Source organism: Nuphar pumila, chromosome 8, assembly GCF_984573655.1.
Source record: "Nuphar pumila chromosome 8, dmNupPumi1.hap1.1, whole genome shotgun sequence".
Lineage (NCBI taxonomy): Eukaryota > Viridiplantae > Streptophyta > Magnoliopsida > Nymphaeales > Nymphaeaceae > Nuphar > Nuphar pumila.
Window position 1 is genome coordinate 89,675,586 of NC_143256.1, and position 144,179 is coordinate 89,819,764.

Below are 144,179 nucleotides of genomic sequence, written 5' to 3' on the forward strand. Positions count from 1 at the left end.
TTTTCTTATGTGTAGCCGATTTATGTTTTTGTCTTCTTCTTGTATTAAGAAACATTTCATTAAAGAAGATAACTAAAGTCTTTTCAAAAACATATTTTATTTGTTTTTCTTATGTAGTCGATTTTATGTTTTTGTCTTCTTCTTATAAAAATATTTCTTTAAAGAGGGAAACTAGAGTCTTTTCAAAAACATATTTTATTTGTTTTCTCCATGTAGTCGATGTTATGTTTTTGTCTTTTTCCTACATTCCTTTTTTCATGTTGTCTTGTATATAGTGTAAGGTACAATGACAAAATGTCTTTTTGATAAAAGGTTGTAAGAAGGTACAATTATTATATGACAAAATATCTTTTTCATAAAAGGTTGTAAGAAGGTACACTTATTGGTTTTCAAAAAGGAGCTTTTTGAAACTATTGTATACTTTTATGATATAGTATTTATGAATGAGTATGTAATATGCAATATGCAAGTTCCTGAAGGTTCTGTTACATATGACTCTAAAGAAGAAAAAAATCTTCATCTTGAGGTAGCCGATCTCTTCATTTGAACTTTAGGAAAGCATGGCTCATCAAGCTTTTTCTTCAAGGAGTATGATTGCACCATAGTTGTACTTGAACAGGAAGTCTCCATCCTTATTGGGTGAGATATCCTTGCATCAAATACTCGTTAGATTTATGGCAAAACATATTCAGCCATAATATAACATTATTTCAAGAGAACATATTATCATATCATATAAAATCAAATGAGACAGTGTATCATATTATGTGACATCAAAACCGAGTTTCTCAACAAGGTTTTCTATTACTTTGATTTGACCATCATCTAGCATGGCAACTACAACATCTCAGCACAAAGAAGGAAGTTCCTCTGTTCGTCCTCCTCTCTTCGACGGAACAAACTATGGATACTGGAAAGTAAGAATGACAATATTCCTGCAATCCATGGATCTCGATATCTGGAGAGTTGTTTCAGAAAAGTATCAAACTCCATCAACTGATTTCAGCCGATGGACCGATGATGAAAAGAAGACTGCTTCACTTAATGCCAAGGCAATGAATGCCTTATATTGTGGCGTTGACAAGGTAGAGTTCAATTGCATCTCTCAATGTTCTACAGCTAATGAAATCTGGCATACTCTTCTCGTAACACACGAAAGTACGTCAAAGGTAAAGGAATCTAAAATTGCTTCTTTAGTTCATAAATTTGAATTGTTCAAAATGAAGCAAAATGAATCTATATCGAACATGGTAACTAGAATGACCGATATAACTAACACTTTGAAATCCCTTGGAAAAGAATATTCACAAGTGGATTTAGTCAGAAAGATTCTAAGGTGTTTAACTCCTGAATGGGAGAGAAAAACCACTGCTATTGAAGAAGCAAATGATCTCAATACTCTCACTCTTGAAGACTTAGTTGGTAACCTAATGGCATATGAGGTCCAACTTCAAGACAGACAAGAAGAAGATCCTAAAAAGAAATCTCTTGCTTTTAAGGCTACTTCTGACTCAGAAAATTCTGAAGAAGATGAAGATGAAGATATTGCCCTCATCACAAGACAATTCAGAAGATTCATCAAAAAAGGAAGATTTCAAAGAAAGGCAAAGAAAGCAGATTCTTCCATTCCCAATGAAGTAAAGTGCTTTAACTGCAAAAAGGCAGGACATATCAAGAAAGATTGTCCTCTTCTCAAATTCAAGCCCAAGGACCAATTCAAGAAGAAAAAGGCATTTCAAGCCTGTTGGGATGATAGTGACTCCTCTTCCGATGAAGAATCAAATGAAGAAGTCGCCAACATGTGTTTTGTAGCACAAGAAGATTCGGTAAGTCAATTTGACTATGATGAGTTATTTGAAGCATTTAATGATTTATATGCTAAATTTAAGAGTCTTAGTTCTAAAAATAAAGAGTTAAAAACTAAAAATTTAACTCTTGACTCTCAAAATAAAGTGTTACTTCAAGAAATAGAAGATCTTAAGAAGGAAAATTCTTGCCAAGCACTTGAGATAAAAGAAATTTGAGTTAGAACCAATCTCTTACAAAATGAAATATTTAGTTTTAAAGAAAAGTCAAATGATCTTCTTTCTATAGTGACCAAATTCACAAATGGTCAAGAGAATCTAGAAAAACTTCTTGGTTCTCAAAGATGCTCGGTTAATAAAACCGGATTGGGATATAGCTTCTTTGATACTCAAAATAGACCAAACTATGTGGTGAAAAATCAAAGACATTATTCTCAACCTTTTGTTCATAAAACTAAACTTTCTAGTTCTAATAGAAATGCATCTAGAAATGATTATTCTAGAAATGTTTATTCTAAATTCTTTTATAGAAAAAATATTTATTATCAAAGGAAACCAAAATCCAAATGGATATGGGTTCCTAATACTAACTCTCATGGACCCGAAAATAGAAATGGGTTAAATGCTCTGTTTTCTGATTTTGTTGTAGGTACACAACATAAGGAGCAAATGGATATTGGACAGCGGCTGTTCCAAACATATGACTGGAAGGCCGGAGTTATTTTCCACCCTCTAAAATAAGGATGGAGGAACCATCACCTTTGGTGACAATAACAAGGGAAAAGTGATAGGTATTGGTAATATTGGTAATCCAAAATTTCCCTTGATAGAAAATGTTCTTTTAGTGGATGGTTTAATGCATAATTTAATATCTATTAGTCAATTATGTGATAAAGGTTTTCATGTTTCTTTTGAAAATGATTTATGCTTAATTTCTGATTTTCAATCTAAAAAGATCATTTTTAAAGGTAAAAGAAGAAACAATGTGTATGAACTATATCTAGATGAATTACCCTCTTTTAATGAAAAATGTCTTATTGTTTCAAATGAAATTCAATGGTTATGGCACAAGAGACTTGGACATGTTAATTTTAAAATTATTTCAAAATTATCCAAGAATGATCTTGTAAGAGGCCTACCTAGAATACCATATAAAAAGGATCACTTATGTGATGCTTGTCAAAGGGGTAAACAAATCAAGAGTTCTTTTAAAGCAAAAGATATAGTTTCAACAAAATGTCCTCTTGAACTTTTACATTTAGATCTATTTGGATCATCTAGAATTCAAAGTTTGAATGGTAGCAAGTATGCTTTTGTTATAGTAGATGATTATTCTCGGTTTACATGGGTGATTTTTCTAAAAAGCAAAAATTATGCTTTTTCAGAATTTTCTAAACTTTGTAGAAGAATTACAAATGAAAAATCTACATCTATTATTAAAATTCGTAGTGATCATGGTGGTGAATTTGAAAATGAATCTTTTCTAAAGTTTTGTGATTTACATGGTATCTCTCACAACTTTGCTTTTCCTAGAGCGGCTCCACAAAATGGAGTTGTTGAAAGAAAGAATAGAACTTTGCAAGAATGTGCTAGAACCATGCTTCAAGATAAAAATTTACCAAAATATTTTTGGGCTGAAGCAATTAATACAGCATGTTATGTCTTAAATCGTGTTCTTATTCGACCAATTTTACATGGGTGACTCAATCCTTCACTCACCTACCTCTTCTCAGAAAATCGGTGCCTAACACGGCCTCCCATACAAAGCTTCGTAAGGAGCCATGCCGATACTCGCGTGGTAGCTATTGTTGTACAAAAATTCGGCCAAACATACGTGAGAATCCTACTCTCCATGTCAATTAATCATACAAGCTTGCAACATATCTTCCAGGGTCTGAATAGTGCGTTCTGACTGCCCATCAGTCTGGGGGTGGAAAGTTGTGCTAAACTTTAGTTTAGTGCCTAAAGCTTGCTGAAGTTGCCCCCAAAATCTCGAGGTAGACCTCGAATCACGGTCGGATATGATAGAAGTTGGCACTCCGTGCAACCGTACGATCTCCCGAATATATATATCCGCAAGGCTGTCCAGAGACTGGCCGAGGCAGAAAGGCAAGAAGTGTGTTGATTTAGTGAGTCGATCAACTATCACCCATATCGCGTCGTGCTTTCTCTTCGTTCGAGGCAACCCGACAACGAAGTCCATAGTGATATCCTCCTACTTCCACAGTGGGATCTCCATCTGCAGCATGACTCCACCCGGTCGCTGGTGTTCGATCTTAACCTGCTGGCAAGTCAAACATCTTGACACGAACTCTGCTATCTCACGCTTCATGCCGCTCCACCAAAAAATTCTCTACAGATCCTTAAACAATTTTGTTCCCCCAGAATGGATGGTATACCTTGATCCATGCGCTTCGGTCAAAATTTCCTTCTTCAGGACAGGGTCACTAGGGACCCAAAGGCGATCTTTGAACTAAACACTACCATCCTCCTTTAGACGGAACGAAGAATCGTCCTGAGTCGTACTTGCCTTTAACCCTTCGTAGCTTGGGTCAATCTTCTGCCCGACAATAATCCTGGCAGACAAATCAGGAAGAACCACGAGGTTCAATAAACGCAACGAGCCTGCTGAAGAAATGAAAGGTTTCCATGAGACAAAGTCCTCGATCATTTTCCATTCAGCAGCTAACGTGCTGACCAAAGTCCCAGAAGACTTGCGGCTAAGGGCGTCTGCTACAACATTCACCTTTCCTGGGTGGTAGGAAAGCGAGAAATCATAATCCTTAAGAAACTCGAGTCATCGTCGCTGACGCATATTTAGATCCTTTTGAGAAAAAAGGTATTTGAGACTCTGGTGGTCAGTGCACTACAACAAAGTAGTAGATTAGCGACGACCACATTCCGTCGTGAATCCGTCGCTAACCATGTTAGCGACGGATTAGCGACAACGAGGCGACAGTATGCTTACGTCGCGAATATTTCGACGCTAACTGGCGAAGGAATTATTCCGTCGCTAGGTCCGTCGCTAATTGCGACGGAATAACGAGCGCTATATTCCGTCGCCAATCCGCCGGTACTAAACGGCGACCACGGCTTGGCGACGGATTTAATTCCGTCGCTATGCCGTCGCTAGATTAATATGAATAGCGACGGATGGTTCTGTCGCTAATCCGTCGCAAACACGAAAAAAATTTAAAAAAATTTATTTGAAAATTAATTACCGAGAACTGTACAATTTCTATTTCCTGTACAATTTATATTTCCTGTAAATAAAAAACAAACCACACAAAAAAATTCATATAACAAGTATCTACAACAATTAATCGTTCCACCTTAAAATTAAGAAGTTTAATTATTTACAATTCAACAATTACAATTAGGAAAAATAAAAAAAATAGAACTTCTTCAACACAGTCCTCTAATCATCGCCAAGATTTTGTGCGTCTTCTTGTTCATTGTCTTTATCTGTCCCTTCAGCTCCACTACCCTGATTATCGCTAGCAGCCTACACAAGAAAAGAACAGTCAGTATTGATAAACAAAATATAATGAAATAAATTACACACTATATGTGATTCTATCATGTGCTCATGTGTGATCTAAGGCAATAAAAAAACTCTATATGTGATTCTATCATGCTCATATGTGTGCTAAGGCAGTCAAAAAATTGAATATGTGATTATAGCATGTTCATATGTGTTCTAAGGCATCTAAAAAAACTCTATATGTGATTCTACCATGCTCAGATGTGCTTTAAGGCAGGCAAAAAACTATATATGTGATTCGATCATGCTCGTATGTGTTCTAAGGCAGTAAAAAAATTGAATATGTGAATATAGCATGCTCATATGTGCTCTAAGGCAGGCAAAGCCAAAAATTTTATATGTGATTCTATCATAAATGATATATAACATGTTCATATGTGTTCTAAGGCAGTAAAAAAACTCTATATGTTATTATAGCATGCTCATATGTGTACTAAGGCAGTCAAAAAACTGAATATGTGATTATAATATGCTCATATGTGTTCTTAGGCAGTCAAAAAACTGAATATGTGATTATAGCATGCTCATATGTGTTCTAATGCAGTCAAAAAAACTTTATATGTGATTCTATCATGCTCATATGTGCTCTAAGGCAGACAAAAAGTTTTATATATATATATATATATATATATATATATATATATATATATATATATATATCTGTGTGTGTGTGTGTGATTCTATCATGCTCATATGTGTGCTAAGGCAGTCAAAAAATTGAATATGTGATTATAGCATGTTCATATGTGTTCTAAGGCATCTAAAAAAACTCTATATGTGATTCTACCATGCTCAGATGTGCTTTAAGGCAGGCAAAAAACTATATATGTGATTCGATCATGCTCGTATGTGTGCTAAGGCAGTAAAAAAATTGAATATGTAAATATAGCATGCTCATATGTGCTCTAAGGCAGGCAAAGCCAAAAATTTTATATGTGATTCTATCATAAATGATATATAACATGTTCATATGTGTTCTAAGGCAGTTAAAAAACTCTATATGTTATTATAGCATGCTCATATGTGTGCTAAGGCAGTCAAAAAACTGAATATGTGATTATAATATGCTCATATGTGTTCTTAGGCAGTCAAAAAACTGAATATGTCATTATAGCATGCTCATATGTGTTCTAATGCAGTCAAAAAAACTTTATATGTGATTCTATCATGCTCATATGTGCTTTAAGGCAGACAAAAAGTTATATATATATATATATATATATATGTGATTCTATCATGCTCATATGTGTGCTAAGGCAGTCAAAAAATTGAATATGTGATTAAGTAAGTAACTTAGTGTTGTTTATAAGTACAAAATTTATGTTAGCTTCTTTACCAACTGTTTCAACCACTCCACAAACTTAGTTTCACGTTCTTTTTGTACTTCTGCATCAGTGAGATGTGAAACTTCATTTCGCAACTCCAGATCAAATCGTCTGCAAACCACAAATACTTATATTACCGAGTCATGTATCCACATATAGAACATAAAAGGATTTATAATTGAGTTGCATATACATATACTTACTCGATGTATGGGTCGATCGCTGAGCAATTAAAAAGAATATAGATGTGTGCTGCATCTTGCTCTCGATCTGTCAATAGCCTTGATCGGCAACTACCAAATGCATGCCCAAGTGGTGATTCTTCATCTACGGCAGCATCTCTAAGTAAATCATAAAATTTACTAGCTGCATCGTTTGGTCATTCTTCATCTACGACAGTTCTTACATCACTAGAACTCATAGCAGAACCCAGTTCTGTTCCTACAGCATCAAATATCAAATTCGTATATGGATTATCGTGCACCACATTCACCCGTGCATCAAAATCGTTTCTAAATTCTTCTCCATGAAACGTCCAGTTCTGATAATCACTCACAAAACCCTTCCTGTATAGGTGATGTCTAACGCCATGAGGTTCTACAAATCGATTATTCTTACAAATCTTGCAGGGACACCTAATCCGACCTGTGAGATCTACCGTACTGACACTTGCCGTTGCAAATTCAATAAAACTATCGACACCATCCATATATTCATGCGATAACTCATTGTCCACTAACCTACGGTACATCCATTCACGGTTTGCAGTCATTCTGTCATATGACGTTACGAATAGTATCCTAACCAGTTAAAAGAGAACCATCAGAATACTATGATGAACAAAATATCAAATTTATCATGCAATATATGATGTCATACAATAACAAGAATTATGATGCATGCATTGATAACTTAATATTTTCATATGCAAACTATTCATGACACGATACATTCATTTGAAGCATGCTTTCAGTATACAATTTCACATGGAAGACATAATCAAATTGAAAGTAACTACATGTAAGCATGGATACAATCACATCAAACATTGCAATACATCGAAATAATTCATATCAAACAAATGTCAAACATGTACCTGCAGCAAACACACTTCAATATCCCACTAACTACTACCATGCATAGCATGGACTCCGTACTCAAAAAATAAGAACACTTCTATTCTCATACATTAAAATCATGCTCAGCATGATCTCCGAACTCCAACAAAGCAGTCCTAGATATCAACAACTAAGTGAGTGTGTGAACAATAAAGTGTTACATTCAATAAATTAAATAACATGTGATGCACTTGCATCACTTACTCACCACGGGTATTTACCCGATTTGCATTGTTTTTGTCACTTACTTACCATGGGTGGCGGGGCACAAGCGAGTTCCGTTGAGAAATCTGCAAAAAACACTGTGTTAAAATGAATATTGAAGCTAATTAGGGAAACACAAACACTTATGCAATGCAAAAAACAACTAAACTGTTGATGATATATCTAATGATGAAATGCGATGAAATAAAGTGAAACAGAAGCATTGAACATCATGGAAAAAATGAATTAAGAAGAAGCAATTCACATGTGGAGGGATTGTGATTTCTACCCTGACATAGCAATTGATACCTTATCGCATAGGATTGGTTAATTACATAAATAAACCCAAATATGATCAGATCCAAACCCACAATCAATTATATCTCAGTTCAATATTGATGGCTTTACTAAAACCATGATTATTCTATTTGTCATTTGCCAAAAATAGATAAATACTAGGATTAAAAGATTCTTTATAAACTAGTAATTCTAAAAAATATTCACAAAATATTCACAAAATAATCAAACAAATGTTTTGTTTTTCTAATCTAGTTTACGCATGCAACAAGAGTTTCTAAACTTGCTATTATTTTTGAAAAATAAAACTCATGCAATTCGTAGCAAAATGGCACTCCAGGGGGTAATAGGCAAATCAGAGACCCTTCTGCAATTTCTAGAAAGCAAAAAATGATTCTATGAAATAAATATCAAAATAGAAGTTAGGAACTCTGTTTATACAATTTTGCCCAAATCAGAACCAAAATCTGAATAAATACGTGGATTCAGTTGTATCCCAATCCAACCATGGAAAACCGTTATCTAAATTTCAATCTGATGATACAATCATCATCGGAAATTCGAAGCGGACACCTGCTTATATGCTACAGGCGGGTCATAACTTATAACAGAACATTTAAAACAAAAAAAACAGCCTAGTCAACCAACAACAGACATCACACATCTTCACATTCACATGCTCAAATCAAACAAAAAAAAAACTCCAACTGAAGTAACTGAACCAAAAGAATCTGTTGCAATGAGATGCATAAAAATCCCAAACATATTCTTTTAGCAACACTATTTCAAGAAATCAGAAAAAAAAACATATATAGCCATCTACATGACACTGAGATCCCATCTAGCAACTAAAAATGTGATGGACAAACTGTGCAAAAAATTCTAAACTCTAACTTTATCATTCATGAATTATTAACAAGCAGCAACTAACAAGTAACAACAAATTAATCAAATTAGTTTAGAAACAAAATTCCTATATATTTGGAAAGCCCCATCAAGCCATCACCGATTCACCGTTCACCCATGTCCAAAATCGAAACACTAAAAATCAAAACCCCAAACAAAAGTATGTATTTAAAAATCATTCGAAACCTACATCAACCAAACCCCGAATTTCTCCCAATTTTCGTAATCATATGAACTTCAAAAATAATGACCTGGAGGCTGCAGATGAGGAATCGGAGGAAGAAGAAGAAGAAGAAGAAGAAGAAGAAGAAGAAGAAGAAGAAGAAGAAGATGCAAGTGATTACCTGCGCGTCGTCGGGCGGTGGCGGGAGGCTGACGGGGAGCGGCAGCTGGCGAGCGGTGGACGACTGGCGAGCGGCGGCTGGCGAGCGGTGGACGGGGACGGCGGCTGGCGAGCGGCGGCGGCCGGGCGGTGGCGAGAGCCGACGGGCGGCGGGAGGGAGAGGGCGGCGGGCGGGAGCAAGACAGCGAAACAGGAAAAAGGGAAAGAGGGATGGGATTAGGGATTTACGCGACATTTAGCGACGGCTTAGCGACGGAAAAATTCCGTCGCTAAGCCGTTGCTAAATCAAAATACCAAAAAAGCGACGGAATATATTTTGTCGCTACGCCATCGCTAATTAGCGACGGATTAGCGACGACAGAGTTCCCTCTCTAAATCCATCGCTAAAATGGTGTTCTTGTAATAAAAATTAGCGACAAAAAATTACAGTCGTTAATCCGTCGCTAAGTAGCGACAGATTAGCGATAAAAGTTGTTTCCTCGCTAATCCGTCGCGAATTAGCGACAGATTCTATCTCTAGCTAATCTGTCGCTAATTAGCGACGGAAAAAATCCGTCGCAAATTTCCGTCGCTAATTAACAATTTTCTTGTAGTGGTGAAAGCCTCGAACTGCACACCATACAAGTAATGTCGCCATACCTTTAATGCAAAGACTACGGCGGCTAACTCTAGATCATGCGTAGGGTAATTCTTCTCGTGCGGTTTGAGCTGACGAGAGGCATACACTATCACCTGATCATTCTGCATAAGAACCCCACCCAGGCCCGTGCCTGAGGCATCAGTATAAATTACGAATCCTTCCTGACCTGAAGGCAAGGCTAGGATAGGAGCAGAGGTAAGTCGCTCTTTCAAGGACCGAAAACTTGCCTTGCAACTATCATCCCAAACGAACTTAGTCTCTTTCTTCAGCAGCTTGGTCATAGGTTGAGCAATATTGGAGAAATTTTGGATAAACCGACGGTAGTATCCAGCTAACCCAACAAAAGCTTCGAATGTCACGCACATTTCTTGGTTGTTGACAATTCAACGCAGCATCAACCTTCGTAGGATCCACGGACACCCCTTCTTTTGAAATGACCTGCCCTAGAAACATCACTTCTTCAAGCCAAAACTCGCATTTGAAGAACTTAGCAAACAACCACTCCCTACGCAAAGTCTCTAAGACAATGCGCAAATGATCCCGATGTTGCTCCCAACTTTCTGAGTAGACCAGGGTGTTGTCTATAAATACAATCACAAAAGTGTCTAAGAAAGGCCTGAACACTCGGTTCATAAGGTCCATAAAAGTCGTTGGAGCATTAGTGAGTTCAAAACGCATAACAGTGAACTCAAAATGCCCGTACCAAGTACGAAAGCTATTTTCGAAACATCGCCTTCCTTGATCCAAAGCTGATGATATCCGGATCTAAGATCGATCTTGGAGAAGACACTAGCTTTCTGCAATTGATTGAACAGATCCTCAATACGCAGTAACGGATATTTATTCTTGATCGTGACCTGGTTGAGCTTCCGATAGTCAATGCACAACCTCAATGATCTATCCTTCTTTTTCATGAACAAAACAGGAGCTCCCCAGGGTGATACACTAGGGCAAATAAACCCTTTAATCATAAGCCCCTGAAGCTGCTTCTTGAGTTCTTCAAGCTCCGCAGGTGCCATACGATATGGAGCCTTCGAGATGGGTGTGGTATTGGGTAGCAGATCAATATAAAACTCCACCTCTCGGGGCGGAGGGAGGCCAGATAACTCTTGGGGGAAAACATCCGGGTAATCACATACTACATCCAACTCGCCAAGGGAAGTTGGTGCCTCAACCGATTGAATAAGATTCACTAGAAAAGCAGAACATCCCTTCCGTAAGAAGCTTTGTGCCTTCAATGCTGAAATTATCTTGGTCTCCCGCACCGATCGTGGAATCCAAAATTCCACCTTCGAAGAACCTGGAGGAGACAGAACAATCCTACCCTCACGGCATAAGACCTTGTCATGGTATTTGTGCAACCAATCCATGCCCAGGACAACGTCAAATTCGGATATCTCGATCAAAATGGCACAAGCCGGCATATGCCGCTCGGCCACGACTACGTCTAATTCTAGCAAGTAGCTGACGCAAACCGTATTCTTCCCAATCGGGTTATATACATCTAAGGTAGAGTCTAACTGAGATACAGGCAATTTCAATTGTGTAGCGAAACTTGCAGAAACAAACGTGTGAGTGGCACCACAATCGAAAAGAACAAAAGTTGCACGATCAACAACTAAAATCGTACCTTGCATGAGATCTCCTTTAGTCAACTGTTCGGCAATAACTGTGTAGACTCATGCAGGTGCTCTTTTTACGCCGCTAGTCTGCGGTTGCTCCGGTTGTGTCGGTTGCAGTGTCGACAGCTGCAAGGAAGGCTGGGACGCACCACTGGCTTGCCTAAGTTCGTCTGCCGCCTTCTTGCGGCAATTGCGAATGTAGTGGCCTGTCTTGCCACAATATAAACAACCACCTGTCTCGAGGGGACAAGGCTGGCCCACATGCAACCTCCCACACTTACTACAAGCTCCACTAGGAGGTCGCCGCGGCGAACGGTACTGGTTTCGCTCCCTCGATCTTCACGGGCAGAATTGGTTGCTTATCTTCCTCGATCTTGACAGGCAACAATGGTTGCTTGGCCTGACCGCGAGGCTGCACCCTCTTTCGATCGCCACCCGTCGTAGGTGGCATTCGGATCTTAGTGCTCTTGGAACGCTCCCAGACATCATTGAGAAAAGTAGTTGTTTCGACAGCCACTAATAAGGTTGCAGGCATGCTAGTAAGAACTCGGTGTTTGAGTTCTTCGTTTAGGCCCCTAACGAATTTTCTCGCCCGCTCATGCTCATCTTCAAAGAGGTTGGGGCAGTGTCGCTCCAACTGCTGAAACATTGCCGCGTACTTGTTCAATGTCAAGTTGCCCTGACACAGCTCCAAGAGCTCGATCTTCCTTTTCTCCCTCGGGAACTGTGAGGACGTCGAAGACTCGCTCAATTTCACTGACCCAATATTCTGCCGCATCTAGGTCCACTCCACTAGAGAAAACCGGAGGATCCAATTTTAAAAATTTCTCGAAAGAGACCCCCTGCTCAGGAGCGTAACTTCTCTGTGCAGTACCCTGATTTCGGATTGCTTCGGCCAACGCGTTGAGAGAATCCATAATGAATCCCCTGCGTTTGAGCCCGTCTTCCGTCAAATCCTTGTCTGGTCGTCGTGCCATTCTTAAAAATAAACATAAGGTACATGTCAGAATGCACCAAGACGAATAAGAAACAAAGGGTACTTTATAAATCCTTAAGTCATTACATGTACAAAATCTCAGCGATGCTGGTATTCAAGCAAAAAAAGAACTTATCCGCACGAGAGTTCACAACCTCCCTTACAAAAACTAAACAAAATTTTACAAACACCTCTGCCCCCTTCTAGGGACGATTGAACTGTCGAAGATATTCCCTCTTATTCCCCGTATGCCTAAATTTGTGTCAATGAACAAAAGGGAGTGACTCATCAGAGGAAACCTCCACATCGTACATCGACATCGAAGGTGTGTAGTCAAGTGAGACCGAACCGCTCGTGGACGAATCTGAAATGTTGATTGGAAAATCAACACCAGGAATTGGGAGCACCGGGCCCTTCGAGATCACTGGGGGCAAAGGTTGTTCAAGGACCGCCAAAATTAGATCCAGTACATTGAGGTCAGAGATGGCGGCTTCAGCACAATCCTGGGCTGTAATTGCCCTATCGTGCTCCTCTTTAAGAAGACAAAAGTCTAGGGTGTGTCCGGACTCACCACAAAAGACACACTCAATCGGTACTAAGATGGGACCACTACTATCTGACACTTCCAGCGTAGCCTGCCGATTTGCCTGAATTTGCGAGGGTAAAAATCCTCCAACTTGAGCATATACTGAAGACCAGGTCGCTGCCAAGGGTATCTGAAATTTTGATGGTAGCGAGCTACCTGTCTCATCCATAAAGGTCGATGGGGGTGGGCAATTAGCCCAATACTCTCCCCAGGACACTGTACGTCCTCCCTTTTCTATAAAGAGGTCCCTACCTCTTAACGAACGAGCACGCATTCTACGACCACCTCTACCGTGATAGCCACTCGGACCAGTTGACAGATCCATCACACACAAGTACTGATCAGAGTAAAAGTAATACACTAATTTTATCAAAGCAAGAAAAATCAAGCGTCTACTTACAGTGCGGTGGAATGCTCGATGATCAAGGCTCAACAGTTCTTGTCCTGGCTTTGATACCAAAAAGTTGTAATGCCCCAGAAGTTCGACTTGAGAGAAGAAGATTTGAATAAAATTACCTTCAAAATCAGAGTTTGCAGCAAAGATTTTTAAAGATGCCAAAGGTTTTTAGATAAAAGCACAAGTCGATTCTTTTGAGTACGTTAGCAAAAAGATCCAACACAAACACAAACCCATTTTCTAAGCCAAAATAGTGAGCAAAAGATAGAAAAGAGTTTATTCATAAAAAGGGTTTAGTTTGTACAAAGCATAAGGGTATCCACCCTAAACAACAAAAAGTACAAAACCAAATAGCCAGCGTGTCGACGAGAGAGGCGAGGCTTTGACCACGTAGCATTTGCACCACCGCCAGTAAGAAGAGCTACCTGTCACCTACACCCATAAAAATGGGGTCAATCCTGAAAACTGGTAGGTACGCAAAAAGAATAAGATGAACTAATCTAAAGCATGCTCAAATCTAAGCAAATAGAAATTGATATAACATACGCAGGTGAACAACAAAGCTAACCAAGATATCATGAGCTCAAGCAAGCTAGTATTACAGTGATAACAATCTAACTAAAGCAATCACAACCAGACTTATCATGCATACCTTCTAACTATTGCAAATAACAAACTGATAGCAAGGTAAAAGCATGCAGTCCGAGGAAAGAACAAACAATAGCTATGAGCAAGTCATAATGTGATCTGATCATTATCTGGACATTGTGGGTATGCAAAATGTATAAAACGTACAAACAACCAAGATCCATTCGACAGTTCATTATGCTATGTATTTTATTATACCCCGAAGGATTGACTGAGTCCGCTCCTAAGAGAACGACCAGTGGTCGAGAGAGTAAGTCCCCAAAGGCTTAACAAGGCCCAAGGATGCATCCAACTTCTGCAGAAGTGTCAGGTGACTACCATCTAGGATACTTATGGTAACGCCATTTCCCCTACCTTCGATGACTGGGGAAGTCGAATCTTTGCTCGTAATAGCCATGAATGGCCTGTCCATCGGAGGTTTTGTACCATCCATCCTCTCTCTTAATGAACCATCCCAAACAAGTACGATGAGGGTATTTTCATCATCATCGCCTTGCTCTATGTGCCCTGGTCTATTCGACCCACTTGAGCATCTTGCCTGTGAAGACGCATGATTACCATTTAGTGAGATATCCAAATTATGATATTTTGCAGAACATGAGGCCTATTCACTTCGTGCCACGCATCATAGCATCGCATAACACTGCCAAGAGAAGCGGCTAGGTTTATAGCCACAAGCCACCAGAAAACACTTAAAACGAGCTCAAATACTGACAGGAATTTCTAAAGGTACCTGCAAGGTAGAACAATAGCATAATCGTAATTTACATGGCGCGGGCAAGAAGTGAGTCAGTAAAAGCATAAGCAAGCAAGGCAACAAGAAGTAAGGTGCTAAAACGTAAATAGCCAAGGCACATAAAGCACGGGGCAACAGAAAGTAAAGTGCTAAAACATAAATAGCCAAGGCGCATAAAACGTGGGACAACAGAAAGTAAAGTGCTAAAACGTAAATAGCCAAGGCGCATAAAGCGCGGCGCAACAGAAAGTAAAGTGCTAAAACGTAAATAGCCAAGGCTCATAAAGCGCGGGGCAACATAAAGTAAAGTGCTGAAAGGTAAACAGGACAAGGATCGCGAAACCGCGTCCTTGATTTTAAAAGACAGAAAGTAAAGCCTAGGCACAAATAGCGCGACGGCAACAGAAAGTAAAGTGTTGAAAAGTAAATAGGACAAGGATCGCAAAACCGCGTCCTTGAGTTTAAAAGACAAAAAGTAAAGCCTAAGCACATATAGCACGACGGCAGCAAAAAGTAAAGTGCTGAAAAGTAAATAAGGCAAGGATCGCGAAACCGCGTCCTTGAGTTAAAGAACAGAAAAGAAATCCTGGGCACATATAGTGCAGCGACAACAAAAAGTAAAGTGTTGAAAGGTAAACAGGACAAGAATCGCGAAATCGCGTCCTTGAGTTAAAGAACGTACATATAGCTTATATGTATACATACATATATATATATATTATTTAATTATCTTTTCTTTAGTTCAGTTTAGTTCATTCAAAGTCCTTTCTTGCAACTTTCCCCTACCTTGGGGAGTTGCGAGTTCCTGAACGCCTGCGGGCGTAAGTGCGAAGAGTCTCAGGCCACGAGACATGAGTACGCTCCGTCGTGCAACCTGCAAACGCAAAGAGATTAGCATAAGACAGAGGTGAAACACGAGCCTAACCGCCAAGGAAAGACAAACAAACAGGGCCCCTTACGAACAACCCAAGTGGCAGGCAGCAACCAACGGCGACAGGGGGTGGAGCCCCGTGCTGGCAAACAGAAAGGCGATAGGGGCTCTGCCCCCTGCCGGCAAATAAGCACAATGGCAACAAGAATGACAGGGGGGCGGAGCCCCCTGTCGGCAGACAAAACGATGACAGGGGGCTCCACCCTTTGCCGACAAACACAACGACAGGGGGCAGAGCCCGCTGCCGACAAACACAACGATAGAAAGCGGAGCCCCCTGCCGGCAAACAGAACAGCGACAGGGGGTGAAGCCCCCTGCCGGCAAATAGAACGACAGGGGGCGAAGCCCCTTGCCGGCAAGCCGACAGTGACAGAGGGGGCAAGCCCTCTGTCGACAAACCAACGGCGATAGGGGGCCAAACCCCTTGTTGACGAGTCGTCAGTGATAGGGGGCCAAGCCCCCTGCCGACAGACCGACGGTGACAGGGGGCCAAGCCCCCTACCGACAGACCGACGGTCGACAGGGGGCCAAACCCCCTTCCGACGAACCGTTGGTGACAGGAGGCCAAGCCCTCTGTCGGCAGACCAACGGCGACAAGGGGCCAAGCCCCCTGCCGACGAGCCGTCGGTCGACAGGGGGCCAAGCCCCCTGCTGGCGAACCGGCGGTCGACAGGGGGACAAACTTCCTACCGACGAACCGACGGCGACAGAGGGTCAAGCCCCTTGCCGACAGACGGACGGTGACCGAGGGCCAAGCTCCCTGCCGGCGAACCGACGGTCGACAGGGGGCCAACCCCCTTGCTGATGAACCAACAGCGACAAGGGGCTAAACCCTCCCCCCCCGCCGACACACCGCCGGCGGCACTGGGCCAAACCCCCTGCCGATGAAACGTCGGTGACAGGGGACCAAGCTCCCTGCCTATCAAATTTCTCAAACATTTTAGAGTCCTAGTTGGATCAGGACTCTATCTTTTTATCTTTTTATCTTTTTAAAACATTTTCAAAACTCTATTTTGATTTTAAACCAGTTATGGCCATATCCCTTGTCTATTTTCTCTGTTTTAGCCAAAATCTTAGAGTCCTAGTTGGATCAGGACTCTTTTTTTTTAGAGTCCTAGTCGGATCAGAACTCTACTTTTCACTGCCTTTTTACCTGTTTTCGGATAAAACCTTTCAAAATCCTCTATTTTGGCCAAAATTTCAGAGTCTAAATTGGATCAGGACTCTTCTTCAAGAGTCCAGTCGGATCAGGACTCTACTTCAGAGTTTCAATTAGATTGGGACTCTAATCTTTTACAACTATTTTATCTATTTTCAATCAAATCTTTTTAAATCTTTCAAAATGAGTGAGAAATTCAGAGTTTTAGTCAAAACAGGACTCTAATCCTGATTTCAATTTTGAAAGAATCTTTCAAAAATCTTTCCATCTATCAAAACTGTTACACTTTTATCAAATAATTTCAAAAGTCTGAGGTTTTATCCCAGAGTCCTGATCAAATCAGGACTCTACCTCAGAGTCCTGATCGAATCCGGACTCTATCCGAAGTTCATTTTCACTGGTTTTCAAAGGCTTTGCCCAAATTTCATCATTTGCTTATCCGAAAACCAAAATTCTTAGAGTTCTGATCGAATCAGGACTCTTTCTCAGAGTCCTAATCAGATCAGGACTCTGAACCAAAATATCAATTTCATCCTGTTTTTAATTGTTTTTCAAAATTCTCTCATTTGTTTTCTCAGAAAATCCAAAAATCTGAGAGTCCTAGTTCAATTAGGACTCTGTCCCCAGAGTCTCAGTTGAATCAGAACTCTGTTTTATTTCAATATTTGTTAGTGCTTTCACTATTTTAACAAGTTCTTTCAACTATTTTTCAGAAAATACCAAAAAAAAATCTAGAGTTACAGTCCGATCAGGACTCTGTCCCAGAGTCCTAATCCAGTCAGGAGTCTGTTCTAGAGTCTATTTTTACTTCTATTTTCATTTATTTTCATTTGTTTTTAAAAAATTATGTCATTTTGCAGAGTCTAGTTAATTTAGGACTCTATTTCAGAGTTCTGATTGAGGTAGGAGTCTAACTGTGACTGTATTTTCTGACTTGTTTCATCATTTTTGATAAAATCTTTTCAGAAATTCCTTCATTTGGCTTTTAAAACCCAAAATCTCAGAGTCCTAAAAATCCATGACTCTAACCCGGGGTTTCAGTTCGCTTGAAACTCTATTTTCAAATATTTTGGATTTTAATTATTGATTTTAATGTCTTTTCAAAGTTATTTTCATTGTTTATTTCAAATTTCTTAAAAAACTGATGTGGGCCCACTCAGTTGGCGCCACATCCAGAGGAGTTCTAACCCAGTTGAAACTCTATGCCATTTCAAAACTTTCGATTTCAAGTTTACTTTTGAAAATCTTTTTAAAATTATCTCAATTTCAAGTTTTAAAATCGTTTTGAAAAAAAAACTCAAGTAGGGCCCACTCGAGGTGGTGCTACACTTGAGAAAGTCAGGGATAGTCTAGGCTTAGTCAGTATCTTGTTTAGTTTTAGAAGTTTAGAAGATTCAAAATCCACTTTGAAAATCCATCTTTTTATTTGGTTTTGAAACTATTGTTTTTAAAGGTTTTAATTAAAACTTGAAAAACAAATGTGGGCTCACACTAAGTGGTGCCACATTTGGAGTTTTTAGGGTTTAGCTAGGAGTCTTAGGTTAGGTAAGAGCCTAATTAGGAAAGTCAAAGAGTCAAACTCAATTAGAGAAAATCGCCCCCCCCCCCCCCTTTAGAAGTCCAAATTTTTCAAAATTCTAATTTTTTAAAACCTAATTTTTTTACTATAAAAAGCGGCCCATAGGGGACGATTTTCCCATCTCTCTCTTTAGAAATTCTTGGAGCCTCTCTCTCCTCTCCAGCCCTTCCTCCATTGATGCAACTTCAAGGTAAATATTTTCTTTAATTTTTAGTTTTTGTTTAATGTTTTTCATGGTTTAAACATCAATTTAGCCATTGGCACCCCTCCTTATGTGGATTCAACCATGATTCAACCCCAAGAACCATAAAAAACGGTCCAAGAAGATGATCTAACATGATTTCACTGTTTTTCCAGGAATTCTAATCCATTAGAATCGATTATAGCATCAATCTTCATGTTATTAACCAATAAAACATGTGGTTTACCCTTCTAATGGGCTAAATCCATGCTTTTAAAGGTAAAATCAAATTCCAGCCATGGATTCCCTGTTTTTATTTATTTTTTTTACTTAGTTATGTTTATTACATGTGTTTTAACATAGAAATCAATTTTTGTTTGCTGTTTACTATTTTCCTTATTGTTTTCATTAATTAATGCATGGTTTATTAGATTTCATTAGATTTCTGTGTGTTTTTAAGCATGGATCAGCAAAGTATATGTTATTTCATATTGAAGCACTCACTGTAAATTCCTGATTTTATAATATGTGAAACATGGATATGTCAGTGAACTACTGTAAAAAATTCGAATGTTTTGGGATTCGGGAACTCTGTCAGAAAAATCAGTTATCAAACCATGATTTTAAATCTTTAAAATCGTTATTTAAATTCAAGAGGTAACTTGCTGTTATGTTCTTTTTCTCATACGATATCCGATTTGAGATACGTAAAGTGTTGTGGATTCATGTTAAAATTATCTATTTACTGTAAAATTTTGGTAATTTTTAGCCTCTGTTTAGTATTTTTCCTCTGACAGAAAGTCTGATTTTAAATTTAAAACTCGTTAGGGTTTACCAAAACCCTAATCAGACTTGTAATGACCATAGATCTCAAAGCACAGATCCGATTCATGATCCGTAAAAAAGAAGTTGCATTTTTTTTTGTCTACTATTCACTGCTAAAATTTTAAAATTTTTTGATTAAGTTGGTGTTTATTTCTGTATTTGCAATCCGAAGTAGCTGTTTTAACCCCTGTTAGATTTGTCATATTTTAGTTCAGATTGCCGGAAGGGTTTCTCCATAACCGGAGATGCTTTTTCCGATCTGTAAATGGGAAAACCTATGTTTTTATGTATAGTTTGCCTCTGTAAAAATTCAAAAGTTTTCATGGAAGATTGACCCCTGATTCGGGTCTAACTCTGAAACTGGTTTGTGACTTAGGCTAAAAATAACATATTTTAGGGTTTTAATGTAATTTTTGGATTAAAATAATGTCAAAAAAAATATTTTTATGATTTCAATCTGATTTCAGAGATATAACAAGTGAAGGTACCAATTTTATGAAATTTGGAATCCGTTTGATGCCTGAATTAATCAAATTGTAAAACAGGGCACCCGCAGGATCCCGAAACACTGCCAAAGTCACAAATTTTGTGATATTTCTTGATTTTTGTGCATAAATGTGTGTTTTTAGGGTTTGTTCATGTTTATAATCATATTAGTATGTTTCATGTTTGATTTTGTGTTTATTTCATCATAAATCCCAAGTTTTTACCAAAATTTATTTGAGAAAACCTTGATTTCAAAGCCATAGTCTTGCTATCAGGGGTAATTTGGTCATTTGACCTTAATTTTGAAATACAAAACCATAATTTTCTCATTTGTAATCATTTCATATCATATTTGAGTCAATTTATCATTATTTGTATTTCAAAACTTGTATTTTTGCAAAATATCTTTCTAAAAACCCTGATTTCAAGGCCATGGTCTTGCTATCAGGGATATTTTTGTCATTTTGACCCCAATTTCGAAATTCCAAATTCCATTTCCATATTCATTACATCTTATTTCATATTTTATTTAGTTTATATAAGGGAATCATATGGAAAACGGCTTATGTCTAGCAAAATTCAGTAATTTCTAGATATTACTGGATAAATCTAGAAAAGCCAACATATTTTCACTAACCAGTTTTTCTAGTCTTGCAGGAACATTGAAGATTTTATTTTCCTTTATTTCCTGTATTTAAATTCAATTAGTGATGTAAATTGTAATCAAATTTGAAATAAGAATTTCAATTCCTGCATAGAATAGGATGCATTGCATATAGTTTTAAGCTTTGATATATAACTGCTATGTATGCCAATTCATGCATATTTTTACCAATTCACTATGGTCTACATGAATGACACGTGCACTAGCTCTTATGGAGTTGACAAACTTGGTGGAATTTGTATTTATGGCCATAGTCAGAAAACAAATGATACCTAGATTTGTAATCTTCGTATTAGCCACATTTAGCCTACACTTTTAGGCTAACTTCAAAATGCACTGCATTTCTCAAAAATACAAAAAGGATTTCCTCAATTCCTCAAAATCAAGTCTTTCAAATCCATATTCATTCAATTCATGCATTTACAAATTTCAATTTAAATTCAAAAAAATCAGTTTTTCTCAAATTTTTCTAAGTCTTATTCAAAAATCGATTTTCTCAAAACATTGATTTTCCAATGATATTTCAATTATTTTTCAAAGTTCAAAATCCGATTTTTCAAGTTATAGCTTCAATTTTTAAGTTTTAATTCAAAAAAATCAAGTTTTTCAAAGATATTTGAAATTCCTAAGAATCGATTTTCACAAAACTTCAAGATTTCTTCAAAAATCGATTTTCATTTTCCTCAGAAATATTCTCTCACTAAGCTCATGATTTTCCAAGTGTTATCTTTTCCAAGAATCTCCAAATATTTTCCAATATTCAAAGCAAACATCATGTTTTCAAATATGCATTTTCAGAAATTCATAGCACATGTCTGAATCTTTGTGCATTTAGGAAATAAAACATGATTTAGACAAGTTGAGCAAAGCTAAGCACACAATTGATCCTTGGTTCAATTACCTCTGGTAAAGGCGTCAGGAACGGTTGAACCTCGTACCGACAGGCGAGTCCCATTCTTGGGAATTATCCCGCATTTTAAAACGGAGGCGAGTTATTTTTGAAAAACTTTTTCAAAGGTCAGTTTGATTTGCAAAAGTAAAAATTTTGCGATGATAACAGGTTTGGCGACCGAGATGGGACCTGTCTTCGCCTGATCAATTGTGTACTTGACTTAGTTCAAATTGTGTTCCATGGAATGTCAGCTTTTATTTCATGATATCATGTGAACCTAGGAGCCTAGACTCAAACCCAGCTGACATAAATTGCATATGGACTAACTATGGTTTGGTAGGATCATATTGAGGAGGAAATTTTCATGCTCACATAGACTTAGGTCTAATACAACCCTCCTCAATCTATGTTTGATTGAAAACAATGTTTGCTTCTTCAAAATTTTTAAAATCTCTACTTCTTTAGGTTTTAGAGCTTTCTGATTTTCTTGCATGTGATCATATTTTCAAACCACCCCACCTACTTTTACCCGGTCTTCACGTTGCTGGGCTTTCTTCCAGAACCATAGTTCGGGATAAAGCCTCACAACTGGGCCACCTATTTGGGTGAAAACCCCCCTGCCACGTACCAAGGGCCATAGTCCAACGTATATCGGCAGGTGCTCAAGGATGTTGGAAAACTTGAACCTAGAACCGGAGAAATTGATTTTATGCCACGTACATCGAGCCTTGGCTCGAGTATATAGGCATAGCATGATTGGACACAGATGATTTGAACCTTAGAGTTAGGATTAAGGTCCTACAACTATTTCAAAACTTGTGCATCTAGAGTCAGCTTTTAGGGAATGTTGTATGTGCATACTTGATTGTACAGGATGTGATTGAATGTTAGCTTCTTTTATTCCATTTTATTACATTTTTCACAAGTTTTCCAAAATACTGGACAATTTTCATAAATCTCTAAATTTTTTCATCTGTTATCATATACTATCTAAAAACCCTGTTTTATTCAAACCCTGGACGATTTTACAAATTCCCCCTTTATTTCCTTAAAAACTCCAGGTGATTTTCATCATTTCGTTCTTCTAGATCTCGAATTTCCTGCTTTATTATCCTGCCTGCATCTTTTTAAAATCCTTATATTTTCCTAAGTCTTATTCCAAATTTTTCATGTTTTCCAGTCTACTCTGATGGCATCCAGTCAACTTGATTCAGTCTTTTCTGAGGGTCACATCTCCTGTGAGGTGAGACAAGGTCTTCCTGAACATCTAGTCCTCAGCACCGGATCCTTCTTTCCCCAGTGGTATTATTCATGGCTCAAAAACTTCTCTCGTATGTTTTCGGACCATTTGGACGATTGTGGATTGGAACTGGCATCCGCAGTGAGAAAACAAACGGTCAACGGTAATTTGATCCACGCACTGGCAGAATGGTGGAATCCGAGCACTAGTACCTTCTAGTTCCCATGGGGGGAAATGACTTTGTTGATGGACGAGTTCTCAGAGATTATGGGATTACCTGAACCAGTTGGTCAGCCTGGAGATCCATTGGAGAAGCATATTTTGATCAATGTCAAGGGTCTGGATCCCCGAGACGCTTTAGCTCGCATGACAGGATGCAAGTCTTGACCATTGATCGAGGAAAACGGAAGCGAATATGTGGACCTGCTCGAAATCTACAGACAGTATGGGGCATTTATGGAAGTCAGTTCTTTATCTCGAACAGCCTGAGAGAGAATCCAGCATGCGATGGTCTTATGCACTGTGGGATTAGCTCTCTTTCCATATGGACGGAATTATATGGATATCAGGATAGTTCAACTTCTGCGAAGATAGGGGAGTCGACAGACCAGCCGCCTCTCTATAGCCATGGCCGCACTCGCTTTTCTATACAGAGGGTTGACCCATTTCACGCTCGGAGAATCAATTCTAGTCGAAGGGTGCACCTATGCATTGCAATCTTGGTTCCTCCGGCATGTGCCAGCCCGAGCCAGTTCATTCAGATACAATGGTGAAAAGCTTCTCCCAGTTGCTCGATACCGGTTCTTGATCGACAACCTTCATGAGGAAGAAGTCGTATGGGACTACTTTGATCGTCAAGAATCACTTCCCAGATATACTTATGCATATGGCAAGCGATTCAGGCTACTTGGCTCATTCTTCTGCGCATACTACCATCCAGAGCGGTGTGTCAGGCAGTTCTCTCAGAGACAGAAGCACATAGAAATTCGCCCACTATCAGGGATCTTGCCAGAGTTCGATCTCACATCAGATCAGTGGTCCGGAGCATACCATTCTGCCAGACATGGCTGAGATTCTTTTATTACTCTCACTATTTTTTCTGGTCCTCGAGTGCCCTCTGATTATCAGGAGTGGTGGAAAATTGTTTGTCCCCCTCCCCTTTGTCAAGTTTATTATTAATAAAATCATGTTTTTCCTTTCTTCAATAAAATTCTTTTAAATTTCATCCTATCTTGGTTTGACGACCTCGCCTAGGTAACAAGGCATATTTTTTAGTTGTTTATTTTTGCAAAGGAATGACAACGCAATTATCGTAATCCCAGCGACGACTCAATCCCTAGTAATAGGATACTCTTTCAATTGTCTACCAAAATTCTCAATAAATGTTTTCCCCAATCAAAATTTCTTTCAAAAGCCTAACCATCAATTCTGCCCTACAGAGAGCGTTAGTGACATTCAAGAGAGCATCTGCATCCTTACATGGTTCAGACGAGGTCCGAAAAGAAGACCGCACCAATCCAGCTTATCAGTTCTCTAACAGCTTCAACACAAGAAATGGCCTCTTCACAATCTGCTGGAAACAGAAGTCAGCAAGCTAATGATGACATCGACCCACAGATGTATTCGTTGTTCCGAAGAATGCTGAGCAAAGTATTGTCTGAGGAAACAGGGGTCGGTTCAGGAAAAGCACACAATAAGAAAAAGATTAAAAGCCGAACAACGAAGAAGAGTGTGAAGATCACCAGAAAGCAGAATCGTCGCGAAGAAACATCTGATGAATCAGCAGAAGATACTGATGGCGAATATGAAACTCACCAGGCATTTAGATGGTCTACTCAAAAGCAAAAGTCAGCCTATAAATTTGGGAGTCAGTCAGTCAATGACCCTACTCAGCCACAACTCTGAGATGTGATGAAAATAGTCAAGGATCTGCAGGCCCGTGACAAGGGTAAAAGGGTCTTTACGAGCGAAGACTTTTATGACAGACTGGATGGGGATGATGATCTTGACAGTCTCTCTAAGAAATTTATCAAATTCGATGGTTCGGGTGACCCAAAGACACACCTCGCCCTTTTCTTTGCAGAATGTTCCAAGTTCAGAAGGAATAACCGAGCCTTATTCCTTTGTTTCCCTCACAGTCTGGAGGGTATTGCAACAAAATGGTATTCAGAGCATATTAATCCCATAGAGCTGAAAGAGTTTGATAAAGTAGTCAATTTGTTTATTGAACGCTTTTTATTCAATGCCGAAGCCCTCCCGACTCTCAGCCACCTCTGCAGTCTGAAGCAGAAAGAAAATGAAAAAGCCAGAGATTTTATTCATAGATGGAGATCTACTTGTAACAAGATGCGTGATCCAATATCATAAGGACAAGCACTATCCTTAATCCTAAGTAACTTCTCGCAACCCCTAAGGGGATTAATTTCCACCGCTCCATCAAAAACCTTCATAGAACTGACAGAACGAGCCGAATGGCTCGAGTTGAGTATAGAAAATGACTCTTATGAGGGCTTCATGTTCAGTAAAAACAACGGTCAGCAAGAATCAAAGAAGAAAACCCATTTCATATACTCTGCCAATAACAGCAAGAACCAAAATAAAGGAAATGGGAAAGATCACAACTATGGTTTCGGAGGGTCGAATCCCAACAAAAGTGATCAGAAAGGAAAATCGATCCCTCAGTATGACAGACAACCACAGCAGATTCTTGATCAAGGGTCGAAATCTCAAGAAAAGCCAAAGCGTGAAGGGTGGAGTTATAACCGCAAATTTACTCCACTAGATCAGTCTCTTGAAACAGTCCTAGAATATATGCTCAGCAATGACATGATTAAGCTTCCAAGGGTAGCCGATCCACCAACAGTTATGGGTAAAATGAAAGATAGATTCTGCAAGTTTCACCAAACAGTGGGACATGACACTGAGAACTGTTTCGTTCTCAAAAATATTATACAAGATTATATTGATAAAAACCTGTTGGTGGAAGGGGTCGAAGGCGAGAAAATGGAAATACTAAATCAACCGTTCCTCCAGCATTCAACTGCAGTGATATCTGATCATCCTTTTCAGCCACAAGATCACATCCAACCGTGTCCTAGCAGCGATATCAATGTACAACATCAGGTGTTAGTGTTGCATAAGGTTCAATCCAATTCCCAAAAGATGGACCTCATTTCAGCTCTCAATAAGCTAAAAGTTTCAAAAGAGCTTGCTGGGATGTCTCCAGAAGTAACCAAAAGAATGTCATGGTTACCCAAGGGCTTTATCAAACCTGTTTCAGAAAAAGAGAAAGCATCAGAAAAATAGGTCGATACAGTGCAAAGACCAATCACTGCCCTCTCTAACATCCCTATTCTTGAGTTGGCGCGTGCCTCTCCTATGCATCAGCAAGTCCTGGACGATTTATTGTAGAAAATCAAGGTCAAGCCAGGCACCACACCTGAAGACATGGCTCAGATCGTTAATCAGGCCATGACCAATGCTCCCATAACCTTCTTAGATGAGGATCTGCCCAAGCCTCACACGTTTCATAACAATGCTTTGTACATTGTAGTGCGAACCCGGGGAATGACTGTACCCCACATGCTTGTAGATGGAGGCAGTAGCCTCAACATTTGCCCTGAAATGACTGCCAAGGCTCTGAGCATAAAAGAAGAAGAATACACGCCGGATCCAATCACCATTTATGTATTTGATAATCACGGACAAACAGCAAAGGGCAAAATCTTTTTGGAAATATTCATCAACTACTCTGTTCACACGGTGCTTTTTCATGTTGTCAATGTGCCGCCAACGTATAATCTTCTATTGGGAAGAACCTGGATTCATAATGCCAATGCGGTGCCATCCACCCTGCACCAGTGTATTAAATGGTCTAAAGGTGGCATGATCACTACTGTCCTGGGGGAAGATCCAGAAGAGAGGTTGCCTCAGCCTATGATTCCTCGACCGACCTATACTACCGATATCCCTAGCATCAGGGAAAGCGAAGAAGTTGTTCTTAGCGAAAGTCTGGAAATGTTAAAGTTAGAAGCAACACCAGAAGCAAAGCATACTACAACCATGGTCCAATGGCAAGTGCCATATTTCTTTAAAATCGGGGGTTGTCTCGATTACAGCACTTTCAAGGACCATCCTCTTTTCCCGCAATTTGTAAGAGCCAAGAAAGGGTTTGACGTGTTACTAAAGCATGGCTATCAGCCTTTCAAAGGTTTGGGCAAGAACAAAGATGGCCGACTAGAGCCAGTGGTCCCGGACCATCATCCGCGCAGAGCAGGATTGGGATTCATGGGCAAAAGATCTCTCAAAAATACTGTCTTCGTTAAGGAGATTCATTAAAAGCTTCTACCATCTGTCTTTCTCCTTTTCATTCATTTGATTTCTGCAGTTTGTAGGGATAATGTCCCATTTCAGTTCATTTTAAATGACATCATTTCAAGTCTTCAATAAAGCTATCAATTTTCTCGTCTAATCTGGATGCCATCTTTCTCTTATTCCTTTGAAATTTGTCTTCAAAATTTATTGTTCTTATCCTTTCCATCTCATGCGACTTATGCCATAATGAATGAACTTTTTCTGAAAGCTATTCCTTTTCAAAATTTCAGAATGTCTTCCCAATCAATAAGGAGATTAGTCATCAATTCGTCAATCACATCGAAACCTGCAAAGATTTATCGGGTCAGGGCAAGAGCGGAGAGCAGTAAGGTCACAAAGCAGCCAGAAGAAATGAAAGAATTTGATTCAGCGCTTCCAGAATTGCCAGAATTTGCAGTGATTCAGAAACAGGATGAGCCATCGACCCTTGTTCAGGATCCAACTGAAGACATCAATATTGGTTCAGAGGATAATCCTAAAATTCTCAAGATCGGCTCTTGTCTAAGCACAGATGAGAAGGAAAAGCTCATCCATTTTCTCAAGCAATATCAAGAAGTGTTCGCATGGACTTATGAGGATATGCCAGGGTTAGATCCTAAATTGGTGGAACATTGCCTCGTCTTGAAGCCTGATGCGAAACCAGTTAAGCAGAAATTAAGAAAGATGGATCCTCGAATCGAGCAGCAGGTCAAGGAAGGACTTGAGGATTTGCTTAAAGCAGGATTCATTCGAGCAATAGATTATCTGGATTGGTTGGCAAATATCGTAGCAATTCCAAAAAAGAATGGTAAAGTTCGAATCTATATCGACTTCCGTGATCTTAATAAGGCTACTCCTAAGGACAACTATCCGCTCCCAAATATTGATCTCTTGGTCGATAGCACGGCTGGTCATGCCACGTTCTCTTTTATAGATGGATACTCCGGATATAATCAAATCAAGCTGGCCGCTTGTGACCAATCCAAAACATCCTTCACTACACCATGGGGCACTTTCTGTTACACAGTCATGCCGTTTGGGCTCAAGAATGCCGGAGCAACCTATCAACATGCAATGGCTGCCATATTCCATGACCAGATGCACAAGACCATGGATGCATACGTTGATGATATCCTAGTCAAATCCAAGGAAGAAGAAGACCATATTGATGCTTTAAGTCAAGTCTTCAAGCGACTTATTCTTTACAAGCTAAGACTCAACCCTCAGAACTGTGTCTTCGGAGTTGAATCTGGCAAGTTATTAGGCTTCTTGGTCAACAAAAGGGGGATAAAAGTGGATCCCGCTAAAGCAAAGTCCATCATTGATATGTCACCCCCGACTACTCTCAAAGAATTGCATAGTCTTCAGGGACGTATGCAATCAATTCGGAGATTCATATTCAATCTTGCCATGAGATGTGAGCCTTTAAATGAGTGAAGTATGAGTGGGGACCGAAATGTCAGCAATCATTTGATCGTATCAAGAAGTACCTTCTTAACCCGCCTATTTTGAAGCCACCGGAATTGGGAAAGCCTCTTTTACTGTATGTTTCAGTTAACCAAGCCGCTTGTGGTGGATTCTTGGCACAATACGAGGAAGGCAGTCTGATTGAGCATGCCATCTACTATGTAAGCAAGACTTTTATTGATTACGAGAAAAAGTACTCTCAGATAGAGAAGACATGTCTAGCACTAGTTTGGATGTGTCAAAAGTTAAGGCATTACTTGTTAGCATCAGAGGTCAAGATTCTTTCAAAACTTAATCCTCTCAAGTACATTCTCGAACAACCATTTCTCAGTGAACGGATTGCCAAAGTGGCAAGTCCTTTTGATGCAGTATGACTTGAAATATGTTTCTCAGCAATCTATCAAAGGCCAAGCAATTGCAGACCAATTGGCAGATTTTCCTCTGGCAGAAGATGTTAAAGCTGAGGATGATTTCCCTGATGAGCGGATCTACAATGTTCAGCAGTCTCCAGTTTGGAACTTATTCTTCGATGGTTCCAAGAATATGGTCAGCATAGGAATCGGCATCTTACTGATAACACTAGAGAAAGAGATGATCCCCTTTTCTCTAAAACTAGATTTTCAATGTACCCATAATATGGCTGAGTATGAAGCTTTAATACAAGGTATGAGAATTCTGCAAGACTTCAATGTCAAGAGAGTACACGCTTTCGGTGATTCATTGCTCGTCGTCAGCCAAGTCAAAGTTGAATGGCAGGTAAAAGACCAGAAGTTGCTCCCTTATCAAAAGATTGTTCTAGCCCTTGTCAACAATTTTGATGAATTTTAGCTTTTCCATATCAAAAGGGAGTTTAATCAAATAGCCGACGGTTTGGCCAACCTAGGCTCCATTATGTCTTTTAGAAGCGGAGAATTATGTCATTCTTTTGAAATTGGCAGACTTGATCAACCTGCTTTTACTCCAGTAATGCAAGTTAACTAGGCGAAACAGAAAAGGAAACCTTGATACCAAGATATTAAAAATTTCATTGAAACTGGTGAGCTTCCACCGAAATTATCAAAGAAGGAGCAAAAAGCGATTCAGCATATGTCGGCCCGTTATTTTATTCTCGCCAATGTTCTTTATCGTCGTGGGTTCAGTTATGAATATTCAAGGTGCTTAGATGAAGAAGAAGTCAGAGAAGTCCTGCGGGAAGCGCATGAAGGCATTTGCGGTGGTCATGTTGGCTACCAAACCCTTGTTAAGCAAATCATTCGAGCAGGATATTATTGAAAAACCATGCAGCAAGATTGTTATCGCTTTGTAAAGAAGTGTGTTCCGTGTCAGGTGCACGCACCTTCCATTCATGCGCCAGCTACGTACTTGAAATCAGTCGTGTCTCCATGGCCATTCTCTATGTGGGCCTTCGATGTCGTGGGACCCATCACTACTTCCGCTTCCAATGGTCATAAATATTTCCTTGCCGCAACAGAGTACTTCACCAAATAGGTTGAAGCTGTCACTCTGCGTATGGTAGAAGGTCGACATGTGGTCTCGTTCATTCATAAGAACATTCTTTGTCGTTTCGGTATACCGCACGACATTGTGTCAGATAATGGTACTCATTTCAAGAATGAGAGAATGAAGATCTTTTGTTCGAAATTCAGAATTCATCATCATTTTTTAGCTCCTTATTATCCCCAAGGGAACGACCAAGCAGAAGCAACGAATAAAAGTTTGATCCGCATCTTGGAAAGAACCGTTGAGACAGGTCGTGATTGGCACGAGAAAATCCATGACGCACTCTGGGCATATCGAACCACCATTCGAACCCCGACCAATGCAACTCCTTCAGAACTTGTTTATGGGACCGAGGTGGTGCTACCCCTTCATGTTAAAAAACCCGTTCTTAAATTTGCATCTCTTCTAGAGCTACCACTTGATCAGTATCAGCAACAGAGATTGGTGCAGCTAGATCTACTCGATGAGAAAAGACTTAAAGCAGCAGAGCATGCCTAGTCTTATCGTCAGAGGATAGCAAAACAATATGCCAAGTCAGTCATCGAAAGAAGATTCCAAGTTAATGACCTGGTCCTTAGATCAATGGCTCATCTCAAGCATCGTCCGCGTGGCAAATGGTCACCAAATTGGGAAGGACCTTACGTGGTGAAAGAAGCACTACCACGTAATTCATATCGTCTGATTAATGCAGACGGGGTAGAACTATCCGACCTCATTAATGCTCGACATCTGAGGAAATTCTACACCTAGAAAATTTCTATTCTATCTTTTGTATGCTTCAAAAATCTTTTCAATAAATGATCAATTATTCCTCTATAATTCTCAGAATATACTGGGACATTCTTGTTATAAAGTTGTCTTTTATTCAAAACAACCTGTGTGCAGGCAGGATCTAATAAATCTCTCATTTTGCACGCATGTGCACTCAGTTGCATCCTTTGCATTTGCATTCATCTGCATTCATTTTATATCAAGCTTTTTCACCCTAAGGGATAAATCCTGAGACCTCGGCAAGGCGTTTAAGTCATCGTCAGTTGGTAGTCTTTTAAAATCCAGTGTCCGTACTGGTAACCTTTTGAAATCCAGTGCCCGTACTGGTAACCTTTTGAAATCCAGTGCTCGTACTGGTAGCCTTTTAAAATCCAGTGCCCGTACTGGTAATCCTTGGAAACCCAGTGCTCGCACTGGTAATCTTTTAAAATCCAGTGCTCGTACTGGTAGTCTTTTAAAATCCAAGGTTTGTATTGGTATCCTTTAAAAATCTGGTACTGGTATTCTTTTAAAATCCAGTGCTTGTACTGGTAATCCTTTAAAATCCAATGCTCGTATTGGTACTTTGTCAAAGTTTGGTCTTCATACTAGTCGCAACATAACTCTCACATTGAGATTCAGACTCAATCTTCAGATCCGCGAACCAAACAATCTTTATCAAACCTTTAGGTCACTCCATTCTGTTGATCTTGACCTTCGGGTCACCAATCTTGTCAGACCTCTGGTCATCCATTTTACCAAGCAAACTTTTGGGTTATCAAATCTTATCAATGTCGATCATGTTTGTCCGACCTTTGAGTCGTATCATGCAATCATAGTCTTTCAAGATTCGACTTTTATGTCGAATCCCTCTGCCAGTTAGTTCAGAACCAATTATCAATCTTTTCTCTTGCGAGGGACCATTTTTCCAGGGAGAGTTCGAGAAAGCTCGTTCTTTTCGCATGTCTTTGTTATTCGTTCGTTGAATCCCTTTTTCTAGGAAGAGTTTGAAGGGACTCGTGCTTCACGAACAGTTTGTAAAACAATTTTTATTATCATACAAGGAACCCTTTTCCAGGGAGAGTTTCGACGGAAGCTCGTCATCCTTGTAATATTGAATGTCTTTTGTTAGGCCACCCCCGTCATCGAGGACCCTTTTTCTAGGGAGAGTGTGATGGACTCACTCCTCTATGATATCCTTCCAACCTTTGTTAGCGACCCCCTTTCCATAAGAGAAGCCTAGAAATAGGGAGTTTTGACGAAAACTTTGTTTCTCTTCGAAAGTTCATTTTGCAAACACCTCCTCTTCAGGGAAGAGAGGAGTATCTTTTTATTACCCGTTCAGGTAAGGGTCAAGCCTGAGTCTCTCCTTTGGGGAAAGGAAAGGAGAATCTAGCCACGGATGTGTCATTTAGATCTCAAGTGATTTCTTTCACCAAGGATTTCAGGAATATTTTGCCAATTTGCCATGAAAAATAGTTGTTGATTTCAAAAATTTTATCGTATAAAATTGTACCTCAGAATACCTTCAGTATTACTTTCGAAAGGACAAAGCTTTTGTGAAAAAGGATTCAAAATTCAAAATCTTTCTATTGGCCAACCAAAAGGATGAAGAATAAATCCGCGATATGGTCGGTAAAGAAAATTCAATGTTGTTGCAAAGCCATGAGTGGTCGATATTGATCGCAGTCAATGGCACACTTTTAAAGATTATTCTTGAGAAAATAAAGCAGTCGAAATATCCTGGGTGATACAGAAAAATTCACTCAATCTCCATATCTCCTCAATCACCTAAGCTGCAATTAAATATCTGCAAAAGGAATCTCTCAATTGTCGTCGAGATGAAGGCGAATTAAGCGAGTAGACCCCCGGGGCCAAAGAAGATTTGGATCATCTCTAAGATGACGGAGTTTGTGACGGATCCTTCCAGGGAAAGTCCAAAGCATTGTCGAGATGAAGGCATATGCGATGAGCCTCCCGACAAACCCTAAAACATATGTAATTTCCGCTATCATCAAGAGATTCCCCACCAAAGAGCCAATAATCGTCAAGATAATCCCTGAGAGAAAAGAAGGATCGGAACATCTCTTAGATGAAGGAGTTTGTGACGTACCCTTCCAAAAAAAAAGAGAGAGAGAAAAGTCAGGACATCTCCAAAATGAAGGATGATGTAATTCTCGAAAAATCCAAGAGAGCTCCAATTATGTTAAAAAGAGAGTGCAGAAAGATCATCATGAGAAAATAATCTCAGGATATCAGACTGCTGAATCTATCTAGAATCCTCCTTTAATTTTGTGAAATTCTTTTATCAATATTCTTTCACCAATAGCTCTCGCAATATCAAGAATACATTTTTTTCCGTCCATATCAAAGAAATTGATAGCTTCCTTGAAAGAAAATCAATGGCAATGATATTCGAATTCGAATCTTGATTCTACGGAGTTAAGTCCAGTCAGAGGTAATACTTCAGGTAGACATGAGGGAATATTTTTCATATATATGTGCTTATCATTCTTGAATTAACTACAATCTTTATCTTATTGGCAATCTTTTCAAGTTATCCTGACATGAAGTGAGAACTTGATATCTATTTTGATGTATCCAGGCGTTGTTGTTATCCCTTTTAGGATCAGATGATGGGAGTTGTCCAAGATCCTTCCCTTCTTGTTTTAATCTGAGTGTCTGGGCTCTCAGATTCGCACACTTCCCTGTGCTCCCCAGTGTCCCACCATAGACAGTTCCCGTTCAGGGTAAGGGTTAAACTTGAATTTTCTGCAAAAGGTCAGTTGTCTTAAAAGCCATTCAGTCTCAACGATGAGACGCCCAAGATCAATTCCTTTTCAAGCTTTAGAGAACCCCCTTTCTTCCTTTTGCAAACCCCTCTCAGATTTATTGTGCAAAATTCGAAGGTCCCATCATGGTTTCTTCATTTGAGGATTCCGTTTATCGTCCCCTTTTAGGTTAAGGGTTAAGCCTGAGCCTCGTTTTTCCACGAGGTATCGTCCCCTTTCAGGTTAAGGGTCAAGCCTGAGCCTCATTTTTCCACGAGGTATCGTCCCCTTTCAGGTTAAGGGTTAAGCCTGAGCCTCGTCTTTCCATGAGGTATCGTCCCCTTTCAGGTTAAGGGTCAAGCCTGAGCCTCATTTTTCCACAAGGTATCGTCCCCTTTCAGGTTAAGGGTCAAGCCTGAGCGTCATTTTTCCACGAGGTATCGTCCCCTTTCAGGTTAAGGGTCAAGCCTGAGCCTCATTTTTCCACGAGGTATCGTCCCCTTTCAGGTTAAGGGTCAAGCCTGAGCCTCATTTTTCCACGAGGTATCGTCCCCTTTCAGGTTAAGGGTTAAGCCTGAGCCTCGTCTTTCCATGAGGTATCGTCCCCTTTCAGGTTAAGGGTCAAGCCTGAGCCTCATTTTTCCACGAGGTATCGTCCCCTTTCAGGTTAAGGGTCAAGCCTGAGCGTCATTTTTCCACGAGGTATCGTCCCCTTTCAGGTTAAGGGTCAAGCCTGAGCCTCGTTTTTCCACGAGGTATCGTCCCCTTTCAGGTTAAGGGTCAAGCCTAAGCTTCATTTTTCCACGAGCTATCATCCCCTTTCAGGTTAAGGGTCAATCCTGAGCCTCATTTTTCCACGAGGTATCGTCCCCTTTCAAGTTAAGGGTCAATCCTGAGCCTCGTTTTTCCACGAGGTATCGTCCCCTTTCAGGTTAAGGGTTAAAACCTGAACCTCATTTTTCCATGAGGTATTTCATTTCTCGTCCCATCCAGGTTAAGGGCTAAGCCTGAGCCTGATTTTGATGAGGTGATTCTTTCTTCTTTATTCTCCATCCCATACCTATCATGATCATTGTCAGAGTTAATTCCTTCATACCCGGTCAGATTCTCCTAACTGGGGCATTTTTATATATATATAGTCCAAATTTGGTGCGTTTTCTTTGCCACTAAGCTCGACTTACAACCGGCTTAGTAGCAAAGAGGGGCATCTGTAAACACCACAAATTTTCACCCTCATCTAGTGTTTATATTTCATATATCATCGCAATATCATTTCATCCATTTGACATGTCATTTCACTGCATTGCATGGCATTGCATGGCATTGCATGGCATTGCATGTCATTACATCTCATTTTCGAGATCCAACACTCCTGTTTTTAAAATATTCAATCCAGATTCGGGATTTTAAAACTTTTCTTTCAAAATCAATTGTTAAAACCTGGGTTTTTAATCAGCATTCTGTCATTTGCCAACCCCCAGGACCTTATATTTTGAAATGTTTTCTCAGAAAACTATCTGGATTCGTTTTAAACTCAATTTTCAACTGATTTCAATTCTCAGATGAGACCCATCTAGGTGGTGTCGCTTCTGGATTCCTTCATCTATCAAATTTCTCAAAAATTTTAGAGTCCTAGTTGGATCAGGACTCTATCTTTTTATCTTTTTATCTTTTGAAAACATTTTCAAAACTCCATTTTGATTTTAAACCAGTTATGGCCATATCCCTTGTCCATTTCCTGTGTTTTAGCCAAAATCTTAGAGTCCTAGTTGGATTAGTATTCTTTTTTTTTTAGAGTCGTAGTCGGATCAGAACTCTACTTTTCACTACCTTTTTACCTGTTTTCAGAGAAAACCTTTCAAAATCCTCTGTTTTGGCCAAAATTTCAGAGTCTTAGTTGGATCAAGACTCTTCTTCAAGAGTCCAGTCGGATCAGGACTCTTCTTCAGAGTTTTAATTGGATTGGGACTCTAATCTTTAACAACTATTTTATCTATTTTCAATCAAATCTTTTTAAATCTTTCAAAATGAGTCAGAAATTCAGAGTTTTAGACAAAACAGGACTCTGTTCAGAGAGTCCTAGTTGGACCAGGACTCTGATCCTGATTTGAATTTTGAAAGAATCTTTCAAAAATCTTTTCATCTATCAAAACTGTTACACTTTTATCAAATAATTTCAAAAGTCTGAGGTTTTATCCCAGAGTCCTGATCAAATCAGGACTCTACCTCAAAGTCCTAATCGAATCCGGACTCTATCCGAAGTTCATTTTCATACTTCATTTTCACTGGTTTTCAAAGGCTTTACCCAAATTTCATCATTTGCTTATCAGAAAACCAAAATTCTTAGAGTTCTATTCGAATCAGGACTCTTTCTCAGAGTTCTAATCAGATCAAGACTCTGAACCAAAACTTCAATTTCATCCTCTTTTTAACTGTTTTTCAAAATTCTCTCAATTGTTTTCTCAGAAAATCCAAAAATCTTAGAGTCCTAGTTTAATTAGAACTATGTCCTCAGAGTCTCAGTTGAATCAGAACTCTGTTTAATTTCAATATTTGTTAGTGCTTTCACTGTTTTAACAAGTTCTTTCAACTGTTTTTCAGAAAATACCAAAAAAAAATCTAGAGTTTCAGTCCGATCAGGACTCTGTCCCAGAGTCCTAATCCAGTCAGGAGTCTGTTCTAGAGTCTGTTTTTACTTCTATTTTCATTTATTTTCATTTGTTTTTCAAAAATTAGGTCATTTTTCAGAGTCTAGTTAATTTAGGACTCTATTTCAGAGTTCTAATTGAGGTAGGAGTCTAACCCTGAATGTATTTTCTGACTTGTTTCATCATTTTTGATAAAATCTTTTCAGAAATTCCTTCATTTGGCTTTTAAAACCCAAAATCTCAGAGTCCTAAAAATCCAAGACTCTAACCCGGGGTTTCAGTTCGCTTGAAACTCTAGTTTCAAAGATTTTGAATTTTAATTATTGATTTTAACCTCTTTTCAAAGTTATTTTCATTATTTATTTCAAATTTCTTAAAAACCTGATGTGGGCCCACTCAGTTGGCACCACATCCAGAGGAGTTCTAACCCAGTTGAAACTCTATGCCATTTCAAAACTTGCGATTTCAAGATTACTTTTGAAAATCTTTTGAAAATTATCTCAATTTCAAGTTTTAAAATCGTTTTGAAAAAAAAACTCAAGTAGGGCCCACTCGAGGTGGTGCCACACTTGAGAAAGTCAGGGTTAGTCTAGGATTAGTCAGTATCTTGTTTAGTTTTAGAAGTTTAGAAGATTCAAAATCCACTTTGAAAATCCATCTTTTTATTTGGTTTTAAAACTATTGTTTTTAAAGGTTTTAATTAAAAGTTGAAAAACATATGTGGGCTCACACTAAGTGGCGCCACATTTGGAGTTTTTAGGGTTTATCTAGGAGTCTTAGGTTATGTAAGAGCCTAATTAGGAAAGTCGAAGAGTCAAACTTAATTAGAGAAAATCGCCCCCCCCCCTTTAGAAGTCCAAATTTTTCAAAATTCTAATTTTTTAAAACCTATTTTTTTTACTATAAAAAGAGGCCCATAGGGGACGATTTTCCCATCTCTCTCTTTAGCAATTATTGGAGCCTCTCTCTCCTTTCCAGCCCTTCCTCAATTCATGCAACTCCAAGGTAAATATTTTCTTTAATTTTTAGTTTTTGTTTAATGTTTTTCATGGTTTAAACATCAATTTAGCCATTGGCACCCCTCCTTATGTGGATTCAACCATAATTCAACCCCAAGAACCATCAAGAACGGTCCAAGAAGATGATCTAACATGATTTCACTGTTTTTCCAGGAATTCTAATCCATTAGAATCGATTATAGCATCAATCTTCATGTTATTAACCAATAAAACATGTGGTTTACCCTTTTAATGGGCTAAATCCATGCTTTTAAAGGTAAAATCAAATTCCTACTATGGATTCCCTGTTTTTATTTATTTTTTTTACTTAGTTATGTTTATTACATGTGTTTTAACATAGAAATCAATTTTTTTTTTCTGTTTACTATTTTCCTTCTTGTTTTCATTATTTAATGCATGGTTTATTAGATTTCATTAGATTTCTCTGTGTTTTTAAGCATGGATCAGCAAAGTATATGTTATTTCGTATTGAAGCACTCACTGTAAATTCCTGATTTTTTAATATGTGAAACATGGATATGTCATTGAACTACTGTAAAAAATTCGGATGTTTTGGGATTCGGGAACTCTGTCAGAAAAATCAGATATCAAACCGTGATTTTAAATCTTTAAAATTGTTATTTAAATTCAAGAGGTAACTTGCTGTTATGTTCTTTTTCTCATACGATATCCGATTTAAGATCCGTAAAGTGCTGTGGATTCATGTTGAGATGACATATTTACTGTGAAATTTTGGTAATTTTTGGTTTCAATTTAGTATTTTTCCTCTGAAAGAAAGTCTGATTTTAAATTTAAAACTCGTTAGGGTTTACCAAAACCCTAATCAGACTTGTAATGACCATAGATCTCAAACCACAGATTCGATTCATGATTTATAAAAAAAGAGTTTCTTTATTTTTCTGTCTAATGTTCACTGCTAAAAGTTCAAAAATTGTTGATTAAATTTGCTATTTATTTTCGTATTTTCAATCCAAAGTAGTTGTTTTAACCCCTGTTCGATTTGTCATATTTTAGTTCAGATTGTTGGAAGAGTTTCTCCCTAACCAGAGATGTGTTTTCCAATCTGTAAAATGAAAAATCTCTGTTTTTATGTCTAGTTTGCCTCTGTAAAAATTCAAAAGTTTTCATGGAGGATTGACCCCTTATTCGGGTCTAACTTTGAAACTGGTTTGTGACTTAGGCTAAAAATAACATATTTTAGGGTTTTAATGCAATTTTCGGATTAAAATAATGTCAAAAAAATTATTTTTATGATTTCAATCTGATTTTAGAGACATAACAAGTGCAGGTACCATTTTTTATGAAATTTGGAATCCGTTTGATGCCTGAATTAATCAAATTGCAAAACAGGGCACCCACAGGATCCCGAAACACTACCAAAATCACAATTTTTGTGATATTTCTTGATTTTCGTTAATAAATTTGTGTTTTTAGGGTTTGTTCATGTTTAGAATCATATTAGTATATTTTATGTTTGATTTTGTGTTTATTTCATCATAAATCCCAAGTTTTTACCAAAATTTATTTCAGAAAACCCTGATTTCAAGGCCATAGTCTTGCTATCAGGGGTAATTTGGTCATTTGACCTCAATTTTGAAATTCTAAACCCTAATTTTCTCATTTTTAATCATGTCATATCATATTTGAGTCAATTTATCATTATTTGTATTTCAAAACTTGCATTTTTATAAAATATCTTTCTAAAAACACTAATTTCAAGGCCATAGTCTTGCTATCAAGGGTATTTTGGTCATTTTGACCCCAATTTCGAAATTCCAAATTCCATTTCCATATTCATTACATCTTATTTCATATTTTATTTAGTTTATATAAGGAAATCATATGGAAAATGGCTTATGTCTAGCAAAATCCAGTAATTTCTAGATATTACTGGATAAATCTAGAAAAACCAACATATTTTCACTAACCAGTTTTTCTAGTCTTGCAGGAACATTGAAGACTTTATTTTCCTTTATTTCCTATATTTAAATTCAATTAGTGATGTAAATTGTAATCAAATTTGGAATAAGAATTTCAATTCCTGCATAGAATAGGATGCATTGCATATAGTTTTAAGCTTTGATATATAACTGCTATGTATGCCAATTCATGCATATTTTTACCAATTCACTATGGTCTACACGAATGACACATGCACTAGATCTTATGGAGTTGACAAACTTGGTGAAATTTGTATTTATGGCCATAGTCAGAATACGAATGATACCTAGATTTGTAATCTTCGTATTAGCCACATTCAACCTACACTTTTAGGCTAACTTCAAAATGCACTGCATTTCTCAAAAATACAAAAAGGATTTCTTCAATTCCTCAAAATCAAGTCTTTCAAATCCATATTCATTCAATTCATGCATTTACAAATTTCAATTTCAATTCAAAAAAATCAGTTTTTCTCGAATTTTTCTAAGTCTTATTCAAAAATTGATTTTCTCAAAACATTGATTTTCCAATGATATTTCAAGTATTTTTCAAAGTTCAAAATTCGATTTTCCAAGTTATAGCTTCAATTTCTAAGTTCTAATTCAAAGAAATCAAGTTTTTCAAAGATATTTGAAATTCATCAGAATCGATTTTCATAAAACTTTAAGATTTCTTCAAAAATCGATTTTCATTTTCCTCAGAAATATTCTCTCACTAAGATCATGATTTTCCAAGTGTTATCTTTTCCAAGAATCTCCAAATATTTTCCAATATTCAAAGCAAACATCATGTTTTCAAATATGCATTTTCAGAAATTCATAGCACATGCCTGATTCTTTGTGCATTTAGGAAATAGAACATGATTTAGACAAGTTGAGCAAAGCTAAGCACACAATTGATCCTTGGTTCAATTACCCCTGGTAAAGGCGCCAGGAACGGTTGAACCTCGTACCGACAGGCGAGTCCCATTCTTCAGAATTATCCCGCATTTTAAAACGGAGGCGAGTTATTTTCAAAAACTTTTTCAAAGGTCAGTTTGATTTGCAAAAGTAAAAATTTTGCGATGATAACAATTACATAATCCAATAAATCATAAACATGCGTCTGAAAGATGCAAATAAACATGACTAAGAAAACAATATGTAACCATAAAAAAAAAAATGTAGATCATTTAAGTTGATACCTCCTCAAACGTCATAGATAACAAATTTAGTGAGGTAAGAATACCACCATTTTGCCCAATTTTGAACTCCATTGCTTCTTTATATCCAATGGTGTCTCGTATATCAATATTAGCATCACATAGAGGGGACAAGACTACTGGATCATGATTTAAGACACCTCAAAATATTTGATGCATGGGTATGTCCCACCAAGAGATGCAACAGAGTGGTGTTTCCACTTCCTGAAGAGTACAAAGACAGTATTGCTTGTATCTCCATCATCTGAACGGCTAACTGATATTTCTGTCAAAGTTTCATATTCATGAAAAATAATGCAGCAAAACAATAGATCGCATTATGACAAGGACTATACCTATCATCCCGCTAACTATGATAATAATGTTTTTTTTTTGTTTTTTTTTTGGAGTTAATTGATGGAGTTCTAGCTCCGGCAGATGATGTCTCCCCAACATACAACTTTCCTATTGAGCGTGCAATACCCTCGTCGGCAGGTTTTCCCTTTAGATCACCACCCATCATTGGGTGGATTTTCCATCTCCACTTGATCCTTCGAATTGTTGGCACTGAAATTTAAGAAACTCGCCATTCACAAACCACAAAACGAGACTCGATTTTCCGGCACCCACATCGCCAAGAGGAACCTGTGAGTGTAATTACAGGTGATGGATGTTGTGATTCCTTGAAAGTTCTGCCAATAAATTAAGAATCCTTTGGTTGATCCTCCATATTTCTGACTTTTTGCTTATCGTCTCTTGCAATCCAAGACTGCAAATCCCTGTGTGCCTGAAGGATGAGGGTTACTGATGCTGTCGATGGTACACTGCAGATGTTGAGCACAGATGCAGCAAGTGCAACAAAGTGCAAAGAGATATACATGGATGCACAGAGATTGATATGGGTAGAGCCAGATTTTTCAATACTCACAGGAGGCAAATGTATAAAGCACAAGCATACACAGATGACTCTTCACGCTCATAACTCCAAAATCATATAAAATTTAGAATATATTTTAACGAATGGATTCCCAAAGGAAACAAACCGCCAGTAATCAACTATCTTTTCTCCTTAGAAACCGGATGAAGAACAATCTAAAAAAAGCGTATAATGAATTTGAAATTTGCATTAAGCATGGATTGAGTTTAATACTCAGAACAAGCAAATCAGAGGACTAACATCAATGTAACTATTATGCTGAAATTTATCACTCAATGGACCTCCTGTTCGGGTGCCTTCAATACTGAATTATTACTGAGGAAGTAGATATAGGTATGTAATAGGGTAATGTCTATAAACAGAAATACTATAAGAAAGGAAAATGATGAATCTGATAATATCAAAGCAGGGAAATAAACATAAACAGACGATTCAAAAAGGGAAAACGATGAATCTGAAAATATCAAAGCAAGGAAATAAACATAAACAGACGATAAAAATAAATAAAATAAAATATACAGAAGGAAAACGAAAAAGAAAACTATGTTGAAATGAAGCATTCTGATTACTGTTGCACAAGGTGGGTTGAGATTGCCATAGGCAACTCAACGTCACCCATGGTGCATTAATGGAGGTAAAAGCAGGAAAACAAAAGGGGAAATTCAAAGAAAATCAAGGAGAAAAGGATAGGACCTTACTTGATTCTGCAGATATCTAGAAGGAGGGAGGAGGGTCGATGCTCCTTCTGAGAAAATTTCTCTCCTGTTGCAGGAGAAGAGGGCAATGGGGAGATTGGAGATCGATATGCTCATTGTCGATGATCCCCACCTTCCCTTGCGCCTGTTTTTTTTATAGAGGGGGGGGGGGGGGGCGAAGGATCGAGAAGCAGGCGACGATTGGGGGATTAATGGCTGAGAAAGGTGAGGATGATCGAAGGGTTGCCAAACCTTCGATCCCCTCCGGTGGTTTTTCGAGAAGAGGCCATTGGGCACTTTCACCAGGGGTCCCTCCATTTTTTTAGAAATCTTCAAAACAGTGGTTTGTTTTCAAAAGTTTTTCTAAGAGGGGTTCTAGTAAAAGAAATGCTTTCAAAAGGAGGTTTTTAGGCTATTTATGTATATTTTTTGTTCTTTTCTTTGTATATATATATATATATCTATATTGTGCTTTTGAAATAAAACTCTAAAAACTAAAGGAAAATCAGAGATTTAAAACTATTTTTTGTATTTTTTGAGAAATATTTACAAAAGAGGGGTTTTTAGAGGATTCGGGATTAAATTTGGAGAATTTCTTCAGAAAACCGTTTTGGATTCAAGTTTTAAGGAAATATTCGAGTTTTGGATCTCGAATCGAGGAATATAGAACAATGGATCCAAATAGACACCGGATGTATTGTCTGAGTCTTTCAGAAATTATTTTGGCATTTTTGTAATTTTAATTTGAAAATTGGATAACGAAGCTTAGATTTGGATTTTGAACTGGATCCGGATCCAAGATTGAGTCAGATACATAAAATGGTTTTGATTCCAATAAATCTGAGAAATAAACTGGATTTTTGAGTGAAAAATGACTCAATTTACTCAGAAAATGGGGCTAAGGGCAAAAAGGGAATATTTATAAAATTTTGAAAAATTTGGGGTGTTTACAATCGCCTTTGTCATCTTTCGCGTTGTCGAAAGAATCGCCCTGCTTCTTTGGATCGTCTTTCGCGTTGTCGAAAGAGTTGCCTTATTCTTCTTCAAAAAAGTTGTTTTATTCGCCATCCAACTTACCATTTCCATTTCCTGATCAGGTTAAGGCTTAAACCTGAGCCTCATTTTGATGAGGTATTTCATTTCTCAGTCAGGTTAAGGGATAAACCTGAGCCTCATTCTGATGAGGTATTTCATTTCCCGGTCAGGTTAAGGGTTAAACCTGAGCCTCATTTTGATGAGGTATTTCATTTCCCGGTCAGGTTAAGGGCCAAACCTGAGCCTTGTTTTTACATGAGGTATTTCTCGTCCCATCTAGGTTAAGGGCAAAACCTGAATCTCACTTCTTTGAAGTAAATCTTTTTTCTTTATTCTCCATTTCATACCTATCATTTTCATCAGGGCTAATTTCTTCGTATCCAGTCAAATCCTTCGAACTGGGGTATTTTTATAGCCCAAATTTGGTGTGTTTTTATTTGCCACTAAGCTCGGCCCTAAACCAAATTAGTAGCAAAGAGGGGCATCTGTAAACACCTCAAATTTTTCTCATCCATTTTCAGACATACCCCTCATGTGAATGCCAACCCTGTTAGGTCAGTGTAGGAGTCCAACCTCAAGCTTGTGTCAAAAAATTACCATTTTACCCACTTTCATTAGGAAAATTACCAAGTTGAAGGCTGATGCGATGAACCTTCCGCCAATCCCTAAAAGATATTTAATCACTATTATCATAAAGAGATTTTCAATCCAAGGAGACAATTCTATCAATATAATTCTTGGGACTAAAGAAGACGCGGATCATCTCCAAGTTGAAGGAGTATGTGACGCGCCCTTCTAGAGAAAATCAGAACATCACCAAGTTGAAGGTTGATGTGATGAAATTCTCGCCCAATCCTAAGAGAGCTTACTTTTCATGTCTTAAAGAGTTTAAAAGATTACCAAGGGATTTCAATTAAAGCGATAACATTAATATAATTCCTCGGACCAAAGAAGACTCAGATCATCTTTAAGTTGAAGGAGCATGTGACATGTCCTTCCAGAGAAAATTACAACATAGCTGAGTTGAAGGCTGATGCGATGAAATTCTTGCCAAACCCCGAAAAAGCTCAATTTTTATATCTCAAAAGAGTGCAAAAATATCATCATGGATAAACTCCAGATATCAAACTGCCAAGAATTATCTTTCTTCATGTGAAATTCTTTTATCAATATCTTTTCATCAATTGCTTTCATGATACTGAGAACAAATTCCTTTCTTTTCATATAAACGAAATAGATAGCTTTCTTGAAGAAACTCAACAACAATAAATTTGATTTTGATTCTAGATTCTACGGAGTTAACCCAGTTGGAGGTAATACTCTTGGTAGAAGAGGGAATGTCTTTCAAACAAATATGCTTACATTTCAATTATTTTTAATCAACTACAATTTTTATTATATTGGCAATATTTTGAAGCTATCTTGACATGAAGTGAGAGCTTGATGTCTATTTTGATATATCTTGGCATTGTTATTCCTCTTTAGAACTTGATAACGGGAGTTCTCAAGATCCTTCCCTTCTTGTTTTGATCTGAGTGTCTGGGCTCTCAGATTTGCACACTTTCCTGTGTACCTCACTATCCTACCATAGACAGTTTCCATTCAAGGTAAGGGTTAAACCTGAATTGTTTCTGCAAAAGGTCATCTATTTTAAAAGCCATTCAGTCTCAACAATGAGATGCCCAAGATCAACCCCTTTTCAAGGTTTAGGGACCCCCATTTTCTTCATTTTGCAAACCCCTCTCGGATTTACTATGCAAAATTTGAAGGTTCCATCATGGTTTCTTCGTTTGAGGATTCCATTTTTTTTGTCCTCTTCAGGTTAAGGGTCAAAACCTGAACCTCGTTCTCCTATGAGGTATTTTTTGTCCCCTTCAGGTTAAGGGTCAAGCTTGAACCTTGTTCTTCCATGAGGTATTTTTTTCATCCCCGTTTAGGTTAAGGGCTAAGCCTGAGCCTCGTTCCGATGAGGTGAATTTTCCTCTCCATTCTATTTGCTCCGTTCAGGTTAAGGGCTATAACTAAGCCTCCTCCGTGAGGTATTTTTTCATTCCATCTAGGTTAAGGGCTAAGCTTGAGCCTTATTTTGATGAGGTAAATTTTCTTCTTTATCCTCCATTCCATACCTACCATAATCACCAGAACCAATTCTTTCATATTCAGTCAGATTCTTCTAACTGAGGTATTTTTATAGTCCAAATTTGGTGTATTTTTTTTTTCCACTAAGCTCGGCTTTCAACCGGATTAGTAGCAAAGAGGGGCATCTGTAAACACCCCAAATTTTCCACTTTCGCTCACAAACCCTTTCCCCTTGGCACTGTGACCCACTCTCTAAATCCTTCAGGAAACCAGTTTGTCGATATCTGAGCCAGGGCCATTCAGAGCCTAGATTTTGCCCCAAATTCAAATATTCCAAAAGACAATCTCCCTTATGGTTCAATTTCAATCATCAATCTTTAACTATGAACAGAAATGTTTAATTTTTTATTTCTGCCAGGGGTCCGAGACTTCAAATCCCTCATCCAGAGTTTGCCCTTTGCATCTTATTTCATATCATTTCGCACTATTGCATACCATTTCATGATATTTCATTGCATTGCATCTCATTTTCGAGATTCAACACTCATGTTTTTCAAAATCTTTCAATCTAGATTCAAGTTTTAAAACTTTTATTTCGAAATCAATTCTAAAAACTTGGGTTTTAGATCGATATTTGCCATTTGCCAACCTTCAGGATCTTATATTTCAAAAAAAATTCCTTAGAAAATGATCTAGATTTATTTTAAACTCATATTTAATTGATCTCAATTCTCAGATGAGACCCATCTGGGTGGTGTCTTTTCTGGATCACTTCTTTCATCTAAATTTCTCAAAACTTCAGAGTCTTAGTTGGATCAGGACTCTATCATTTTACCTTTTGAACCTTTTTAAAATTCCATTTGAGTTCTAAACCAGAGGTAGTCTTATCCCCCATCCATTCCCCGTCATTTTGGCTAAAATCTCAGAGTCCCAGTTGGATTATGACTCTTTTTCATAGTTTCAGTCAGATCAGGACTCTACCTTTTACTTTCATTTTTATCTATTTTCGAGAAAACCTTTCAAAATCTTTCATTTTAGCCAAAATTTTAGAGTTTTAGTTGGACTAGGACTCTATCGTAGAGTTTGAGTCGGATTAGGACTCCATCCCAATTTTATCCTTTACTCCTGTTTTTCGCTTGTTTTTAAAAACCTTCTCATCTGACTTTTAAAAGAGCCAAAATCTTAGAGTTTCAGTCAAACTAGGACTCTATCACAGAGTTTCAGTCAGACTAGGACTCTGTCTTTCATCACCATCTTTAATAGTTTTCAATAAAATTTATCAAAATCTTTCATTTTGGTTAAAATTCTAGAGTTCTAGTTGGACTAGGACTCTATTTCAGAGTTTCAGTATAATCAAGACTCTATATTTCATTGTTATTTTCACCTATTTTTAAGAAAATTCTTCAAAATCTTTCGAAAGAAGTCAAAATTTTAGAGTTTTAGTTGGATCAGGACTTTGTTCCAAAGTTTCAATTTGATCAGGACTCTAACCCTGACTTTAATTTTGAGAGAATCTTTCAAAAACCTCTTTATTTATCTTTCAAGTAATCAAATTTCAAAATTTCAGGGCTTTATTGTAGAGTCTCAAAATTTTAGGACTCTACCCTAGAGTTTCAATAGGTCCAGGACTCTACTCTGATTTCCTCTTTTTACTTTTATTTCATTTATTTTTTGAAAACAGATTCAGTTCTGAGAGTTTCAAAATCCGGGGACTCTATCCTAGAGTCCCAGTTGATTAAGACTCGGACCCTGATCCCGTATTTTGTTCATTTTTACCAATTTTTGAAAAGATCTTTCAAAACCTCTCCATTTTCTTTCAAAAAACCCAAATTTTAAGACTTTTAAAATTTTAGGACTCTGTTTTAGAGTTTTAGTCAGTCTTTGACTTTGTTTTCGAAACTTCTAATTCTCATCTGGCGATTACAAATCTGTTTCAAAACCCTTTTCAGTCTTTATTTCAATTTTTTTTAAACCTTAATGTGGGGCCCACACAGTTGGCGCAACATCTGGAAGAGTTTCAATCCAATTAGGACTCTGGTTGATTTAGAACCTCAGTTTTATTTTCAAACTTTCTTTCAAAAACTTTTCTTCTTAAAACCCTTTATTTCAAAAACTTGATTTTCAAATCAGTTTTCAACTTTTTTCAAGCGGGGCCCACCTTGTAGGGGTGCAAAACCCTAATCTTCAATTTCATTTCATTTTATATCTTTCATATTTCAAAAATACAAAAATATATTAGTTAGTTTAGGTGTCCTTTTAAAGTTTTTGAGAAAAATCATTTTAACCCTTTTGTTTTTAAAGTTTTAAAATCGTTTTCTGAAAAATCAAGTGGGGCCCACTTAAGTGGTGCCAGATTTGAAGGTATTTTGGTTAGCTTAGGGTTAGTCAGTGTCCTAATTAGGTTAGAAGTTTGAAAGTCTATTTGATTTTAAAATTCTATTTGATTTTAAAACTTTAAATTTGTTTTAACTCTTTTTTTAGGGTTTTAAAAAAACAAATGTGGGCCCACAGAGGGTGGTGCCATATTTGAGATTTATTTTAAACAATTAGGACTTAATTAGGATAGTAATTAGGGTTTTAATTAAGTTAGGAGACTTTAGAAAAATCGTCCCCCCATGTGTCTTATCCAAAACCATTAAAAAGAGCCCAAAAAAATCAAAACTCTTCCTAAACAAATCCAAAAAAAAATCTATTTAAATGGGACAAAAGGGGGGTCGACCCTCATTAGCTCTCCCTCTCTTTCTTGCTTCCTCTCTCTAATCCTTCAGCCTCCTCCAAGTTCCAGCACGTTCTCCATTATTGCAGTTCCTAAGGTAAGGTTCTATTTAATTTATTTTGTTATTTTAATCATTTTTATTGCTTTATTTCATTGATTTCACCATTATCGCTCATTATTTGTTGGATTCAAGTATGCTTTTAGTTCAAAAAACATAAAAAATTCAAGAATGTGATCTAATGTTGTACCATGATATATTTTATATTCTTGATCCATTAGAATAACTTAGATCCATATTTTTTATATTTATGCCAAATAAAAGATGAGATTCGCCCTTTCAATGGGTCAAATCCCTCTTTCGAAGGCTAAATCGAATTCCAACCATGCTTTCCTTGATTTTTTTTTTATTTCATCATATTAATGTTTATTCTATTCATTAAAACAGCAAATCCAAATTCATGATGTTATTTGCAAGTTTTTTTTATTATTTTCCATGCTTAGATTAGGGTTTTTCATGTTTTATCGATAATATGTAATTCTTGATCTGCACGCGATAACCATGTTATTTTATATTCAAGTTTCTGTCAAAAAAATACAATTTTTTTAAGGTTAAATTGTGAACATGTCAGTGATTTTTTATAAAAAAAATGGTTTATTTTGGATTCTCTAACTCTATCAAAAAAATTGAAAATCGAACCCTGCTTTTTGAACCGTGAAAATGCTATGTGGATTCAGGAATGACTTGTTGAGGCAATATCTACCTCATCGAAAATCTGATTGACAATCTGTAAGTTGCAGTGTTTTCATTATTCTGTCTAGTATTTCCTATAACATTTTCAAAATTTTATGCATCTGTTTGCTATTTTTCCTCTGATATAAAGTAGAATCATTTTTATGGAGTCGTTATGCATTATCTAAACCTTAGATCGACTTGTGTCAATCATATCTCCCTTATCGGAGATCCGATCGATGATCCATAAAAAATAAAACCTTCTTCTGTGTGTCTACTTTCATCTGCTAAAAGTTTATATTTTTTTAACATTATTTGCTATATTTTTCAATACCTAAAACTGGATGTATTTATTTCAACTTGTTACATATAAGCCAAAATCAATCGTATATTGCGGAAGTAATATCTCCCTAACTAGAGATGATTTTTCCAATCGGTAAAAAAAAAAATCTTTGTTTTTCTATTTAGTATCTCTCTATAAATTGTTATGAATTTTCATGATGATTTGATACCTGGTTCGGGTCTGACAATGTGATAGGCATGTGCCCATGGGCAAAATTGTGTATTTTAGGATTTTATTCAATTTTTATATTAAAATAATGTCAAAAATATATTTTTTTGAATTCAATTTAATTTTAGGGTTATCAGAACTATCCATGTCAATTTTTACAGATTTTTGAATTCATTTGATATATTATTTGATTAAATCATGAAAATAGGGTGCCTGCGGAGTCCCGATTCGAGTAAACCACTGGCGAAAATCACTATTTTTGTGATATTTCGATTTTTTTATAAAATGTTTTATATTTTTAATATTTAATTATGTTTATAATCATGATAGAGAGCTTCACACCCGATTTAGTGTTTAGTTGAATCCATTTGAGCCCTAAATCTAAAGTTTTACCAAAATCTTTTCTGAAAACCTTCCTTTTAAGACTATAGTCTTGTTTTTAGGGGTATTTTTGTTAATTTTTTCAAATTCTGAATTTTAAAGTTATTTATATTTATTATTTCTTCAATTTTATATCATCTTTTATTATGTTTATCTCAAAGAAACATAAAAAAGGCTTATATTTGGATAAATCAAGTAATTTCCAGATATTATTGGATAAATCCAGAAAAGCTGACATATTTTTACTTACAAGCTTTTTAGTTTTGCAAGGACATTCAAGAGTGTATTTTCTTTTATTTTTTCTCTTTTTTATGTAAATTAATTATAAATTTGGAATAAGAATTTACTTTTTCTGCTTAGAATAGGGTTGCATTGCATATAGTTTATTTTTCAATAAATATTAATTGTGTGATGGATGATGATTCATGCATATTCAAACTCATAATGGTCTACACGAATGGCACATGCACTAACTTCTAAGGAGTTGATAAACTCGGTGGGTTTCGTATTTGCGGCCATAGTTAGAATACGAACGAAACCCAGATTTATCATCTTTTTCTAAGCTATAATCGGCCTACACTCTTAGGCTATCTTCAAAATCCATTGCATATTTCAAGGTTTTTTAAATATTTTTTTCCTTTTAGAATCAAATAAGTTATATTCAATCTATATTTGTGGCCATAGTCAGGGATATGAGGCAAATTTGTTTCATTGAAATTCTATAAGGCACATAAACTTCCTTTTTCAGAGGATTTTCTCAAAATTTCTTCAAAAAATATCTTTTACAAGATTGCATTCATGCATCACTTAGGTTTAAAATGCATCATGAAAAGGGTTTAACAAGGCTACACGCCCCTCTTTTTTATCAAATAAAAAATCCAATCTCAGAAAACCGATTTCTCAAAGTTATCCTGAATTTTCTTCAGAAAGTGATTTTCTCAAAGCATTAAGGTTTCTCTTTATTAAAAATGATTTTCAAAGATTCTCCAAGTACTTTTATAAGTTCAATTCATGATTTTATAAATTTCAATTTTGAAGTTCAAAAGGAATCAACTTTCTCAAAACCATTTGAGTTTTTCTCAGAAATCGATTTTCTCAAAAGATCAGGATTTCTTGAGAAATTGATTTTATTTTTTCTTCAAAAGCATTTTCCAATGCAATTCATGATTTTCAAGGTGTTTTCTTTTCCAAGTATTCCAACTATCCCAAGCAAACATCATGTTTTCAAATCTGCATTTTCTGAAATCCATAGCACATGCTTGATTCTTTGTGCATTTAGGAATAGAACATCGATTTAGACAAGTTGAGCAAAGCAAAGCACATGGTTGATCCTTGGTTCAATTACTTCTGATTATGGTGCCAAGAACGGTTGAACCTCGTACCGACAGGCAAGTCCCATTCTTCAGAATTATCCTGCATTTTAAAACGGAGGTGAGTTATTTTCAAAAAAATTTCAAAGGTCAGTTTGACTTGCAAAAGTAAAATTTTGCAATGATAACAACTAAAGCATGAGTTTAGTAAAGCATGAATACAGTTAAAGCATGAATATAATACAAGTTAGAAATCACATTTCATTAAACAGGTATTCACAACAATAATTTGTGTGAGTATGAAAGTATTTGTTTGATATTTAACCCTTTGTGAGTACTCACATAGACAACTTTGAGTTAGGACTGAGACCATACGGGGGTTTATTATTCTATCTATTTTAGTTGTAACGCTCAAAAATCTCAACTTGAAAAATCCATAGATTTTTAATATTTTTTTTAAACATTACGCAAGAGAAAAAACTATAAGGGAAATCAGTTGGAAAAGTTTGAGCGAGTTACAAAATGATCAACAACTAGAAACTTTCTTTACTATTGATTTACAAAATGAGACCATAAGGATATACATCAATGCATTTACAAAATGGTCTCCAAAAACAAAATAAAGGATTTCCCAAACTAACTGCCAAGACCGTGTATGTCCAAAGTATGGGTCCAAAGTATCTGCCGCACATTAGTCATAATCACACCTCTAGAAATCATCACATGTGTTCCCATGAAATAGGGTTAGTACTCTTGCGAGTTGGTGAGATAATATCTACAACTATCCATTTATGAAAACATAAGCAGTAATAGCATGAATGCAAATATCAACAAGGCTAATTATCATAACATCATAAGTAACTTTAGCACGATGGAACAATAAGATACATTTTCCAATATTTAAACAAGTGCAACTGTTAATAGGTAAAAAACAATAAGCAAGAGGAGCAATAGGCGATAACATTAAGTAACTAGCATGTTGAGACAGTGAAATAAAGCATCTAATCAACTAAGCAGTTAAACAACTAAGAATTGAACCACGACATATGCATTAATTCATAAGTCAGTAGTTAGCAAGTTAGTTTAATTGTTTTGTCTTAATTACTTTTTCAGATACGCGAAGGAACCTTGCATTCTATGAAAAATACCACCAGTGTTTATTATTCTATGTTATGTGATAACCAGGGTACCTACAAACCGAGTAAACCTCATGTGGGTGGCCCGTGGCCCAGTGAAACCTCGCATAGGTAACATATTGCAATCCACACTACTGCAATAGCTGAGGCACCTCAATAGGTCACCTCAACCTCCCTAACTCTGAGTGATGGGCGGTAAAAGGATGCCTTTGCTCCTTAAAATGTGTCATAAAATCGATCGGTCACTCACGACTGTACCATCTCCAAGGTGAACCATTTTGTGAATGGGTGATCGGGTTGTTTATCTTTTTAGGGCTTCAGTTAGTATACATTCTCTCATTTCAAGGTACTTAGGCCCATTTGGCCTTGTGTTCCTTGTAGGGAAACACGAATAACACTCAAAGGTCTAGCCCACCGATTCACATGCTCTAGTACAAACAAGCTAAGAGGAGCACTTCGTCGGTAGAAGCGACATTCATCATCATCATCATCATTTTAAGGGGTGTATGACATTTTCAAACAAATGATCTCAACTCATGAGTTGGGTCCATCGCCCACACATAGCTTGTTACAGAGCTTACAACATACAATAGTCTCAAAAGACACTCATACCCCTATAATATGCCCCATGTCCCCATTGCATATTCGGGATGAATCAAGTGTCAAGTGTGCATCATGTGTCAAATATAAATGCACACAAATCCATTAAACATTCATTGCATGATATGAACATCTTTAAGGATAAGACACTTGATGTAAAAACATGCTTAATTCAACATGTTTTAGTTCTGTGACATGAGGTGCCAAAGTGCTCGTGAAACTATCACTAAGCATGCTATCATACAAAATATTCATAAGACATGTGAAAATTTATGAAACTTGAATAATCATGCTTATAATGTCAAATTTGTAACCATGCCATGAGGGTGCTTCATCAAGCATAATTCAAAAACATCACAATGTTTGAAATGCATACAATAATAATTTTGCAGTCGTGTCAAGTAGTGCCCATGTGATATGGCATAGTCAAATGTGTTGCGAAAAGTGTGTTAATTTTATTTACATCATTCATGAGCCATGTGCTTGTGTAAGTGTTTTGATTCCATCAAGCATACTTTGACAATGTCTTAAACATACCCAACGTGAATTGCACCAACTAAGCGTGTCATACATGTTTCGCACCAAAATCGTGCAAGTGTGGAACGTGCCATAGCAACCAAATGTTATCATTACAAAAATTTACTTTTACAAGTTAAACTGACATTTGAAAATAACTCACCTTCGTTTTAAAATGCGGGAAAATTCCAAGGAATGGGACTTGTCTGTCGGTACAAGGTTCAACCATTTCTGGCACCATAACCAGGGGTAATTGAACCAAGGATCAATCTGGTGTTTTGCTTTGCTCAACTTGTCTAAATCGATGTTCTATTCCTAAATGCACAAAGAATCGGGCATGTGCTATGAATTTCAGAAAATGCAGATTGAAAACATGATGTTTGCTTCAAATATTGGAAAATACTTGGAAAAGGGATGATTGGAAATCGTGAATCACATTTGAGAAGCTTTTTTGAAGAAATGAAAATCGATTTATAAAGAAGAGATCTTTTTAAGAAAATTGAATTTTGGAGAAAGACTTAGAGAAAATCGATTTTTGTTGAGATTGAATTGGAAAACATCAAGAGGTATGGGCGTGTGGCCCTGTGAAAGTCTTTTCATAATGCAGTCTAACTTAGATGAATGAATAAATGCAATTTGCAAAAGTATTTTCTAAAGAATTTGAGGAAAATCATTGATAAAAGAATTTTCGTGTCTTATAGAATTGAGATGAAATATATTCTCTACATATCCCTGACTATGGCCACGAATACATATTGAATATATCTCATTTGATTCTAAAAGGGGTAAATACTTAGAAAAGTTTGGAAAGTGTGCTATAATTTATGAAAATGCCTAAGAGTGTAGGCCATTTGTGACTTTAAAAAAGATGATAAATCTGGGTTTTGTTCGTATTCTGACTATGGCCACAAATACGAAACCCACCGAGTTTATCAACTCCTTAGAAGCTAATGCACGTGATATTCGTGTAGACCATTGTCAGTTTGAATATGCATGAATCATCATCCACCACACATTAACATTATTGAAAAATACATTATATGCAGTGCAACCATATTCTAAGCAGGAAATTAAATTCTTATTCCAATGTTTACAATTTGCACTAATAATAAATTAAAAAATAAAGAAAATATAGACTTGAATGTCCTTGTAAAACTAACAAACTTGTTAGTGAAGATATGTCAGCTTTTCAGGATTTATCCAGCAATATATGGAAATTGCTAGTTTTATCCGAATATAAGCCTTTTTTCATGCTTATCTGAGATAAACATAATAAAAGATGATGTAAAAATGAAAAAATAATGAAAATAAATAACTTTAAAATTTAGAATTTTAGAAAAAATGACCAAAATACCCCTAAAACAAGACTATGGCCTTGAAATCAGGGTTTTCAGAAAAGATTTTTGTAAAACTTTAAATTCGGGGATCAAACGGATTCAAATCAACACCAAATCGGGTATGGAGTACCCTAGAATGATTATAAACATGATCAAACCCTAAAAAAATAAATGTTTCCTAAAAAACTGAAATATCATAAAAATATCAATTTTTGTCCATGTTTCAGTTGAATAAGGACTTTGCGGGCATCCTGTTTTTATGATTTAACTAAATAATGTATCAAATAAATTTAAAATTCACAAAAATTGACATGAACACTTATAATAACCTTAAAATTAAAGTGCAATAAAAAAATATATTTTTGGTATTATTTTGATATGAAAATTAAATAAAACCCTAAAATACATAATTTTGCCCATGAGCACGTACATATTATAGTGTCATACTCAAATTGAGTATTGAACCACTATAGAAATTTATAAAAATTTACATAGAGATACTAGACAAATTAACAAAAGTTTTACTTTTTACAGATTGGAAAAATCATCTCCAAATTAGGAGATATCTTTCTGATAATATATGCTTGATTCTGGCGAATACGTAACGACTCTAGAAAAGAGATTTATGATCTCAGCTCTATTAAAAATATCATACAATATTAAAAAATTACAAAAATCACACTGATAAAACTATACATATTGCTGAATCCATGACTTTTTATGGATCATCGATCATATCTTCGGTTAGGGAGATACAATCTACGCAAGTTGATCTAAAGTTTAAACAATGCATAACAGGCTCTGTAGAATAGATTCAGATTTGTGACACAGTAAAAATAGAAAACGATCGTAGAAAAATCTAAAAATTTCATAGGATATACTAGAGATCATTATGAACCCACTCCAACTTACAGATCATTGATCGAATCTCTGATGAGGGAGATATCATTTCGACAAACTGTACCATTTTTTGTACAACATTTTCATGATACAGTAACCAAGTTTCGGTTTCTGATTTTTTAGCAAAGTTATAGAGCTTAAAATAATCCATTTTTTTATGGGAGGTCACTGACATATGCATAGTTTAACCCTAAAAAAGTAAGAATTTATTGACAAAAAAACATACATAAAATAATGTCATTCCCGCATGCTCAGAATCAAGAATGCATATTATCAATAAAGCACATGAATAAACTTAATTTAAGCATGTAAAAACCATAAAAAAATGCAAATAATGTAACGAATCATGGTTTGATGCTTGAATGAGTAAAATAAACATTAAAATGATAAAATAAACAAAAAAAATCAGGAAAAATATGGTTGGAATTTGATTTAGCCATTAAAATAGGGGTTGTATCCATTAAACGGTCGAATCTCGATCTTTTTTCAGGCGTTTAACATAATAAATAAAAAATAAATATTATTAATGGATCAAAAATGTGTAAGGGACTATAAAACATCAGCTGATCATCATCTTGAGGTCCTAACATAATTTTTTTGAAATAAAAACAAGGGAAAAGTATGCTAAAAGAGATGGCAATGGCAAAATTATATAAAAAATAAAAATAAATAAATAAAAAGAAGAAGAAGATGACTCACCTTGAGGGATACAACAATGGAGGAGAGAGAGCCACGGTTTTGAGAGAGAGAGGGTGAGAAAACATGTGTTGGTTGAAATCTCTATGGCCCCTATTTATAGTTTTTTGAAACTCTTAATTAAAGAGTTTTATATTTTTTAAACTCTTCATAATTAGCCTAAAGATAACTCAAATGAGGGACGATTTTTCTAGAGCTTCCTAGCCTAACTAAACTACTAATTAGTCAACCCTAATTAACCTAATTGAGTCCTAATCAAACCTTAAAAGCAACTCAAATGTGGCGCCACCCCTGTGGGCCCACATTTGGTTTTTAGAAGCTTAATTACAAGTTTTAAAAACAAGGTTTTAAAAAGTGAAAATAAAGGTTAGGTTTTAAAATCAATTTGGATCTTTTTGAAATTCTAATTCAATTAGGACACTAATCAAACTTGAACTAACCTAAAAACATTTTCAAATGTGGCACCACTTGCTGTGGACCCCATTTGATTTTTCAGAAAATGATTTTGAAAACCTGAAAATAAAGGGGTTAAAAACAAGATTTTCAAAAAGGGTTTAAAACAAAAGGTGAAAATCAAAATTCTAAATCTTCTAGAGTCCTAGATGAATTAAAAATCTCTCAAATGTGGCGCCAGGTATATGGGCCCCACATTTGAGTTTTTGAACATGTTAACGTAAGAGTTAAAAATAGAGCTTTTAAAACAACTGAAAATAAAGGTAAATAATAGATTCACGAAAATTAGAGTCCTGAACTAACCGAAACTCCTAACTAGAGTCTTAAATTATGAAACTCTGCAATTTGAGTTTTTGAAAGACAAACAAAGAGGTTTTGAAAGATCTTCTCAGAGATTAGTGAAAAATAACAAAAAGACATAATCAGGGTTAGAGTCCTAATTAACTGGGACTCTAGAATAGAGTCCTAGAATTTTGAAACTCTTAGAATTGAATCTGTTTTCAAAAAACAAGTAAAATAAGAGTAAAGGAATGAAATTAGAGTAGAGTTTTGAACCAACTAAAACTCTGGGGCAGAGTTCTAAAATTTGGAAACTCTATAGTAAAGTCCTGGAATTTTGAAATTTGAATTTTTGAAGGATAAATGAAAAAGTTTTTGAAAGATTTTCTAAAAAATAAAGTCAGGGTTAGAGTCCTGATCCAACTGAAACTTTGGAAGAGAGTCATGATCCGACTAAAACTCTAAAACTTTGACTTCTTTCGAAAAATTTTCTTGAAAATAGGCAAAATGACAATGAAAAATAGAGTCCTAATCCGACTGAAACTCTGTGGTAGAGTCCTAGTCCTACTGAAACTCTAATTTTTTTGTCTTTTGAAAGTCAGATGAGAAGGTTTTTGAAAACCAGCAAAACATAGGAATAAAGGATAAAATCGGGATAGAGTCCTAATCCGACTGAAACTCTGGGACAGAGTTCTAGTCTGACTAAAACTCTAAAATAAAATTTTGGGCCAAAATAAAAGATTTTGAAGGATTTTCTTAAAAACAGATAAAAATAAAAGTGAAAGATAGTGTCCTAATCCGACTGAAACTCTAAGATTTTGGCCAAAATAAAAGAAATTGACGAGGGATAGGACTACCTCTAACTTAAAAAAAAATAGAGTTTTTTTGGAAAAGGGTTTAAAAAGATGAAAAGACAGAGTTCTAAGTCAACTAAAACTCTGAAATTTGAGAAATTTGGATGAAAGAAGGGATCCATCAGCGACACCACCTAGGTGTGTTTCATCTGAGAATTGAGACCAATTAAAAATTGAGTTTAAAACGAATCCAGATCGCTTTCTAAAGAAAAAATTTTGAAATAAAGGAATATAAGATCCTGGGGGTTGGTAAATGGCAAATATCAATCTAAACCTCAGGTTTTTTAAATGAATTTCGAAAGAAGAGTTTTAAAACTTGAATTTGGATTGAAAGATTTTGAAAATGAGAGTGCTGGATCTCAAGAATGACATGCAGTGGTGTGCAATGCGATAAAATGACATGAAATGATAAGAAATATCATGAAATGATACAAAATGATGTGAAATGATTACAAAATGATAGGAAATGATAAACCTTGGATGAGAGATTTGAAGTTCTGAACCCCTGGCATAGACAAGGAATTGAAGATTCCCGTTTGAGGATGAAAATTGATCATTGGGTTCAGACTCAACACTGAATCGGATCCAAACGTGAATCGAGTCTCGGCTATAACTAAATTTTTTAACAATGAAACAGATCCAAGCTTCGATTCTTGATTGTACCAACTGGGGAATGATAAAAATGAAGCTTCAGACGAAATGACCGAAAAATGATTCTACCCCTACAGGGCATGGAGTGACATTGGAAGAGTAGGTTTGAATTGGTTTCAACTGCTTTATACTGAATTTTATGGTTTCTGAACTAAAATGACACCAACTTAAACGAATTCTTAAGCTAAATGATAGAGAAATGGTGCAAATTTTAGAGAAATGGTGAGAAATGCACACTGAAGTGAAATGGACCATAGAAATACATTGGGTTTGAACTGGAATAAAGATTAGTAATACTAAGATGAAGTAAATCTGAAGCTCAAACACCAGCTCAATTAACTGGATTTAGCTTAATTTTAGCTGAAAGAAGCTGAAATGGGCTAAAATGGACTTCGACACTAAGGAAAATGGATTTGAACTGAAACTGAGTCACTTGAACTTCTGGTGAGCTCGGGTTACACTCAAAGGGGTAGGGTCAACTGGGATTAACTGACTTGAAAACAATTGGATAGAATTGAGCTCATTTCTAAGGAAATAACCCAATTTTAGTCGAAATGGTCAGAAATAAACAAGATTTACTCATTGTGAGCTCAAATGAGCTAGAAATGACAAACATTCTAACTGTTCTGAACTTGAAAATAAGCTTGGTCAACTTTGACTAGCAGGGATGTAAGATGACCTAGGGATAAAATGGTAATTTTACTGACAGAATCGGGGAGATGACACCTAAACTGGACTGGACTCCTATACTGACTTGCAGGGGTTGGCATCTGTGAGAGGGGGGGTGCTTGAAAATATATGAGAAAAATTTAGGGTGTTTATAGATGCCCCTCTTTGCTACTAAGCTGGTTGAAGGCCGAGCTTTGTGGCAAAGAAAAATACACCAAATTTGTACTATAAAAATGCTCCAGTTAGAAGAATCTGACTAGATATGAAAGAATTGATTCGGGTGATAGTGGTAGATATGGAATGAAGATGAAAATTCACCTTATCGATGGTTGATTTTGAAAGAGATTGAACCAAAATATTGGACTTTTGGTGATTATGATAGAAACTTTGCAGAAAGTTTTCACGATTTTGAAAGACCCTTATAAGTAATTTCATTTCTCTCATGGATGATATCGGGATTGCCCCTCATTCTGAAAAGAATGAGAATTTGATGGCAAAAGAATATTTTGAAGTGTAAATGTAATTTTAACAATAAAAGATGCCCCAATATGGCGAAAGAAATAAGAATTAAACATCAAAGATAGGAAGGAGATTGACATTTCATTTATAAGCAAAACTGATAACAAAGATTGAAATATTTACAAGCATCTTGACCAAAAGGTCACAAAAGACTCAGGCTGACTTGCCCTTACAAGATGGTTGGTAAAGAAAATGGAGGAAAGCAGAAAAACTCTAACATCATCAATTTTTTGAATGATCTGGGAAAGGCTTGGTCAGGACGGCGGGCTGCTCTTCGTCTTCGTCCTCTATCAAAAGGTTTTTATCGATGCAGTCTTGGATGATATTTTTGAGGATGAAGCAGTGCTCTGTATCATGCCCCACTTCTCGGTAAAACTTGCAGAACTGTTCCTTGAATTTGCCTAATATTACTAGAGGATCAACAACTTTTGGCAGATCGATCATATTCTTTGTGAGTATATATTCCAGAACCTCCTCGAGTGTCTATTCCAAAGGGGTGAACTCGCGGTCGGGACTCCAGTCCTTGTGCTTTGGTTTTTTCTGATCTTTTTCCCGCTGCTGAGGATTGGATTGGGAAGGTTTATTATTGTTGAAAAACTCCCCCTTTTGACCTCTGAATCCTTCTGAATTGTTGTCGTGATCATTCTTGTTACCCTTGTTGTCAGATGAGGAATTAGCAGAAAGGTTGAAATGGGCTTTCTTCTTTGCATCTTGACTGCCCCTTGCCAGGGTGATACCATCATAGATTCCGTTATCCATTCCCATCTCGAGCCATTCAGCTCGTTCAATGAGTTCGATGAACGATTTTGATGGGTAGGTGGAAATAAGGCTCCTGAGAGGTTGAGAGAAGTTGCTCAAAATAACATGGAGCGTGTGCTCCTCTGAGATGGGGGTTCTCATTTTGTTGCATGTGTCTCTCCATCTGTGAATGAAATCTATGGCCTTTTCTTTGTCATCCTGTTTCAGATTATATAAGTGATTGAGGGTGGGCAGTGCCTCAGTGTTGAACATGAATCACTCCACAAATAGATTAACCACTTTGTCAAAATCTTGTAGCTCAACGGGGTTGACGTGTTCTGCGTACCACTTTGCTGCTACACCTTCAAGACTGTGCGGGAAGCACAAAAAAAGAGCACGGTTGTCTTCGCTGAATCTGACACACTCTGCAAAAAACATTGCAAGATGGGCCTTTGGGTTGCCGGATCCATCAAATTTAATGAATTTTCTGGGGAGGTCTTCCAAGCTGCTGTCTCCATCTAGACCAAGGTAGAAGTCTTGTCTGGTATATACTTTCTTTCTCTTATCTCGGATTTGCAGATCCTTGACCATCTTAGTCAGTGCTTGAATTGAATTTTCTGTCGAGATCCCTTCTCTAGACTTGTTTACTGACTTAGGCTCTTCCGCCACCTTCTTCGGATGTCGCAGATGTCTTGGGACGAACACAAACTGTTCTTCCTCGGAATCCTCCTCGGTCGATTTTGTACCCTCAGAGGTGTTGTCTTGTTGAACTCTCTTCTTGTTGATCCTGACATGCTTTTTCACTGACTTTCTCTTGATCTTGTTCTTAGAGGATGTTTTCTTTGAACCTTCCCCAACTTGTTCGGACATCATTTTTGCCATCATCTTTTGGAATATCTTGTACATTGCTGGGTCGACATCATCCTCTTCGGAATCATGTCTTTGGGACAATCTAGGAGAGTTTACTTCCTCCACTTCACTATCATTGTGCTGCTGAACTGCCCTTCTTCCTGCTCTCGTTTGAACCATGATGGAAAGCCTGATGTTTTCTGAAGAATAAAGGAAGGGTTCAGACCTTGGGGAATTTTTGGGAAAAGAGAGACGATGAAAGAGATTTTAAAAGATTTGAGAAGAGATCTCTTGATAAAAGAGATCTTGGATGAGAAAATAAAATTTTGAAGACATATTTGACGATGGATGACAAGACTTGAATATTTTGAAAAATTGCAGGCAGGATAAAAAAATATTTAAATAAATCAGAAGAAAAGAAAAAATATGCTAGGACTTTTGAAAGAGAGAAAAAAAAAACTTAAAAGAATGTACAGGGTTTAAGAAAATTATGAAAGAATAAGGAAATGAGAAATATACAATCTTGGATTTTTGAGAAAATAAAAGAATTTTTGTGAAATAAACATCTAGGGTTTTGAAAAATAAGAATTTTCAAGATAATATCCGTAAAAGAATCGAATTATACAAGCAATGATGCACATAATAGCACTCCCTAGAAGCTGACTCTAAATGCAATATTTTGAAATGGCTCGTAGGACCTTAATCTTAACTCTATGGTTCAGATCAACTGATTTCAATCAAGGTATGTCGATATACTCAAGCTGAAGCTCGAAGTATGTGGCTTCCCAACATCCTTGAGCACCTACCGATATACCTCGGACTATGACCCTTAGGTACGTGGTAGGGGGGGGGGGGCTAACCCAAATAAGTGGTCCAGTTGTGAGGCGCTCTCCCGAACTATGGTTCAGTGAGATAGCCCAGCAACGTGAAGACCAGGACAATATAGGTATGGACGTTTTTCAAAAACATGTTCATCATGCAAGAAATTAGATGGCTCTAATGCAAGTCCTAAAGAGATAGATTGTAAATGAAGAGAAGCATACACTTGCATACATTGTTTGCATTCAATCCTTAGAATTGAGGAGAGTTGTATTTCAGACCTAAATCTAAGTGAACATGGAATAATCTCCTGAATATGGTCCTACCAAACCATACTTAAATCTTATATGCATTATGTCAGCTAGGACAAAATCTAGGCTCCTAAGGTTTGCATGGAAATGAAGCTGGCATTTGTAGAATAAAGACTTAGATAATACCAAAGCAAAGCAAAAGACAAAAATTCAACCAGACGAAGACGAGTCCCATCTTGGTCGCCAACTTCTGTGATCATTGCAAATTTTTTTTTCTCTGGGTGTTCGCTCTCTTCCTTCTCTTTTCCTTTCCAGCCTCTATTTTTCCTTTTTAAAGGGGAAAATCAAAGACAAAAAAGAAGAGAGAAGAGAAAAGAAAAGAAAGAAAGAGAGGAACTCTTTTGCGAAGGTCTCACTTGATCTTAATTTTGAAAAGATTTAAAAGATTACTCACCTCCATTTTTGAAATATTTGCGAAAAAATATTGGGAGACGGGGCTCGCTTGTCGGTATGAGGTTCGACCGTTCCTGGCGCCTTTATCAGGGGTAATTGAACCAAGGATCGAATTTATGCCTTTTTGCTTTGCCTTAATATTGTCTAAAAGTTTATTCTAAGTCTAGAAAATGCACAAAGAATCATGCTTATATGATGCAAATGCAAGGGTGTATGCTTCTGAGAAAGTAATTCAGAAATTTTGGAGATGTTCCAAGTGGTTTTTGAAAATGAATTTTTGAGAATATTTGTGAAGAAATGGTTTTTGAGAGTTGAAGACGGACTTGGAGAAGTTAGATTTGCTAACTTAAGATTTAGAATAGATCTTGAGTTTTGAAATAATCAAAGATTGAGATGAACCTGAATTTGAAGAAGGGAGTTTTAGAGAATAAAAATTAAAAGTTGAATATGGACTTCAAAATGGATCTAGAATTGAGAGTCAAGATGGAATTTTGAAAATAGAGTGGAATTCTAGATTTAAAATTTTGAGATCAGAATGAAAGGAGAAAGAAATCTAGATGGTATTTGGAATTTAGGATTCAGTGTGAAATCTGGAATTCATGATGAAATTGGATCCGAAATCCGGAATTTGAGATGGAATTGGATCCTAGAATCCAAGATGGAATTGGATCTAGAATCCAAGATGGAATTGGATCTAAAAAAAAACAGAATTTAAGGTGAAACTTTGAAAATTGGAATTTGGATTCAAGAAATCCAGATAAATCTTGAAGATGGATTTGGATTTGAGACTCTACATTGAATTTTGATTTTTAATTTTTGATCTTCAGAGAAAATCGATTTTTAGAGCCAATCTCAAAAGCTTTGATCCTTGATTTTCAAAATGAATCGAATTTTTGAACATTTGAACTCAGAAAATTACAAAAAGAATTTGAGAATTTGAAGAGAGAATAAACTTAATTTAAAATTCAAATTTTTGGAATCAGATGATGAATCTGGGATTTCAAAGTTGAATTGAACTTTGAAATTTGATCTGGAATATTGAGTTGAATTTGAATTTGAACTCTGAAAAATGAATTTGGAAATTCAAAGTTTGAAATGAACTTTGAAATTTGATCTGAAATTGGGAATTGAATTCTGAATTTAGAAATGAATTTGAGTTTTCAAAGTCAAATGGGACTTTGAAATTGAATCTTTGAATATAAAATGAATCTGAAATTTCAAAGTCAAATTGGACTTTTGAAATTGAAGTTTTGAATTTTTGAAGTAAGATAGAATTTGAGAATAGAAAGGAGATTTTGAATTTACAAATGAGAATTGAAGAAGATATTTGAAGAATATATCTCAAAATCACTTGATCTTTAAAAATATGATATAATTCTATCCAAAATTATGAAATGAATGGAAGAATTTGAAATTTTTTTTTGAAAATCATATCTCATTCTTTAAATGAATTAAAATAAGATTGAAAATATAATACATCTCTGACTATGGTCATAAGATGTATTATATAATAATCGTACTTAAATTCAAGTGAAGAATAAAACACATTTTTTGTGCCTTTGTAGAGTTTAAAATGAAATTAACTCTCAATATATCCTGACTATGGCCATTGATATATATCTTGAGTTAATTTTAAGTTAAACTCTAATAAAGGAAGAAAATATTTGAAAATATGATGATTTTTGAAAAAGATCTAGCGTGGATCCAGTATTATTCCATAAAAAATGAAAATCCTAAGTTTTGTTCACACCCTGACTATGGTCATTGATGCAAATCATCAACTTAGGACTTAATCCCCTTTTATTAGAATGGTGCATGTGCCATTCGTGTTCCCATTCGTGTTTTTTTGAAAATAAAGGAGAAACATCATATGAAACAAACATTTCTAGAAAATATGCATGCTCATACGTTCTAATCTAGTATAGGAAATGTAAATATTCTCATTAATATCTAACTATTACAAACTTTGAATTGAATTTAAAATTACAAAATCTTAATCTAAAAAAAAAAGAAATTTCAACAATTTGCATTTTTCCTACAAAACAGAATTAGCACAAGATAAAAGATACATAGTACAAAGAAAATGGAATAGACTATGCTAAAGACTAACATACATGTGATCATATGCCCTGGCTAGTGATAAAATATAGCTGAATCTATCTAAATACAGGGCTCATGGAGGATGCATGTATATATGCTTAAGTGTTATATCTATACTGAATGAGAAAATGTGTATGGTGTGCATGATTAGGAATACTTGTAGAAGGGGTTTGGAAGAAGAAAAAAAATGTGTGATGGATATAGATGATGTTGTGCAATAGAAGTGAATGGGTACCTAACAGGTGCTGAGTAGTGAGGAGATATGTGCTGGTATTAATGCAAGTATTTCAGCAGTGCTGCTGAATAAAGAGTAGCATGTTGTAGGTTGTTGGTGTGCGAGAATGAGGGTATGTTGTGAAGTGAAACACTTCAGCAGCGTACTGATGTGACTGCAATGAATGTGCAGGGAATGGTGTCGAGGTGTGAAGGAGTACCAAAAATGAGTGGTAAAGTGTTGTTGTGCAACAGAGAAAGTGTATGGATATTGAGTAGGTGCAATATAGAGCAATGCTTGGATACAGCCACTATAGGCGTTGTGCCAAGTGTAATAGGTTGTGCATAGTGATACTGGGAGTATAGGGTATGTATTTCTGTAGATAAGTGTTGTAATACAGCAAGTCATAACAGTGATGTGATGGTGTGGTGATGTGCTGAAGGTCATAGATTATAGTAGGTACAATGGCCACAGGTATAGTGAGGTTATGTTGGATGATGGCAGGGAAATCACAACAGTACTTGGCACTGCCGTGAGTATATGAGAGCTACAGCAGTGCCTAGCACTGCCATCGGTGCCCAAAATGAGAACAGTATAGGTGAGTGAGAGCCATAATATTTAAGGAAATGTTACTACTAAGTGCAAGTGGCTGTGATGAACAGTACCTTTAGCAGTAAAAATGAATAAATAAATGTATAGCAGTATTGAAAGTGGAAAGGTGTGAGATAGATGCTATGCACATGTGGAATGTGAAGTGGAAGATATAAAGGGGATGATTGAAATGGTGTTGTGTAATATCAAAACAAGGAATGAAAGGAAAGCAACATGCATCATATACGCTTAAAGTGATTAATTTGAACCATGCGAATCAGCTTACCTAGACACGATTGATTTGTGGATTCCTTTTAACAGCCATAAGTTAGTCACTAGCAAAGGAATCTCCATAGTGCTGACTGATGGACTTAACCAAACTGATGTGATTAAGATGGCTCGAGGAATCAGAACAATAACTCATAAATCTTTACCAGCAAATCAAATGTTTTTATATAGCTTCAAGCAGTGAATCCCCCATGGTATTGTTCACAGTATCTTACTCTGATTGAGCGCAGCCATGTTAGCTGATTGACTCCAGCAGGTCGCCTTGAAACTTGGTGTGAAGGGGATAAGATAACCAAATTATATACCAAAACTCCAGCCAATGGGCAGGGATAGCGACTTTTAGGATCAATTTTGTTCAATGCTATGACATACCAAAAAGTACATAATGCATGATGCAAGGGATAAGTATGTATGTAGATGAGGATAAGATGCTGAATACGGATGGGGACTACATGGAATTAAGACAGGGTACTGTAAAAAAGAAATGTAATAGATGCTGGAGGCTACAGAGATATGGTGGATGTGAAGTGGTATGAGCAGCGTTGAAATGTTGCAATAATAGACGCTACAGAGTTAAGTAAAATGCTATAGATGGAATGAAAGAAGAGCATCATGGTTGTTATATCTGTAAATGATATGCCTGCTATTACTGCTTTGAACAATCGGATCACATATTCACGATAGCACCATCAATCAATTCTCCTACACTTCTTCCAGGGATGTATGGCTTTCCCATAGATGCACACTCATTTTCTAGTAAACCCTCTGTACAAGAGATGAAATCTGTAAAGGTATTTTCCAAAATTTAGGGCCTCTTGTCTTCATACCATATCTTTCCTGCCTTACCAACACCTCAGACCTATGCCATGGCATGGATGACACCTTGATCCGTCAATAATAACCTTGATGCTACATTTCATGACCACTTGCACCATTTTCGCAATACCCTGCTAAATCTGAAGATACTAAACGAGGCTATCTTGTATATGATCAAATGAACATGGATTTCCACTACCAACGCTATGTGTTGTTACCATCAGACAATTGTTATAGAGTTAACATTAACAAAGGAAGAGGGACGAAACCCATGAGGATGCCACAGGTAAACATAGCCATATTCGATCAAAAATAGAAAATATGGGGATCTGGAGGCAATATGATAACGACAGTTAAATCAAGAGAATGGATTAAAATGAACAAAACATGATCGATGGGTCAATTAGGTGTAATCCAAAGTAGAGAACATGAAGCTGGAAACTGAAACATAACAGGTAAATAAATGGAACTAGATAATGGAATGCTTTAACAGATGCACAGGGATAATGGCCATATGCCGATGAAAACACAAATTTAACAAGAATAAAATCTCTTATGAAAGAAACAAACTAACAAGTTAACAAAGCAATCCTTTGTAATCGTAAGTAGTCGTTAAAAGAATAACCAATCATCAACGATACAATAAGCTATAGAAGAACAAGAAAAGGAAATTAATAAAGTAAAAAAAAAAAAATAGAAAGAAAGGAAGAAAAAGAAATGGCAAAGACAAAGAGAGAGGATGCATATTACACTAGAAAGGGAACGCAGATGAATAAAAAGGGAAATTCAAAATGATCAGGCATATCTTATTGCATCAAAATACCCCATTCCCCCATATTGCTTCAAAATAGAGTATCGACCTCAAATCAACACTGATTGAGGCCGATATTTATGATGCCTACTCATTTGATAGGAAATACGGTGCTTCCGCAATGGAAGTCACCGTAAAAATCTGATACAAAATCAAAGAAGCAAATTCCAGAAAATAAAATGTCCAGTTAAGTGATCGTAAGATGGAAAAGGTGAAGAGAAGAAGGGAAAACACAGGAAACCTTTCAAAAACCAGAGGGATGCGCTTAGAGGGAAAAAAGGTGACTCTTACCTCAAACGAAGCTGTGCAGGAGAGGAGTCTTTCCTCTGAACACGGGATGGATTCGACTCCTTGGTTGCAGATGCTTCAGAGTGATCGACCTCTCTTTGTCTGTTGTCGTTAGGACTGAAGTTCTTTTAGTCGATCCAAGCAAAGAGAGAAAAGGGGAAGTGTGGCTCTGCAAGATTGAAGCGAGAGAGAGAGAGTTGGGGCCAATTGGAGACTGCGATGATCGATGAAGGGAAAGGGGGGAATGAGAAGCTCCGAGAGGGAGATGAAGGTAGTGGAGAATATGCGGGGGTGAAGAAGCGATGCAGGGGGCTTCCTCTTCGTGCTCCTTTTAAAGAGGGAGAGGAAGATTCGAGAAGGGGAGGCCATTAGGCATCGATGGTTGAAGACGCAGGAGGTCGATCGAAGGGTTTTCAAGAAGAAGGCAGATGGGCGGATGAGGGATCGAGCAAGAGAGAGAGGGAGGCCTCTCTCGTAAAGGAAGGCCGTTATTATTTTTCAAGAAGGTCCCTCTTGGTTCTGAAATTTTCCAAAATAATGTTTCTCTTTCAAAAGTTTTCCTAAAAAGAAGTTTTTAACTATGAAAGTATTTAAAAAAAGGGGCTTTAAAACCAATATAGATTTTGGATGTGTATTTTTCTTTTCTTTTCTTTTCTTTGTATTTTCTATTTTTTTTTTGTGTTTTTGAAATAAAAGTTTTAAAAACTAAAGATTTTTAAACTAATTTTGTGAACTAATTTTTTTTTTTTACAAAAAGCAGTATCTTCTGAGGATTCAGGTTTGAATTTTTGGTAATTTCTTCAGAAGAGGTGTCTGGATCGAGGTTTTGAGAAAATATTTGAGTTTTTAACCTTGAATGGAGGAGTACAGAGCAATGGGTCCAAAATTGACTCAGACATAGAAAAATTGATTTAGATTCTAGTAAATCTAAGAAATAAACTGGAATTCTATTTTAAAACTGACTTAATTATTCAAAAAATGGGGCCAAGGGCAAAAAGGGATTTTTTTGGATTTTTTGGAAAATTTGGGGTGTTCACAATTCCCTAAGTACTCTGACTTGTATTTTGATCAATGAATGTAATCAAAATTTTGTGAACGAAATTCTTTTAAGGAGGGTTGGATGTAAAATCCAAAAAAAAAAAAAAACTTGAATTTGGGTCGGATCTAGACCCGAACCCATTCGGAGGCACTGCCTCCCTCTTGTCTTCTAAAGACAGCGACGCAGGGGGGGATTCCCTCTCCTGCTCTCTCGTTCTCTCTGCACTCTCCGCTTTCACCCTGCGCCGACCCCCTCATCGCCTCTCCCCCTCTCGACTCTCTCTTTGCACTCTCTCCCCCCGACTCTCTGCTCTCTCGTTTGCTCGACAGAGACCCCCCGATGACCTCATTTCCCCGGCGGCCACCGACATCCCGCCACCGACGAGCCTCCCTCCGACGACCCCCCAGGTACGCCTCTTCTCCTATCCTTCCCCTTTTCTTTTCTTCTCCCCCCTTTTTCTTTCCTTTGCTGGTAGGGAGTCGCTCCCTGTGTCGGCTCGCCTTTCCGACAGGGGGCTCGTCCCCTGCCTCTTGTGGATTTTTCGACAGGGGCTGAGCTCCTGCCTCTTTCTTGTTTTTTTGGCAGGGGACAAAGCCCCCTGCCTTTTGTTATTTTTTCGACAGGGGGTTTTGCCTCCTACCTCCTGTGGTTTTCCAGCAGGGGGCTCTGCCCCCTTGCCCCCATCCTGCCTTCTTGTATTTTTCGGCAAAGGGGGCCTCTGCCTTGTGTTTCTTGGCAGGGGGCTTCGCCCCCCTGTCTTGTGCTTTCAGGAAGGGGGCGAGGCCCCTACCTTGTGTTTCCCGGTAGGGGGCTTCGCCCCCCTACCTTGTGTTTTTCGGCATGGGGCAAGGCCTCTACCTCCTTGTGTTTCCCGACAAAGGGCTCCGACCCCCTGCCTTCTTATGTTTCCCGACAGGGGGTGAAGACCCCCCTACTCTCCTGTTGCTTGAGTTGGGCGAGGGAGGGCTATGCCTTCCCTGCCCTTCCCTTTCGACTGGGGAGGGCGAGGCCCCCCTCGTCCTATGGCAGGTCGGCAGGGGCTTGACTCCTGTCGTCTGAGTCTTCTACAGACAGAAAGTGGTTGCTCCTTGCCTCTGTCTTCTCGGTTCTGGCAGGGGCTGCCCCACCTACTTCTGCTGCTTTGGCTGGCAGGGAGCAGGCCTTTTTGTCTCTTTTCATTGGCAGAAAGCAGAAGCTCTCTGCCCCTGTTCCTGCCACGCTCTGCTAAGCAGGGCTCGTGCCCCTGTCCTCTGCCTCTGCAACTTGTCTGCAGGGAGCGAAGTCCCTTGTTTTGCTTCCAATCGGGTCTTATCGGACCCACCTCTTGTTGTTTTTTTTTGTTTAGCATACTAAAGTTCTAAGCATTATAGGTTGAATGGTGGATCCTGCTCGCCCTTCGTGGCTCGAGCTCGTGCTTATCTATGCCACTAGCATACGAGGACTGCAACCCCTCAAGGTAGGTGTGAACACCCCAATTTTTTCAAAATTTTATAAAAATTCTCTTTTTTCCCATAGCCTCCATTTTCTGAATAATTGAGTCAGTTTTGATCAAAATTCCAATTATTTCTTGGATTCACTGGAATCCAAATCCATTTTCTATATCTGACTCAATTTTGGATCCGAATCCGATATCAAAATCCAAATATGAGCCTCATTATCCAATTTTTAAATCGAATTTATAAAAAATCCAAAAATAGTTTCTGAATGGCTCAAACAGTTCATCTGGTATCCATTTTGATCTACTGCCTTGTATTCCTCAATTCGAGGTCCAAAACTTGAATATTTTCTCAAAACCTTGGATCCAAACCCGTTTTCTGAAGAAATTTCCAAAGTTTAACCCTGAATTCTCAGAAAACCCCTCTTGTAAATTTTTTTAAAATTTACAAAAATAGTTTAAAATCCCTTATTTTCCCATAGTTTTAGAATTTTTATGTCAAAAACACAAAAAAATAGAAAATATAAAAGAAAAAGAATAAAAAAATTTAAATTGGAAAAAGAAAACACAAAAAAAAGGTTTTAGAAGCCCGTTTTTTAAAGTTGTTTTAGTGAAAACCACCCTTTTAGAAAACCTTTGGAAAGGATCTACTCTTTTAAAAAATTTCAAAAAATCTTCATACTCAATTCGTAAAAATCCCAACGGCTTCTCGCTATAAAGAGAGACCGCAGGGAGGGGGTTGAGGATCCGTTGTTCGCCATCATCCATTAGCGCCATCATCCATCTTCGAGCCTCTCAATCCCCTCTTCTTCTTCTTAGCATTTTCCTTCTTCGGTTCTCTGAAGGAAGTCAATCGATCACCCCCTACAGAGCTTCGGTAAGTATCCCTCTTCCTCTTTCATTTTCTTTGAATTTTCTTTTAGTTTCTTTTCTTTTTTTTCGTTTTGGCCCCCATTAAGGCACTTCTGGTGGTGTTGAGTTGCTTGTGCAACCTCAACCCACCCCTATGCAACAACAACGAAACATTCATTCTGATATTTCCTTTTTACGTTTATTGAATTTTATCTGGTTTTTGTTTAATTATCTGTTTATATCCAATTTTCCCGCTTTCGTTTTCATTATCTGATTTCCTGCTCTTTTCTGTTATTTATTATAGTTGTCATCTATATTTTGATTTTCCCGTTTTAAATAGCATCGAAGAACATTTCATTGATCCTAGTTTGTTGCATCTGTTCATTTTTCTCTCTTCCCCGTAATTTATTCCACCTGTTTGGGTTCTGCTGCTAGCATTCAGAGGAGACAGATCTGGGCACTGAATACCCATCTGCCGATGAATCATATGATGCATAGCAGTGATCCATGGAGTTCATTAGATCCCTCTTTTTTTTTAGTTTTCTATAAATATTTTTTACAGCATTGTTCTGCTTCGATTTTATCCTTCTTCGTTTCTTTTTCCCTTTTCTTTTAATGCATCCATGGTGGGATCGACCTACATATGGCAGGATCGATCCATCTGCCGCTACAGTAATGGAACACAATGATTCCAACATCTTTTTCTTCTTCCCTTTTGCTAATTATTTCTGAGTCCCTTTAATTTTCGCATGTTCGTGAGCATCCGCTTACATTTGATCTTTTGTTTCATTTTAATTGATTGTTATATACAATTTCTTATTTCTATTTCTAAACTTATATGCTCATTCTGACTTCTGATTCATATTTTGATTCTCTGTTTTGTTTCTTTTGATTCTCTGTTTTGTTTCATATATTGCATTATACATGCTTGATTAGTGTTAGTATCTTTGCACCCCTGTTAATTCATCCACTAATGTTATTTGTTCGCTAGGTATTCCTTCCGATCGTGTGATTTCATCGTTCCCATTTTCCTACATCATCTGGCATCTTGAATATAGACGATGAATTAGAAATGTGGTTAGTTGATTATTCTGATCTATACCACCCACTGTGGTTAATTGATTAAACACCGAATTTGCAAATCGGTGTCAATCATTCACCTTTTTTTTTCCATTCCTCAAAGGGTCGATACATCCAGAAAGAGAACTTCAAGAGGTTCTCTTCCTCTCTTCCAGAAAATTGAGAACCTCACCTGAAGTGATTCTTCTTGGCATTGTCAAAATGCCAGGATTCAGATATCGCCCAAATCGATTTGTGGGCTCAGGCTCTATATCAGCAAGCATGGCTTGCAGTAACATGACCTTGAGATGAAAGATGCAGGAGCCTTTTTATACTTCTGATATGTGGGTTCAAACGATTTGTTGAAGCAATCAGTGAGATATCAAATGTGAGAAGATTGGTAACAACAATTAGGAAGGGCAACAAACCTTCAGTGTTCACCTAACCGTTATAGAGCTCGTTTTCTGATTGAGCCAATTCTAGATTTGCCTAACTGTCACACGGCTTGCTTTCTGATTGAGCCAATTCTAGATGCAATACAAATGTGTAAATTGGAAGATAGACACTTGCTTGGAGAGCAATTAGACTCGAGCCAAGTTGGGGTCATCAAATCTTGTTCAGATGAGTTGACAGGGGAGCTATTGGCATGCGAATCCACTGCAAAGAATAGGTTGGGCACGTTGGGAGATGTGTGTAATGTCAGACTAGAGATGGAAATCATGGCTCGATTATCAGACCCCCCAAATGTTGTAGACCTTAAAACAATCTTTGAGGAGAAGGGTTATGTGCATCTGGTCGTTTTGATGGATGCTGCAACTTCTGCCTCATCTGTTGGCTTTCATTGTGGATCCGTGAATCCATTAACTAGGATTTTCCATCACCAATAGCTACAACGTCCAACTTTGCATTCTTCTGGCCTCCACCATTAGGAACCTGTTCATCCTAGGAACCAAAATCTAACTTCCTTACATCTGTCCAAGAGTGTTCCACAACCATTGAAAACTATTCTGAAAGTTCGAAACATGAGACTTTGGGTTTCCAAAATTGGTGCCAGAACAATGCACCTTCATACTTTAAAAAATCTGTAGAGTTGAAATAGATTCACTCTGATAGTCAAGATCAATACAGGATTATATCCCCAACACCAAGCTTAGGATATCATATATTTTAGCATTCATTCCCTCAATAGTTTAGTGTATCACACTTACATTCTAATACATAAGATTTCTCATCAAATGTGATACATTACATAAAGTATATGTATGAGCATTTCATTAGTTGCATCTTAGGGTTCAATGTGATATCATGTAAATTGCTTTCTATATGCATCGTGCACTAAATTTTGCAGGAATTAGGTAGAAAGGGCTGTTTTCCTTCTTAGTTTAGGAATTTTATCATTGGAATTTCAATTCCTAAGTTGTAATAGCTAGATAATAATGAGAAACTTTACTTTCCAGTTTTAGATTAGAATGTATGAGCAAGTAAATATCATGAATTTTTTGTTTTCATATCATTCTTCTTTTATTTCAAAAATCTCACAATGGTGAAACACGAATGGCACGTGCACCATTCTAATAAACGGTAATTAATCCTAAGCAAATGATTCACATTGATGGCCATAGTCAAAATGTGGATGATGCTTAAGATTTTTATCTTTTGTGGAATAACATTGGATCCACACTTGAGTCTTTTTCAAAAATCATCATATTTTCTAAATTTTTTCTTCCTTTATCATAGTTTGACTTGTAAATTAACTTAATATATATATTCATGGCCATAGTCAAAATATATTGAAAGTTAATTTCATTTCAAACTCTATAAAGGCATCAAAATGTATTTTATTCTTTATCTGAATTTAAATACAGATTATTTTATAATACATTTATGACCATAGTCCTGAATGTATTATATCTTCAATCTTATTTCAATTCTCCTAAAAGAATGAAATATGCTTTTCAATATCCAATTTTCAAACTCTTTTTCAAAGCATTCATCATTTAGGATAAAATTGTATTCTTTTTCATATTATTTCAAAAATCCAAGTGATTTTGAGATAATTCTTCAAATATCTTCCTCACTTTTCAAATCAATCCTCAATTCTTATTTATAAATTCAAATTCATCTTCCTATTCTCAATTCTATCTTATTTCAAGATTCAAACTTCAACATTCCAATTTCAAAGTTCTATTCAACTTTGAAATTTCAAAGTTCATCTCTAAATTCAAAATTCGATTTCCAACTCAAATCAAATTTTAAAGTTTGATTCAACTTTGAAATTCCGAATCCATTTCCTAGTCCAAAATCAATCCAATATTTCAAATCAAATTTCAAAGTTCAATTCAAACTTTGAAATCCCAGATTCATCTCTTGATTTCAAAATTCAGGTTTAAAATCATGTTTATTCTTCACTTCAAAATTCCAAATCCCCAAGTTCCTTCTGAAATTTTTTGAGTTTTGATCTTTAAAATTCAATTCACTTTGAAATCAAGAATCAAAGTTCTAAGGTTAGCTCTAAAATCGATTTTTCTCTGAATTCAAGATCAATTTCCAAAATCCAAATCTATTTTGAAATTCCATTTGAATTTCTCAAATCCAATTCCATCTTGAATTCCAGATTTTAAATCTAATTCCATCTTGAATTCCAGATCTCAAATCCAATTCCATCTTGAATTCCAGATTTTTAAATCCAATTCCATTTTTCCAACTTAATTCCAATTCTAGATTCAATTCTATTTCTTAAATTTCATCTGGATTTCTCAAATCCAGTCCCATTCCTAAATTCCATCTGGATTTCTCAAATCCAATTTCATCTTCAAATTCCATCTGATTTTTTCAAATTCAATTCTATTTTCCATCCAGATTTCTCAAATCCGATTCCATTTCCAAATCTCACCTTGATTTTCAATTCTAAATTCAAATTCCAACTCTATTTTCAAATTCACTTTTCAAATCTATTTCCCAAATCTAAATTCGATTTTCACTTTAATTCCTGTTCCAGATTCTGAATTTAAGCTCAAAATCAGAATTCCTTTTCAAAATCGATTTTTCTTTGAAGATCAATTCAAATTCAAAGTTCATTTTAACTTTGAAACTTTATTTTTACTTCAAAATTCTATCTCAATTTCAATTCTCCTTTTTCTCTTCATTTCTTCAATCCAAGATCTATTTTCAAATCTCTCATTATTCCAAGACATAGAACTTCAAGTCTCTTCATCCAAATCTATTTAAAGTTCTAAGTTAGATTCAAAATCTAACTTTTCCAAATCAATTTTCAAAAACCATTTCTTCAAAATATTTTCAAAACTTATTTCAAAATCACTTGGATAATCCCAAAAGTCCTAAAATTATTCTTCTTAAAAGCATACATCTGCATTACACAAGCATGATTCTTTGTGCATTTTTTAGACTTAGAATAATTTCTTAGACAATATTTAGGCAAAGCAAAAATGCATAAATTTGATCCTTGGTTCAATTACCCCTGGTAAAGGCGTCAGGAACGGTTGAACCTCGTATCAATGAGCGAATCTCGTCTCTCCATTTTCCCACAAATTTTCAAAAATGGAGGCGAGTAATTTTAAAATATTTTTAATGGTCAAGTGAGACCTTTGCAAAAGAGTTCCTCTCTCTTCCTTATTTTTTTCTTTTCTCTTCTCTCTTCTTCTCTATCTTTTATTCCCCTTCAAAAAGGGAATAGAGGCTAGAAAGGAAATGAGAAGGAAGAGGAAAAAGAGAATGAGAGAAAAAATTTTGCAATGCTCACAGTAGGGGAAGATTGCATGAAGGACTTGGATAATTGAATTGAGTTCAATTAACTAAAAAGGATAATTAAATAAATATATATGTATATATATATATATATTTATACGAGTACGCAGTTAACTCAAGAACGTGGTTTTGCGATCTTTGTCCTTTACTTTCTGACAGTCTTTACTTTGTCGTCGCGCTCTGTGCACAAGCTTTGCATTTGCACTCCTGCTCATAGTCTTTACTTTGTCGTCGTGCTATGCGCCCAAGCTCCCATTTTTGCAAATGTTTCATTACTGTCTTGCCATTGCAGATGGCGCTCAGGTTTTTCGCTCATTGCATATGCTATAAAAGCATCCTCGTGGAGGATGTAAGAGGCATTTACTGCTCTCCCTCTTGCGACAAGAGTTGACTCAAGAGCTTAGCGATACATCTTTGTCTAAGGAGAGGGATCCCTAGCAAGGATCTTGGCTTTTCGAGCGGATAGTCTTGTAAAGTTGACTTGAGAATTTAGGGAGCTGCGCAAAAACATCAAACTGCCGAAATCAAAGTGTTTGGAAGAATGTGTTTTAGGCTGGTTATGTTCGTCTATTCGACATATCTCGGGTAACCCTGAATTGGGGCTTGAGCAAACTTCTTAGCGGGGGTTCTGTTGAGAAGCCCGTATTCTGTCTATCGAGGCCGGTATCAAGTCATGCGAGGCATGTAGATACCCCGATAGCAGATGAGATTCTAGAAAATCGCATTCCAGATGTTGACACAAGCAGTTGGTTGTTTCAAAAGATAAAGAATGTCAAAAGTAAAGTTTGAGAAACATTACATCTTTGTGAAACACTTTTGTTGAGGTTCCTATTAAGGAACTACACCCCTTTCATCCTAGAGTACTTGTAGTCGTGCACTACACGCTAGTACTGCGATGATCGGATGAGACGGTCGCGCAACCTCGAATAGTGCTAAATGCACAATACTGTAATTACATAAAGTGGTGCCTGATTTGCCTTCACAGGCAAGATGCTCGAGTGGTTGAAAGACCATAGCATAGAATGGGTCGTTAGTTAAGCAACACCTAACGCACCCATTCGCTTCTTGTTGTCTGCCAAGGGAGAGGACAGAGCTGCACAAAACTCCAATGGACAGGTTGTTAACAACCACCCCACGGGCAAAGATCCGGCCTCCCCAGTCATTGGAGTTAGGGGAAGGGACTACTAGACATTATCCTAGGTGATAGATTTTATGAACTTCTGCATAAGTTGGATGTATCTGTGGCACTGCTTACCTGCCTTTGGGGAATCCTCTCTCGGCTAAAGTCGTCCCCTTAGGAGCCGACTCAACTAGCCATTCGGGTTATTGAAAAATACATAGAATAACAGACCTCCGAACTAGTCTGAGTTGTTTCTATATTTTGGCCTGCGCGTACCCACAGACAGTAATATCAAAACATAAAGTTTGTTCGTGTATTTTGGGTACGTATTTTTGTCGAGTAAAAGCTTATCGATGAAATTACGTATGACTTTGTGTGTCCCCGAGATTCTTATGATTATGATGCTTATGTTAGCATATAGGTGGATGATATGTCACACCGACAAATGATTAGTTTAGACTATTTAGGTGAATAATACATCACGCCTACATAGTCTTATTGTAGAGAATTGCGTTATGATTGCCTAAGTGAATATAGCATACCTGTATAACATGATTGATACGTATCTTGAATTTGATTGAAATGTCTGAAAGATATGTGCGTGAGTTACACGCTAGAAAGGTCGAATGCGATGTGCTTTGAGATAAGAATTGTGAATGCATATGATGATGCAATGATTTAAATATTTGCATATATAACTTGAATCCTATATAAATTTGTTGAACTACGTAGGAGTTACATATGTTGATGTTTAGTTGATTCATATTATGTAATCTGCATGTTCTCATGTGTATAGAACTCATGCTTTGTTTATGCATGCTTTGAGGTCCTATTTGAGAAATGCAATGTTCCATGTGGAAATAATACGATGCGTAGTATAATATGCTTTTGTGTAATATGATTGAAATGCCACGTGATAAGAAATGTTAAAAGCATGCGATAAATGTTCATGGTTCATGGAACCTTATTGGAGGAACTTGTGATCTTGTGATTCGTTTTACCAGGTGAAGTGATGTGATACAGATTGCTGATATGCATGCTTGTGCCCATATTGGTGGCTACTGACCCCAAGAGCGGTCAATTGTTCGGAGCAGTCAATTATATTGATGCATGTATCACTGGGTATGGTATCTGTTGAGGACCTGATCTCTAAAGAATTATCTGCAAGGGTATGTATGATCAAGATCTGGTAACCGGCTAGAGTGGTAGATTCTCTATGAGGATGTACATTGTCCACGAGCGGGTAGCCCCAAAGACGGTGAACTCCTGTGAGGAAGTGTATGGTCCAAGACCAGGTATACCACCTAGGGCGATAATTCCTTGTGAGGTTGTATATTTCCCAGACTAGGTGATCCAGCGTTGATCATGTTAATTATAATAGTGGCTATCGACCCTGAGAGCGATCATTTGTGTTGATACGTGTATCGCAATAACTTTTATTGGATATGGCATTTGTTGAGGATCGGGTTTCCAAAGGATTCTCTGTGAGGGTATGTATGATCAAGACCTGGTGACCCGGCTAGAGAGGTAGAATCTCTGTGAGGATATACACTATCCACGAGCGGGTAGCCGCAAAGACGGTGAACTCCTGTGAGGAAGTGTATAGTCCAAGACCAGGTATACCATCTAGGGCGGTAATTCTTTGTGAGGTTGTACATTTCCAAGATTTGGTAACCGACTAGAGTGGTAGATTCTTTGTGAGGAGGTACACTGTCCACGAGCGGGTAGCCGCAAAGACGGTGAACTCCTGTAAGGAAGTGTATGGTCCAAGACCAGGTATACCATCTAGGGTAGTGATTCCTTGTGAGGTTGTATATTTTCCCGGACCTAGCGATCCGACGTGAAACTTGTGATTTTGATTACCATAAAAAGTTATGGTGAGTTGTGATGATCTTCTGAGATTGATTGGGATAGCCAGTTATAAATCTATAGTTTTGACTTTCTGTTTTAGCATGATTACATGCTGAACTCAGATGTTAGAATCAGATGTTATTGATTTTAGATCATGTTTTGGACCTTCTATGGAAGGGTGGGCTTTTCTGAGAAAGTATGATGCCTTAAGCGAGTCATAACAGGTGACAGTTGGCTGCGTAAGGCCTTAAGAGTTGGGAATAAATTAAGGTTGTTCAGGACAAAGAGTTTGTTAGAATTAGTGAGAGTGACAAACGACGCCCCGATTAAATGCAGAGACCCCATTCAAGGAACGAAAAATGCTAGTTGCGTGGTAGTTCACAGCTTACGATCAAATGAATTGCCATGCTGCGTTTGACAGTTGCACAACTTGTTTTGAACTGCTTACTTGTTTTGAACTGCTTACCTGTTTTGCACTGCTTACCTGCTTTAAACTGCTTAGCATGCTAAATTAAATATGCTTAATTTAGTTTTCTGTAGTCTCTCTTGTACACCTACTAGTTTTTCGCGAAACTAACTCATTCTATGGGTATAGGTGATTATTAGGTATACCACGAACGATGACACGATGGCAAAATGACTTTAAGATTTCCTTTTTTCTGCTTTTAGCTCGTGTCCTGGACGTTTTTGGGTTTTGTCACGGGTTTTCCTTTGGATATCTGAATTTTGTACTTTTTGGCTCTTTTAGCTAACATGCCCAAAGTTGTCATCTTGCCTCTCTAAATTCAATAAAAGAATAGTCTTTCGCCAATTTCATAAACAAACTCTGAAAGAGATTTTTTCTAGTCTCTTGCCTGTTTTCTGAAAGGTATGTAAGTTTGAAATTTTGGGGCGTTAAAGAGAGAAAACTCATTTTTCTCTCCTCTTTTTCTCTCTCCCCTCTTTGTCTTCTCTCTCCCTCTCTCCCAACCGTGGGGTTCACTCCCCTTGGTTGTCGGCCGAACCTCCTCGCTTGTGTGCTTGGGTGTGGCGTGGGGTACCGAGCAGGATTCCCCTCTACACTTTGAGCCAAAGAGATCCCCTCATCTCAGAGACTTTGAAGATTGCAAGGTGAGAAAAACTCTATGGTCGTCACTCCCTTTTGTAGAAAAATATGAGTTTAGCATGATGCCAAGCTCCATAGCATTTTATGAAATGCTTAGAGGCTAGGCGGATTTAGAATCTCCAATGGTGTTTATTTTCGCCTCTCTTGCAAATCTCACAATGCATGACCACATACACGCACCAAGCTCATTTGTTGGTAACATTTTGATCCCATGTTTCATTTCTTTCCTTGTTTTTGTTATTGTTCATAATCATGTATGGTTTCAACTTTCTCTACTTTTTTTCATTGTGCGGGAAGGGCCAGCAGCGCGGGGATCTCGCTGGATGGTTCATGGTTTCATCCTTGCTGCATTAAGGGCAAAGGACGCTGTGAACATTCCAAATTTTTCAAAAATTGCAAAATTTCCCTTTTTGCCTTTGGCCCCATCCTTTGAATAAATCGGGTCAATTTCTGATCAAAATCTAGACATTTCTTGGATTCACTGGTTGAATATCTGAAATCCAAATCAAATTTCACATCTGACCCATTTTCGGATCCGGATCTGATATCCAAATCCAATCCTGAGCCCTATGATTCAATTTTCAATTCAAAATTATAAAAATACAAAAATAGTTTTTTGAATGGCTCAAACCGTTCATCAGGTATCCATTTGGATCCACTGTTCTTTATTCCTCAATTCGAGATCCAAAAACTCAAATATTTTCTCAAAACTCTGAATCCAGACCCGTTTTCTGAAAAAAAATCCCGAAGTTTAACCTTATATTTTTAGAAAACCCCTCTTTTGTAAAAATTTCAAGTTTTACAAAAATGTTTCAAAAACCCCTTATTTTCCCCCATAGTTTTAGAGATTTTATTTCAAAAACACAAAAAAAATATAAAACACAAAGAAAAGAACAAAAAAATAGAAAAAAGAAAAGAAAATTTAGAAAAAAATAGCTTAAAACCCTCTTTTTGAAAATATTTCATAATCAAAACCTTGTTTTAGAAACAGTTTTACCAAATGACCACTGTTTTAAAAAAATTTGAAAAACAGGGGGACCCGATTTGAAAAGACCCCCAACGGCCATCTATTATAAAACAAGGCCAAGGGGGGGGGTCTACTCCTCCATCGCTTTTCACCCCACCATTTCACGAATATCTGATCGACTTCTCCTCTCCCCTCTTCTATTCCTTCTTCTAATTCCTTTTTTTTCATGTCTTCCTCCCAATCGGCGGAACCAAAGTCGCCTTCAACCTCTAGAGCTCCAACAGAACTACGGTAAGTACACTTCTTCTTCCACCCTTTATTTCAATTTTCTGGTTTTTCTGCTCTTATTCCATTAAGGCACCCTTGATAGCATCGATTTGCTCATTGCAAATCGGTCTATCTATGTGCAACATCACTGGAATGTTTACATTCCGACATTTTCACTCTATTGTTTGTAATTTATTTTGATTTTCTTCAGTTTATGTAAATCTAAATATGTGTTTATGCTATTTAGATTCGATGATCCCTTGTAATTTATTTGAACCCCAATTTGTTCTCTGTTCATACTCTCCATTGTGAGGTCTGATTTTATCTTTGTTTTACTCAATCCCATTAGTTCGATTTTAACAACATCGGGTCGCATTCACATAGCATATCATGAATCTTTACGTTGATTTCACCATGAATCAATTTGGATTCACAGTGAAGTCTGCTGTAAAGACTTGTTACAAAGAAACCTCTGAAATGTGTGTGTCAATGCCTCTTGTACATAAGCCTTGCTAGATTCACCGTGAACAGGGTCCTGTTCACAGTAAAATCTCAATCGAGGGATCACATTGAGGATATGGTGAATAATCCAGAAGCTGATAGCAATGAGGTTCTAGAAATTCCTCATCTCAAAATTCTGATGTTGTAAATACCATGCTCATCTAAAAGGCCTCACCATTTGGAGTCATTCTTGCTCCAGCTCGAAGAAGCCTCTGGTTATCATCGCAAAAATTTTCCCCTCCCTCTGCGAGAGAGAGAAACGATTCTGCGAGTCAAACTCGACCAAAGTTTTGAAATTTTGTTTTGAAAACAACTCACCTCCGTTTTTGAAACATTATCGAAAAATTCCGTGGAATAGGATCCGCTTGCCGGTACGAGGTTCAACCGTTCCTGGTGTCTTTACCAGAGGTAATTTAACCAAGGATCAAAAGTGTTCCCTTGCGACTTATAGTGTACAGTTGCGCTAGAGTCTGTTTTGCTTTTGTTGAGTCTGATGTAAGCTGCCCGGTTCAGGTGAATCAATACCCCGAAGGGGCAGCCCGTATACTTGAACTGTAATAGCCTGCGGGCAAAATTGTGAATGAATTAAATGCGTTGAGCTTTCTTTTGTTCACCCTCGTTGTGATTGCTTCTTGTGATTGCAACTTCTCTCCCTCTATTCTCTCTTGCTCTCTTGCACTTTGATCATAAGCTTCCGCGACCGGCAAGCGAGCTGACGAGTAGGCTTGCGGCGGTAAGGAAGGACCGTCGCGCCGCGCTGGCCCATTGAAGGAAATAGGCCCGTGACAAGTGGTACCAGAGCCCGTTCTCGTGCTGGGGAAGGGACTCCGGAGTCAGTGTCGACAGACACGCCGACAGGCTGCGATTTGTGAGCAAGACATCGTGGCGCCTTATCAACACTTGCACAACACCGGAGGCAAGGCAGTTGCCGAAGCTGAGGAGATGGGTTCACCTCGGGGCCAAGAAGAGTTGGCTGCAACTGTTAACAAGTTGGTGGAAGATGTGACTTCGCATGATGAAGCGATCTCACGCGCATGTGAATCATTCAATGGATTGAATGATGTGGTGGCGAGCCTGCAAGAGCAAGTGAACTTACTAATGGGGCAGGTCACTTCGTTGACGACTACAGTGACCGATCTTGAGTTGAGGAACCGTACGTTGCAGCGGACGGTGACCCTGAATGGCGGAAATGGTGAGAGACCGTCAAGGATTGATGTACCTAGACCCGCAAAATTCAATGGTTCTCGCGACAGCAAGGCCATTGAGAACTTCTTGTTCCAAGTAGAAGACTACTTGGATATCCAAAATGTGACCCTTGAAGATCTGAGGATCAAGGCTGCAGCGGCCTTACTTGATGGTGATGCTATCGCTTGGTGGAGGCGGAAGCGCAATGACATGGAGAGGGGTCAATGTGTGATAGACACCTTTGACGACTTCAAAGTAGAGTTGCGCAACTACTTCATGCCAAGAAATGCGCAGAGACAGGCTTACCGGATGGTTCGTGAACTCAAACATACTGGTTCGTTGCAAGACTATGTCCGAACGTTCCAGAAGCTTATGCTGGAGATACCTAACATGCCAGAAGACGACATGCTCAACTGGTTCATTGTAGGACTTCAACCATGGGCACAGTTCGAAGTGGAAAGGAGCAACCCCCGTATTTTGGAAGATGCATATGTGGCGGCGGAGCGCTTAGTTGATACTCAGCGCAAACCTTTCACCCCATCAACCAAAGTTGGGAAGAAGCCTGACCACGGAGGCAAGAAGGATGAGCAGCGCAACGATAAAGGTGAGGCGTCGACACGCCATAAATCCGAAAAGAAACAGAACTACACAAAGCATAACAACAGCAACAAGGGTGCGGTTGTGACATGTTGGTTCTGTGGTGATAGACATATCGCCCGGCAATGCCCAAAGCGCCTTGTAAAGGACGACGGGCAAGCCAATGCTGCACAGGAAGAATGCAGCGATACTGAAGGCAGTGACACTGAGACCATGCAACCGAGGATGGGCGCCATGCGATCGATTAACGCAGCTAGAAGTTGCGCAGCTAAGAACATGCAGGCTAGTAAGGAACTTATGTACGTAGAAGTCATTATGAATGGAAAGTCTACTTCGGCAATGGTAGACTCCGGGGCCACACACAACTTTGTCTCGCGGGAAGAGGCAGAGCGGTTGGGCTTGAAAACTGGGCCAAAACAGAGGACTATAAAACAGTAAACTCTGAGGCCAAGCCCATTCTTGGTGAAGCAAGAGATGCGGCTACTCAAGTGGGGAGTTGGGTCGGCAAAGCCAACTTCTCTGTGGTGCCCCTGGACGATTTCAAGGTGATTCTGGGTATGGAGTTTCTGCGAAGCCAGAATGTGATGATGCTGCCAAAGTTTAACACGTTGACGATCATGGGATCAGACCTGTCCCACACAGTGCAGTGCCTTACGCAGAAAGGCAAGTCTTCAGTGTTATCAGCAATGCAACTGAAGAAGGGTGTCAAGCATGGGGAGCAGACATTCTTAGTTGCAGTGCGTGCAGATGAAGGGAAGGTAGAAGCAGCAGTGCCACCGACCCTAGCCCCTCTATTGGAGGAGTTTCGGGGGGTGATGCCTCCGGAATTGCCAAAGCGTCTTCCGCCAAGACGCGAGGTCGACCACAAGATTGAGTTGACCCCGGGAGCAAAGCCTCCCGCAATGGTTCCATACCGTATGGGGCCAGCAGAGTTGAAGGAGCTGCGCAGGCAGCTAGACGAGATGTTGGACGCAGGCATTGTTCGTCCATCAAAAGCCCCATTTGGTGCCCCGGTCCTTTTTAAGATGAAACATGATGGCTCTAAACGGTTATGTGTGGATTATCGGGCCTTGAACAAGGTCACAGTGAAGAACAAGTACCCATTGCCATTGATAGCAGACTTGTTCGATCAGCTAGGCAGTGCCCGTATCTTTTCCAAGCTAGATCTGCGATCGGGTTACTGGCAGGTGAGGATTGCCGAAGGTGATGAGCCGAAAACAACTTGTGTCACCCGCTATGGTGCTTACGAATTTCTAGTAATGCCATTCGGGTTGACAAATGCTCCAGCCACGTTCACGACTTTAATGAACCAGATTTTCTACCCTTACTTAGACAAGTTTGTGGTAGTCTATCTGGATGATATCGTGATCTACAGCAGTAACATGGAGGAACATGTCGGGCACTTGCGAACAGTGTTTCAGGTGCTGAAGGAGAATGACCTCTGTGTTAAACGAGAGAAGTGTCTCTTCGGGCAGGAGGAGATCAGCTTCCTTGGCCACGTTGTGGGGCGTGGTGTGCTGCGTATGGATGGGCAGAAGATAAGGGTCATCCAGGAATGGGTTCCGCCAAGCAAAGTGCCAGAATTGCGGTCATTCCTCGGCTTGGCAAATTATTATCGGTGTTTCATCGAAGGTTATTCTCTCATTGCTGCGCCCCTCACAGATTTGTTGAAGAAGAATCGGGTATGGCTCTGGACAGGAGCGTGCCAAGATGCCTTCGAGGGCTTGAAGAAAGCCTTAGTGAGAGAGCCAGTGCTGCGACTGCCTGATCATTCGAGACCCTTCGAAGTCCACACTGATGCCTCAGACTTTGCCATTGGCGGGGTTATTATGCAAGACGGGCATCTGATCGCATATGAGAGTCGTAAGCTGAAGGATGCAGAGAGGCGGTACACAGTGCACGAACGTGAGATGACCGCCATTGTGTATTGCCTCAGGACCTGACGGCACTACCTTTTGGGTGCCGAGTTCGTCGTCAAGACGGACAATGTGGCCACGAGCTATTTTCAGACGCAAAAGAAGCTGACGCCCAAGCAAGCTCGATGGCAGATGTTTTTGGCTGAGTTCGACTTTGCCTTAGAGTACAAGGTTGGAAAAACCAATGTTGTGGCAGATGCTTTGAGCCGTAGGGCTGAATTAGCTGCTGCGCGCGCAGAGCCTTCTGAAGTGCATTTGGTGGGTGCATTGCTGATTCGCATCCGCGAGGGTACACAGCAGGATCCGACCGCACAACACCTTGTTTCTCTGGCGCAGGCAGGGAAGACTCGACGATTTTGGCTACAGGATGGCCTCCTGGTAACAAAAGGGGGACGCATCTTTGTACCACGGTGGGGAAGCCTTCGCCGAGAGCTACTCAAGGAGTGCCATGATACACTATGGGCCGGCCATCCTGGTCAGGAGCGGACCTTAGCACTCCTTGAGCGCGGCTACTATTGGCCGCAGATGAGAGACGATGTTGAGGGGTATGTGCGGACATGCCTCATCTGCCAGCAAGATAAGGGGACAAACCAGAAGGCTGCCGGTCTCCTTGAGCCTCTACCAATTCCAGAACGTCCTTGGGAAAGCATCTCTATGGACTTCATTGTTAGTCTGCCAAAGGTAGAGGGCCTCAGTTCTATTTTAGTCGTGGTGGATCGTTTCTCAAAGTATGCCACCTTCATCTCAGCTTCCAAGGAGTGCCCTGCAGAGAAGACTGCAGAGTTGTTCGTAAAGCATGTGGTGAAGCATTGGGGCATACCAAAGAGCATTGTGAGCGATCGCGATGCTCGCTTCACGAGCAAATTCTGGCGTGAAGTATTTCGGTTACTTGGCTCTGATTTGCTGTTTTCAACAAGCTTCCATCCGCAGACAGATGGGCAGACAGAGTGCATCAACGGGATACTGGAGCAGTACCTTAGGCACTTTGTTAGTGCCAATCAGAAAAATTGGGTGAAGCTCCTTGATGTGGCACAGTTTTGTTATAATCTGCAGAAGAGCGAATCTTCAGGCCACAGCCCGTTTGAGATAGCCACGGGGCAGCAGCCACTAACCCCGCACACTCTTGCCGCACAAGAAAAAGGAAGGCCATCCTTCGCCTATCAGTTTGTTCGCGACTGGCACGAGCAGAATGAGTTGGCGAAGGCATTCTTACACAAAGCGGCGAAGAGAATGAAGAAGTGGGCGGACAAACACCGTCGGCCCGCAGGGTTCCAGGTTGGGGACCAAGTGTTGGTGAAGTTATATCCTGGTCGCACAGGCATCTTCCGCGGGCGGCACCGCGGACTACTCAGAAAGTATGAGGGACCCTTCACCATCACAAAGAAGGTGGGCAAGCTGGCATATAAGCTGGAGTTGCCCCCAGACTTCAAGGTGCACCCGGTGTTCCACGTGTGCAACCTCAAGCAGTTCCATCCAGATGATGGAGACCCGGAACGCAATGTGCCGCAACGCGCTCCCATCATGCAGAGGGCCCCGGCTGCACAACGGGCCGAGAAGCACCTCAGTCAGATCCTTCGCCACAAGGTCAACTACTTGGGGCAAGCGAAGAAATACTTGGTGCAGTGGGAGGAAACAGCGGAACCAACGTGGGAGCCTGCATTTCGAATGAACAGCCGCTACCCGGCTGAAGTCAGGGCTTACCACGAAACAGATGGCGCCGAGGACGGCGCATGATTTGAAGGGGGGAGCATGTTTCCTTGCGACTTACAGTGTACAGTTGCGCTAGAGTCTGTTTTGCTTTTGTTGAGTCTGATGTAAGCTGCCCGGTTCAGGTGAATCAATACCCCGAAGGGGCAGCCCGTATACTTGAACTGTAATAGCCTGCGGGCAAAATTGTGAATGAATTAAATGCGTTGAGCTTTCTTTTGTTCACCCTCGTTGTGATTGCTTCTTGTGATTGCAACTTCTCTCCCTCTATTCTCTCTTGCTCTCTTGCACTCTGATCATAAGCTTCCGCGACCGGCAAGCGAGCTGACGAGTAGGCTTGCGGCGGTAAGGAAGGACCGTCGCGCCGCGCTGGCCCATTGAAGGAAATAGGCCCGTGACAAAAAGTGTGCTTTGACTAAGTTCAATTTTCAGAATCATGCTCTATTTTCCTAGAATGCATAGAGAATCAGGCTTTTGCTATGAGATTTTGAAAAATGCACATTTTGAGAAATATGATGTTTGCTTAGGAAAATGCTTGGAAATACTTGGGAAAAGTGATGATTCTGGGAAAATCATGAATTTCATTGGAAATGAGGAATTGCATTGGAAAATGATTTTTGAAATGGAAAATGGATTCTCAGAAAAACTGAAACTTTGAGAAAATCGATTTTGAGATTGGAACTGCTTTTTTTGAGGAAATCGATTTCTGAATAGGATTTGAGAATTCTAGGAAAACCAATTTCAGAGGTATTTCAAAGACTGAGAAAATCGATTTGTGAACTTTGAAAATGAAATTGAGAATGTTAAAATGTTGGAAAATCTGGATTTGAACTTAAGAAATATTTGAAATATCATTTGAAAACTCATAATTTTTGAGAAAATCAATTCCTAAGAAAGACTTAGAAAATCTTAAGAAAATTGATTTCTCTAAAATAGAAATTGGAAAATGAGTCAGAAAATGATGCAAATTGAATGAATGAATATGGATTTGAAAGATATTGCTTTGATGAATTAAGAAAATCCTTTTGAGTTTTGAGAAATGCAGTGCATTTTTGAAGTAAGCCTAAGAGTGTAGGCTGAATGTGGCTAATACGAAGATCACAAATTTGGGTTTCATTCGTATTCTGACAATGGCCATAAATACGAATTCCACCGAGTTTGTCAACTCCGTAAGAGATTGTGCACGTGCCATTCGTGTCAACCATAGTGGATTTGGAAAATATGCATGAATTACAATACATCAGATATTGAATTTATACGAAAGCAAACTATATGCAATGCATCCTATTCTAAGCAAAAAATGTAACTCTTATCCCAAATTTACAACTTGATATTACATTGAATTGAAATAAAATAAAATAAATGAAGTCTTCTTCTTGAATATCCATGCAAAACTAGAAAACAAGTTAGCTAAAAAATGTAGGTTTATCTGGATTTATCCAAAAATATTGGGAAATTATCGGATATTATCCATATGTAAACCCTGATTCATACCTCCCTGATATAAACATAATAAATAATAAAAATTCAAAGAATAAGACTTAGAAATTCAAAATTGGAGTGAAAATGACCAAAATGCCCCTGATAACAAGACTATGGCCTTGAAACCAGGGTTTTCATAAAGTAATTTTGCAAAAAGGAGGATCTTGAAATTTAAATTAAGATAAACCAAACACAAGAGGACATGATATGATAAAAATACGAAAATTAAAGTTTGGAAATTTGAAATTGACATAAAATGACCAAAATGCCTCTGATAGCAAGACTATGGCCTTGACATCAGGGTTTTCTGAAATAATTTTTGTAAAAATGAAAGTTTTAAAATTCCAATGAATGCAAATAAAGTTAAAATCAAACCTAATATGATATAGAATGATTATACACATGATAAAAACCCTAAAATACAAAAATATCATAAAACTTTGAATTTTGTCTGAGTTTCGCCTGAGTTTCACCTGAGTTTCACTTTTGATTTTAACAAATTAAATAACCCATATAGAAAATGAACTTGAAATTGCCTCAAATTTGGCATGGACACCTAGACTAACTCTAAAAACTGAATGAAATTCGAAATTCTATTTTTTTGATATTTTTGTAATATAGAAATTAATTAAAAACCTTAAAAATTAAGATTTTTGCCTAAAATCCTAAACCTAACCTAATGATAACAGGATTTTGGGTACTAAGCTACCATAAAAATGCCCCAAATTTTATGGGGTGACAGAGGACAGTTAGGCAAAGGATTTTTTCTTCTACAGATTCGGGATTTGACCTATAGTCGGAGATCTACAACTCCGGCAAGTCGGATCAAAATCCGGCAACTCTGGAATTTAGGGAAGACTGACAGGTTTTCACAAAAATTAGGGAAAAAATGGCAAACGGGGGCCAAAACCTCTGAAATTTTAGGAGGATGACCCTGTTATCATCGCAAAATTTTTCCTCCCTCTACGAGAGAGAGAAATGATTCTACGAATCTAACTCGACTAAAGTTTTGAAAATTACTCACCTCCGTTTTGAAAATTTGTAGGAAAATTTTGTGGAATGGGATCCACCTGTCCATACAAGGTTCAAACGTTCCTGGTGCCTTTACCAGGGTAATCGAACCAAGGATCAATTGTGTGCTTTGACTAAGTTAAATTATCTAAATTATGCTCTTTTTCCAAAAATATACAGAGAATCAGGCATGTGCTATGGAATTTTGAAAAGATGCAAATTTGGAAAATATGATGTTTGCCTTGGAAAATTGAGGAAAATGACTAGAAAAGTGTTTGAAAGGGGAATTCCTAGGAAAATCTTTGAATTTCATTGAAAATCAGAAGTTTGCATTGAAAAATGAATCTTGAATGAAAAATGGATTCTCAAGAAAACTTGAACTTTGAGAATTTTGAGATTTGGATTGCTTTTTTGAGGAAATTGATTTCTAAAATGGATTTGAGAATTCTGGAAAAATTAGGAAGTTCATTGGAAAATGACTTTTGAAATGGAAAATGGATTCTCAGGAAAATCAGATCTTTGAGAAAATCAATTTTTTGGAAATTGGGATTTGAAATGAAAATCAATTTCTGAAGAGAATTTGAGAATTCTAAGAAAAATCGATTTCATAAGTAATTCAAGGACTTTGGGAAAATCAATTTTGGGATTTGAAAATGAAATTGAGAATGTGGAAATCTTGGGAAATCATGATTTGAACTTGGAATCTCATTTGAAAACTCAGAGTTTTTTAGAAAATCAAATCCTGAGAAAGACTTAGAAAATTTTAAGAAAATTGATTTCTCTGAAATGGAATTGGGAAATGAGTTTGAAAATGATGCAATTGAATGAATGAATATGAATTTGAAAGATAATTCTTTGAGGAATTGGGAAAATCCTTTTGAAATTTTGAGAAATGCAATGCATTTTGAAGTTAGCCTAAGAGTGTAGGCTGAATGTGGCTAATACGAAGATCATAAATCTTGGTTTTCTTCGTATTCTGACTATGGCTATAAATACGAATCTCACCAAATTTATGAATTCCCTAAGAGCTTGTGCACGTGCCATTCGTGTCAACCATAGTGGATTTGGGAAAAATGTGTATGAATGATACATCAGATACTGAAATTTTGTGAAAATTAAACTATATGCAAAGCAGTCCTATTCTAAGCTGAAAAGTAACTCTTATTCCAGATATTACATTGCTTTTTACATTGAATTGAACAAAAGAAAAAAAATAAAATAACTAAATCTACTTCTTGAATATTCCTGCAAAAATAGAAAACATGTTAGCACAAAAATGTAGGTTTATGTGGATTTATCCGAAAATATTGGAAAATTATCGGATATTATCCAAATATAAACCCTGATTCATACCTCCCTGATATAAACATAAGAAATATATGATAAAATAAATGGAAATTCTGAAAATGAGGTTTGAAAATTCAAAATTGGGGTCAGAATGACCAAAATGCCCCTGATAGCAAGACTATGGCCTTGAAATCAGGGTTTTTCATAAAGATATTTTTTAAAAATGAGATTTTGAAATCCAAATGAAAATAAATCAAACATAATATGATATGATATGATTGAAGATATGAAAATCAAAGTTTGAAAATTCAAAATTGAGGTAAAATTACCAAAATGCCCCTGATAGCAAGACTATGGCCTTGAAATCATGGTTTTCTGAAATAAATTTTATAAAAAGCAAACTTTGAAATTTCAATGAATGCAAATGATATGAAAATTAACTATAATAAGATGTGAGATGATGATAAACATATTTAAAACCCTAAAAAGTAAAAATATCACAAAATTACTGAATTTCGCCTGAGTTTCGCTTTTGATTTTAAAAATTAACTAACATAAAAGGCAAATGAGTTTGGAATTGGCTCAAATTTGGCATGAAAACCTAACCTAACCCTAAAAACAGAATGGAACTCAAATTTTTTTTTTTTGATATTTTGTAATATGGAAATTAACTAAAAATTCTAAAAAACAAGATTTTACGTAAAATCCTAACTCTAAAGTACTTTCGAGTACTAAACTACCATAAAAAATTTCCAAATTTTATGGAGTGATAGAGGACAGTAAGGCAAAGATTTTTTCCTTTTACAGATTCAGGTTTTGACCTATGGTTGGAGCTTGACAGCTCCGGCAAGTCGGGTCGAAATCGGGCGACTCTAGAACTTAGGGCAGACTGACAGGTTACGGGAAAGATTATAATAAAAATAGAAAACAGTGAATAAAATGACTGAAATTTTAGGAGAATGTCCTTGACAAACAAAGAAAAAATTACTCTTTTTACAGTTTTCAGATTAGATGAACGGTTTGGAAAAGAGCAGAGGATTATCAGAGACCTAGATCCCTGAAATTCTCAGACATTGGAATTTGACAGGCAGGGTGTTTAATTATGGAAAAAATACATAGGAAACTCCTAAAATTCTCAAATTTTGGAGAATGACAGAGGGAATGGTGAGAAACAACTTCTCTGTTGGAAGTTTTGACATCCAACCTACAGATTGAAACCTCACAGTGGGTTAGGATCGGTCTAGACCCTGACAAGGAAAAATCAAGGTTTTCACAGGTATCAAAAAAACTTGATTTTTAGCAGAAACTAAACCTTATTGAAAAAAATCTGGAAAAACGCTGAAAAACAATAGATTCCAACAGAGATCCACTGTATTTTTTTTTTAGGAGAATTCAGATCATCCATCTAGGAGATTTCGGGTCCTCAAGTTTGCTAAAATGAAGTTTGGATTTTCTAGGGGGTTTAAAACCCGATTTAGGGTTTGATTTGTAGAGTGGGGACCCAAAAGTCGAATCAAACTGGGTTTTTTGCAGGAGATCAACAACAGAAAGATTCTTTCAACATAAAAAATTCAAGATTTATGAATAAGAATTGCTACATGAAATAACAGCTACATTGCATGACTGAATAAAAAACTATAAACTAACTAGGCACATATTAAAGAAATTTATGAAACACATCTAAAATAATATAAATGTCATACCTAGATCCTATGATCTACATGAAAACAAATAAAATTAAAGATAATCGGGGTATATGAATCATAATTTTTTTTTTGTAGTTGTGGAAGGAATGATCTGATCCATGCATCAGATGGATCCTTTCCTTTATGTAGCCTTAGCAACCTAATCAAAGTCATAGATTTATGAAATAAAATCAGACGTGTGAATCCAGCTTGGGACTGGATTCACAATGATATTTTTATGGAAAGAAAGGAATATGAAGAAAAAAGAAAAAGTGATTTACCTTGGGTTTATGCTTGCACCGGTTAGAGATGGCGTATGATAGATTAGAGTCAAGAGCTGATGAGAGCTGGTGGGCTAGAGGGACCGGCTACTTGGAAATGGTTGTGGCTGATTGAAGAAGGGCAACAATAGGGTTGTAATGGTTGAAGCTGTGGAGGTAGTACTATTGCTGGAAGTGAACTACAATAGTTGAAGGAGATGGTGGTAGCTACTTCAAAAGGGGTGGTTGGAGCTCTCCTTGTGGTGGCTGCTAGACTGCTGAACCGGTGGAGGCAAGGAGGCTGGAGATCTTGGAGGAGGTGGTGCCAAGTAGAGGCGGAAGGTGGAAGGAAGCTTTGCTGCTCCCTTGATGGAGTGGATCGGTTGGAACCAAAAAAAGAAGGAGAAGAGAGATAGGGTGGCTAATGGCTGGAGAGGAAAGAGAGAGCTGGAGGGAAGCTAACGTATGGTGTGTCTTCTTTTTCTTTTTTGATAACTTAGGGAAAAATAAATCAGCACCTAAGTTTTTAATGAGAGAGGATTAATGGGAGATGAGAGGTGGAGAGAATCCACTCTGAGAGAGCCTCTTGTTAGGGGAATTAGAAAGAAGGAAAAGGAATAAGAAGGTTGGAGGGAAAGAAGAAAGGAAAGAAAGAGGAAAGAACGAAAGAAAGAAGAAAGAAAGAAAAAGAAATAAGAAGAAGAGAAGGAAGAAAGAATGGAGGAAGAAGGAAGAGAGGAAAGGGTGATATGTGATTGACAAAGAGGGAAAGAAGGGGAAGAAAGAAGAAGAAGAAAGAAAGAAAGGAAGAAGAAATAAGAAGAAAGAAGAAAGGAAAGGAAAGAAAGAAGGAGAAGGATAGAAGAGGAAGAAGGAAAAGGAAATAAGGAGAGAGAAGGACTGGTCGACCCCTCTTGTGGGTCCCACCTCTAAAAAAAATAAAAAAAATGATAAATAAAGGAAAATATAGCAAAAAAAAATGTTTATTTTTTTTTATTAAAAGAAAATACAAGTAGATAAGCCAACTCAGAGTGGGCTCACTTTCCAAATTTGAAATTCATTTTGAGGATCAGAGGGGTAGAATAGTCTTTTTAGAAAATTTTCGGATTAAACAAGCTATTTTTGGCAGTTTTTTAAACAAGCTCCGAATTTGAAGTTTCATACCCCATTGCTTAGCAAATCCAGTTTAGAATTTGAAAATTTGAGTTTGAAAGAAATCCAGATTGTTTTTCTCGAGAAAATATTTCCAAATTTAGAATCTTAGGGTTAAAAATGTCAATTTTGGAAACCCATGGTTTGAAATTGATTTCTGAAAACTTTTAAAACTCAATATGGATTAGAATTCATAAAACTGAAGTTCTGGACTTCGAAAATGAAATGAAATGTGATGGAATGTTATGAAATGCTGAGAAATGACATAAAATGCTATGTGAAATGCAGACCCTGAATGAAGAATTTTGGATATTGGACTTTGATTGACACTTGTACCAGTTCAAAAAGTGTTAAAATTGATAAAATTTGCAAAATGGTTCAAGAAATGGTTTTCGGGATCTACCGAGCCAAAGTGACACTGAAAATTGGGGTTTGAATTGATTTAAACTAAAATAAACTAGATTGAGCTGGGTTTTAGGGTTTCAGAATTTAAATGAACCGACAAGATACTGATTCAACTGAACTCCCCGAATGAATTATCGATAAAAGCTACCATTTTTAGAGAAATATTGAGAAATGGTCACTAGAGTGAAGTGAATTACAGACCAGAGCTGGGTTTGAGCTGGAACAAAGATCAGTAATACTGTGATGAACTAAAATTGAACCTCGAACACTTGCTCAACTGGCTGGACTCAACTCAATTTCAGCTAAAAGAGCTGAAATGAGCTAAAACAGGCTACTGAACACTTGGAAATGGTTTTGAACTGAAACTGGAGCACTTGAACTCCTGGTGAGCTCAAGCTAGACTCTGGGGAAAAGGATTGATTGGGAATGACTGACTCGGAGACAATTGGCTTGGATTTGAGTGAGAAATGAGCTCATTTATGAATAAATGATCTCATTTTGGCAGGAATGGTCAGAAATGGAAATGGTCTATTCATTGTGAGCTCGGGTGAGCTAGAAATGACTGACATTCTAATTGTTCTAAACTAACTAACGAGCTTGGTTGGCTCCTACTGACTGGGGTCTAGGATGACCTAGGGGTAAAATGGTAAATTTCTTAATGAAAGTGAATAAAATAGTAATTTTCTAACACAGACTTGGGGTTGGACTCCTATACTGACCTACCAGGGTTGGTACTGCACGGGGAGGGTGTCTGAGAATGGATGAGAAAAATTTGGGGTGTTTGAAGATGCTCCTCTTTGCTACTAAGCCGGTTTAGGGTTGAGCTTAGTGGCAAAGAAAAACACACCAAATTTGGGCTATAAAAATGCCCCAGTTAGGAGGATTTGACTGGATATGAAGAAATTAGCTCTGGTGAAAATGGTAGGTATGAAATAGAGAATAAAGAAGAAAGATTTATTTCAAAGAAGTGAGATTCAGGTTTTGCCCTTAACCTAGATGAGACAAGAAATATCTCGTGTAGAAACAAGGCTCAGGCTTGACCCTTAACCTGACCATGAGTTGAAATTCCTCATCAGAATAAGGCTCAGGTTAAACCCTTAACCTGATCGGGAATGAAATACCTCATCAAAATGAGGCTCAGGTAACCTGACCGAGAAGATATAAAATGGTAAGTTGGATGGCAAATAAGTCAACTTTCTTGAAGAAAGATAAGGCAATTCTTTCGACAACACAAAAGACAAACATGGCGATTCTTTCGACAACGCGGAAGTTGAATTCTTTCGACAATGCAAAAGATGACAAGGGTGATTCTTTCGACAACGCGGAAGATGAACTCTTTCGACAACGTGAAAGATGACAAAGGTGATCCAAAGGAACAAGGCGATTCTTTCGACAACGTGAAAGATGAACAAGGAGATCCAAAGGAGCAGGGTGATCCTTTTGACAATGCAAAAGATGAATGCTTTCGACAACGCGAAAGATGACAAAGGCTATCATTTTAAAGAGAAGGCTTATCTTTCAACAACGCGAAAGATGACAAAGGCTACTCTCTCAAGGAGGCAAAAGGTAATGCCAAATTGTGTCAAGATGGACATCGAGCTCTTCACTTCATGTCAAGATAGTAAGAAAATATTGCCAAAATGTTGAAAATTGTTATTGATTCAAAATAATTGAAAGTGATGCACCTTGTTTTGAAAATATTCCCCTTTTCTACCTGAAGTATTACCTTCGATTGGGCTTAACTTCGTAGAATCAAGATTCGAATTCAAATTGCTTGCAATAGACTTTCTTTCAAGGAGGCTATCAATTTCATTGATATGAGTGAAAAAGCGAGTATTATTGATATTGTAAAAGCAATTGGTGAAAGAATATTGATAATAAAATTTCACAAAATTTAAAGAAGATTCTTGGCATATTGGGCAGTCTGATATTCTGGGATTCTTTTCTCATGTTGATCTTTCTGCACTCTTTTTTGTTTTTGGCAGAATTGGAGCTCTCTTGGGTTTTTGGGGATTACATCATCCATCATTTTGGAGATGTCCTGACTTTTCTCTCTCTTTTTTTGGGGGGAAGGGTACGTCACAAACTCCTTCATCTTAGAGATGTTTTGATCCTTCTTTGCCTCAGGGATTATCTTGACGGTATTGGTTCTTTGGTTGGAAATCTCTTGATGATAGCAGAAATTAAATATCTTCTAGGGTTTGTCGAGAGGCTCATCGCATTCACCTTCATCTTGACGGTGATCTGAACTTTTTCTGGAAGGATCCGTCACAAACTCCTTCATCTTGGAGATGATCCAAATCTTCTTTGGCCCCGGGGGTCTAACTCACATAATTCATCTTCAACTTGACGACAATTGAGAGATCCCTTTTGCGGATATTTAATTGCAGCTTAAATGATTGAGGAGACATCGAAATTGAATGAATTTTTCTGTATCACTGTGATCATGCAAAATTTTTCCTCTCGTTCCTCTTTTCCTTCTCTTTGCCTTTCTATCCTCTATTCCCTTTTGACAGGAAGTAAAAGATAGAAAAGTGGAGAGAAAAGAAAAGGAAGAAGAGAGAGGAACTCTTTTGCAAGGTCTCATTTGACCCAAAAACGTTTTGAAAATCACTCGCCTTCATTTTTAGAAATTTATGGGAAAAATGAAGAGACAGGATTCGCTCGTCGGTATGAGGTTTGACTGTTCCTGGTACCTTTACTAGGGGTAATCGAACCAAGGATCGAATTTATGCCTTTTGCTTTGCCTAAATATCATCTAAGAATTTATTCTAAGTCTAAATGCACATAGAATCATGCTTGTGCAATGCAAATGCAAAAATGTATGTTTTTTAGAAAACAATTTAGAAATTTGGAATTTTCCAAGTGATTTTGAAATAAATTTGATAATGGAGTGAAGAAATGATTCAAAGGTTTGAAAAAGTTAGATTTTGAATCTAGCTTGGATTTTGAAATAGATCTCGAAGAAGAGACTTGAATTTCCAAGTTTTGGAGTGATCAAAATGTAGAAAGATTAGCCTTCAGATAAAGAGAAAAGGAATTTAGAATTGAAATTTTGAAATAAGAATTTTCAAAGTCAGAATGGACTTTGAATTTGGATCGGTTTTCAAGAATCGATTTTGAAAAAGAAAATTTTGAATTCAGAACCTAAAACAGGAATTGAATTTGAATTTAGACTTGAGAAATAGATTTGAAATTGGCTTTGGAAATGAGAATTTGGAAATGGAACTGGATTTTAAATCTAAAATAGAATTTGATCTGAAATCTGGAATCCAAGATGGATTTGAATCCGAAATATGAATCCTAAATAGAATTGGATCCGAAGTCTGAAATCTGAGATAAAATTTGAATCCGGAATCTGGAATCCTAAATGGAATTGGATCTGAAGTCTGGAATCCGAGATGGAGTTGAATCTAAAACCTGGAACCCTAAATGGAATTGGATCCGAAATCTGGAATCCAAAATGGAGATTGGATTTGGAAATCTGAATCCAAGGTGGAACTGGGCTCTAAATCTAGAATCCAAGAGGGAATTTGGATTTTTAAGATCCAAATGGGGCTTTGAGGATGAATCAGGATTTTTGGAAATCCATATTTGAATTTAAAAGTAGGCTTTAGACTTAGGGAAAAATCAATTTTTTTTGAGATTTAGAATCAATCTCAAAACCTTGATTTTGAATTTGAAAATCAAGACTCAATCTTTAGATAGAGCTTTGAAGATTTTAAAAATAAAGGATAAACTTGATTTAAAGCTTGAGTTTTGAAATCAGAAGATGAATCAGGAATTTCAAAGTTAAATTGAACTTTGAAATTTGATCTGAAATGTTGAATTGGATTTGAAATTGAATTCTGGAAATGAAAATTTATTTGAATTTTCAAAGTTGAATTGAACTTTGAAATTGGATTTGAATTGGAAATTGAATTTGGAATATAGGAGTGAATTCGAATTTTCAAAGTCAAATGGGACTTTGAAATTGAATTTTGAATTTCGAAATGAGAAAGATGAATAGAAATTGAAGATTGATTTGAGAAATGAAGAAGATATTTGAAAATATATCTCAAAATCTCTTGGATTTTGAAGAAGAGTTTTGAAAATATGATATAATTCTATCCTAAATGATGAATGAATTAAAAGAATTTAAAATTTGGATTTTGAAAAGCATATTTCATTCTTTAAATGAATTAAAATAAGACTGAGGATATAATACATTTCTAACTATGGTCATAAAATGTATTATATAATAATCATATCTAAATTCAAGTGAAGAATAAAACACATTTTGGTGCCTTTATAGAGTTTAAGATGAAATTAACCCTCAATATATCCTGACTATGGCCATTGATATATATCTTGAGTTAATTTTAAATTAAACTCTGATAAAGGAAGAAAAAATATTTAAAAATATGATGATTTTAAAAAAATATCCAGTGTGGATCCAATGTTATTCCATAAAGGAAGAAAATCATAAGTTTTGTTCGCACCTTGACTATGTCCATTGATGAAAATCGTCAACTTAGGATTTAATTACCTTTTATTAGAATGGTGCACGTGCCATTCGTGTTTCCATTTGTGATTTTTTTTTTTAAAATAAAGGCAAAAAGTATGAAAACAAGCAATTTATGACATTTACAATGCTCATTCATTCTAATCTAATATAGAAAAATTTCTCATTAATACCTAACTATTAGAATTTTGAATTAAATCGGAATTGAGATCCCTAAACTAAGAAAGAAAGCACTATCTTTTATGTATTCCTGCAAACAGGGTTAATATAGAGCAAAATACAAAGTATGAAGAAGGATTCATAAGTTACATTAAAAACTACACTATGCATGATGATACCTGGGTGCTAAATGAGGAATGGTATCATGATGATGAGAGAATGTGTATATTGGAGTGTATACTAAGCATGAGTGTGCATACGTAATAGGCTAGACTAATGAAAAAAATGGAGATACATATGTAGTGCATTCCATTGATGAGGGAACCTATATTAGGGGTGCATATTTGATGCATTATATCCATGAAAACACATACATTGCAAGCTAAGCGAGAGGGAATAATATATGCCTAGTAAAGAGCCTATATATTTATATAGCCTTTCACGAATTACCAAGGAATTATAACAATGACATGCCTACAGATATATATAAGATGACCTGGATGTTGTAGATATGCTGGATGATGACAGATGAATGTATATAGGGAAGGGGGTATAAGATGTTACAATAAGTGAAGATGCTGAATTGAGTGGAGTTTAGGGGCTGGTGCCGTGAAGTGAATAGTGTTGGGTGGTTGTGAATGTAGGGTATACGTGGTGGTTACAGCAGGTTGGAGGCTGGGATTAAGTTATTGTGTAGGTGGTGGCATTAAGGTAGCGGTGAAAGGGTGTTTGCAGCAGTGTAATGGAGTTGAAAGGGATTAGCAAGAAACACAGGTGAAGTAATGAATATTGGTGGCTATGCAGGCACAGAGTGGAGCATGGCAACAATGAAGTATATGCTGGCGTACACAGGAATGAGGGTGTTATAATATGGTGGGAAGGTTACTGTTGTGAAAGTGGGGGTAACTTATTATGGGTAGAAACAGGGGTTATAAGTAATGAAAGCATATGTGAGGCTGGGTACAGGTCAGTGAAAAAAAAAATGTAGGAAGATAATGGGTATAGCTGGAAGGTGAATTTGTATAGGAAAGGTGCACAAAGTGTGGCAGTGGAGTGAAGAGCAGCATAGTGTGCTGCTGTGTAAGTGAAGTGAAATTGCATTAGTGCAAAATGTGGATATGGTGGTGTTATGAGCTACAGGTAAGTGCAGTATACAAAAGACATTTGAAAGTGCAGATGGTAAAAGAGATGGGTGAGATAGTGTGAAATGGCTATTGTGTAAGTGGTTGGAGGTATCTAATGAACTGTAATGGGATGCATATGAGCTATAACAGGGAATGAATCTTTAATGGCTAAAAAAAGGAAAGAGTTCAGCAGATGATTATTGGAAAGTTAAGCTGAGCTCCCCTTTTTCCTCTAAAATGCCTAACCAAGATGTAACACAGGGACTATCTTATAATACAATGGATATGACCACTAAGAGGCAGAATGAATAGCCACTGCAATACACTATCACTTGATTAGCTTGACCACACCTATTTGGGGTCAAACTCCTCTTCAGATTCAGCATCTAAGCCATATCCAAGATACCCAAAACCTCTTCAAATCTTATTTCCAGTCTTGGGCAACGTTTGGATAGAGAGGCATTTTGCCTGTTGGACAGGATGGACCTGATTATCTGAAACAGGAGGCTCTCATGGAAGTACAAGAGTAGATAATATATTATCTACATTTTCAAACAAGCTTTCAAGGATGGGACAAGTTTCTTTTCCAGGATCATTACCTACCTATTCAGAATGCTTCATTTTCACAGGATCACAGGCCTTGCCAAATATGATATGGACAGTAGAGGCACAAGTTACAGTAAATACCAAAGAAGGGAATCTAAATATAGCAACTCAACAAGGGAAACATTGTTTTTGAGTTTTTTTCTCAGATGCAATCATGACAGGGTCTGTACCACAAGTGCTTTTGATCTCAATCAAGCCTGATGAAAGAGCAATATGAATGGAAAATAAAATGGGAAAAGAATAAAATCACAATTCCTATAGCAGGCCTCATGATAAGGGTCGTGAAACAACATCAATTAGATCATGTTATGAGCTAGAACACAAGGCAGTTAATTGAATAAATGAATGTGTAAAATCAGACGTAGAGGAAGATTTTTTTTTCACCATCATTTCCATCTCCCTATACCAGAATGCATGTAAGAAAATGCTAAGGGAACCTTTGCATAGACTATTGCAAGAAAATCATCATGATGAGGCAGAGAAAAACAAAATTATAGCAAACCCACCCGAATCGTAGATTCATCCTGATAATAAAAAAAAAATGAAAAATCTGATGCAAAGATGGCATCCCCAATTTCCAGAACCCGAGACCATGGAGGCTACCCCGACTCCATTGAAATGCAGACCCACATACTAACTTAAATGTAGGATCACCTCATTTACAGAATGACACACCGTAAAAAAAAAGTGGATATCTACTTGGCGTGACCCATTTGTGATCACGCATAGGGGTAACAGGGCTCAACATCCAATCATCAGAAAAAAAAAATGTAATGCATGAACAATACTACAAACCACATTGACGCAGTGGAATTAGAATGGGTTTGATACAGAAATTTCAGGAATGAAGCATTTCCACAGTGAATGTGGTGATCGGCTGATGCTGAACTACCTAGAGAGGCATTGAATCGGGACAACCATCCAACACTTTCACCCATCGAAGAAATTCAAACAAATAAATTATGAAAACAAAAGGAAAGAAGATCACAAAGTACATATTAACCATCAGGAATGCAGGGAATTCAAGGATATCAATGACATGGAATATGGTGTTAACGCAGATCTGAAGCTAGAAAGCTTGCAGATCCGTTGTCTAATGATAATATTGATTTAGGTAAAAGCAGATAATCGAATGCCAGAAATCACAATGCCAACAGGAATCAGAATAAAATGGTCGATAAAAGCAAAAATTCAAATGTCAAGAGCAGAGATCATGTTGTAAACAGGAAATCCAAAATTCATAAGAAAATTAAAATGACAACAAGGTTTAGCAGAAAAATTGGACTGGGATTCGGATGAACCGTATCGGATTATTGAATCCGATAGCCTGAGCCCAAAAGGAGTAAAAATCGCGGTATAAATGAAACAGAAATACAAGAGAGATGTGGGAACATGATTGTTCTGTTGCTGTTGCACAAGGGTGGATTGATGTTGCACAAGCAACTCAATACCACCCTTGGTGCGTTAACGGGGCAAATAAACAAGGAGAATCAAGAAAAATAGTAGAGAGAGGAGAAAAAGGGGCTTACCTTGTTTTGCAAAGATTGTGAAAGAGGGAACCGAGGCTTCTCTTCTATCCTGGAGGCCTTTTGCTACAGATGCGAATGGATTTCTGGATGAAGCGTAAAGGGGAAAAACCAGAAAAGGAGAAGAGGAAGCAGGGGAAAAGAAGAAGGAAGGAAGGATCGAGATGCTGAAGTGAATCACGGATGGTGGAGTCGAGGGCCCTCGACTGCTTAAATAACGGAAGGCCCTTAGAGGCCTTTCAAAATGAATCCCTCAAACTCTTTGAAATTTATGAAATAATGGTTGCCTTGTAAGAACTTTTTCTCAAAAGAGGGTTTTATTTACGAAAAGGCTTTCAAAAAGAGGTTTCTTGGCTAACTTTTTATAAATTTCTTTTTCTATTTTTATTTTTTTGTTCATTCTCTATATTATATATTCTTTTTGTGTTATTGATATAAAAACTCTAAAAACTACAGAATTTTAAACTAATTTTTCAAAATTCAAAAATATTTACAAAAGAAGGGTTTTTTGAGAATTCGGGTTTGAATTTTAGAAATTTTTTCATAAAACAGGTTTGGATCCAAGTTTTGAGAAAATATTTGAGTTTTGAACCTTGGATCGAGAAATACAGAGCAGTGGATCCAAACGGACACCGGATGGACTGTCTGAGCCTTTAAGAAATTATTTTTGGTATTTTTATAATTTTTAATTTGAAAATTGGATAACGAGGCTCAGATTTGGATTTTGGCACTGGATCCGGATTTGAAGTTGAGTCAGATATAGAAAATGGATTTGGATTCCAGTGAATCCAAGAAATAAATGGAATTTTGATCAGAATTGACTCAATTATTCAGAAAAATGAGGGCTAGAGGCAAAAAGGGATTTTTTATAATTTTTTGAAAAATTTGGGGTATTCAGAGATGCCCCTCTTTGCTACTAAGTCGGTTGAAAGCCGAGCTTAGTGGCAAAGAAAACACTCCAAATTTTGAAAAAATGCCCCAGTCTGCGGATCTGAACTGGGTGTGGAAGAATTATTTTGAAAACATGGTTTTTCAGGATTAGCACATTATCCTGAATGATTTTGGGGAGACGAAATCTTCGAAAATGATATGACTAAATAACAAAAATGAGAAAATCGTGATGGGACTTTGGGCGAAGTTCCCGAAATGGTGGAAAATAAGAATTTTGATCAAGTCTCATGGGTAAGACAAGATCAACTTTTTGGAATGACTCAGGTTTAGCCCTTAACCTGGATGGGACGAAGATATATCAAGATGAATTTCAGGTTCTACCCTTACCTGAATGAAAAAGGGATACATGAAGACCTTAATGAGACATTTTTTTGAAAAAAAAAAAGAGCCTCGTGAGATGAAGCTCAAGTATGATCCTTTTCGAATGGATATGAAGGGCATGGATTTTCTGATGGGGAAAACCATGATGGGACTGGGAGAAATACCTCATCGGAATGAGGAACCTCGTCGGAACGAGGCTCAGGTTTAACCCAAACCTGAACGGATGATACCTCATGAAAACGAGGTTCAGGCTTAACCCTTAACCTGAAAGGGACGATACCTCGTGGAGCGAGGTTCAGGCTTAACCCTTAACCTGAAAAGGGTCGACCATACAGAATCCTCGAAATGAAGAAACCATGATAGGACCTCCGGAGTTTGGACGAACAAATCCGAAAGGGGTTTACAAAAGGAGAAAAATGGGGTTCCCTAAAGCTTGGAAAAGGGATGTTCTTGGGTGCCTCATTGCTGAGACTAAATCAACTTTTAAAAATAGACGACCTCTCGCAGAAAGTTCAGTTTTGATTCTTAACCTGAGTGGGTGATACCTCGAGGAGCGAGGTAACAGGTTTTAATCCCTAGCCTGAATGGATACAGAATCCTCGATGGGTGAGAAAACTGTGATGTGTCCTCTAGACTTTGCACAATAAGTCCAAGAGGGGTTTGCAAAAGGAAGAAAATGGGGTTCCCTAAAGCTTGGAAAAGGGATGTTCTTGGGTGCCTCATTGCTGAGACTAAATCAACTTTTAAAAACAAAAGACCTCTTGTAGAAAGTTCAGGCTTAACCCTTATCCTGAGTGGGAACTGTCTATGGCGGGACAGTGGGAAACACGGGGAAGTGTGCAGATCCGAGAGACTTAGATCAAATAGAAGGGAAGGATTTTTCAGTTCTAATGAGGGATGACATCAGGATATGTCAAAACAAACACCAAGTTTTTGCTTCATGTTGGGATAACTAGAAAATATTGCCAATAAGATGCAAAAATTATAGTTTATTCATAATGATCGAATTGTGCTCATATGTGTGAAAATATCATCTCTTTCTACCTAGAGTATTAACTCCAAATGGGCTAACTCCGTAGAATCAAGAATCAAATTCAACTTTGTTGTTGTTGAGTTTCTTCAAGGAAGATATCAATTTCCTTGATATGAAAAGAGAGAAAATATTCTTAGCTTAATAAAAGCAATTGAATGGAAAGATATTGATAGAAGAATTTCACATAGATAAAGATGATTCCTGGTTGCTTTGGCAGTTTGATATCCTAGGGCTTTTTTCCATGATGATTTTTTTGCACTCTTTTGAGTCATGGAACTTTCTTGGGTTTTTGGGAGAAGATTATTACATATTGAATCCGATGGTCTGAATATAACAAGAGTGAAATCATAGAAATAAAAAAAAATAGGAATGCAAAGAGGTGTCGAAACATGATTGTTTTGTTGCTATTGCACAAAGATGAGTCGAGATTGCACAAGCAATTCGACACCACCGATGGTGCGTCTAGAGAAAGAAAAACCAGAAAAAGAAAAATGAAGGAAAGAAAAAAAAAAAAAAAAACAAAAAAAAAGTAGAGGGGAAAGATTTCTTACCAGGTTATTGCAGAGATGCTGAAGGAGGAAGGCGATCGGAAGGCGAATGGTGGATTGTGGATGCTCGATGGCGTTAATGGATGCCTCTCGACCCCCCTGAGGGTCGATACTTATGGGAGGTGGCCGTTAGGCTCCTCTCAGATCGGGTCCTTTTGTTTTGAAAATTTTCTAAAAAGAAGGTTTTAAATTTTTTTTTTTCTAAAAGGTGTTTGTTTTAAAAAAAAAAAACTTGATTTTCCAAAAGGGTGTTTTTAAAAGCCTATTTGTGTTTTCTTTTTTCTATTTAATTATTATTTTTAATTTTTTTCCTTGACATTTCCTATATTCTTTTGTGTTTTTGAAGACAAAAACTCTAAAACCTAGGGAATTTAAAACTACTTTTACAAAACTTCAAATTGTTTACAAAAGAAGAGTTTTTCTGAAAAGTCTAGATTATTTTGGGGAAATTTCTTCAGAAGAATGGGTTTGTACCCAAATTTTGAGAAAATGTTCGAGTTTTAGAACTCGAATCGAGAAATACAACATGATGGATCCAAACGGATGCTGGATGGACTGTTCGAGCTATTTAAAACTATTTTTTGTATTTTTTTGTAATTTTAATTAAAAGTTGGACAACGAGACTCATATTTGGATCTGGACAATGGATCCGAATCCGAAATCAAGTTAAACATATAAAATGAATTTAATTTCAGTAAAACTTGAGAAATATACTGGAATTTAGATTTAAAAGTGACTCAATTGCTCATAAAAATGAAATTAGGGGCAAAAAAGGGATATTTAAAAGATTTTGAAAATTTTGGGGTGTTCACAGGAAACAACGGATGATCTTTGAGAGTACTATTGTTGATCCAACCTCCAATCTTAAAGAATTTAAGACCTCTCCATCGGGTCATGGCTACAGTGTGCAGAGATGACTCTGATGTCTGGAGTATTTCTAGACTTTCTTTGAGACTGATTTCTTCACTTTCCCTGATGCTGGGGATATCTGCTGTGAAGGTGGGTCGAGGGATCATGGGCTGTGGGAGCCTTTCTTCTGGGTCTTCTCCCAGTACAGTTGTAATCATTCCACCTTTGGACCATTTTACACATTGATGAAGGGTGGAAGGTATTGCATTTGCATTATGAATCCACGTCCTTCCGAGTAGCAGATTATATGTGGGTGGCACATTGACCACATGAAAAAGGACGGAATGTACTGAGTAATTGATAAACACTTCCAGAAATATCTTGCCTTTGGTCGTTTGACCATGGTTATCAAATCTGTATATAGTGATGGGATCTGGAATGTACTCTTCCTCTTTGATGCATAGTGCCTTCGTTGTCATTTCAGGACATATGTTGAGGTTGCTGCCTCCATCGACCAACACATGGGGTATTGTCATCCTTCTTACTCGAACGACGATGTACAAGGTATTATTATGAAAGGAGTGAGGCTTTGGAAGGTCCTCATCCGAGAAAGTGATTGGCACATTTGTCATGGTTGAATTCACAATCTGAGCCATGTCTTCAGGTGTGTTACTGGGTTTGACTTTAATTTTTCTGAGCAAATCGTACAGTACTTGTTGGTGCTTGCAGGAACTCTTGGCTAAGTCCAAAATTGAAACATTGGACAAAGCAGTCAGTGGTTTTTGCATTCCCTTTTCCGGCATGGGTTTGATGAACTGATTAAGGAATTCAGGAATTCCTCTTAATTTCTTGGGGGATGACTTTATAGGTTCCTCAGATACTTTCAGCTTGCCGAATGTTGATATTATGTCCATCTTCTTAGTGGATGGTGCTGCTTGTCGCAGCACTAACACGTGATGCTGAACTTGGAGATCTTGAACGGAACATGGTTTGATGTGCTCTTGAAGCTGGAATGGCTGTTCAGATATTATTGCCGTGGTGTGCGGAAGAAATGGCTGATTGAGAATGTCCATTTTTTCTTCTTTATCTCCTTCCACTAAAAGATTCTTGTCAATGTAGTCTTGCACAATGTTCTTGAGAACAGAACAGTTCTCTGTGTTGTGTCCCATTGTCCTGTGGAACTTGCAGAATTGGTCTTTCCATTTCCCCATAGGCACAGAGGGATCAGCCAGTCTAGGAAATTTGATAATCTCTTTCGACAGCATATACTCGAGCACATCTTCAAGTGATTGGTTGAGAGGAGTGAATTTTTTGTCATAGCTCCATCCTTCATGCTTAACCTTTTTACGCAGTTTTGGCCCTTGATCTTGCTGAAGGGGCTTGTTATATTGAGGAGCAGGCTTTCCTTTCTGATCACTTTTGTTATTTGAATTGCCTATGCCATAGCAGTAATCTTTCTTCTGCCCTTTGTAATGATTTCGGCTATTGTTGTTGTTGTTGTTGGCAGAGTAGGTGAAGTGCGTTTTCTTCTTTTGTTCACCTTCGGGGTTATTCTTGGAAAATGTGAAGCCTTCATAGACTCCATTCTCCACGCTTAGCTCGAGCCATTCGGCTCGTTCAGTCAGCTCAATGAAAGTCTGGGATGATGCGGTGGAGATTAATCCTCTCAGAGGTTGCAAAAAGTTGTTGAGGATCAGCGATAAAGCATGCCTTTCTGATATGCGATCCCTCATTTTGTTGCAGGCTGATCTCCATCTATGAATGAAATCCCGTGCTTTTTTGTTTTCATTCTGCCTTAGATTGCATAGATGGCTTAATGTCGGGAGCGCCTCTGTGTTGAACATGAAGCGTTCAATAAACAAATTCACTACTTTATCGAACTCCTTGAGCTCGATAGGATTGATATGCTCAGCATACCATTTGGCTGCAACTCCTTCCAAGCTGCGGGGGAAACATAGAAATAGTGGTTTGTTGTCTCTCTTAAATCTTGAACACTCTGCGAAGAACGTGGCGAGATGAGTTTTGGGGTCACCAGAACCATCGAACTTAATGAATTTTCGGGAAAGGTTTTTGAGATCATCATCCCCTTCCAAGCCATCATAGAAGTCTTCGCTAGTGAAGACTTTCTTGCCCTTGTTGCGGGCTTGCAGATCTTTAACAACTCTAGCCATTTCCTTGAACTGTGCTTGCAGGGGATCTTCTGCGACCTGGATTTTTGGTTTACGGCTTCCCTTTTGCTCCTAGCCATATTTCTGAAACGTTGGAGGCACCTCATATTCTTCATCGGTGTCTTCCGCTGATTCTATTCCATCTGAGATTTCTTCTGGCTGAACTTGTTTTTTGGAGGTCTTTGTGGATTTTTTAGCCTTATGATCGTGGAACTTCTGCCTAAACAAATTCTTTTCTGAGCTGGTCCCGGACTGTTCGCTTATCATTTTGTTCATCATTTTTTGGAACATAGCATACATCTGCGGATCTATGCCATCGTCTTTTGGTTGCTGACCTTGACTTCTGACGGATCTGGGTGAATCCATTTCTCCTTCTGAGGCTGAGGAGTACTGAGGTGATGTTGTTTTTCTTCTTGATCTTGTCTGAACCATCAAATGTTGTGGATGCTCTCTTGTAGGGCAAAGACCTGATTAGATTCTGAAAGAATTGGTTTTTCGAAGAAATATTTGCTGAAAATATGGTAGGCAATTTGGAAAAGTATCCCATTACTAGGGATTGAGTCATCGCAGAAATCACGACAATTGTGTTGTCATCTTTTTGCAAGAGAAATGAACAACGAAAATGTGCCTTGTTACCTAGGCGAGGTCGTCAAACCACAATAAGAAGAAAGAAAAGTTTATTGAAATGAGAAAAATATGATTTTATTGATCTTGACAAAGAGGTGGAGGACAAACAATTTGCCACCATTCATGATAGTTGGCAGACACTTTAGGACTAGGAAAGAATTTAAGAGAAACAAAGGAATCCCAGTCGTAGCGGGCAGAATGATATGCCTCGGACCATTGTGCGGAAGTGAGATTGAATTTTGCCATGGCTCTTGATAGTAGTCGGGCTTCAGTATATTGCTGCCTTTGGGAAAACTGCCAAACACATCGCTCCGGTTGGTAGTAAGTACAAAAGAATGGTCCCAACAACCTGAATCGCTTGCCATAAGCGTATGTATATCTGGGAGGAGACAATTGTCTATCAAAATAATCCCATATGATGTCATCTTCTTGGATGCTGTCGATCATGGATCGGTACTGCGCCACTGGAAGAAGTTCTTGACCATTGTATCTGAAAGAATTTGCTCGGGCTGGAATGTGTTAGAAGAACCAGGATTGAAGCGCGTAAATGCATCATTCAACTAAGATGGATTCTCCAAGTGAGAAACAAGTCAAACCCCGATACAGGAAAGCGAGCGCTGCCATGGCTATGGAAAGACAGTTGGTCTATCGACTTCCCCATCTTCTCATGAGCTGGATTATTCTGATATCCATGTAGTTTTGTCCATCTGGGAAGAGGGCTAATCCTAGAATGCATAGAACCATTGCATTCTGAATTCTTTCTCTAGCTGTCCTTGATAGTGAGCTGACTTTGACGAAGGTCCCGTATTGATGGTACAATTCAAGTAAATTGACGTATTCATTTCCGTCCATCTGAATCAGGGGCCAAGATCGGTGGCCTGTCATACGAGCTAAGAAATCTCGGGGGTCCAAACCCTTGACATTGATTAGGAACTGATGCTCTAACAGATCTCTTGGTTGACCGGGTGGTTCTAGTAATCACATAATCTCTAAAAATTCATCCATTAAAATGGTCATCTCTCCCCACGGGAACCAGAAGGTGCATGTTCGTGGATTCCATCACTTTGCCATTGCGTGGATCAGGTTGCCATTGATGGTTTGCTTTCTGTGAACAGCCCAAAATTTTCAAAAGTTTGTAAATATTCCTTTTTTGCCCTTTATCTTCATTTTCGGGTAATTGAGTCACTTTTAAATATAAATCCCATTTTATTTCTCAAGTTTTCTGAAATTAAATTCATTTTGTATATCTGACTCAATTTCGGACCCGGATCCAAATAAAAGATCCAAATTTTTGCTTCGTTATCCAATATTTAAAATCAAATTCTCGAAATTTCCAAACTAACTTTTTGAAAAGCTCAGACAGTTCGTCCGGTATCCGTTTGGATCCATCGTGTTGTATTTCTCAAATTCAAGGTTTAAAACTCGAATATTTTCTCAAAACTCGGGTCCAAACCCATTTTTTTCCAAAATTGCTCAGAAAACCTTCCCTGTGTAAATCCTTTTGAAACTTTTGCAAAAGTATTTTTAAAATCATTAGCTTTTAGAATTTCATATTAAAATTCAAGAAAAAACAAAAAAATAAAAAATAATGAAAGAAAATTACAAAAAGAAATGGTTTTTAAGAGAAACATGTTTTTGAAAAATCTTTTTACAGATAACCTCTTTTTGGAAAATGTAAAACCCTTGCAAAACTAAATAGTCGAGTTAGGGTTTTGGGGGGGGACCCTTTCGAGTTTTCTCTCTGGCCGACTCCCTCAGCCGCCTTCTCCCTCTCTCACCCTCGAACCTCCATGGCCAATCGCCCCTCTCCATAGCCTTCTAGAAGCGCCCATGTGCCTCCAACCACTTCTCGAAGCCTCCAGCCACCGTCCATCTGCAACAAACCCCCATCTCCTCCTCTGCAAGCCACCCATCGTCAATTGCTTCATCTTCAGCCTCTCATCCCCCAACCGAATCCTCCTCCTCTCCCTTTAAAAGAAGCACGCATGGGCCTCTTCTCCCTATCCATTCTCACCCCAGCATCTTCCTTCCTTCTTCACTATCGCTTCTTCACCTCCCCATTTGCATCTTCTTCCTCTTTCCACCCGTTTTTCACCCTACCACTCCTTTCTTCTCATCGCCTCTTCACCCCCGCACCTTCTTCCTTCGACCTTTTATCGTTATACTTCTTCTTCACCCCTCTTCCCTCTTTCTGCCGATCGAACCAATCCTACGGTACAGAGCCCTAGCATTGGGTCAATCCCTATACAAGGCTACGGTAAGTGATCTTCTTCCTTCTCTTATTGATTTTCTGCGAAATTATCCTTTATTTACAGTATTTCTTTGTTTTTTTTTCTTTGTTATCTCCATTATAAGGCACAGATGGTAGGGACGACTTGCATGTAGCAGTGTCATCCCACCCGCTGCTACATCAACACTGGAATGATCTCATTCCAACACTCTCCTTCCGTTGCGTTGTTAAATTTATTTCCTCTATTTACAGTCGATTAATGTTTTGACCACTGAATAATGGTAGCATTCATGTTTATTTCAAGTTATTCGGTAATTGATTTAGATGACTGGTTGATCTTGAGGGTCATGCCAGTATGGATGCCCCGTTTTTAACCTTTGTTCAGCATTTTGAGCTTCAACTCGTATTTGGGCCCCTGTTTTAACCTGCTTACTCTCTTAAATCGCATTTTATATATCTCATCCATTTGAATTTGCCTTTTGCTCTGTTGCATTTTTTTTTATATAACTGATGTCTCGTTTAGTCTGGTTTGCCATCTTTTGTTTTAGGATTTTCCTTTATTTCAGATATACATCCATATCATCCTGTTTAATTATAACATTTCCTTTTCGGATGGATGACCCACTCATCCATTCATCTTCTTTTAAATCGTTGTAATTTTGAAAAGATTTTTATATAAAAAGCATGTGAAAACCAGACATCAAATAATAAAAACCGGTTCTCACTAGTGGATGAGACCGGGTCGAACTCAGGGAATAGGAATATGTTGTATTCAAACACACAAATCTAACTAATCTTTATTGCCGAATTATTTGAAATGTAAAATATTCAAGAAAAGTAAAGACAACTAACTATTACAACAAAGGAATACCCTTCGCAGAGGGCGTAAAGTGCAATATTTACAAACCCAATTAAATTCCTAAATTCTAAAATAAGAGAAAAACATCTTCTATTCTTGCACTTCCCATGTCATGCAATCGCTTCTGCTCCACTCCTGTGCGAACCTGCACAAATAAAACGAACACGAGCAGTACCAGAGATAGAAATAGAGAAACCTATATTAACTAGCTAAATGTTAAAGAACACTGAAGAATATTATCAAAAGACTTCCATGACAATTGAAACTACCTTAACTAACACAAGTAACTAACACTCCACTTTATGAAATATAATTATTTCAATTAATGAACAGTAAAGACAATTAAAACTTTATTAACAAGCTATGCACTTACAATATTGAAAAAAATACAACACTAAAACTTTTGAAAACAGTAAAATCAAGAATTTTAATCATCAAGGAATGACTTAATGAAAAACAAGCTGAAAACTTACACAGACATAGCAAAAGAAACACATTTGTAAGAGATATTGACTAAAGCAAAACAAGAGAAATCCTTGGAAGAAAAACAAACAGCAAATCGACCCATGTCAACTAAAAATATAGAAAATAAAATGTAAAACAGAAACAGGATGTTGCAAAACAGAAAATATGAATATGAATTTACTAAAAAAACAGGATTTTATCAAAATGAAAAGAAAAGGAATTTAAAAGAAAAACTGAACTGAATGAAAAAGAAAAAAAACAGACATGATCTAATTGAGAACAGAAAATCCACTAATACTCAATCAGTTTATGGATTCAGAGATAGTTCCGGCAATTCAAGAAGGCTCAGGTTTTCATTGCAAATGTGAAGATAGTTCGACTAAAAACAGATCAGATGTATTAAACACTAGAAATCAGATATTAATCTGAACTTCTAGCTGATTGAAATCAGGTAACCGAACACAAATTGGATTCAATCTTGATTGCCGAAAAAATTATCGCCGGAAAAAAAACACAGACATCAATCTAGGTGATCGATCAAATTTTTTTAGATCATAGTATTGTAATCCGGTGACATTATGGATTTCAGACTATAAATCTCGAATCAAAGTTCATTTAACTACAACATCAATTACAAAAATCAAAGATCGGAAAAAAAATTGGAAACAGAAATGATCGAGTAAACAAAATTTTTTTTCTTTCTGTTTTGATTTTCTTTAACAGAAGACATCCACCGGAATTTCAAATACAGACCGGAATTCAAATACATACCGGAATTCAAATACAGACCGGAACACTTCACGATTCCGATCTGTTTTATTTTCTTTCTTTTTTTTCTGTTTTTTTTTTATTTTTTTGAAATTAAGATTCAGCAGATTATCCTTCAGAAAGAATTAAAAACGAAGAAGAAAAAAAAACTAATTGGAAGAAGAAGAAGAAGAAGAAGAAGAAGAAGTAGAAGGAATTACTTACCGAAAAAAGAAGTAAGAGGTGGCTTCCACTTCAGGCGCCGCCATCGATTGAAGATCTCCTTGCCACCGGATGATGAATAGTTGCTGCTGCTGCTGGAAGAAGAAGAAGTAATGTGAGATGAGGGAATCTGGCAATTAGGAAAAACGGAAGGAAGAGATGAAAAACAGAGGGGGAAAAGAAAATTTTTGGGGCACAAAACTGGAGCCCTTTCCGATCTGCTTTACGCCCCTTTTTAAAAGGGTTTAAACCGGTTGGAACCGGTTTGAAACAACCTTTTTTTTTATTTTCAAAACATCCAAACCGGTTCCAGCCGGTTTGGTTTTTCACTTTCTTTTTTTTAGAAATACAAACCGGTTCCACCCGGTTTGTATTATTATTTAGATATTTTTTTTTATTTTTATTTATTATTTTTATTTTTATTCTTTTCAAAAGTAAAAAAAAACAAAACTATTTATAAAAGAACTTCAAAAACTAATCTACTATATTTTTTTCTTTTCTTTTCTAAAAAAAAAACAACACTTAAATTGAATGAAACTATTTTTCTAATTTTTTTATTTTTTCTTTTTAATAAAAACTAAAACCAACTAAAAAACTAAAATAGGCATAAGAATGTAAAATAAAACTATTTTTTATTCATTTTCTAATTTTAAATCATTTTAGCACATTTACTCAAAAACTAACATAAAATTGGGTTTTTGAAACATTATTTTATAAAATCATGCATATTTAAATGTTAATAAACCCTGAATTATATGCATGATCAAATACCCCATGCTTATGTTTTGCTAGTCCTCGAGCAAACTAGAAAAATGCAAGAAATCAAACTATCACCTAACTCACTTTCGTAGGAATCACGGTTGCATTTAGCTCATGCAACAAGCCCTTTCACCCCCTGGGTTACCCCAGTGGATGAGTAAGGTCTCGTGAGGGTTTGCAGTGATGCTACCCACAAACATCTCTGTCATGTATGCATAATATTACACATCCTCATAATCAGTAGATAATCAAAGACTTTATTTTCACAAATATTTCCTGTTATTTCAAAATCAAAATATAATTAGAGTTTTTTATGTACCACCACAGAAAAAGAATTCCTTTCACTTTTCTAAATATCACAGTTATTTATGTTTTATTCTTAGAAAATCCAATAAAAACATATTATTATTTACTTATCCTCACTCATATGTTTTCTACACAGGTTTTCTCAATCACACTTGTAAGCATTGAACTTTTCTTTCTTTTTAAGCTCTTTCCTCTCTTTTTTTTTTCTTTTCACGCTTTTTCTTTTTGCGCACTTATTTTTCTCATATAGCTTGCGTGTGGTATGCTTTTATGCCTTGTGCAATGTCAATATCTTCTATACTTTTTCAATACATACCAAAAGATATCAACTAAGACATAAAAGTGACTTCCTTCATTCACCCTTATAACATGAGAGTCAAACATTTCAACTTGTATCTGTTCTCAGTTACTTAGGATCACGAAGTTTTCCACTCTCCTTTTCGAAAATGGAATTAAAAGTTTCAACTTACATCTAAGTTCCATCTACTAAGGATTGTGGAATTATCCAAACAACCTAACGCATGCTTTTTCTCACTTTTTGAGCTCATTTTTATGCTTTTGTTCATTTGCTTAGTTTTTCAAAAGTAAAACTGTGCATATTCATATTTATGATTCAAAATAAACTTTAACATGTATCTATCATCATTTCCTCGAAATCCGCATAAACAACCATAATTTTTAGATCTATGTCAGAAAAAAAAATCGTGGGGCTTAAAAAATCCTCTAAAAACATCAGATTTGAAATAACATTCATATAAGTTCAAACTCTTTCTTTAAAAATCTACTTTTTATGAGAGATGTGTAAACATGTGCAAGAACGTAAACAGAAATATCAAGGTGTGCATTCTACACCCTCCCCCATGCTTGAATTACACTGTCCCAGTGGCATTCCCCCATGCTTATGTGAAACTAAGTGAATGCACATGAGATAAAATCAATGAGGGAAAGAAAGTAAACTCAATGAAATCGAAAATGTGAAAATATGTCTACCCTGATCATGGTTTATGAATTATGCACATGAACTATATGAAAGTACTCTTTAAAAAATTGTTTTTCTATGAATATTTACAAATTTTTTAAAATATATACAAACATGTGTGAGTCCTAAACTTCTAAAAGATCAACATCCTCAATGTCTTGTCCTGTCACAATATCTGAGATATAAGGCTTCAGCCGTTGCCCATTTACTTTAAAAATAGCACCCGTACGAGGGTCAAAAAGATCTATCGCTCCATATGGAAACACCCTATGCACAACAAATGGACCATTCCATCTTGACTTCAACTTACCTGGAAAAAGATGAAGACGTGAATGATAAAGCCATACCTTTTGCCCAGGCTCGAACTGTTTCCTAACAATATATCGATCATGAAAATGCTTAGTTCGAGCTTTGTAAATCTTTGCACTCTCATAGGCTTCATTACGCAATTCCTCTAGCTCACTCAACTGTAATTTTCTCTCGACTCCAGCTTGGGTCATGTAGAAATTGAATTTTTTTATAGCCCAATATGCTCTATGTTCTAACTCAACAGGAAGATGGCAAGGTTTCCCGAAAACTAATCAAAATGGTGACATACCAATCGGAGTCTTGAAAGCAGTCCTATAAGCCCACAAGGCATCATCAAGGCGCTGAGACCAATCCTTGCGGTCTGGTCTGACTGTCTTTTCAAGAATCCTCTTTATCTCCCTGTTAGATACCTCAACTTGGCCACTGGTTTGTGGGTGGTAAGGTGTAGCAATCCGATGATGCACAGAATATTTCCTAAGTAAGGAAGCTACCTGCACATTACGAAAGTGCGTACCACCATCACTGATGATCGCTCTAGGAACTCCGAACCAACTAAAAATGTTGTGTTTGATAAACCTAAGCACCTCTTTATAATCATTGGTCCGGGTGGCCACAGCCTCGACCCATTTTGAAACATAATCAACTGCCACTAAAATATATGTAAATCCAAATGATGGCAGAAAAGGACCCATGAAATCAATGACCCAAACATAAAAAATTTCCACAATCAGAATAGGTAAAAGAGACATCATGTCGCGCTTGGTAATGCGACCTGTTTGCTGACATCGCAAACACTTCCTACAGAATTCGTGAGCATCTCTATGAAGTGTGGGCCACCAAAATCCAGACTGAAGGACCTTTGCAGCGGTCTTCCGACTAGAAAAATGACCTCCACAAGCTAAAGAATGACAAAATGATAAAATGGAATGATACTCTTCTTCGGGCACACATCTCCGAATCATCTGGTCCGGACAGGATCTAAATAATTCTGGTTCCTCCCAAAAATAATGTTTCACCTGCGCAAAAAATCTATCTTTTTCATTCCGGTTCCAGTGCGCAGGATACTCTCTAGTAACCAGAAAATTTACGATATCCGCGAACCAAGGTAACCGCTTGACATGAAATAACTGCTCATCCGGAAAAGAATCAACAATCTGTCCTTGATCAATAGATGAATCTATAGTCAGTCTAGACAGATGATCTGCTACAAGATTCTTACATCCACTCTTATCTCGAATCTCAATATCAAATTCTTGTAACAGAAGAATCCAACGAATGAGATGCGGTTTAGCATCCTTTTTACTCATCAAATATCTTAATGCAGCATGATCTGAGTAAATGATAACTTTGGAGCCTAACAAATATGATCAAAACTTCTCAAGTGCAAATACAACAGCTAGTAACTCCTTCTCAGTGGTAGTATAATGCATTTGTGTGTCAGAAAGAGTCCTACTAGCATAATGAATAACATGAGATCGTTTCTCAATCTTCTGTCCTAAAATTGCTCCAACCGCATAATCTGAAGCGTCACACATAATCTCAAAAGGCACTGACCACTCAGGAGATCTGAGAATAGGAGCAGTGGTCAATGCTTCCTTGAGGGCTAAAAATGCCTTCAGACAGGCATCATCAAACACAAACGACTGATCTTTCGACAACAGGTTACACAACGGTCTAGAAATCTGACTAAAATCCTTAATGAACCGTCTATAGAAACCTGCATGCCCTAAAAATGAACGCACTTGCCTCACAGAGGTCGGTGGAGCTAATTTGACAATGGTCTCCACTTTGGCCTTATCGACCTCTATACCTTTCTCAGACACAATATGTCCAAGAACAATCCCCTGTTGTACCATGAAATGACTCTTTTCCCAACTCAACACTAGATTTGTCTCCCTACAGCGCTGAAGTACACGAGATAATTTTTTGAGACAATCATCAAAAGAAGAGCCATAAACCGAGAAATCGTCCATGAAAATCTCAAGGACATCATCCATCATGTCAGAGAAAATCGCCATCATACATCTCTGAAATGTAGCAGGGGCATTACAAAGCCCAAACGGCATCCTCCTATACGCAAATGTACCATAGGGACAGGTAAATGTTGTCTTATCCTGATCCTCGGGATGAACGACCACCTGGTTATATCCGGAATATCCATCTAAAAAACAATAATACTGCTGGCCTGCAAGTCTTTCTAAAATTTGGTCGATGAACGGTAACGGGAAATGATCTTTCCTAGTTGCACTGTTCAACTTCCTATAGTCAATACATACTCGCCATCCTGTAGTAATCCTCATGGGAATGCTCTCTCCTTTCTCATTCTTTTCCACAGTGAGCCCAGACTTTTTGGGAACAACCTGGGTAGGACTCACCCACTGACTATCGGAGATAGGATAAATAATCCCAGCATCTAACAATTTAACTACTTCCTTCTTCACCACTTCTTTCATGTGAGGATTTAATCTCCTTTGTGATTCTCTTGAGGGTTTAGCTCCCTCATCCATAATGATCCGATGCATACAAAAGGAAGGGTCAATCCCCTTTAAATCCGCCACAGACCATCCAATAGCTTCCTTGTGCTCATGCAAAACCTGTAACAACTGATGCTCCTGTGAATCTGTCAGGTTTGCAGAAATAATAACTGGGAGAGTCTGCTCTTTTCCTAAAAAGACATACTTGAGTGAAGCTGGTAAAGGCTTCAACTCCAACTCTGGGGGACTCTCTATCGATGGCTTTGCGGGCTTCTCAGCTAACTCTGGAAGTGGTTCGGAATGCCAAACCCCACTGACATTATCTGCCTCACTATCTATCATATCAAGGCGATCCTCTTTGAATGATTCATCAATCTCCTCTTGAGGTGGATCACTCAACAACCAATCATGTTCAGCTTCTATAATATCTTGAATGATATCAACCTCAAAAGAAGCTTCTTCAGTATCAGACTCCATCGATGCACAAAAAATGTTCATCCTCATTTTCCTATTTCCAAATGAAACATCCATTTCACCAGTGCGGCAATTAATGCACGCATTGGCGGTAGCTAGGAAAGGGCGACCAAGAATAATAGGAGTCTGTCTGATGCTATCAACTCCCTCCATATCTAATATCACGAAGTCGACAGGGAAATAACAATCCTCCACCTTGACTAACACATCTTCAAGTATCCCTCTTGGGACCTTAATCGATCTATCCGCTAATTGAAGCGTCATAGGTGTGGATTTCATCTCTTTTAATCCAAATTTGTCATAGAAGAAACCCGGCAAAATGTAACACTTGCCCCAAGGTCAAGCAAAGCACGCTCAACAGTAATGTTTCCTATGACACATGAGATGATAGGGGTCCCTGGGTCCTTAAGTTTGGGTGGAGTCTGGTGTTGCAATACTGCACTGATCTGCTCCGTCAAATATATTTTCTTCTGCGCATGGGACCTCAACTTCCTTTTCTGCGTATAAAGCTCTTTGAGGAACTTTGCATATGCAGGGACTTGCTGGATGGCATCTAGTAAGGGAAGGTTTATATGAACGTGCTTGAATATCTCAAGCATCTCTTGCATGTTTACTCCCGACTTACCTAATGCTCTCGGTTTCTCTAACGCCTCAGGAAAGGGGGCTTTAGGAATATGGGTTATGGAAGGCCCAAATAGAAGAACCTTCTCGCTTTCCTGAGGTACAACATTAGGGACAGGCTGCTTCTTAATTATCTTCTCTCTTTCTTCTGCAGCCTCCCTCGAATGGTACTGCGTCCCACTTCTAAGGGTTACTACTGCCTGAGCTTGCTCTTGATGTGTATCTGTCATATGCAAACTCTGCAGAGGTTCTTTACCCCTAGGGTTAACTATAGGCTGACTAGGCAATGCTCCCTCATTTCTCCTGCTAAGTGCTTCAGCGAGCTGCCCCATTTGAGTTTCTAACTTTGAAATTGACTGGGTATGTGAGCTCAAATTCGCCTTAATATCTGAAAATGCTTGTAGCATTTTGTCCTCGAAGGACTGACTATGTGAAGGCTCCTGAAAATGGATTTGATTATACGCAGGTTGGGCTAAAGGATCATTGGATCTGTGAAATCCAGGTGTATAACCACCTTGTCTGGATTGATTCTGGGAAGGGTTAGGAGCTTGGGCTTGTGAGTTACGCCATGAGAAATTTGGATGGTTTCGCCAGCCCGGGTTGTAAGTATTGGCAAATGAATTGGGTGCGGGCCTAGCGAAGTTCTGAGCCATCTGAGCCTGCTCTTGGACAAACTCAGGATACTGTGACGCAGCTGGACACTGGAGAACATGGTGTGCAGGACTTGCACACAACGCACACACCTGCATGGCAGGAGAGGGACCCAACAACAATTGATCTAATTTCTGGGACAGTTGGTCTACCTTGTTGCTCAACTCAAGGTTCATCCCTATCTCAAAAATACCTGCCTTCTTAGTGCTATCTTGTACAGGTGTAACTCTATCAGATCGTGAAGCTGTCGCATGGTGCATCGAATTCTTGCTTAATGTCTCAAAAAGCAACCACGCTTCATCCTCACTCTTGAGCATGAAAGTGCCCCCACATGCGACATCAACCATTTGACGATTCTTCTCAGTAAGACCGTCATAGAAATATTGCACCAGTTGCCATCGAGGCACCTGGTGGTGGGGACACTTGCGGAGAAGATCCTTTATCCTCTCCCAAGTCTCATGAAACAGTTCCCCCTCTATTTGCGTAAAACTGGTGATGGCTTTTCGATACTGATTCGTCTTACCGATTGAAAAATATTTCTTTAAAAATTCTCTTTGCATATGTTCCCACGTGGTAATTCTAACTGTATCTAATGCCTTCAGCCAGTGTTTGGCTTTATCCTTCAAAGAGAAGGGAAACAGGGTCAACCTCATAGCATCATCTCCAAAGTTGTTGATTCTCACTGTAGAACAAATCTCTAAGAATTCGTCGAGATGACGATATGGGTCTTCATTGCTAAGGCCATAAAATGAGGGTAGCATTTGGATTACACTGGCCTTAATCTCAAACTGATTTGCTCCTACATCAGGTCTTGTGATGCAGGAGGCGGGAGTATAGGTGTTAGGCATGAAGTACTCCCTAAGGGGACGAGTAATCTGCTGATTCTCAGCCATGGTTGCAGATCTTTGGGCTCTCCTAATAAGGGACTCGGGGTCCTCAATCGGCTCTACCAGCTCAGGGTCAAGTGAGCGTCGCCCTTGCATACACCTTAGAGTAGACCGGTGTAGCTCACGTCCTAACTTTGGGTTTTCTACCTAACTAATGCACTAAGCGGCCAAACCACGCAAACCACAAAGCGAGTAAACTAAAAACAACAAAAACTAAACAAACACCACGCAGTCACACATAACAGAGATTATGCAAAGAAATATAAAATCTATGTGTACGGTACCAATCGTACACAGTCACCTCTAAAGGAATCCTAATAGGTGGGCTGTGCAGAAAAGTAAGCTCTTCTCTAAGATATGCACATACGTGGTTCTAAACCTAAATGCAAAGCAAACACTAGGCAATAAAGTGAATACTAATATTACGCCGTTCCCCGGCAACGGCGCCAAAAATTTGATGTTTTCTTTTAAATCGTTGTAATTTTGAAAAGATTTTTATATAAAAAGCATGTGAAAACCAGACATCAAATAATAAAAACCGGTTCTCACTAGTGGATGAGACCGGGTCGAACTCAGGGAACGAGAATATGTTGTATTCAAACACACAAATCTAACTAATCTTTATTGCCGAATTATTTGAAATATAAAATATTCAAGAAAAGTAAAGACAACTAACTATTACAACAAATGAATACCCTTCGTAGAGGGCGTAAAGTGCAATATTTACAAACCCAATTAAATTCCTAAATTCTAAAATAAGAGAAAAACATCTTCTATTCTTGCACTTCCCATGTCATGCAATCGCTTCTGCTCCACTCCTGTGCGAACCTGCACAAATAAAACGAACACGAGCAGTACCAGAGATAGAAATAGAGAAACCTATATTAACTAGCTAAATGTTAAAGAACACTGAAGAATATTATCAAAAGACTTCCATGACAATTGAAACTACCTTAACTAACACAAGTAACTAACACTCCACTTTATGAAATATAATTATTTCAATTAATGAACAGTAAAGACAATTAAAACTTTATTAACAAGCTATGCACTTACAATATTGAAAAAAATGCAACACTAAAACTTTTGAAAACAGTAAAATCAAGAATTTTAATCATCAAGGAATGACTTAATGAAAAACAAGCTGAAAACTTACACAGACATAGCAAAAGAAACACATTTGTAAGAGATATTGACTAAAGCAAAACAAGAGAAATCCTTGGAAGAAAAACAAACAGCAAATCGACCCATGTCAACTAAAAATATAGAAAATAAAATGTAAAACAGAAACAGGATGTTGCAAAACAGAAAATATGAATATGAATTTACTAAAAAAACAGGATTTTATCAAAATGAAAAGAAAAGGAATTTAAAAGAAAAACTGAACTGAATGAAAAAGAAAAAAAACAGACATGATCTAATTGAGAACAGAAAATCCACTAATACTCAATCAGTTTATGGATTCAGAGATAGTTCCGGCAATTCAAGAAGGCTCAGGTTTTTATTGCAAATGTGAAGATAGTTCGACTAAAAACAGATCAGATGTATTAAACACTAAAAATCAGATACTAATCTGAACTTCTAGTTGATTGAAATCAGGTAACCGAACACAAATTGGATTCAATCTTGATTGCCGGATAAATTATCGCCGGAAAAAAAACACAGACATCAATCTAGGTGATCGATCAAAATTTTTTAGATCATAGTATTGTAATCCGGTGACATTATGGATTTCAGACTATAAATCTCGAATCAAAGTTCATTTAACTACAACATCAATTACAAAAATCAAAGATCGGAAAAAAAATTGGAAACAGAAATGATCGAGTAAACAAAATTTTTTTTCTTTCTGTTTTGATTTTCTTTAACAGAAGACATCCACCGGAATTTCAAATACAGACCGGAATTCAAATACAGACCGAAATTCAAATACAGACCGAAACTCTTCACGATTCCGATCTGTTTTATTTTCTTTCTTTTTTTTCTGTTTTTTTTTTTAATTTTTTTGAAATTAAGATTCAGCAGATTATCCTTCAGAAAGAATTAAAAACGAAGAAGAAAAAAAAACTAATTGGAAGAAGAAGAAGAAGAAGTAGAAGGAATTACTTACCGGAAAAGGAAGTAAGAGGTGACTTCCACTTCAGGCGCCGCCATCGATTGAAGATCTCCTTGCCACCAGATGATGAATAGTTGCTGCTGCTGCTGGAAGAAGAAGAAGAAGAAGAAGAAGAAGAAGAAGAAGAAGTAATGTGAGATGAGGGAATCCGGCAATTAGGAAAAACGGAAGGAAGAGATGAAAAACAGAGGGGGAAAAGAAAATTTTTGGCGCACAAAACTGGAGCCCTTTCCGATCTGCTTTACGCCCCTTTTTAAAAGGGTTTAAACCGGTTGGAACCGGTTTGAAACAACCTTTTTTTTTATTTTCAAAACTTCCAAACCGGTTCCAGCCGGTTTGGTTTTTCACTTTCTTTTTTTTAGAAATACAAACCGGTTCCACCCGGTTTGTATTATTATTTAGATATTTTTTTTTTTATTCTTTTCAAAAGTAAAAAAAAACAAAACTATTTATAAAAGAACTTCAAAAACTAATCTACTATATTTTTTTCTTTTCTTTTCTAAAAAAAAAACAACACTTAAATTGAATAAAACTATTTTTCTAATTTTTTTATTTTTTCTTTTTAATAAAAACTAAAACCAACTAAAAAACTAAAATAGGCATAAGAATGTAAAATAAAACTATTTTTTATTCATTTTCTAATTTTAAATCATTTTAGCACATTTACTCAAAAACTAACATAAAATTGGGTTTTTGAAACATTATTTTATAAAATCATGCATATTTAAATGTTAATAAACCCTGAATTATATGCATGATCAGCAATTTCTTTTGTTTCATATATTTTGTTTAACCAAACTGTGAGGGATTCCTCTACCCCTTTGCAAAATCAAGAAATTGGAGGTAAATCTCTTAAACCTGCTATTCTACCTCTAATGTATCAAGCTCTCACATGGAAAATTCCTTGTATATTGTATATCATGTCATTGCTGCACTCATTATACCCTACTACTTGCAACCTCTTTACTGTCAGCACCATTACCCATCTGCATATTTTCCATCTCAGCACATTGTTTCACCGGTATATTTTTATTTTGCTGCATGTCCTCCTTACTTCTAATTCCTTATGTCATTAACATTTGATGTATATCACTTCTTTGTTGCAAGTATAATACAAACATCCTCATTTTTTATATTGTCAGTTATCTTCACAACATGACATTTAATCTTCACCTGCAATTAGTCTATTTGCAGCAACTTTCAAAGTTGTTATAACCTCATGCATTCACAACACATTGTGACTTGCATTCATAAGCAAATTTCAGAAAGCTGTTGTAGCATCTTTGGCATATACGAAGTATGTCCTATTAAACATTATTTCCATAGGCATTATGGCTTAAAATGATTCTGTAAGCCTTTCTCATTGAATACAAGTATCATAAAATAGATATGATCGTGTGTGTCATAACAAATTTTTTTTTTTACATTAGCTTGGGATGCATCTAGCTATCCATTTCATCATTAGTTAGATATCATTCCAGCGTGCACTTTCTTTTCAACATGATGCATTAGTATAAAAATATATATAAGAACCTTTTTTTTTGTATCTCGGATTCAATATGATATTCCCTTCTCTATCTGCCAGTTATCTTGCGCTAACTCCCCTTTTCGAAGGAATATGTGAAAAGTCGAACTGGAAGCTTTTGATATTTTTAATTTCAGTGTTGTAATAAACTAGACATTAATGAAAAACTCTACATTTCCAGCATTAGGTAGAATGAATGAGCATTGTAAATGAATTCCATATTTTCTCCTTTATTTTCCAAAATCTCACAAATGGGAACACGAATGGAACGTGCACCATTTCGTAAGAGGTAATTAATCCTAAGTTGATGATTTACATCAATGGCCATAGTCAGGATGTAAACAAGACTTAGGATTTTTATCTTTTACAAAATAACACTGAATCCACACTGGATCCGTTTTTTTTTCCAAATTCATCATATTTTTCTTAAATATTTTCTCCTTTTATCAGAATTTAACTTAAAATTAACTCAAAATATATACCAATGGCCATAGTCAGGGTATACTGAGAGTTCATTTCATTTTAAATTCTATAAAAGCACCAAATGTATTTCATTCTTCTCTTGAATCTAAATATAGATTATTATATAATACATTCAATGACCATAGTCAAGGATCACTACAACAAAGCAGTAGATTAGCGACGACCACATTCCGTCGCTAATCCGTCGCTAACATGGTTAGCGACGGATTAGCGACAACGAGGCGACAGTATGCTTACGTCGCGAATATTTCGACGCTAACTGGCGATGGAATTATTTCGTTGCCAGGTCCGTCGCTAATTGCGACGGAATAACAAGCACTATATTCCGTCGCCAATCCGCCGGTACTAAACGGCGACCACGGCTTGGCGACGGATTTACTTCCGTCGCTATGCCGTCGCTAGATTAATATAAATAGCGACGGATGGTTCCGTCGCAAACACGAAAAAAAATTAAAAAAAATTTATTTGAAAATTAAATACCGAGCAATTTCTATTTCTTGTACAATTTATATTTCCTGTAAATAAAAAACAAACCACACAAAAAATTTCATATAACAAGAATCTACAACAATTAATCATTCCACCTTAAAATTAAGAAGTTTAATTATTTACAATTCAACAATTACAATTAGGAAACATAAAAAAAATAGAACTTCTTCAACACAGTCCTCTAATCATCAACAAGATTTTGTGCGTCTTCTTGTTCATTGTCTTTATCTGTCCCTTCAGCTCCACTACGCTAATTATCGCTAGCAGCCTACACAAGAAAACAACAGTCAGTATTGATAAACAAAATATAATGAAATAAATTACACACTATATGTGATTCTATCATGTGCTCATGTGTGATCTAAGGCAATAAAAAAACTCTATATGTGATTCTATCATGCTCATATGTGCTCTAAGGCAGACAAAAAGTTATATATATATGTGATTCTATCATGCTCATATGTGTGCTAAGGCAGTCAAAAAATTGAATATGTGATTATAGCATGTTCATATGTGTTCTAAGGCATCTAGAAAAACTCTATATGTGATTCTACCATGCTCAGATGTGCTTTAAGGCAGGCAAAAAACTATATATGTGATTCGATCATGCTCGTATGTGTTCTAAGGCAGTCAAAAAATTGAATATGTGATTATAGCATGTTCATATGTGCTCTAAGGTAGGCAAAGCAAAAAATTTTATATGTGATTCTATCATAAATGATATATAGCATGTTCATATGTGTTCTAAGGCAGTAAAAAAACTCTATATGTTATTATAGAGTGCTCATATGTGTGCTAAGGCAGTCAAAAAACTGAATATGTGATTATAATATGCTCATATGTGTTCTTAGGCAGTCAAAAAACTGAATATGTGATTATAGCATGCTCATATGTGTTCTAATGCAGTAAAAAAAACTTTATATGTGATTCTATCATGCTCATATGTGCTCTAAGGCAGACAAAAAGTTATATATATATATATATATGTGATTCTATCATGCTCATATGTGTGCTAAGGCAGTCAAAAAATTGAATATGTGATTATAGCATGTTCATATGTGTTCTAAGGAATCTAGAAAAACTCTATATATGATTCTACCATGCTCAGATGTGCTTTAAGGCAGGCAAAAAACTATATATGTGATTCGATCATGCTCGTATGTGTGCTAAGGCAGTCAAAAAATTGAATATGTGATTATAGCATGTTCATATGTGTTCTAAGGCATCTAGAAAAACTCTATATGTGATTCTACCATGCTCATATGTGCTTTAAGGCAGGCAAAAAACTATATATGTGATTCGATCATGCTCGTATGTGTGCTAAGGCAGTCAAAAAATTGAATATGTGATTATAGCATGCTCATATGTGCTCTAAGGCAGGCAAAGCAAAAAAATTTATATGTGATTCTATCATAAATGATATATAGATGTTCATATGTGTTCTAAGGCAGTAAAAAAACTCTATATGTTATTATAGCATGCTCATATGTGTGCTAAGGCAGTCAAAAAAACTGAATATTTGATTATAATATGCTCATATGTGTTCTTAGGCAGTCAAAAAACTATATATGTGATTCTAGCATGCTCATATGTGTTCTAATGCAGTCAAAAAAACTTTATATGTGATTCTATCATGCTCATATGTGTTCTTAGGCAGGCAAAAAAACTTTATATGTGATTATAGCATACTCATATGTGCTCTAATGCAATAAAAAAACTCTATATGTTATTATAGCATGCTCATATGTGCTCTAAGGCAGTCAAAAAATTGAATATGTGATTATAACATGCTCATATGTGTTTTTAGGCAGGCAAAAAGTTATATATGTGATTCGATTATGCTCATATGTGTTCTAAGGCAGACAAAAAACTGAATATGTGATTATACCTGAGAGGGACCTGGAATCGAAGATCCCCTATCCTGAACAGCGGCCTTGATCTTATTTCGGAGAAAGGGGGCGACGGTGTATTGGAAATAGTTATTCAGTGATTCATTAATGATCTAGCGTACATCATCACTGGAAGGAATAGTCGGCTGCTTGGAGCTTATGTCGGCGCAAGAAGTCGGTGAGCCGTAACTGGAAGAACCAATAACTGGTGAAGTGTTCATATTACTCCCAAACCCGAACACGCGACCTTTTTTGGGTTCACCTGCTGCAGTCATCCATGCTGTAGGATCAAATGATGGATGTTGAGTAGCGTCATCGCCATATCGCTCTACCATCTGTTGCTCATATGCCTCCTACAAAATAATGTTTAAAGTATTCATTAATAATTAATGATAACATTATGATAACTTGCATATATATTGCAATGATTATTAATAGAATTAATACATACCGTTGTCGTTCTCGCCTTCTCTGATACGAAGACTCCCGTGGTCTTCCGTTTATGTGTTTCTACAAACTTATCTTTATATGGTACACTGCCTCCTTTTTCTGCTTCTTGCGAAGTTAAAAGACAAAAGATTTAGTACACAAGTTTGCAACAATACTTATAAAATTAATATTATATATTGATGAGTTACCATTTTCTTTAAGTGGCTCCCAAATGTCTTAAATCTACCTGTGTGTAGATGGGCTTCGGGCATCTTCGATCGATTTTGTGCAGCCTTCGCAGAGCGATTTCTAAATGCATCTCCCGCCCACTTATCGCACATTTCATCCCAGTAATCTCTCCTGATAGTAATAGGACCATGGCCCTTCCACAGTAATGGATCATCTACTACGCCAGATGCTTTTTTTGCTGCAGTCTTCATAGTGTGCAACATGTCTGCAAATCGATTGGCAGCCACCTTCTGCCACACCTTCCTTGCATCATTTTCTTCCACCGTAGTTGCGAAGCGATTCGAAGCCTACAAATATTTTCAGTCATTCTGTAGACATTGCTTAAATAAATTAACTATGAAACACATTAACTATGAGGAACAACTGTATACCATGAATGAGGACCACAATCTGTCTAACACCTCCTTTGGGTACTCTTTCCATTGAGCAACTGGTCCTGGTAGATGTTGAAGAAGTGAATTCCTAATCTTCCGTACTACTTCTTGTGGCTCAAACCTCGTGCTGCACATGAATTGTTACACAGTAAATATCAATATAAAATATTTAAAAGATATGCAAGAATTGAAAACAAAATACTTACGGTCGATTATCGATATACACTATTCGAATGAGTCTTCTTGTGCCAGCCTGAGAAGATCCTGTTTCCTGCGTTGGCTGTTGACTTGTGTGATCAACTGGTGTAGGTAGGTCGTGTACAGGCGCAACATCATCTGTAAAAAAATACATTAGAAATTCTCAGAATGCGCATTTGAACTAATCAAGATTCCAATTAGTTATATGATATACCTATCACAGGAGCCCGTGAAGATGAAGGCTGAGCCTGGCTACTACTGGATGAGCGACCACTATAACCTCCACGAACCATATTCTAACAAATAACATATGTCATACAATACATTCAAATAATTCACATCAAGTATTACAATGCATTCAAGTCATTCACATCAAGCATTGCAATGCATTCAAATAATTCAAATCATTCACATCAAGTATTACACTAATTCAAATCATTCGTTGCATAAATTATAATACATTCAGATAATTGAAATCATTCACATCAAGTATTACAATGTATTCGAATCATTCGTATCAAGTATTACAATACATTCGAATAAAATTTTTAATCATTCACACCAAGTATTGCAATACAACTCACATCAAGTATTACAATGCATTTAAATAGAGGTTTGTAGTATAAGATTTTGCTCACTAGTTTGAGAATTTTTCCTCGTCACTAGTTTGACTTTCTTCTTCTTCTTCTTCTTCTTTTTCTTCTTCATTGTTTGCCCATCCACTTGGTACATCATTTGGATCACATTCCTCTATGAATGTTTCATCGGCCAATGGAGATATGACATGCATATCATGCGCAACATCGTGACCATAAGCGAAGTCATAGACATCATCTGATCGATAGTAATCACTGTCTTCAGCTAACTCATCTTCCTGTAACTGATCATACTCGGGGTATAGTTTGGATTTCACCTTGCAAACTGCCCACCATTCATTTCTATCTGACTTTTTTATACTCGGATATGAAGTATAATAAACTTGTTAAGCTTGCGAGGCTAATATGAATGGTTCATATGTTCCAAACCTGGATTTATGATTCACTTCCACAATGCCTGAAGCTTTGTCGAGTCTTATTGCAGTTGGATCAAACCAATGACACTTGAATATCGTAACCCTGTTATTCATGCCTAAGTAAGTCAACTCCATTATTTCCTCTATAACACCATAGTAATCATGTTCATTTTCACCGTAGCTGCTACCCTTGACACACACGCCACTATTTATCGTTGATTTGTTTATACCGTAGTCTTTTGTATGGAATCGATAACCATTTACGATATACCCGTTGTAGCATTGCACAACTTTGGTCGGACCATTTTCTAAATCACATATTCCTTGATCTTTAACATCACCATGGCGAACCTACGCATAGACATAAACAATGATTATGATCACGATCAATTAAGTAACTTAGTGTTGTTTATAAGTACAAAATTTATGTTAGCTTCTTTACCAACTGTTTCAACCACTCCACAAACTTAGTTTCACGTTCTTTTTGTACTTTTGCATCAGTGAGATGTGAAACTTCGCTTTGCAACTCCAGATCAAATCGTCTGCAAACCACAAATACTTATATTACCGAGCCATGTATCCACATATAGAACATAAAAGGATTTATAATTGAGTTGCATATACATATACTTACTCGATGTATGGGTCGATCGCTGAGCAATTAAAAAGAATATAGATGTGTGTTGCATCTTGCTCTCGATCTGTCAATAGCCTTGATCGGCAAATACCAAATGCATGCCCAAGTGGTTGAAATATCGACAGCTTGTCAGCTACAGTTACTTGTTCTCCATCATCGTTACGGGGCGGGCATATGTAACGTGTTGGAACATGAGGTTCGAAGTACATAGATGAGAAATTTGAAATCTCTTCTAAAGTGTACGCCTCACAAATAGAGCCTTCTACTCTTGCTTTATTACGAACCTTTTTTTTTAGGTCGAACATGCATCTGACAAGAATATACATTTCAAATTTTAAATATCTGTCATTAAAGAGACAAATATAAAAAAACATATACCTTTCAAATGGGTACATCCATCGATATTGCACAGGGCCACCAACCCTTAGTTCATATGGCAGATGTATGATCAAATGTTCCATAACATCGAAAAATGCTGGCGGAAATATCTTTTCTAACAGACAAACAGTGGTGATGACAGAGTCCTCGAGATTCTTTACATCTGATACAACGACCTCTGATGCGACAATGTTCTGAAAAATCTGCTCAACTCAGACAATACCCCCCATATAGGTTTGTCTAACATATCATGGAATCCTAGGGGTATCAATCGTTGCATAAAGATATGACAATCATGGCTCTTCAACCCATATAACTGTCCATCGTCAATCTTCACAGCCCGAGCAATGTTAGAGACATATCCATCTGGAAATCTTAGTTGTCTCAACCATTGACATACATGTTTTATTTGATCAAGTTCGAGCACGTACTTCGCCTTTGGTTTCAGTACTTTGCCATTATACTCTTTCAGTTCCAATTCTGGTCTTTTACATATTAATTTTAAATCCATACGGGCCTTCGGATTATCCTTCGTTTTTCCTTTAATATTCATTACTGTATTGAACACATTATCAAACACATTTTTCTCTACATGCATCACATCCAAATTATGTCATATCAATAGGGTCGACCAATACGGTAGTTCCCAAAAAATAGATTTTTTCGTCCAATTGTGATCCTTCCCAAATCCACGGAAGGGTGTAGGACTGCGGACATCTGTTAATACATCTGGAAAGTATCGCAATCTTCTTAGAATCTCTATGCCGGACAATCTTGAGGATGGACCTTTCGTTTCAGTTGTGCCTGCTTTAAATGCATTCTTTTGACGTCGGAACGGATGATCGCTGGGTAGAAATCGATGATGGCACTCAAACCAGCAAGGCTTCCTTCCATGCCTCAATCTAAAAGCTTTGGAATCCTCCATGCAGTACGGACAAGCCAACCTCCCATGTGTGCTCCAACCAGATAACATACCATATGCAGGGAAGTCACTGATTGTCCATAGAACAACGGCCTTCATGTTGAAATTTTGTTTTTTGTGGGCATCATACGTGGTAACACCGTCATCCCACAGTACTTTTAATTCATCAATCAATGGCCTTAGATATACATCAAGATTTTGGCCAGGTGAGGTCGGACCAGGGATCAACAGAGACAAGAAAAGATTTGGACGTTTCATACACAAGCTTGGTGGAAGGTTGTATAGAGTTACAAATACTGGCCATCATGAGTATGGAGTTGATCTACTCCCAAATGGATTAAATCCATCTGTACATAGACCGAGTCTAACATTTCGCACTTCCATTGCGAAGTTCTGATGAGTACGATCAAAGTGCTTCCAAGCTTCAGCGTCAACAGGATGCGTGATCTTGTTTTCATCGTGTCGAACTTTATTTGCATGCCATCTCATGTGTTTAGCTGTCCTTGAAGACATATACAATCGCTGCAATCTAGGAGTGATAGGAAAATAGCAGAGCAACTTGTATGAAACTTCCTTTGATCTCGTGCTACCATTGCCTCTTGTCTTTGGCTTGAACCGAGGATGCCCACATGACGGGCATGATATGTCATTTTCCTGCTCCTTGAAATACAACATGCAGTGATTTGGACAAACATCAATCTTTTTGTAACCCATACCTAGAGCGTTGACCATAACTTTCGCACGATAGAAATTTTGTGGCAATTTCTCATCTTTAGGCAACATACTCTTCACAATCATACACAAACGGTCAAAACATGATTGACTCAAATTATACTCGGACTTCAAATTCATTAGTTGAAGAACTGCAGACAAGATAGTGTGACTCTCACAACCGTTCCAAAGTGGCTCATCAGCATCTCTAAGTAAATCATAAAATCTACTAGCTGCATCGTTTGGTGATTCTTCTTCTATGGCAGTTCTTACATCACTAGAACTCATAGCAGAACCCAGTTCTGTTCCTGCGGCATCAAATATCAAATTCATATATGGATTATCGTGCACCACATTCACCCGTGCATCAAAATCGTTTCTAAATTCTTCTCCATGAAACGTCCAGTTCTGATAATCACTCACAAAACCCTTCCTGTATAGGTGATGTCTAACGCCATGTGGTTCTACAAATCGATTATTCTTACAAATCTTGCAGGGACACCTAATCCGACCTGTGGGATCTACTGTACTGACACTCGCCGTTGCAAATTCAATAAAACTGTCAACACCATCCATATATTCATGCGATAACTCATTGTCCACTATCCTACGGTACATCCATTCACGGTTTGCAGTCATTCTGTCGTATGATGTTACGAATAGTATCCTAACGAATTAAAAAAAAAAACAATCAGAATGCTACGATGAAGAAAATATCAAATTTATCATGCAATATACTATGTCAAACAATAACAAGAATTTTGATGCATGCATTGATAACTTAATATTTTTATGTGCAAACTATTAATGACATGATACAATCATTTGAAGCATGCTTTTATTATAAAATTTCACATGGAAGTCAAAATCAAATTGAAAGTAACTACATGCAAGCATGGATACAATTACATCAAACATTGCAATACATCATAATCATTCATATCAAACAAATGGCAAACATGTACCTGCAACAAACACACTTCAATATCTCACTAACTACTACCATGCTTAGCATGGACTCCGTACTCCAAAAATAAGAACACTTCCATATTCCTACATTAAAATCATGCTCAGCATGATCTCCGAACTCCAACAAAGTAGTCCTAGATATCAACAACTGAGTGTGTGAACAATAAAGTGTTGCATTCAATAAATTAAATAACATGTGATACGCTTGCATCACTTACTCACCACGGGTATTTACCCGATTTGCATTGTTTTTTTCATTTACTTACCACAGGTGGCTGAGCACGAGTTGGTTTCGTTGAAAAATCTGCACAAAAAAATGCAGTTCTAAAAAAAACTCGCCACAAAAAAAAAGGCAGCTGTTCCGGCAAGGGGTCGACTCCCCTGCTGTTCCGATAGAGGGTCGACTCCCCTGCCTGTTCTGTCATGGGGTTAACCCCCTGCCTGTTCCGGCATGGGGTTAACCCCCTGCCGGAAAGGCAGGGGGTCGACCCCCCATGCCGGAAACGCAAGGGTTAAACCCCTGCGTTTCCGTCACGGAAGAGGGTTAAACCCCCTGCCATAAAGGCAGGGGGTTTAACCCTTGCTGGAAACGCAGGGGTTAAACCACCTGCGTTTCAGGCAATGGGTCGACCCCCCCTACCGGAAACGCAGGGGGTTAAACCCCCTGCCGTGCCGTAAAGGCAGGGGGTTAAACCCCCTGCCATAAAGGCATGGGGGGTCGACCCCCTGCCGGAAAGGCAGGGGGGTTTAAACCCCCTGCCGTGTCGTCATCCCTTTACGGCAACGGTACGGCAGGGGGTCGACCCCCCTGCCTTTACGGCACGGCAGGGGGTTAAACCCCCTGCCTTTCCGGCAGGGGGTCAACCCATCTGCCGGGGTCGACCTGCTGGAAACACAAGGGTTAACCCACCTGCGTTTCCGGCATGGGGTCGACCCCCCCTGCCGAAAACGCAAGGGGTTAAACCCCCTGCGTTTCCGGCAGGGAAGGGGTTTAATCCCCTGCCGTAAAGGCACGGGGGGTCGACCCCTTGCCGAAAAGGCAGGGGGTTTAACCCCCTGCCGGAAAGCACGGCAGGGGGTTGAACCCCTTGTGTTTCCGGCAGGGGGGGTACCCCCCATGCCTTTCCGGCAGGGGGTCAACCCCCCATGCCGGAAAGCACGGCAGGGGGTTAAACCCCCTGCCTTTCCGGCAGGGGGTCGACCCCCCATGCCTTTCCGGTAGGGGGTCGACCCCCCCTGCCGGAAACGCAAGGGGTTAAACCCCCTGCATTTCCGGCAGGGAAGGGGGTTAAACCCCTTGCCTTTCCGGCAGGGGGTCGACCCCCCATGCCTTTCCGAGAGGGGGTCGACCCCCCATGCCGGAAAGGCAGGGGGTTTATCCCCTTCTTGAAACGCGTAGGGCAGGCGAACCTGTCTCCGGCGAGGCGACGGTCGGTCGGCGGGGCGACGGCTCGGGCAGAACGCGGGGCGGCAGGCGACGGGGCGGCGGGCGGCGGCGGAAGGCGTTGGGCTGCGTAGGGAGGGTGGGAGAGAGGAAACAGGAAAAGAGGGAAAAGGGTTCTGATCAGATTTACGCGGAATATAGCGACGGATTGGCGACGGACATATTTCATCGCTAAGCCGACGCAAATATATACAACGCCTTAGCGACGGAATATGTTTGTCGCTCACGGCGTCGCTAAGTAGCGACGGAAAAATACCGTCGCCCCATCCGTCGCTAACCGCAGCATGTTGTTGCGACAAAACTGGTCCGTCGCTAAGCCGTCGCTACTTAGCGACGGACAATTTTCCATCGCTACATCTGCGAATATCACGAAACGTAGCGACGGTCGCTAAGCCGTCACTAATTGGCGACAGAAAAATGCCGTCGCTACTATCCGTCGCTAATTAGCAATTTTCTTGTAGTGGATGTATTATATCTTCAATCTTATTTTAATTCATCTAAAGAATGAAATAGCTTTTCAAAAATCTTCAAATTCATTCACCATTTAGGATAGAACTACATCATGTTTTCAAATTTTTTTTTCAAAATTCCAAGTGATGTAAATATCTTCTTCAATCAATCTTCAATTCTTATAAAATCCAATTCATCTTTTCATTTTCAATCTCAAAGTTCAATTTAACTTTGAGATTTCAAATTCACTTTATATTCAAATTCAAAAGTTCCAAATTCATTTTTTATTCAAAACTCCAATCGAATTCAAAGTTCAATTTTACTTTGAGATTCTTGACTCGTCTTCTAAATTTCAAAATTCAAGCTTTTAAATTCAAAGTCCAATTTGACTTTGAAAATCATTTATATATTCAGAGTTCAAAGTCCTCAAATCAGAATTCCAAAGATAGATCCTAATCTCAAATTGGATCCAGATTTCCAAGTATAAATCTCTACTCTTTGGATCTCAGATCATAGATCCAAAATCCATTTTAGGATCCAAAATCCAACTCTACATTGGATCTTAGACTTCAGATCAAAATCCGTCTTAGGGTCCAGAGTCCAACTCTACATTGGATCTCAGAATTCAGATCCAAAATCCATCTTAGGGTCCAGAGTCCAACTCTATCTTGGATCTCAAGTTTCAGATCCTAAATCCCTTTTAAGATCCAAAATCCATTTTAGGATTCAGAATCCGATTCCATCTTGGATTCCAGATCTTGGATCCAATTTCATTCCTAACTCTAAACTTCAAATCCAATTTCATTTTCAGATCTCATCTAAACTTCCTAAAATCCCTTCATATTTTTAAATACCATTTGACTTTCTCAGATCCATTCTAATATTCGAATTCAATATCACTTCAAAATTTCATCTTCTTCTCCTCAATCCATGATTAAATTCAAAGTCCATTTCTGACTTTGAAACTTCATTTCCTTTCATTTCAAAGCTTTAACTCATTCTTTCTCAAAGTCAAGATTTATTCTTCTAACTCTGATTTACTTCAAAGACTTAGAAATTCTCTGATCTATCTCAAGTTCTAAGTCAAATTCAATCATCTTTTCACTCTCTTACCAAGTTCATCTCAGAATACTTGGAAATTTTCAAAACATCTTTTAAAAAGAGCATACATCCTTGCATTGCACAAGCATGATTCTTTGTGCATTTAGAGTTAGAATAAATTTTTAGATAATATTTAGGCAAAGCAAAAGGCATAGATTCGATCCTTGGTTCGATTACCCCTGGTAAAGGCGCCAGGAACGGTCAAACCTCATACCGACGAGCGAATCCCGTCTCTCCATTTTTTCCCGCAATATATTTCAAAACGGAGGCGAGTTATTTGCTAAATATTTTCAAATCAAGGTCAAGTGAAAACCCGCAAAAGAATTCCTCTCTCTTTTCTCTTCTCTTCTCTCTTTCTTTTCTGTCTTTTATTTTTCTTCCTTCAAAAAGGAGAAAAATAGAGGTTAGAAAAGGAAAAGAGAAGGAAGAGAGAGAAACGACAAGAGAGGAAAATTTTTGCTATGATAACAGTTTTGGCGACCGAGATGGGACACGTCTTCGTCCGGTTGAATTTATGCCTTTGCTTTGCATTAATATTTTCTAAGTCTTTATTCTTCTATGTGAGCTTCATTTTCCATGCAAACCTTAGGAGCCTAGACTCTGTCCTGAGCTGACATCATCGCTTATAGGATCTAAGTATGGTTTGGTAGGACTATATTGAGGAGATTATTCCATGTTCACATTAGACTTAGGTCTTAAATACAACTCTCCTCAATTCTAGGGATTGAATGCAAACAATGTATGCAAGTGTATGCTTCTTTTTATTTAAATCTATCTCTTTAGGACTTGCATTAGAGCCTTCTGGTTTTATCTGCATATTGATCATGTTTTTTAAAACATCCCTACCTATATTGTCCCGGTCTTCACGTTGCTGGGCTGTCTCACTGAACCATAGTTCGGGAGAGAGCCTTAGAACTGGACCACTTATTTGGGTTTGCGCCCCCCTACCACGTACCTAAGGGCCATAGTCCGAGGTATATCGGTAGATGCTCAAAGATGTTGGGAAGCCTTTGCCTTAGAACCGGAGAGATATCTTATATGCCACGTACTTCGAGCTTCAACTTGAGTATATCGGCGTACCGTGATTGAAATCAGATGATCTGAACCATAGAGTCAGAATTAAGGTCCTATCAGCCATTTCAAAAAAAATTGCATGTAGAGTCAGCCTTAGGGACTGCTGTTTGTACATCTTTTGTTTGTATATCTGTGATTGTATGATATTTTATATCTTCCTTATATTTTCCAAAACCCTGGGTATATATTATTCAAAATTTCCTCTTTTGTTTTTAAAACCAAGGTGTATTTTTTTCCTTTATTCTTCTGATTTCTTCAAATTCTTTGATCGTGCCTGCAAAATCTTCAATTTTTTCTTTTATATCCTCTTTCAAATTCCTTTTTTTTTTTTACCCTCTTTTGTGATAAAATAAAATTTTTGTCAGGATATGTCCCTTTCAAAATTAAATATTTGTTAATATTTTTATCCTTTTCACAGAAAAACAGTGCGGTTGTCACGAATTTTTGGTGACAACCCGATCCCTCGTAATGGGATATTTTCATCATCAAACTTTGATTTCTTCCTTTATTATAATTTTCCTCCAAATTTTTTTTCCTAAATATCTCATTTTATCCTACAGAGAGAGCATTGATATCTCATCATGGTTCGAACAAGAACTGGAAAGGAAACAGTGCCACAACAAAGTGACAGTGAAGGAGAGGAAATGAACTCCATCAGGTCATCCAAGCAGCAGGGCCAAGAAGCAGATAGCAATGTTAATTCAGCTACATACAAGTTGTTTCAGAAAGTGATGGCCAAAATGATGTCTGAACAGGCTAAGGAAAACCCTGAGAAAATATCTTCTAAAAGCAAAGCCAAGGGAAAAGTTAGCAAAAAGCAGGTTCAGTATGACAGCACTTCAGAGTCAGCAGAGGAGGACTCAGAGGAAGAGCAACCGACATATTTTCACAATCCCTTGTATCGGCACAAGAAAGTCAATGAGGGACACGAGTCAGCTAGTAAAGTCAAGATTCAGACCCCGGCAGAAGATCCAATGCATGAGCAGATGAAAGAAATGACTTGTGCAATCAAAGACTTACAAACCCAGGGCAAAAGCAAAAAGATCTACACTGGTGTAGATTTTTATGACGGCCTAGAAGGAGATGATAACTGGGAAGATCTTCCTCGTAAATTCATAAAGTTTGATGGGACCGGCAACCCCAAGGCTCATCTGACCACATTTTTCGCCGAGTGCAACCGATTCAGAAAGAACAACAGGGCTTTATTCCTATGCTTTCCGCACAGTCTGGAGGGAGTTGCAGCAAGATGGTATGCTGATCATATTAACCCGATTGAACTGCGAGACTTTGACAAAGTGATCAACTTGTTCATTTAAAGGTTCCTTTTCAATACTGAGGCTTCGCCTACCCTCAACCATCTTTTCAACCTAAAGCAAAATGACAATGAGAAGGCAAAAGATTTCAATCATAGATGGAGATCTACCTGCAACAGGATGAAGGATCCGATATCAGAGGGGCATGTACTCTTAATAATTTTGAACAATTTCTCTCAACCTTTCAAGGGTCTGATCTCCACTTCTCCGTCTAAATCTTTCATCAAGTTAATAGAGCGAGTCGAATGGCTCGAAATGGGATTAGAGAATTGACCCTATCATGGCCTCACCTTGACAAGAGGCAGTCAGGACGTGAAAAAGAAAACCAACTTCACCTTCTCCACCAATTCCTCTAACAACAACAATGGCAAAAGCAAAAGAGGTGGCAGAAAGAACCACACTGGCGGGTCAGGCAGAGATGATTGATCCGATCAAAAGGATGAGATCAACAGGCAGAATATGATCACTCCCTCGAGCATCCAGTTAGAATCAAAGCCTCAAGGGAAACCAAAGCACGATGGTTGGGGATATGACCGTGAGTTTACACCCTTAGAGCAATCACTTGAGGAAGTTCTTGAGTATATGACAACAAAAGAGATGGTTAAACTTCCCAAGGTAGCAGATCCTCCTGTGGCTATGGGAAGGTTCAAAGATCAATTATGTAAATTTCATCGGGCGATAGGTCATGACATCGAGCACTGCTTTGTTTTCAAAAACATTGTCCAAGACTGCATTGATAAAAAGCTGCTGGTGGAAGATCAAGAAGAAGAGTAGCTACCCGTCTTGGCCTAGCTTCCCGAACCATGTCAATATTTTTCTGCCTTCTCCCTTTTTTAGTCACCTAATAGTGACAACTCAGTCCCAGTCTTTTGTGACCTTTGGTCAACAGATTTGTAAATATTTCAGTCGTTATCAATATTTCCTATCAATGAAATGTCAATTTTCTTCGTATCTGTTGATATCAAACACTTCTATCCTTCGCCACGATGGGGCATTTATTTTGGAAAAATTTGTATTTCTCCTATTCTTTTTTAAAATAAGGGACAATCCCAAAACATCATCATGAGAGAAATGATATTGCCTATGAGGATTTTCAAAATCATAAAATCTCAAAAATTTCTGCAAAAGTCTTCGTAAAAGTTCAAATATTTTGATTTAAATCCTCTTTAAATACACTAACATGTTGATTTTCCTTTTTCTAAATTAGGTTTTGAAAGCCATTTATCTTCAAAATCAAACCTCATGATGATCTCTCATGATGATTCCCCTTTTTAAAGGATCAGATCTCGCGCTAATCATTCTTCTCGTGGTTGATTTTCTTCTCAAAGTGATTTTCTCAATTGTCTTTTAAAACATTCTCCTTTCAATTTAAAGATCCCACATGCAGGCAGGATCAAATAAATTTTCTTTTCTTGCCTCAATCATTATCAAATTTTCATTTGTCAATCTTGTCAGTTTTCATCCTTTATTAAATTTTATCGATTTTATTGATTTTTCATCAATTTTATTTTAGTCAAATTCTATTCTTTCGTAATTCCCTCTCAGGTTAAGGGATAAACCTGACCCTCATTGTCCGAGGTGTACCCTTTCAGGTTAAGGGATAAACCTGATGCCTCTTTCCCATGAGGTATTTCCTTTATTCTTTACCCTCTTAGGTTAAGGGATAAACCTGACCCTCGTTGTCCGAGGTGCTCCCCCTCAGGTTAAGGGATAAACCTGACCCTCGTTGTCCAAGGTGTTCCCATTCAGGATAAGGGATAATCCTGAGACCCCTTCTAGGAGCGATAACGCTACCTATGGGGATTCTTTTGTAAATACAAGTTTTATCAATCTTTATTGATTTTATAGATTTATATCAATTTCCCTTCACTAAATTTGTCTTTCCCATTTAGGATAAGAGATAATCCTGAAACCTCTCATAGGGGAAATAATGTTACCTATGAGAATTCTTTTTGCAAATACAAGTTTCATCAAATTGATTTTCTAAATTTATATTAATTTTCTTAAATTCTATTCTTTCCCCTTTCAGGTTAAGGGATAAACCTGAACCTCGACATTCGAGGTAATCTTTCTCAGGATAAGGGATAATCCTGAAATCACTCATAGGAGCAACCATGCTACCTGTGAGAATTCTTTTTACAAAATAAAATCAATTTCCTTAAATGTTCAACATTTTTTTCAAAGTTCTATATCCTTCTGTCTTCTCAAAGTTTATTCTTTCATATCCCCGTTCAGGATAAGGGGTTAATCCTGAAAATTGGACCGCATACAGCCAAATGTGCTTGTCCATCTAAATCCTAAATCATTAATCATAAATCTTGCCATATCCTATCCAAAATCAAGTCTCAGGTTATCTCTTCACAATATATTCTTTTCCCTTTCAGGTTAAGAGATAAACCTGAATCATTGTTTATTATATCCTAAATTCTCATCCAACGTCTATCAATTTCATCAAATGTCTTTTATTATCAAGCCTTCGGGTTACAATTTCATCAATGTATATCCTTTTCAAGCCTTCGGGTTACAACTTCATTAATGTCTATCACTGTCAAGCCTTCGGGTTACAAATTCATCCACGTATATCCTTTTCAAGCCTTCGAGTTACAAATTCATCAAAGTATATCAAAGTTCAAGCCTTTGGGTTATAATCTCATCAAATATCCATCATTTTTAAACCTTCGGGTCACAACTCTATCAATGTCAATCATTTTACTATTTCAAGCAACAAATCTTGCTTTCGAGCTGGTCGGTCAAACAAATCTTGCTTTCAAGTTGGTCGGTCAATCCAAAATCCTGCTTTCGAGCTGGTCGGTCAATCAAATCCTGCTTTCGAGCTTGTCGGGCAAACAAATCCTGCTTTCGAGCTGGTCGGTCAATCAAATCTTGCTTTCGAGCTAGTCGGGCAAACAAATCCTGCTTTCGAGCTGGTCGGGCAAACAAATCCTGCTTTCGAGCTAGTACTTCAAAAAAAAACCTGCTTTCGAGCTGGTCGGAAAAACAAATCCTGCTTTCGAGATGGTCGAACAACAAATCCTGCTTTCGAGATGGTCGGTCAACCAAAATCCTGCTTTCGAGCTGGTACTTCCAATCAAAATCCTGCTTTCGAGCTGGTCGGTCAATCAAATCCTGCTTTCGAGCTGGTCGGTCAATCAAAATCCTGCTTTTGAGCTGGTCGGTCAATCAAATTCTGCTTTCGAGCTCGTCGATCAATCAAAATCCTGCTTTCGAGCTGGTACTTCAAAAAAAATCCTGCTTTCGAGCTGTTCGGGCAAACAACTTCTGCTTTCGAGTTGGTCGGGCAATCAAAATCCTGCTATCGAGCTGGTCGGGCCATCAAATTCTGCTTTCGAGCTGGTCGGTCAATCAAAATCCTGATTTCGAGCTGGTCGGGCAAACAAATCCTGCTTTCGAGCTGGTCTGGCAATCAAAATCCTGCTTTCGAGCTGGTCGGGCAATCAAATCCTACTTTCGAGCTGGTCGGTCAATCAAAATCCTGCTTTCGAGCTGGTCGGGTAAACAAATCCTGCTTTCGAGCTGGTCGGGCAATCAAATCCTGCTTTCGAGCTGGTACTTCCAAAAAATCCTGCTTTTGAGCTGGTCGGGCAAAGAAATCTTGTTTTCGAGCTGGTCGGTCAAACAAATCCTGCTTTCGAGCTGGTCGATCAATCAAAATCCTGCTTTCGAGGTGGTACTTCCAAAAAAATCCTGCTTTCGAGCTGGTTGGGAAAACAAATCCTGCTTTCGAGCTGGTCGGTGAAACAAATCTTGCTTTCGAGCTAGTCGGTGAAACAAATCCTGCTTTCGAGATGGTCGGGCAATCAAAATCCTGCTTTCGAGATGGTCGGGCAAACAAATCTTGCTTTCGAGCTGGTCGGTCAAACAAATCCTGCTTTCGAGCTGGTCAGTCAAACAAATCCTGCTTTCGAGCTGGTCGGTCAATCAAAATCCTGTTTTTGAGCTAGTCGGGCAAACAAATCCTGCTTTCGAGCTGGTCGGGCAATCAAATCCTGCTTTCGAGTTGGTACTTCCAAAAAAATCCTGCTTTCGAGCTGGTCGGTCAAAAACAAAAATCTAAATATTCCTTCCCAAAAGTTCAACTCAAGGTTTCGTCAAAATCTATATTGAGTGATTATTTCACTAAGGATTCTCGAAAACCTTGCCAATTTGCTAAAAATATTTGTTGATTCTAAATATTCTTACTACACAAAAGGATTACCTCAGATTACTTCTAGTATTTCTTTCCAAAAAGGTGAAACTCTTTGCGAAAAAGGGATAGAATTCAAAACTTTTCCTTGTTGATCAACCAAAAGGATGAAAGAAATATCCTCGGTATGATTGGCGAAAGAAATATTCGATGATGTTGAAAAGTCAGAAGCAAATTGTTATTGATCATGGCTATGGCGCGTGTTTAAAGACAAGTTTCTGGCAATCAGGCAGTGGACATATCTAAAGCCATAAAAGAATCCACTCCAATCCATGTCTCTTCATTTCATTTTAAAGCTGCAATCAAATATCTGCAAAAAGGGATCTCTCAATTGTCGTCAAGATGAAGACGAATTATGCGAGCAGATCCCCGGGGCCAAAGAAGATTTGAAACATCTCTAAGATGATGGAGTTTGTGACAGATCCTTCAAGGGAAAGTTCGGATCACCGTCGAGATGAAGGCGAGTGTGATGAACCTACCGACAAACCCTAAATGATATTTGATTTCTGCTAGCATCAATAGACCCTTTGAGCTAATACCATCATATATAATCCCTAAGAAAATGAAGGATCGGAACATCTCCAAGATGAAGGAGTTTGTGACGTACCCTTCCCTGAAAAAGAGAGAAAAGTCAAGACATCTCCAAAATGAAGGATGATGTAAAAAGCCCAAAAAATCCCAATGACTCAAAAAGAATGCAAAAAGATCATCATGGGAAAACACCCAGATATCAAACTGCCAAAATTGCCAGAAGTCATCTTTTCTTATGCAAAATGTTTTTTCTCAATATCTCTTCACTACTTGCTTTTATGAAATTAAGAATATATCTTCTCTTCTCATATCAAGGAAATAGATAACTTCCTTGAACAAAGTCATCAGCGCTAAAATTTTGAATTTGACTCTTAAAACTGAGGAGTTAGCCTCGTTGGAGGAAATACTCTAGGTAAAAGAGGGAATATCTTTTACACATACATGCACATTTTCAAGCGTTTGAATCAACTACAATTTTATCTTATTGGCAAAATTTTCTAGATATTCCAAGAAGGAAATAAATATTCAATGTCCATTTTTGATGCAACCTAGCGTTGTTTATATCTTCCAGAAGAGTTACCCCATTCAGTTGAAGTATCTCTCCTGTCCCATCACGGTTTCGAGAAATCCGTATGGTTGTTCCCACTCAGGTTAAGGGTCAAAACCTGTACTTCCTATG